The following is a 144,179-nucleotide window of genomic DNA, read 5'->3' as shown; positions in this document are numbered from 1 at the left end:
TCTCACCTGTGCAAGCTCTGCTCTCACGAGGCTGGGCTCTACAGCTGGTGGAGGATTTTAAGTAGGAGAATGTTAGGAGTGGACTGGAAGGAACCAGAGACTGGGCCGGAGACAGAAGCTCAGTGACAGGGCAGGTGGAATGGTTAAGGTGAGAGAATCATGGTGGAAAGGGGATAGAGACCTTGCCTAGGATGGAGAGCCTAGGACTCAGAGGTCCAAAGTCCCAAAGTCCCAAAATCCAGTGACTCCCAATCCACAGCTCATTCCACTGGTGAGTAAATGAAGAGTAATTTGTAAAGTGAAAAGTACACATGAGTATGTGGAGATAGGTACAAGAATGTCCTTGGTAGCTTTGTTTGTGATGACAAGAAGTTGGAAAGAATTTAAATGTTTATCACTAGCAAAATAGCTATATAAATTATGGTACATTTTTACAAAGGAATATTACAGAGGAGCTAAAAGGAATGAACTTAGCTCTATATAACAACATGGGTAAGTCTTACAAACATGTTGTTGCAGAAAAAATTCCATAATCACATATACAGTAAAAAAACCCCACTTATTTACTAAAAACACAAACAACCTTACATATTTTCTATGGGTTTCTATAAAATACGTAAGTGTATTTTTAAAAGGTCTGGAAGCCACCTGCCAAATTCAATATTGGGAAAGGGGACATGGACCAGGATTCTGGGAGGTGTACAAAGAAAGCTTGTGCTTTACTTATAATGTTCTGTTAACAAAAACGGTAATTTCCTGGTGGTCCAGTGGTTAGGACTGTGTTCTAGGACTCTGGGCTTTCACTGCCAAGGGCCTGGTTGGATCCCTGGTCAGGGAATGAAGATCCCACAAGTCTTGTGAAGTGGGCACAAAAAAAACCCAAAAAAGAGCAAGAGAACAATGGTTCAATTAAAACTGATATTATTAAATATTAATTAAAAATTGAAAATAATGAATTAAGAATTTGATTCATGAGCATTGTTCCTCCCCCTGAATTATCAGCTCAAACCTGTGCTCTCTGATCCCTCACAGAAGCTGAGGCTACTGGGTGCCCCTTTATTCTGTATCAGGCTCCAAGTGGTGGGAGTGTCACTGAAGAAAGGAGGGGACGAGAATGTACTGAACCCCCTCTGCCCGGCCTGCCCTGTGACCGATCTTGCATCACTGCATCATCACAGCAACCCTACAGGGTGGGTATGACTACTCTCACGTACAGATGAGGCATGAGAGGCTCCGAAAGGTCAAATAAGCAGCTCAGTTCACACAGCATTCAAGTGGAAGGTTTGAACCCAGGTCTGTCTTACTCCAAAAGCCATACCCTCTCCTCTGTACCCAGGAACAAGGTGATGGACAGGCACAGAATCACTTGGGAGCTTTCAAAGCACACAGGTACCCAGATCCCACCCTCAGAGATTCTCAGGTAATTGATCTGGGCTTTTTTTTTTTTTAAAAAAAGGTGATTCTATGTTCTGCCAGACTTGAGGACACTGCTTTAACTGGAGGCCAGCTCATTCCCCCTGGATCAGTCATCATGGGTGACCCTCCAACTGTGCCCTGTGTTACTAAAGTGCTGTCCTTCTGGACAATGACTTTGTGAGAAGCAAATGTTTATTAAACGCTGGGATGCATTTTTGAAAGGTAGCTTGCAAAGCCAGTGTCAAATTTTGGTTCCAAATCTCTCACTGTCTTTTGTTAGGGGATGTGAGATGTATTCTTCAAGAAAAAAATTACCCTATGAAATAAATAAACCACCAGTAATAATTTAATAAATTTTAAAGTCAGCGTTTCCCAGACTCAGGCATTTGGGAGCTGCCTTCATATTTGCTATATGTGTGTATCGCCACTGCGAATTTACTTGCTATTTTACTTTAAATCAACTCCCATTTTATAAAACTGAAAACATTTATTATAAATGATAATTGTATATCATCACTAAAACTGAAAACCAAAAATACTTGTGATAAATACATAACTATTAAAAATAAAACATGATTACTTTTTGTCCTTCCTAAAATGATCTCATATACCACCATTGATATATGTCCTATATTTTGGGAAACAGTTTTAAATATTAAATTTAAAAGATTGGGAATTCTCTGGCAGTCCAGTGGTTAGGACTCTGCGTTTCCACTTCAGGGAGCCCGGGTTCAATCCCTGTTTGGGGAACTAAGATCCCACAAGCAGCACAGCACAGCCAAAAATCAATCAATCAATCAATCAAAGATTAAAACTTTTGCATGAACTCTTAATGAGTCTCTCAACTGGATTATTGCATCTGTCACTTGGGTTATTACAATATCCTCTTATACTTCCTGTTTCTACCCTCACCACCCCCTACCCGTCCCCCCCCATCTATTTTCCTCCCAGCAGCCAGAGTGATCCTTTAAAAATGTATATCAGGGCCTCCCTGGTGGCGCAGTGGTTGAGAGTCCGCCTGCCGATGCAGGGGACACGGGTTCGTGCCCCGATCCCGGAGGATCCCACATGCCGCGGAGCGGCTGGGCCCGCGAGCCATGGCCGCGGGGCCTGTGTGTCCGGAGCCTGTGCTCCGCAACGGGAGAGGCCACAGCAGTGAGAGGCCCGCGTACAGCAAAAAAAAAAAAAAAAAAAAAAAAAAAAAATGTATATCAGATCTTGTCATCTGTCCACCCAAACCCCTCCAGTGGCTCTCAACTCATTCAGAGTAAAAGCAATAGAACTTTCTATGGCCTATATCTTTGCAACTTAAAGTGTGGTCCATGGACCAGCAGCATCAGTATCACCTAGGAGCTGTTTAGAAAGGCAGACTCTCAGATCCCATCCTAGATCTGCTGAATCTGCATTTTAACAAGATCCTCAGGTGATTCATATACACTTTGAAGTTTGAGAAGGACTGACCTAAGTGATCCTACAAGATTTCCCTTCCTCTAGAACTGGATGGAGCCCTTAGAAATTGTTGAGTTTACTAGTCTTTAAACTTATTTCAAATGAAATCTGACAAAAAGTCCTGTACTGAAACAGATAAAAGGGAACAACATCTGAGGTCTCTATGCAGATGTCCTGGGGGTCCCCCCTCCTTGTGTTAGTCTTGTGTGTGTGTGTTTTTTTTTCTTTTAATATATTTATTTATTTATTTATTTTGGGCTGTGTTGGGTCTTCGTTGCTGCATGCGGGCTTTCTCTTGTGGCGCTGAGTGGGGGCTACTCTTCGTTGCGGTGCACGGGCTTCTTATTGCGGTGGCTTCTCTTGTCGTGGAACACAGGCTTTAGGTGCATGGGCTTCAGTAGTTGTGGCACTCAGGCTCAATAGTTGTGGCTCTAGGGGTCTAGAGCTCAGGCTCAGTAGTTACGGCACACGGGCTTAGTTGCTCCACGGCATGTGGGATCTTCCCAGACCAGGGCTCGAACCCGTGTCCCCTGCATTGGCAGGCGGATTCTTAACCCCTGCACCACCCGGGAAGTCCTCTTGTGTGTTTTTCAAACACCACCAAGCAATTCTCCAATTCTCAGTGGACGCTGACTGATGTCCTACAAATTTAGCTCAATTCTGACACTATCTTCCTGGAGAGAGGGAAAGAGGGCACAGGTTAAGGGCTCAGTCTCCCAAGACTGTCCTCCTACCCCCATTTCAGATGCCGATCAAAAGTCCAGGTTGTCACCTGGTACTTTGACCGACCAGCTATAAATCGAGGTTCCCATGACCCCTCCTCAGGTTCAATTAATTTGCTAGGGTAGCTCACAGAACTCAGGCAACTAGTTCACTTACTAGATTACTGGTTTATTACAAAGGATTTTAATGGATATGAATGAGCATCCAAATAGAAGAGATGCATAGGGCAAGGTTTGTGGGGAAGGGGCTTGGATCTTCCGTGCTCTCTCTGAGCGAGCACCTCACGTGTTCTCTCGCAGCACCTCCACATGTTCACCAACCCAGAACCTTATTGAACCCTGTTCTTTTGGGTTTTTATGGAGACTTCAGCACATGGGTGCAATTGATTAAATCATTGTTAATTGGTGATTAAACTCAAAGCTCCAACTCGTCTCCCTTCCCTGGAGGTCATGGGAGGTGGGACTAAAAGTATCAATCCTCTGTTTCAGGTTGGTTCCCCTGGCTACAAGCCGTCATCCTGAAGGGCTTTCCAAGTCACCTCATTCATTAACATAAACCCAGGTGTAGTTGAAAGGGGCATGTTATGAATATCAGAAGATGCTCCTTTTGAGAGTTCCCTGGTGGCCTAGTGGTTATGATTCCTGGCTTTTACTGCCAGGGCCGAGTTCAATCCCTGGCTTGGGGAACAGAGATCCCGCAATCCGTGCGGCAGGGCCAAAAAAAAAAACAAAAAAATAAACGACACTCCTTTCACCTTATAGCTCTTATCACTTAGGAAATTCCAAAGGTTTAGGAGCTCTGTGCCAGAAAGAGGGATGAAGACCAAATATATATTTCTTACTATAAAGCACAATATCACAGCTAGTGACAGAAAAAGTGAACCCAGAGAGGGGATGTCCCTTCCCCATATAACCCAACACTCAAAAGTAACTGACATAAATATGCTAGGGTTGGGCTTCCCTGGTGGCACAGTGGTTAAGAATCTGCATGCCAATGCAGGGGACATGGGTTCGAGCCCTGGTCCGGGAAGATCCCACATGCCGCAGAGCAGCTAAGCCTGTGCACCACAACTACTGAGCCTGTGCTCTAGAGCCTGCGAGCCACAGCTACTTAGCCCGCAATCCACACCTACTGAAGCCCACGTGCCTAGAGCCCGTGCTCCGCCACAAGAGAAGCCACCGCAGTGAGAAACCCGCGCACCACAACAAAGAGTAGCCCCTGCTCGCGGCAACTAGAGAAAGCCCAGACACAGCAACAAAGACCCAACCCAGCCAAAAATAAATAAATAAATTTATAAAAAGAAAAATGCTAGGGTTGCTTTTCTCTTTGGAACAACTTGAAGGCCTAACGAGAAAACATGGATGGCCATGGACTAACTGAATGTTCTGCGGAGGGAGAACTCCCCTGGTCTCCGCAAAATCCCTTCCTGAACAAGGAGCCAGGGAAACCCAAATTCTCCGTCTGATCAGCTTCACAGGAAACCAGAGGGGCCAGTTTCAAGGCTTTCAGGTGCTGGGAGAAAGCTTGTTATTTTATCAGCAGTCTGTGCTTACTGCCTCTCTACAGACAGATGTTAGAGTTCTTCCTTGAGAGAGAATTGCTCTTCTGTTTGGGAAAGTATTTCAAGAGACCTATTGATTATGCAGATGATACCTGCTGAGGGTCCAGCCTTGCTGTTCTGCTGTTAGTGATTAAGCACCAGAGATTTACGCTTTTATCTAAGTATTGTCTTTTGTATTTGTCTCATATCTTTGCCTTATTATCAACCCTTATTTAGCACTTTGTTTTAACGGATTTTTGTACATCACATACAGAGGGGAGATGGAGAAGAGAGAATTTGGCAACAGGCCAGGGCGAAAGGAGTCAGGTACCCAAGAAGATGTGCCCAGGAGGGGAACATTGGCCACAGCCATGTCTAATGTTCGATTTAAACACATTGTTCATTCTGTGATGACACCTCCTTTTCTTTGTTCTGTTAAAAACAAGACAACAGGCCCCAAATGGAGTCGCTTATGCTAAGCCCCAGATCTCCAAACCAAGAATTAATTTAATTACAGTTTTGACTCTCCGAGGAATGGAATCTTAACTCAGTCAACTAGGAATCACCTGATCAGCACTAGTTAGGTAACCTGCCTGACAGACGCCTGCCATCCCCTAAAGGAAAGTGACCTTGACATAACCAACCCACTTTTTGCCTAGTATAAATTTCTTGTTCCTGCTCCCTTCTGCCTATGAAATTCTTTCATTTCATACAGCTCCTCGAAGCTCCTTTCTGTCTGCTAGATGGGATGCTGCCGGATCCATGAATCATTGAATAAAGCCAGTAAGATCTTTAAAATTTACTCAGTTGAATTTTGTTTTTTGTTTTTAAAAAAAATTAACTTATTTATTTATTTGTTTGTTTTTTAAATTTTTGGCTTTGTTGGGTCTTGTTGCTGTGCGCGGGCTTTCTCTAGTTGCGGCAAGCGGGGGCTACTCTTCATTGTGGTGCGCGGATTTCTCATTGTGGTGGCTTTTCTTGTTGTGGAGCAAAGACTGTAGGTGCCTGGGCTTCAGTAGTTGTGGCACGTGGGCTCAGTAGCTGTGGCTCGTGGGCTGTAGAGCACAGGCTCAGTAGTTTTGGCACACGGGCTTAGTGGCTCCGTAGCATGTGGGATCTTCCGGGACCAGCGATTGAACCCATGTCTCCTGCATTGGCAGGCGGATTCTTTATCCCCCTGCATTGGCAGGCGGATTCCCTGCACCACCGGGGAAGCCCCGAATTTTGTTTTTTAACAGTTCCCAAATCTTCAGTATCAGTTGTTACCACCAGCAATGAGTTGAATTGTGGCTCCCCTAAAAAGACATATTCACATCCTAATCCACAGAACCTGTGAAGGTGACCTAATGGGAAAAAGGTTTTTGCAGGTGTAATTAAGGATTTTGAGATGAGATTATCCTGGATCATTGGAGTGAGCCCTGAATCCAATGATCATTATCTTTATAAGAAACAGAAGAGGAGATAACAGAGGTGAAGGCAAGAAGATGGAGATGGAGATGGAGGCAGAGGCTGGAGTGATGTGGCCACAAGCCAGGAATTCCTGGGGCTGCCAGAAGCTGGAAGAGCCTAAAGCCTTTGGAAAGAGTAAGGTCTTGATAACATCTTGATTTTGGACTTCTGGCCTCTAGAACTGTGAGAGAGTAAATTTCTGTTGTTTTAAGGCACCAAGTTGATGGTGCTTTTCTAAGGCAACCCTAGGGAAGAAATACAATCTCCAATGGCTTTCCGTTGGTGGAGCTTTTGGCATGAAGGAGCTTTGGGAATACACAGGACATTAATGAGAAAGATGTTTCACTGAAGTTTTCATGGGAGACAGAGAAGGGGGTTTGCCTCTCACGTCACAGAGAAGGCACTCCTTAGAATTCCTGGTCTGCACCCTCCCACACTGCATCTTTCCTTCTCTTCTCCAATAATTCTCTGAAATCCCCCTGTTTTTCAAGCTATTCAGCCCTCTTCTCAGCTGAACATAAGTGCCATAGTTATCTGCCTAACTATTATCTCTGCCTCCTCATGTGAGCACTCAGGTGTCTCATTTTCTGAGTCATTTTCTCCTTCTTACAACCAATGGGGTCTTTCCTAAGGCATGAGGTATGAAAGGAACCCAAGAGGAAGGAGGCTAGAAAGAGAATTGTATTCACTGACAATCCCCAGTCTTGGGATGGGCTCCTCCTGATGCACCTCTTTGGGCTTCTCACTGTCTCCACACTCCCCACTCCCCAGCCAGTAGCTCTATCTAGAAACTAATGAGGTATAAACAAATGCCTGGAATACACAGAATAAACCTTGGTGTTTCCTGTTATTTAATATTTATGGAACGGAATAAAATAGTGGATGCAGTGAGGTGTAAACAGGCCCTTGGGTGCATGGGCCTGCTCTCCATTTCAGGCAATCTGGAAAGGAGTGAAGCAATGCCATGCAACCAAGGGCTAATTGCTCTGGCAGCACCTCAACATGCAATGCACTGTGGCCTCACAGCTTTCAAATTTGTCTCCACCCTGTGTCTGGCTCTTAGCAGGGGCTCAGTGAATGTGTCAAGCTGAACTGTGAATCTGGTTTCCACATTCAGCTAGCTCCCACTCAGTACTGCCCTGAGACCCAGGCAGGTGTGGGCTCCTGCTTCAGCTTCACACCTGAGGGGCCCTGCACTTTGGAGTGCCTTTCTCAAAGGAAGCCCCCTTTTGGTGTCTGAGACCGGATGGGGCTAGCAATAGTATTCAGGTCTGGTGCCCTAAGCCCAGACCTGGTTCTATGTTAAGTCCTAGTTGTCAGAAACACACCTGAAATTTCTCTAAGAATACCTCTGGGGGCTAGGACTGGCTAGGGTGGGCAGTGCCATCTGCATGGGTCTCCCTGAGCCTGAACTGGGGTCCGCATGGGTTTCTGTCCTACTTCGCCCCTTCAAAGTGGTCTGAAACCCTCTACCCTACTTGTGGGGTTGACCAGATGACCTGAGGAGCTCCAGGATCGTGCCTGTGGGGTGGTCCTGGTGTCTCGCAGCGGGACCTGCTTCAGGAGGGTGGCACAGGAGCAGAAAACTCTCTCTGGCTGGTGTGGTATTCCTTTTGTGGTAGCACATGAGGTTGAGTTTCTAGAATGATGCTGACACACACAGTTTGAGTGACTCAGAAGAGATGCAGGAGGGGTTTGGAGCTCTGGGCTATTAATGGCCTACCACTGACCCTCAGGCCTGACCCATATACATGGGCCTGGGCAGTGGCTCTCACACATCTGTGTTCAGACTATAGTGCCACCTCTGGTCTGCAGCACCCATGGTTGCAGGGTGGCAACAGGTGTCCTTACCCTGTGCACTTTCTGCTCTTGGACTCCAACCTTTCCGCAGGCCTTGAGTCAGGTGTCAGACAGTCCTCTGGTTGTGGCTGTGCCTACTCATTGTTCTGCAGTGTCCACGGGCCTATCAGTGTCCTTTCTTGCCTCTGAGTGATAAACCAAGTCCTGCTCTTCTGGGGTGGTCTTAAGCTATGCTGGATGAGGACAAACAGTCTCTGCATGTATGGAACCGTTCTTTCTTTCTTTCTTTCTTTATTTATTTACTTTTAGCTGTGTTGGGTCTTCATTTCTGTGTGAAGGCTTTCTCTAGTTGTGGCAAGTGGGGGCCACTCTTCATCATGGTGCGTGGGCCTCTCACTATCGCGGCCTCTCTTATTGCGGAGCACAGGCTCCAGATGCGCAGGCTCAGTAGTTGTGGCTCACGGGCCTAGTTGCTCCGCAACATGTGGGATCTTCCTGGACCAGGGCTCGAACCCATGTCTCCTGCATTAGCAGGCAGATTCTCAACCACTGTGCCACCAGGGAAGCCCTATGGGACTGTTCTTGCTCCACCCATGGGCTCCTCATCTATGCTCCCCAGTGGTAGTGGGGTGTAGTAGGCAGGAGTGAGGTCAACACTGAAACAGATCCCATTTTAGGAATGCAGTGATTGGGACCCAAAGTGTTCAAGAGAAGACATGGTTACAAGACGTGTTGTTTGATACTAACAACTAAAAATTCCAAGTTGTAAATTTAACATGACCAGAAAATGAATGATCATTCACAGATTCTCCATACTCTGGCTAAGACTTCTATCAGTGGTCATCATCAAGGAAGCACGACCTTTGACAGTCAATGGAAGCCAGTATTCACTGGCAGCGCAAGGGATGATGTAGCCCCATGAGTAATGGTGTAACCATCATTAAATAAAAGGTATTAGGGAAATGCAGAGGCAAGAAGATCTGTATTGTTTCAATATAAACAGAGGCTGAAGATCATGGCATTATAAACAATAATAGTGTTACTGCCTTTTTCTCAGAGTGGGAGATAGGACATTAGCCCAGAACAGCACATTTGACAGTAAAGTACAGAAAGCGATGGGTACCACAAAGAATCTTCATGTGCACATACGTATCTCTTCTGTACCCATAAATAAATCTCAGTAAATCACTATACCTCACACAGGCCCAGGAATTTTATAATTCTAATCAAATTATTTACATAAGCAGGAGACTCCCCCAAACATTTGTCTAGGGTCCCATGCACCCTAGGGACAGTGCTGTTCCCACTTTCAGATACAGTGTCTTCCTTGAGCTCACCAATGGACCCCACCCACATCCATTCATCCTTCTAGTATTCACACCCCAATTTTCCTTGGAGAAAACACTCTGCCCCATAATCAGTCCATAGGGAATCTGATGAAACTGAAATCACTCTCCACTCTGGGGGTGAGATTCCTCACCCATCACATCTCATTCTTCTGGCCCCAACAGTTGTTCCTGGGTGGGCATGTGGCCCAGTCAAAGCCGATGAGATACAGTGAGATTTTTACTTGGGATTCTGGAAAAGAGACTCTCTTTTCTGCAGTACATGCAACCTAAAAATGCATAAGAGCTGCATCTGCTGCTGCCATCTTGTTAGCACATGAGGCCTGGAACTCAAGCCAGCAACTGAGGAGGCACAAGGGAGGGAACTAGCAGCTGGTGAGTTCACCTGATGTTCTGATCAAGCTGCACCTGAAGCCAGACATCCTTGGATTATGAGCCAATAACAACCCCTTTTGCATAAGTAGTTTTAGTTGGATTTCCTATTATTTGCAGCCAGATTAAAACCGACTAGATTATTGCAACCAGATTATCGCATCTGAGAGCAGTTGCCTTTATTGCCCTTAAGCCAATGCCTTTTCAATTCCTTTTTTTTTTTTTTTTTGGCTACCTAACAAAGAACAGCCCATGAGATATCCACCAACCTCTGCCCAGTTCCTATTCTTGCCTCCTCTCTGCCCTACAACTGAGGCCTCTTGACATCTACTGCAGGCTCAGCCCTTCTCCAGTTACCAAGGAAAACCCTGCTCTGAGTTGGAGGGGCCCGTAACTCTAGCCCCAGTACTGGCTAGAATGAGCCATTCTCTCCCATCCCATAGCCTGCCCACCTTTTTCAGTTTATAACCAGATTCGCTACTCACCAAGCTCTAGGGTCTCAGTACAAGTTATGTGCTTGGGATTTTTAAACTGGAATAATCAGAATGACCCACTTTGCCAGCTTGCTGGCATAAATATGGCCATTTTTTCTTGATTTCTCACTCATTTGAGTCCTCACATGCCCACATTTGTAAAAAGGCCCCAAATCTTCCTTTTGGGGCCTCTCCTGATCCCTGGATTTTCAAAGCCTAGGGGACGATTTGGGCTTAGGGCATCAGTAAAGTTCTGTAGGGAGCTGGGGGGAAGTGTGATCAGTTCACTATAGCCATTGCTCCTCACTGCCACACGGTGTGGCTGTCGAAGACAGGTTCTGTGTAGTCCCCTGGATGCTTCTCCGTAGCTGATGGATGTCCTTGCTGGGTTCCTGCACAGGTCACAGTAGCGCCCCCTTTGGGCTTCTTCATAGCATTTATCACATTTTAATTACATATTTGTTTACCTACTCATTGTCTGACTCCCCCATAGGGTATGTACATTCCAGGGGTGCAGTTTCCATATCTGCTTTATTCATCACTACTGCACTACTGTATTTAGAGCAGAATAGGTGCTTATTAAATATTGCTTAAATCAATGTAAGAATGAAGAAATGCATGCATGCATGAACAAATAAATGAAATGAAGTTTCTGAAGCAATGGAGAGACAAGACAGAGAAAGGTAGTTTCCAGAGACAGAATCTGGACCCTTAGGAGATAAACGGCAAACACTTGGCACATATGTTTCCACTCCCCACCCTTTTGTCCTTGGAGTCACTAATCAACCACGTCTTCTTTCTTTCCTACTGAAGCTAAAGACAGTTTCTGAATCCTCAGTGCAATAGTCCAGCCACCTCCCATAATGAATGGGGGAGGCAGACAAAAATGAAACTTTTTGCCATGATTTCCCTGTAATAGGATACAAGAGAAAGTTCTCATGCTGACAGTTTTAAAATATTGCCCCCAAATTCTTTGATACTCCCCCTAGTGAATGATGGGATCTATGTCCCCTTCCCTTGTGTCTGGGCTCTGTGAATGCTTGATTAATGAATATGGTAGAAATGATGTTGTACCAGTTTCCAGGCACAGGCCTTAAGAAACTGGCAGCCTCCACTTTCTGTCTCTTGGAAATCTCTTTCTTGAAACACTGCCACCATGCTGTGAGGAAGCCCAAGTAGCTTTGAGAAGAGTCCTACATGGAGAAGAACTGGCAGCCAGCACCAACATGCCAATCACATGGGTGAGCCATCTTGGAAAGGGACCCACCAGCCTCAGGGAGCTGTCTCAGCTGACACTGCATAAGCAAAGATGAGCTCTCCCTCCTGAACCTTGCCCAAACTGTACGCTCATGAGAAAAATAAATGGTTTCTGTCTTAAGCCACTAAGTTTGAAGTGTTATGTTATTTAGCAGTTGTAACTGGGACACTTATGAAACTTCAGCCTCAATTCTTCTCCTATGCTTCAGTCCCTATAATCAAGTTTGACTCAGTGACCCTGCTTCACATGCCAAATCCCCTTCTAGACTGGTGTTGTTTTTTTATTTTATTTTACTTTTTATTTTAATTGAAACATATTTGATTTATAATGTTGTGTTACTTTCGGGTGTACAGTAAAGTGATTCATATGTATATATATATATTTATGTATACTCTTTTTCATATACTTTTCCCTTGTAGGTTATTACAAAATATTGAGTATAGTTCCCTGTGCTATACAGTAGTAACTACTATATATGTTACTACTACAGTAGTATGTATATGTTAATCCCAAACTCTTAATTTATCCCTCCCCCACTTTCATTTTTGGTAACCATAAGTTTGTTTTCTATGTCTGTGGGTCTATTTCTGTTTTGCACATAAGTTCATTTGTATCTTTTTTTTTAGATTCCACATATAAGTGATAGCATATGATATTTGTCTTTCTCTGTCTGGCTTACTTCACTTAGTATGATAATCTCTAGGTCTACCCATGTTGCTGCAAATGACATTATTTCATTCTTTCTTTATGGCTGAGTAGTATTGCATTATATATGTATGTATATATGTGTGTGTGTATCTATCTATCTATCTATCTATCTATCTATCTATCTATATCTTCCATGTCTTGGTTATTGTAAATAGTGCTCCAATGAACATAGGGGTACATTTATCTTTTTGAATTATGGTTTTCTCAGGGTATATGCCCAGTAGTGGGATTGTTGGGTCGTATGGTAGTTCTATTTTTAGTTTTTTAAGGAACCTCCATACTGTTCTCCATAGTGGCTATACCAATTTACATTCCCACCAACAGTGCATGACGGTTCCCTTTTCTCCATACCCTCTCCAGCGTTTATTGTTTGTAGATTTTTTGATGATGGCCATTCTGTTTGGTGCGAGGTGACACCTCATTGTAGTTTTGATTTGCATTTCTCTAATGATTAGCAATATTGAGCATTTTTTCATGTGCCTGTTGGCCGTCTGTATTGGACCTGCATTCTGGAGAGGCAGCTTCATCCTATCCCAGCCATGGCATGGGGTGGGGGACTTATTCTGCTCCTTATGTCTCCCATCCTGTAGGAGGATTGCTTAGCCTGTGGCCCACCTGGCATCTCTGGCAGCCCATGCTGAGACCTTGGATGTTTCATGATCGACTGTGGCTTTTGAACTTGGGAATGAAATGTGGGTGTTATTTCAAGCCAGTTTCCAGCCCTTTCATCCCCATGGCTGTATTTGTCAACACCTGAGCAGAGAACTTAGAAGAACTTAGCAGAGGTTGTTTGTCGGTTGGGGAAGCTGTGTGCCATGTCCAATTCACTGCTTCCCTGTCATGCCCTGTCACTCTTCCTGGATGCAGACTCCTGACTTGGAGGAACCATCTCTAAAGCCTCTGTTAAGTGCCTCTGAAACATGTTTAGATGCCGTTTAGCTGCTTGGATGAGCCAGTGACTGCCTCACTAATCTGACAAACTGTTGCAAACAACTTGCTTGCTTCCCTCCTCCTGGCACTGGGCACCAGCAGCCTCCTCACCTTGAAGATACTTTGAATTTTAGGAGGCTAAGGGAGCCTGGCTTTGGAGCTAGACAGATGTTAATTCAAATTCCAGCTTCATGATGTAAATGTCTCACATTCCTGTGAACTTGGGCAGGGAATGTCACCTTCTTCATCCTGGGTTTTCATATCTGTTCATGGATATAATGCCAGCCTCACAAAGTGGCTATGAGGAGTCAGTAAGCTAAGGCACACAGCCCATATTTTAGCTGTGTATTAACCAGCTTCTTGAGATTGACCCAAGATGGGTTCAAATCTCCCACTTTCCCTTCTATGCAGGTTAATGCTTGTTCAGGACTTAGAACAGTACCTGTTCGAAAGTGCTAAAGAAAGTCCTGTGAATTTCATGGGCCACTTTTGTGCACCTCTGACTCCAGGCTTCTGGTACATCTGCCTAGAAAGGTGGTCGGGTTCAGTGTTGAGTGTGGACTCTGGGCACAAACTTCCTGGGTCTGAATCTTGGCTCCAATTCTTACTCTAAGTGTGATCTTGGGCTAGTTAACCTCTCTGGGCCTCAGTTTCCTCATCTGTAAAATGGAGATGATAAGAACACCTACCTTTCAAGGTTGTTATAAAGATGGAGTAAATCACTGTATATAAAGCGCCCAGAACAGACACTGTGCTGTATAAGCGATTATGATTCTGCACTATGTTTATCAGATGTAAAGTCTTACCCCTTCCTTAATTCCCATACATAAACTCCAACTCAAAAATTTTTGTGTGAGTATTGCAGAGCTTGCAAAAAACATTTGGGTGTGACGGGCAAAGGAGGAATCTATCGCTTGTCACAAAACAACTTCAAGTTGTCTTTAGACATGGCAGTTCCCAAGCTTCAGCCACGCCTCCCGTGACAACCCCTCACCATGTCACCCATATGGTCTCCATCCTCTCACCTTCTCTCTGGTTCCTTGTTTCTCTCCCTCCAACTACCTCCATTTCTTCTTCTCAGCCTTCTACCTGGGATTGCCTTCCTCACCCCTGTTCAAATTCTTCTCCCTCTTGTACACAAAATGACTCTTCTCTCCTTAGCCTTTACTTCTTGTACAAGAAACGTCCAACACCCTCTAAAGTGCTCAGCAGAACACAAATGGGGACTTCCATTTAACTGGCCCCCTTCTTGGAAGACGGTTTGATTCATAAAAAGAAATGTTATGTCATGATGTTAGGATGTAAAGACTATGATAGATTCAGTATAAATTATACAGGTTCAGTTATTAGATAAAATTTATATGTATTATTTTACATTTACCCTATTATCCTTCTTACTTCCTTTCTCAGTAGACTTGGGCTCTCACTGCACCAGGGAAAAAGAGCCACAGCTGAATGGGAAGAAAAACCAAAGAAGTTAATTCCTAAAGATCCAAGTCCTGGTGATTAAAAGGTAATTTATACAGAATTTTCAAGGGTAATTTTGGCAACAGGTAATTTTCTCCTTGTAGTGTTGAAGTTAGGACATAACCCCCACACGAGACAGAAATCTACAGCATAGTAAGTGTTGGTGGTCTTTCCTTAGAAGAAAGAGAATCAGGCTTTTAGTAGAGCAAAAGAATAAAAGTGAATGTGAAATCTTTGCACAATTATTTGAAAGAGAGAACTCTGATTTGGCAATATGGCAAGTTTATGTGGACCCTTGTTCCAGCTACAAACACAAAGAAATGCTGGATAGAAATCTTAAAACATATCTTTTTTTAAAAAAAGAAATTTATTTATTTATTTGGCTGCACTGGATCTTCGTTGTGGCGTGCAGGATCTTTTTTAGTCGCGGGATCTTTTAGTTGTGGGATCTTTTAGTTGCGGCATGCGGGATCTAGTTCCCTGACCAGGGTTCAAACCCTGGCCCCCTACAGTGGAAGCGCAGAGTCTTAACCACTGGACCACCAGGGAAGTCACAAAACATATTTCTTTAATATACGCCTGAGTTTAGAAGGAGAAAAGGGAAATCCTTAAGTGCCTGAAAATAAGTGTGATCTTAAAGCAAGCACAGTCAACTCTCAGCTGATATTGCAGCAGCCCCCAGGGGGCATCCATGGACTTCAAGGACTAGGGACAGATGTTTTAGTATCCATGCAGATGTGGCCTTGGGGCCCTGTGAAACAGTGATCTGGAGCTAAGAGCCTTTCCATTCAAAGCTGGAGCCTGGAAGGACTGTCCTCCCTGTGAAAAGGAGATCAGAAGTCCTCCAGCTCAGAACCAGAAATAGGCCTGGGGACAGGACAGGTGACTAGGATGGGAATACAGACACAATGGGGCAGGACACAACCCCATTTGTCAGTGTGTGAGCATGGATAGGGGAAAATTGACTCTGAGTCTCAGGGTACAAGATTGAATAATAATGAGAATAACAGTGGCCATTTACTGTGCACCTACTATGTTCTGCATACCTCATATTTAATTCTCACAACAACTTGATGAGTCAGGTGCTACTGATATTGCTACCGGAAGGCTGAGTTTTTGGCTTTGGACAACGTCGAGGTGAGAAGGTGGTTGCCTACTGCTGCAGCTTGGGGAGGGTTTTTGCAGGATAGTAGAGGCACATTCTGGAGATAATTTCTCAACCCAGTGGTTTTTAAACTGTGCCTGATGGAAGTTCAGGGGCTGCCTTAGGCAGCAAGGGGAGGGTTTATTCTGGGAGGCTTTGCTGTACCCATCCCCCCTTCAACCAGAGCAGTTCCCACTGGTGTCTCTTTTACATATTGTTCTTCTTCCTCATGAGATTTGCTTCACTGAAAGGGTTCTGTAGCAAAAAACAATAAAAAGAAACTACAACAAAATAAAAGAAAAAAAATTAAAAAGGGACAATCAGGTGAGGTATCTAATTGCTATCACACAGCTGTCCCTCACCCTCACAGAATCCCATGATGCTCATATGTTGTTAGCCCTTGTTTTGCTGCCGCTGGACTGTAAGCTTGCAGAGGCTTTGTTCTCTGTGGTTTCCCCAGTGCCTGGCCAGAGGAGATCCTCCATAAATGTGGAAAAAGAAATTATGCCAGAATTTCCACTCCCTTGGCTGACCCAGGAAACCTGCCTGGTAGAGACTTGGAAGTGGGGCTCTGTCCACAGGTGTAGGCTGCTTTTTGCCCCTGGGAGCCCCTCCCATAGCAAAAGCAGAATAAAGGTCCATTTCCTGTTCATTATATTTACCTAAAAGGGAAGACATTCTCTGCCTCTGGAAAATCCTTAATTGCGGCTTTATAAAGAGCCTCCACATGCAGAAAAGGGGGAGAAATTAATTGGTCTTCCAGGGAGGAGCTGAACTGAGGTCTGGTAATTGAATTTCACAATGGATGCCTCCCTCTGGGTGGCCTGTGTGTGATCTGGAATGGATATTTGAAGTTTTCCTCAAATAGGAGCTCTGGGCTCCCCAAGGTTTACACTTTTCAGTGGGTATTACCCATTTACACTTTCTTCTCAGACAAGATGAAGGGAAATTTACATCATCTTACAAATTCTAAAATGATAGAAGGGAAAGACAAAGGGGTAGGGGAACCTGTCTTCATCTTGAGATGCATTTGGCAAATCCTTTGCAAAGGCTGGAAGAGCCTGTTCAGAGAATAAATTATTACTCAAATGCAGGCTGCCTCAGACTGAAGCTGCAACCCAACTAGCAGGTACCAGAGCTTGGGGACTTTGTTCCGAAATGAAAGGTGATAGTTGAGATCGGGAGAGGCAAGGAACACACCAGGGCATGATGATAATTGATACCTTGAACTGGTAGATATATACTGAGATGTCCCACTGAAGAATTAACTAGCACAGTGACCTGATAAGGACTTAATTTGTGTGTTTTCTGTCTCAACAAAACAGTTACCAGCAAATCACCATGTCCTTGGGAAGGATATACAAGGTAACCCACCAACCCCAACCACTGCCCACCACCAGGGTGGGTATCAGACATTTTGGGTTTCTAAAGTCTAGGTCAGTGCTAGAAATGTAAAGTATATTTCTAGAAATATAAAGTATATTTCTAGAGATATACAGAATAAATAGAAATATAATATGAACCACAAATGCAAGCCACATATGTAATTTAAAATACAATTTATATTTAAAATATACATTTAAACTCTTTTATTTATTTTTAGTTACTTTTTTATTGAAGTATAGTTGATTTAAAATATTGTGTTAGTTTCAGGTGTACAGCATAGTGATTCAGTTTTTTTGCAGATTATATTCCATTATAGGTTATTATAAGATATTGGGTATACAGTAAATCCTTGTTGCTTATCTATTGTATGTATAGTAGTTTGTGTTGGTTTATCTCCTACCCCTAATTTTTCCCTCCTCCCCATCTTTTATTTTTCATTTATATGATTTCTTATTTTATACTAAGTCTTTTAATCAACGTGTGTTTTAGCTTAGAGTACATTCAATTTACACTAGATGCATTTCAAGTGCTTAATAGCCCCTTGTGGCAAGTGGCTACAAATTGGACTGTGCAGATATAGTTCTTCCCATAGGCAGTGAAGGCAAGGAGTAGAATGAACACTTTGTGATTCAAGGGTTACAAAGGAAACTGAAGAGGATTCCAGGTTAAGAAAGTTGATTGAAATGTCCTAATAGTTTGCTCCTTTTCTAATACTTAAGAAGATGAGCAAAAAATAATAAAAGCAGGAAAAAAAAAAGCCAAAACAACAGCCTGGCAGACTGAACAAAACTGATAACTGTTGTGAGGTGAATTGTGACTCCCAAAATTCATATGTTGAAGTTCTTACACCTAAGACCTCAGAATGTGACCTCATTTGGAGACAGGGTCTTCACAGAGGTAATCAAGTTAAAATTAGGTCATTAATGTGGGCCCTAATCCAGTAATGATTGATGTCCTTATATATAAGGGAAATTTGACAGAGACAAGCCTAGAAGGAAGACCAGATGAAGAGACAGAGGCAGAAGACAGCCAACTGCAGGCCAGGAGAGAGACCTTGAACAAATGGTCAGGGACAACTAAACATCCGTGTGCAAAAGAATGAAGTTAGATCCTACTTCACACCAGGTACAAAAATTAACTCAAAATGTATGAAACATCCAAATATAAGAGCTAAAACTATAAAGCTCTTAGAAAGAAAACAGGTGAAAATCTTCGTAACTTTGGTTTAAGCAGTAGTTTCTGATATATAACATCAAATCACAAAAAACAAAAGGAAAAATAGATAACTTGGACTTAGACAAAATTTTAAAACTTTTGTGCCATAATAGTATGGGAAAAGACAACCTACAGAATAGAAGAAAATATTTGTAAATCATGCATCTGATGAGTCTAGTATCCAGAATACATAAAGAATTCTTACAACTCAACAATTTTAAAAGCCCAATTAAAAAATAGGCAGGGACTTCCCTTGTGGTCCAGTGGTTACGAATCCACCTTCCGGGCTTCCCTGGTGGCGCAGTGGTTAAGAATCCGCCTGCCAATGCAGGAGACCTGGGTTCGAACCCTGATCCAGGAAGATCCCACATGCCGCAGAGCATCTAAGCCCGTGCGCCACAACTACTGAGCCTGTGCTCTAGAGCCTTTGAGCCACAGCTACTGAAGCCCGTGTGGCTAGAGCCTGTGCTCCGCAACAAGAAAAGCCACCGCAATGAGAAGCCCACGCACCGCAGTAAGCGTAGCCCCCGCTCGCCGCAACTAGAGAAAGCCTGCGCACAGCAACGAAGACCCAATGCAGCCCCCCAAAAATAAATAACTTTAAAAAAAAAAAAAAAAAAAAAAGAATCCACCTTCCAGTGCAGGGGACTCAGGTTCAATCCCTGGTTGGGGAACTAGGATCCCACATGCCGTGGGACAACTAAGCTTGCTCACTGCAACTACTGAGCACGCAAGCCACAACTACAGAACCCGCACTCCTCAGCTACTGAGCCCATGCAGCACAATGAAGAACCCACGTGCTGCAACTAAAAACCCGACACAGCCAAAAATAAAATAAATAAATATTTTTTTAAATGGGTAAAGTATTTGAATAAACATTTCTCCAGAGAAGAAATACAAATTGCTAGGAAGCACATGAAAAAATACTCAACACCATTAGTTATTAAGAAATGCAAAACAAAACCACAGTGAGATACTACTTCACACCTAATAGAATGGCTATAAAAGAAAGGAAAAAAATGGCTAATAAGTGTTGGGATGGATGGGGAGAAATTGGAACCCTCATCCATTGCTGATGGGAATGTAAAATGGTGCAGTCACTTTGGAACAATCTAGTAGTTCCTCAAAAGGTTAAACCTAAAGCTATCATATGACCTAGCAATTCCACTCATAGGTTTCAACCAAGATAATTAAAAACATGTTCATACTAAAACTTGTACACAAATGTTTATGGCAACATTATTCATCATAGCCCTAGAGTGGAAACAACCCAAATGTCCATCAACTGATGAATGGATAAACAAATTATTGTATATCCATACAATGGAATATTATTCAACCATAAAAAGGAATAATGTACTGAAACATGATACAACATGGATGAACCTTGAAAACATTATGATAAATGAAAGAAGCCAACCACAAAAGGCCACATAATGTATGATTCCATTTATATAAGATGTTCAGAATAGGCAAATCCATAGAGACAGAAAATAGGTTCATGATTGCTAGGGACTAGGGAGGTGGGGAGGGAAGGAGTGAAAAGTGACTGCTTCTACAAATAATAAATGCTGGAGAGGGTGTGGAGAAAAGGGAACTCTCTTATACTGTTGATAGAAATGTAAATTAGTGCAGCCACTATGGAAAACAGTATGGAGGTTCCTCAAAAAACTAAAAATAGGGCTTCCCTGGTGGCGCAGTGGTTGAGAGTCCACCTGCTGATGCAGGGGACGTGGGTTCGTGCACTGGTCCAGGAAGATCCCACATGCCACAGAGCGGCTGGGCCCATGAACCATGGCCGATGAACCTGCGCATCCGGAGCCTGTGCTCCACAACAGGAGAGGCCACAACAGTGAGAGGCCCACGTACCGCAAAAAAAGAACTAAAAATAGAGTTGCCATATGATGGAGCAATCCCACTCTGGGGCATATATCCAGACAAAACTATAATTCAAAAAGATACATGCACCCCTATGTTCATAGCAGCACCATCCACAATAGCCAAGACATGGAAACAACCTAAATGTCCATCAGCAGATGAATGGATAAAGACAATGTGGTATATATATACATATATATATATATATATATATATATATATATGTATATATATACAATGGAATATTACTCAGCCATCAAAAAGAATGAAATAAGTCATTTGCAGCAAGATGGATGGACCTAGAGATTATCATACTAAGTGAAGCAAGTCATAAAGAGAAAGACAAGTTCTATATGATATCATTTATATGTGGAATCTAAAATATGACACAAATTAATATATCTATGAAACAGAAACAGACATAGAGAACAGATCTGTGGTTGCCAAGGAGGGAAGGGAAAGATTGGGAGTTTGGGATTAGTAGATGCAAACTATTATGTATAGGATGGATAAACAACAAGGTCCTACTGTATAGCACAGGGAAATATATTAAATATCCTGTGATAAACCATAATGGAAAAGAATATGAAAAAGGATATATATATATATAACTGAGTCACTTTGCTGTATAGCAGAAATTAACACAACACTGTAAATCAACTGTACTTCAATAAAATTAAAAAGGAAAAGGAAAGTGACTGCTAATGGGTACAGGATTTCTTTGGGGGTGATGAAAATGTTCTGAAATTAGTGGGGGTGCTTGCACAATTTGGTAAATACACTAAAGCCCACTAAATTGTACACTTTAAGGTGGTAAATTTTATGATATATGGCTTATAGTAAAAAATATATATAAATGCCTAAAAGAAATTCATGAGACTTATTGTTAGAACACAGTAAAATTGACAAAAATCTGTAAATTGTAGAATAATTGTATTTAAAAATTGTAAAAGTAAATTGTAAAAAAATGTAAAAAATATAAATAACAAAAACTGGGAGGTAAAAAGAAGTAAGAGTGCTCATCATTTTTCAAAGTGGGGAGATAGAAAGAACTGAAACATATAATTTAAAATAAAAACATAATGACCACAACTTTAATGTTTTTGTAATCTCTCCTTTGTAAATTTAGAGAGATATTTTAAGAAATGATCTCTTGAAATAAAGAAACTTTATTTGGCTTTCAACAATCCCTTTAGTTTCTCTCCAGTTCCTTTTTCTTCTAGTAAATTATAATAACATAAATGTAATACTTTTGAATTAAAAATTGAATCTATAACATAATCCCATTTTAATAAAATATTTCTATCTCATCTTCCTAATTTTACAATGGCATAGAAAGATGTTTCAGATAATGTTCATCTCTTGTAATTTCTAGACAACAGAATTTGGTGTGGTTTTTTTTTTTTTTTTTTTTTTTAAGTTTTCAATTTTATTTTTTTTATTTTTTTTGCGGTACGCAGGTCTCTCACTGTTGTGGCCTCTCCCGTTGCAGAGCACAGGCTCCGGATGTGCAGGCTCAGTGGCCATGGCTCACAGGCCCAGCCGCTCTGCGGCACGTGGGATCTTCCCGGACCAGGGCACGAACCTGCGTCCTCTGCATCGGCAGGCGGACTCTCAACCACTGCGCCACCAGGCAAGGCCCCTGGTGTGGTTTTTATTTCTACTTTCACATTTACCTTTTTCTGCTTTATTGGAATTCTTCATAATAGGGTGGAATAATTTTCCCAAAACAGTAGAGTTAATTTTCTAAATGACTGCAAGAAAATATGCCAAGATATGCATCCATCTCTACCCTGAGCACAGACACTGGAAAATTAGCGAAGTGAGAAGAGTTTTTTTCACTGCTCATGTAATTTATAAAACCAGTTTACCACTGGTGTCAGTGCCTGTAACAATTTATACATGTAACCCAGATGTACCCTAGAGTCTCTCACTGTGGGTGATCTTGGTAAGATTGATTCAGATTCCTGGTCCACAGTCTGTAGATCCACAAAGTACTCTGCAAGAGTCTGGACACTCCAGGGGTCCACATGCTCAGGAACATCTACCTCTGGGGCCTGGTTCTGGCATGAATCTGTGACCCAGATGTGAAACTCAGTCACACACACAGACAAATAAACCACCCAAATCACAAAAAGCATTCATGGGTAAAATTAATTTTTTTTCTATGTTGGTAAAAAATTTAAATACAGAAAAGAACAGAGAGTTATCTAACAAACACCCATGCCCTCCAACTCTCAGAATTTAATGATATCATTTTATAGTTTTTGCTTCTGATTTTGTAAATCTAGTAGGGTTAAAAGTGAAATCTCCTATGTACACTTCCCTCCTCAGAAGAATTCACCATCAGGAATTTGGTGTCTGACCTTCCAAATCTTGTTTTCATATTTTCACTGCATATACTGTATCCATAAATGCTTATAACATTGTTTTGTGTGATTTTAAGATATACAAAAATGGTATCATACTTTATTTTCTGCAACCTCCTTTTTCATGCAATAATGTGTTTTTAGATCTGTCTCTGATGATATATATAGTTAGATATAAATATATGTGTAGTTCATTCATATTAATTGTTATATAGTGTTTCATTGTATGAATATATACAAATTCATCTATCTAAAGCTCTACTTGTAGACGATTAAGGTTTTTCCAAATTTCCTCTATTACAGACAATGCTGCAAAGGGCAAACATTCTTGTACGTGTTTTCTGGTACACATGTACAAGTATTTCTCTATAAAAATCTAGAGGTGGGATTGCTGGTCAAAGGGCATGCGCATTTTGTACTGTGCTAGATAATAATACTACCAAATTGCTCTCCGAAGTAGATGTCCTGGTTTACACCTCCACTAGAAGAGTGGGAGTGTTCTTGTTTCTAAAGTTGGATAGCATGCAAATAAACAAAGAAATGGTTACATCAGTGAAATGCAAAGAAGTTCAAAATAACTATTAGGCTCATCTGTGCTTAAATGTCCTTCTGCTACCCCATCTCCATGCATACAGACCCACGGCCAGTAGGGGATTCCACCTGCTGCTTCTACCCATATTGTTCCCAATCACATACCATCTTGCTGACAACTTTCTCCTCCTTATCTACTTTTTATGCCTGCACCCCCAGTCTCATCTTTCTACCTACTTCACTGGGGCAAAAAAAATAAATTCCTTCCATTTTCTCATGGAAAGTTGCTTAATCATCCCTTGTGTTGCTTGTGGCCTGATACTCCTGCCCCAGTTTTACTTTCTATATTAGCAAGATGGTTTCTCAAGTACAGTTCCCTCTTGTATCAGTTAAGAATTGCTACATAGCTAACAAACCCATCCAAAATTTAACTGGCTTAAAACAACACTATTTATTAGCTCATGATTCTCTGGGTCAGCAATTTGGGCTGGGCTCAGCTAGGTAGTATTTCTAGTCTTGGCTAAGTTCATTCATACATTGTGGTCAGCTAGGTGCCTCTGCTTCTGGGGGATGGTTGGCTATTGGCTGGGGAATAGTTATGATTTGGCCACATGTTTTTTATGCTCCAGCAGGCTAGCTTGGGCTTGTTCTTATGGTAGTGGCAGGCTCCAAGGGTGAGAGCAGAAGCATGCAAGACTTCTGGAGGCTCAGGTTCAGAACTGGTACAGTATCACTTCTGCCTCATTCTATTGACCAAAACAAGTTACAAGGCCAGCCTAGATTCAAGGAGTGGAGAAATAGACCCTATCTCTTGATTGGAGAAGCTGCAAAGTCACATTCCAATGGGCGTGGACACAAGGGGTGTGTGTGTGTGTGTGTGTGTGTGTGTGTGTGTGTGTGTGCGCGTGCGTGCGTGTGTGCGTGTGCATGCGCACGAGGAGGATTTCAGGTTGAGTTCTCTGGGAAGTAAACTCTGAGATGGAGATTAGCATGCAGGGAGTTATTTGGGGAGTGCTCTTGGGATCAACACCTGTGGAAGAGAGAGGAAGGAATAGGATGGAGCAGAGGGAGAAGTCAAACTATGATGTCAGAACAAAAGCCTCAGCTGATTCCATGGGGGACTCTGAAGCTAGGATAAGTCTTCAAAGTTGTCCTGAATGACGGCTAGAGGACCAGGTATCTATGCTCCCAAGTGGATCAATCATTGTATACAGGCTGCCTCAAAAAGGCAGCTGCCAAGGAAATTCTCAAAGAAGGCTTACAGCTAAGGGTCACCTGCCAGCAGTACTCCCAGCAGCTGGTGGAACAAGTCCTTCATTCTTCAAGGCGGGGGTGGCGTGTCTGTGTGGAATATCAGAGTCCACAATACTGCCACATCTCCCTAAGAACTGTGGTGCTAATTTTTTTGATAACACAATTGTCTCTTGTTGTATATGTACACATTAAACATTTGTAATCATGTGTTACATGTGTTGTCTTAACTGTGCACAGATTTTATTGATTATATGATCACAATGCTAAATGTCACTCCTTTGAGCTCAGTCTTCATAGTGTCATTGCTCACTCAAAACTTTAAGGAATAAGGAGAAACTTTGCTTTTTCCACTAGAAAGTTAGGCAAGAACAATTTCAAACCATGCTGGCAATGGAGTCACCAAAATGTAATTAAGGCAGAGATGTGATGTTCTTTTCAGTAGCAGGAGAGCAAGGCTAAGATCTGGGTCACAGAGAGATGATCACTCAAAGGGGAACATGGGAAGCAAGGATGGGAATTTGCTGGAGAATCAAGTCGTGAGAGGAAGAAGAGAATGAGTGAGGCACTAAAGGATAAATAAACAGCTCCATCAGAACAGCTCCTGAGATCTGAGCAGATATTTTATGCCTTAGCAGGGCAAGTTGTTCCGTATGGAAAAATTCCAGAGGAGTCACCAAGTCAGGATTTGGGGAGTTGGATGGAGAATTGTTTCCACCTGCAGCAAAGGAGAATCCCTGTGAATCCCTGTGACCACATAGGAAAGTCTCTGCTTTTTGGAAACAAAAGGCATTGAGGGCTTCCCTGGTGGTGCAGTGGTTGAGAGTCTGCCTGCCGATGCAGGGGACGTGGGTTCGTGCCTCGGTCCGGGAAGATCCCACATGCCGTGGAGCCGATAGGCCCGTGAGCCATGGCCGCTAGGCCTGCGCGTCCGGAGCCTGTGCTCCGCAACGGGAGAGGCCACATCAGTGAGAGGCCCACGTACCGCAAAAAAAAAAAAAAAAGGCGTTGACTTTTATATGGAGGTTGACATAGCGGCAAACTTACAGGACAGGCCAAAAAGGAAGAAATTACAGAGTGGTCAGCAGCAAGGCCTGAGAGACCCACAGAATGTCAGGGCCTCTCAATTTAAAGTGGAGAAAACAGTTCAAAGTGATTAAGTGATAGAACCAAGATCACACCATGCGTTTTTGGCTATTCTCTTTACTCTCCAGATCTAGCCTTCACCCTCCCCCCCCAAGGCATGCTGTGCCCCAGCAGCTCACCTCTATGGACTATGTCAGCTGGATCCTTTACTCTCTGGCTTCCTGTTGGGCTTGCCCAATGGGAGGCACCTGCAGAAGACTGGAGGATGGAAGGAAAGAGAAATGAAGTTATTTATTTCCCCAGCTCCCTCCTCACTGGGGACACAGACTGGAACCATTCTAGAAAACCCTCTCCTACAACTCCAGCTCTTTCCACATTCCCATAAGCACCCCCTCTCCTTGCCCCTTCAGGCCTGGAGTCACAATGCCCCCTCTAATGGTTGCAATCTCAGGTGTTTCCCCATCCTTTACCAATTTCCCTTAACCCTTCTTGCACCGTTATAAATTCTTCTTTATTCTCCTTGGTTCCATTTGAGTGTGCCCTCTCTTTCCTAATGCAACCCTGAATGATGTATCACTTGGGCTAGCCAGTTTAAAAATCTTCATGCACAGTTGTCCCTTTTGGCTGCTCAGACTCAGAAACCCATACTTAGGTCTGGAGAATTTCCCACCAATATGAGTCTTAGTGGGAAGTAGAGCTCACTTCCTGATGTAGAATGTGGAAGTGCCAGTTACTTGTTTTCTCAGGCTCCCTTGCAACTAGGGTTTGGGCATGGAACCTGGGCTTAGGCATTTAGGGGTACACACTATACTTTGATTGAGGAGATACAGAGACACAGAGACAATGGAGAAGCCCAGTCTGGTGACAGTGGCCACAGAAGCAGCAGTATTCTGTCTCTGGGTCAGCCCAGGCAGTAGGGCCAGTGGCAGTCCCTAGCGTCAGATGTGAAGCTTTAGCAGGGTTAAAGGGAAGCTGAAAGGTCTGGCATTCTGTGGTAGGGGCAGCAGGGTCCTTACCCGACTAGCCCTGTGCTTCTGCCACCGTGGTGGCCATTCTGGTTCTCCAGCCTTCCCAGCAATGCTGAAAGCTCTCCAGTGTCTATTTCACTGATTCCTCTTCTGCTGAAATCTACCAGAGTCAGTTTCTGTTGCTTGCATTTATGAATTCCAACTGGTTGAGGTTTCCTTGTGTGGAGTGCATCCACGCTTCACAAGGAACCAGAAAACAGCCAGGGGCCATGGCAGCCGCTCTCTGCCTCCCAATCTTACCTTAGTTTCTCTCACTCTCTCTGCGCATCTGCCACGTCCTTCTCCAGCTGTGGCTTTGTCTTAATTCATGAGAAGGCAGTATAGCCTATTGGTTGGGAAGCACCCACTTTGAGGCCAGAATGCTTGGGTTTGAATCCCAGATGTATTGCTTACTAACTGTGAGGCTTTGGTCAAGTTACTGCACCTCTTTCCTCTTCTGTACAATGATCATAGTAGGGTCTTCTTGTTTTGAGGATTAAATAAGATAATATACGTAAAGCCCTCACCAAGCTACTTGGTTCATAAAACCATCAATAATTGTTGCTATTGTTATCTTCACCAGCAGCATTATTATCATCACCATGATTCAAGGGCCTTACAGAGACTAATTAGAGCAGATATCTTAAACTCCAGTTCCAAAAGGAGCCAGGCAAGCAACAGGAATAAGTGACGTGGAGCCGTGTGTAAAAACACACTGGGGCAAGGTGGGGACTATGGAATATGGAAGATTGTGTGCCTATCTAGAGGGAACAGCCACTTCTCACCAGCAGCCATTTATTGCCATGTGGAATGTGAGCCCAGTGATGCCCAACTTTCCACTGTTTCAAGAGAAGCCAGGAATCCAGATTTTTATGGGAAGCTTGATGTTTCTAATATCAAAAAAACACTAGATAGGACAAACAAAACACTCCCAGGGCCATTATGGGCTGTAGATGCCACTTTGTGTGTTCTGAATGCAAATCTCTGGGTCCAGTTGAAATTCTCAGGGAGACAATCTGGTTGGGTCAGGTTTAGATCACTGACTCAATCAGCTATGGCCATGGTCCACTGCCCACCCAGCAGGGAATGTGGTTAAAACTTTCTGAGAAGCAGGTGTGGGCAAGAATGTGGTAATGAGCTCATTTCAGAGAAGAGAAGCAAGGACTGAGGAGGTTCCCCAAGAGCTGCTTCTCTGTGGATGCCAGGGACACTGAAGGCAAATGTATCAGGAGTGTGATAAGCCCCAGTAACTGCAAACTTAAGATGGGGTCTTATTTATCTTATATAAAAATGTGTCTGGTGGAAGCAGAATAGGGCTGGTACAAAGGCTCGGATATAGCCACGTGATTCCAGATTCCTTCGATCTTTCTACACCTCCATCTTAGCATGTAGGCTTTCATTTTCATACTTGTTACCTCATGGCTGCAAGATGGCTGCAGCTGTGACCATCATGACTATTTTCCAGGCAGAGAGAAAAGGAATCGAGAAGTGAGGAACGGTCCTTATGTAAGGATTTCCCACAAAGCCCCAGTATGGTTCTTCTTCCATCTCATTGGCCAGAACTGACTCTTATACCTGTACCTAGCCACAAGGAAATAGGGAAGGTGAATATTTTTAGCTTGGTACATTGCAGCCCCAAACAATATCAGGGTTCTGTTCATTGGGAACAAGGAGAAAATAGACCTCAGGTAGGCAATCAGCAGCCTCTGCCACCTCCTCCGTATAGGTACTATGTACCCAGACCTTGGCTAAGCACTGGACACAACAGGCTGAAAGCCACAGCCTGCACAGCAGAAAGATACAGAAATGGTTGTGAAACCCAAAGCAGCTGGGCCTGGATCCAAAGAGAGAAAAATCAGCCTCTGGTTCCTTACAGCTTGGCCCCACCAGAGCCCAAGCATGGTGGGAAGAATGTGGGATTAACACCAGCAGCAGTTTCAAGAGGCACCCAAGAGATGTTCCAGAGAGAAATATGTAACCGGCACATCTGGTTTATAATGTATATTAATCCCTGACATGTAACTTGAGTAATATATGTAAAGCAAAAAGTCCAAGTGCTGATTTAGGAGGCTTATTAACCCTGTCAGCAGAATTCATGTTCCATTTGCACAGTGCTCTGGGTCCAGCATCTCATCTAGGGCAGCAGGAAGGAGAAGGCTTTCTGATGGATGCCAGCTGATGGCAGAGGCCTCACACTGGTGGGGATGGGGCATCAGTCAAGTGCTTGGAGCTCCTAGTAAGGGATGGCAGGAGCTCATCTTGGCAAGGAGGACTATGCAACTAGACCAAGTTCCAGCTGGAGCTAGGGGCAGATCCATCCCCACCCCTCAAAAAGGAAGAAGTCTAGAAAACCGAGGGCTTTGGGGTTCAAAGCCAGCTCTGCCACTTTCTCACCATGTGAATTTGCATAAGTTGCTTCAGCTCTTTGAGCTTCAATTTCCCCATCTGTAAATGGGAATCATAATAGCACTTATCTCATAGGATTGTTGTGAGGTTTGGATAAAAACAAAAAATGACAACAAACCAACAAAGTGCTGAGCATTAACTGTGGGCCAGTAATATTCCAAGTGTTTACATGTATTATCTCATTGAATCTTCACGGCACCCTCATGAGGTAGATACTATTCTGATTCCCAATTGATAGTTGAAGAAAATGAGGCACAGAGAGGTGAAGTAACTTGCTCAAGGCCACACAGATAGTGACTGGCAGAGCTGAGGTTCAAATCCAGACAGTCTGGCCCCTAAGCACACGCACTGAGATGCTTCAACAGACTGCTATATTTTGTGCGAAGCACTCAGTAAAGGGTAATTCTCGGGAGTTCCCTGGCAGTCCAGTGGTTAGGACTCGGTGCTTTCACTGCCATGGCCTTGGGTTCAATCCCTGGTCAGGGAACTAAGATCCTGCAAGCTGTGTGGCCAAAAAAAAAAGGGGGTGGTGGTAATTCTCTAGGTCAATGACTTTCAATAGACCTTCCTATGATGATGGAAATGTTTTGTAGTTCTGTAGTGTCCGATAACAGTAGCCACTAGCCACAGATGGCTACTGAGCTAGCTTGATTAAGGATCTGAATTTTAATTTAATTTAATTTTAATTAATTTAAGTTTAAATACTCACTTGTGGCTAGTGGCTACTGTGTGGGACATGGAGCTCTAGGCTCCCCCACCCACTCAGCCCTGCTGGCGGGGTTTAACCCCTTACATCTGTTAGAACCTCAGGGAGATTAGTGGCTTGCCTGGTAGGGGTCCAGTAATAGGGTTGTGTGAGCTGAACAAGGAGAGTGATGGTTCAGTCCTTTGCAGTGCCAGTGAGAACATGCTCTGGGCGTCACCATTCAGAACGCTGCTCCTTTAAGAGAATTGGGGCTCAAGATCCCAAGGCTTCCAGAGAGCCCCTTAGCTGTAAGCTCCAGGATCCTAGACACTGTCCCAGTCAGTAAGATTATGTAACAGTCATGGTCCCTACCCTCCTGGAATTGGCAGTCTAGCGGGGGAGAAGGATATTAAGCAAATGACCACTCAATTAATTATGTAATAACAATTAATTAAACTCACACCTGAGTGTGTGCCAATGTCACAAATGATAAAATGGCAGTTAGAGAAAGTGCCTTGGGAACCCTCCACAGAGAGCAATTAATTGTGTATGGGCTTTAGGAGATGGATTGGTCAGAAAAGCATCCAAAGGAAGGGAACCTTGAATTTGGTCTTAAGGGGTTGGAGATTGTAAGGATGAAGTGTGCAGGAAGGGCATTCCAGCCAGAAGGAACAGCATGAGCAAAGGCACAGAGGTGTGATAGTTCTTCAAGTGTTCAGATAAAAGAGAACATCATGATTCAAGGGGTGGTGAGAGAGGATGAGCCTGGGAAGATCAGCTGAGGACCACATTGTGAAATGTCTTAAATGTCATGCCGGGCTGCTGTTCTTTATCCTAGGGGTGGAAAAGCTTTCTCAGCAGAGGTGAACAGTTAGATTTGTTTCAGAAGGCAGGTTATGATGCACTGAAGAATGTGGAGTTCTGCTGTTCTCTAGATGGACAAAGTCTTTCTGGTCTCTCCAATTCTACACTTGGCCCTTCTAATCCACTCTCCACACAGCAGCTAGAAGAATCTTCTTTTTTTAAAAATATTTATTTATTCATTTATTTTGGCTGCGCTGGGTCTTAGTTGTGACACGTGGGATCTTCATTGCAGCATGTGGGCTCATAGTTGAGGCATGCGGGCTTCTTAGTTGCAGCACGCATGCAGGTTCCCCAACCTGGGATCGAACCCAGGCCCCCTGCATTGGGAGCGCGGAATCTTACCCGCTGGACCACCAGGGAAGTACCTAGAAGGATCTTTTTTGTTGTTTGTTTTTCTTGTTTTTCGTATGGTTCAAAACCTAAAAAAGCCAACATTATCAAAATGTCTATACTTCTCCCACCCTCCCCCTTCCTCATCCACCTCTCCCCACCCTCAGGGATTCCTCAGGGAATCACTTGAATTAGTTCTGTGTGTATCCTTCCAGATTTCTCTATGCATGCAAATACTCTCTTCTGATCCTTTTTTTTCTTTCACTTAACAGTGAGATCTTTTCACATCAGTAAAGAAAGCTTTCCCATTCTCTCTCTCTCTTTTAACATAAAACATTTATAGATTTACATGGAAGTATAAGAAATAATACTGAGAGATTCCATGTCCCATTTGTCCAGTTTCCCCAAGTGGTGACATCTTGCAAAACTGTGGTGAAGTATCACAACCAGCATATTGACACTGACGCAGTTAACATGTAGAACAGTTCCACCTCCACAATGATCGTGTGTGTTGCCCTTTTACAGTCACACTACCTCCTTCTCCTCATCTTCCCTTGCTCCTGGCAAACACTAATCTGTTCCTCACATCTATAATTTTGTCATTTGAAGAATGCTGTACAAAAGGAATCATACAGTATGTAACCTATCGGGATTGACCTTTTAACTCAGCTTAATTCCTGGAGATTCATCCAGGCTGATGTGTGTATCAATAGTCTGTTCCTTCGCTGACTAGTATGCCATGAAATGGACATACCACAGCTCTTTTGATCATTCACCCATTGAAAGTCATCTGGGCTGTTTCCAGTTTGGGGCTCTTACAAACAGTTTGGATTGTATGATAGTTGCATGTTTAGTTGTTTTTTTTTAAGATTTTTTTTTGATGTGGACCTTTTTTTTTTTTTTTTTTTTTTTTTCGGTACGCGGGCCTCTCACTGCTGTGGCCTCTCCCATTGCGGAGCACAGGCTCCGGACGCGCAGGCCCAGCGGCCATGGCTCACGGGCCCAGCTGCTCCGCGGCACATGGGATCCTCCCAGACCGGGGCACGAACCCACATCCCCTGCATCGGCAGGCGGACTCTCAACCACTGCGCCACCAGGGAGGCCCTGGACCTTTTTTTTTTTTTTAAGTCTTTATTTAATTTGTTACAGTATTGCTTCTGTTTTATGTTTTGTTTTTTTTGGTCACGAGGCTTGTAGGATCCTAGCTTCCCCGACCAGGGATCGAACCCACACCACCCGCAAGGGAAGGTGAAGTCTTAACCACTGGACTGCCAGGGAGGTCCCTGCATGTTTAGTTTTATAAGCAACTACCAAAATGATTTTCAGAGTAGCTGTACCATTTTACATTTCCACCAACAATGTAGGAATGATCCGGTTTCTCTGCATCCTCACCAGCATTTGCCATCGTCACTATTTTTCATTTTAGCTATTCTGATAGGCATGTAGTATTATCTCATTATGGTTTTGAGTTACAGTTCCTTATGGCTAATGATGTTAAACATCTTTTGTGTGCTTATTTGCCTTCTGTTTCTCTTCTTTGGTGAAAAGTCTATTCATGACTTTTGCCCATTTTCTAATTGGATTTTTTTTCTTTTTACTGTTGTGTATTGAGATTATTTATATATTCTAGATAATCCCTTGTCAGATGTGTGGATTGCAACAAGTTTCTCCCAGGCTGTAGCTTGTCCCTTTATCCTCTATTGTTAAAAGGAGCGGAGCAAACGTTTTTTAATAAGTCCAATTTATCAATTTTACCTTTAATGGATCATGCTGTTAGTGTCACATCTAAGAACTCTTTGCTTAGCTCTAGACCCCTGTATTAGCTTGCTAGGGCTGCCACAACAAAGAACCACAAACTAGGTGGTTTAAACAACAGAAATTTATTTTCTCATAATTCTGGAACCTAGAAGTATGAAATCAAGGTGTTGAACGGATTAATTTCTTCTGAGGATTCTCTCCTTGGCTTATAGGTGGCCGTCTTCTCCCTGTGTCTTCACATGGTCTCTCCTCTGTGTGAGCATGTATCCTAATCTCCTCTTCTTATAAGGACAACAGTCATATTGGATTAGGACCCATCCTAATGACTTCTCCTAGGGGTTGCTCTTGGAGCCCTGAGCCACCGTGTAAGAAGTTTGACTACCCTGAATCTGCCATGCTATAAGGAAGCCCAAGCAACATAGAGGAGCCATGTGTAGGTGCTGTGGTCAAGTCCTTACTGAGCCCAGCCTTTGAATAATCCCAGCCTAAATTATACATACTTTTAGGCTTGTTTACTTCTATTTTTATGTTAGTCTATTTTTTGGTTTAAATATAAAGGAGTTCACAGACTTCATCCCTGTGTAGTGCATTGGGACAACTAACATTCATGAGAGATGACTTATGTCAGGAGCTGTGAAGGGTCTGAGAGTTTACCCTGCTTACAAGCTGAGAAGCTAGACCGCTTCATGGGTGCTAGCAGAAGACGGAGTTCTGGGGCAGAGCCAGGGACTGTATTACTTACAGAGAAAGAGTAGCCAGATTGTCAGGCATACTCTGATTTCCCATGTCTCCCAAGTCCCAAGGAGGTGATACAGGTGGGCCTGCACACACAGTGAGTTGTGTCGTAGGAGAAGAATACTGAGTTTGGAGAATCTACTGCTTCTACACTGAGCAGTAACTAGTCAGCTCTTTGTCTGGGGAAGACATTACTTCATCCATTAAGGTTGCTTGCTACAAACACAGTCCTGAGAAATGGCCTGAGTAGAAGGCAGTCAGGGCCTTGCGTTCTTGGCATATCCAGCAAGAATGTGCATGGAAACTTAGGACCCACGGTTTGTTGGGAGAGGTGGATTGCCTCTCCCAACAAACCACATCCATGGATATGCTGACCACAAACTCCATGCCCTGGATCAGATAAGTTTAATTGTGCTGTGAGGTCCCAGAGCTAAAACTCCACCATTCTCTCCCCAACTCCTGATTCCACTTAAACCAGTAATAATAAAAGGTAAAAGATTTGCTCACATCAGGAATTTAACTTTTATTAGTAAAACAACCCAAATATTGCCAGTCTTCACTAGTTTGCCTGTTCAAGGGAAATCACATTAATGTGTTCTATCAATTAGCTATTGCTCTAGTAATGCCACATAACAATCAACCTGAAACTCTAGGTGGGATACAACAGCATTTAGCTTTGGGTTATGAGTTTCCTGGTAGCTGGGTGGTTCTGCTGCATGTATCTCTCATTCTCCTCCTAGAACCAGTGGGCTAACCAGAACTTATTTCTCTCCTGATGATGGCTGAATGGCAAGAGAGGGTGCCCAACTGCACAAGCATATTTCAAGCCCATTGGCCAAAGCAAGTCGCATGGCCAAGCCCAGAGCCAAGGGGTGAGGAAGTATACTCCATCCACAGAGGTAGAGGGGAGGGACAGAGATACTCCTGACAACAGCCTAATCTATCATCTATCAAAAGCCCGTGGTGTCTCTTCTCAGCATTTTTTACTCATATAGGACCTCAAGCCCTCAAGCCCTCCTCCATAATTTCCCTTCAATCCCAAAGTATTAAAGAACAATTAACCCTCAAATGATGACTATTCATACAATGAACTCCTTCCCCACCTCCCAGAACAGGGCTTTAGAAAAACTTACACTCATTTTTCTCAATTAACTAACATTTCTTTCCAATAATAAAAGGGAAATAAAACATTGATTCCAAGTTTATTTCTCTAAGCTCCCTCCTCTGCCCACCAGGCTGGGGCCTGCTCTTGGATTGACAAATAACCCCAGTGCTTTATGTTCAAGCTTTTACATGCACATGAGGCCTTCTGTTTGAGAGGAGATACAAATTGTGCAATTCCTCATAAAGAATGGATCTGTTCTAGTTTTTATGGTTATATAAGGTTATAAAAGGTAATAAATTAATTTAGAAATGATTCAGGAAAAAGAGAGAGAGAATAAGAGTCAGAATAATAGCTAAAGTGTATATTTTCTTTGCTGCCTTATATAGTGAAAGAGAATACACCGAGGGTCTGGGCTTTACAAGGAGGTTAAATAGTAAGTATCTGACTCAGAGTGTTGTGTTATAACAATATATTTTCCTCAAGATCTTTTTCCCCTTTATCCCTGGTGTGTGTGTGTGTGTGTGTGTGTGCGAAAAGAAGAATTAAGCAGGGGTATATGTATTCCTAGGAGTCCCCGGAAGGTATTTCCTATATGCAGTCATCTCTGTGTTCCTCTTCCTCTCTCTCCAGCCCCTGCCTGTGAACATCTGTTGCCTGGGAGGCCCTTTGAAAGCTCCTCATCTTTTCCATTGCTGAGGATATCTGTATTAGTCAAAGATTCTTTGCTCGAAGTGATAGAAACCCAACTCTAACTACTTTGAGCACGAAAAGGGGATTTATTGACTCACATAACCAAACCATGGATCGTACAGAGTGGAGGTGACCCCAGCAATGACTGGATTTAGACATCCAGTCTAAAATGCTGTCAAGCTTTTCTCTCTCTCTTCTCTCTTGCTTGTTGGAGTCATTCCTGCCTTTCACAGATGGTCATTCTCTACACGGAGGGGAATGTGGCCTCTGGCAACTCCAGAATCATAGCCTTTCAGCTTTAGCAACTCCTGGAGGATAGAGAACATTTCCTCAGCTCTGGTGTGAAAAATTCCAGATGTCTCTAACTGGTCTGGCTCATGACTCCATTTCCAGAATAAAAATGGGGAACACTAGCATGGTCATTGGGAAAATCATTAGGAACCATGAAACCACTTTAATTTGTATGAAGTACAGTGCTCCTTATGAGAATTATAAAGTTGGTTCTAAGCCCTTTCTCCAATCTGCTCCTTAGAAGGCCCAACTGTATAATGGCTGGGGGTGGGGCAATCTGGGAGAACCTCCTACATAGATGCCCTGTGACCTTGCCATAAAGCAACACACTATCCCAGGAGGCAGCTCCTTCTCACGCTGTCTTTGGGGGCCCTCTGGGTTTTGTCTCTGTGGGTCAGTGGGTAGGCCAGGTTCAGTTCCTCCAGGGTAGCTGGCCTGGGATGTGAAACTGGACAGCAGTTGCCCATGTCTTTGGAGCAGTGTTGCTGGGAAATATGATCACCTACTGTCCCTGGGCCCCTGGAAGGGCTGACAACCAGTGGCTTCACTGCAATTTTGACTCCATTCCAACCTTGACAAGGTTGGCATTCCAACCTTGACAAGCCTTGGTCTTACAAGCCTTGGGACTCAAAGCCTTGAGTTCTAGAGCTGGCTCTCACTGATCAGTTCCCTTCTGTCATCCCCTTGCCTCTTCTTCAGGCTCTCCCCAAGCATATCTCCACTTACCCAGAAGCCTTAGTGAGCAATGCAGAATATTCTGAAGATTAGCCCTTTGTCAAAAGATTGGCACTTAACTATACATTTACTTTTTTAAAATTAGACTAAAATGTTTAAGGTATGTATGCATCATATGTTATGATTAATCCACATTTGAACTAATACTTTTGATGCACTGATCAAATATCTGTTTCGATAACATGAGATAAAAGAACTTCTACTATATTTGTTTATTATCTATCATCCCCCCAATAAAGTATATAATGGATACGACATTTAAAAAATATTAAATGGATGATGTCTTAGGGTTCCCTCAGATGCAGCCCTTGGGTCCAGAATTTGAGACCAACTAGTTTATTTGGGGGATGATCCCAGGAAATACTGATAGTGGAGTGCGGAGGGAGGCAGAGAAGGAAAGCCTGTGAATAAATCATGTGTGATCAAATAATTTACCACTGTGGGCAACTGAAGCCTAATCCCACTGGGGAACTCTGGGAGGCAATTAAGGACACCCCTCAGAGTTATTCCATACAATGGGTGAGGATGATGGTGTAGCCATCAACTCCCCATTGGTCATTGGTTTAAGGGTATTTTTGTGGGCATTACATCACTAGTACTTCTGCCTTATCCAGTGCACAGGCCAAGCATGCTCCTGTTGCCAGGTCTTTTGGGTCATACCTGCAGTAATCATCCTTGGAGCATGGGTGGGGTGATGAGGAGATATGGGCAGGGCTCTGGCAGTTGGCTACATATGGGTTTTCATTCGTCTAAACCAATATCCTGGGGTTTCCCACCCTATCACTGAATCAGGTGGGAGGGGAGGGTGGTACACATATAGGTCCATGTGCTGTCCCCTGGCCTCTTAGGTAACAGTCCAAGGACAGCACAAGGATCCATATGTGGATTGGCCAACACCCAGACACCATCTTGAGTAGAGGAAGGGGTGAAGGCACAGAAAGATGAACATTTTACTCAAAAGATAACTTATGTGAGATGGTTTTAAACTGGAAGAGACTAAGTTACTGTTAATAATCAGGTTTATATTTTTCTCTCTCAATAATAGATAGGGGAGGCACAAGAAAAAAAACCTGTCACTTATAAAAAGTAAAGAACCTATACTTTTTTTGCACCTATGAGTTGTAGAGGGTAGATTTCAATCCTCCCACAAATATGATCTCCATGAGGACGGGGCCTTTACCCACTTTGATTGTTGCCATATTCATAGCTCATAGCACTGTGCCTGGCACATAAGATGCTGAACATATATTAGTTGAATGAATGTGTGCTCTATATTTCCCTACCGGTGGCCCCTTCCCTTCTGAGATCCAAGCCACTTAATTTCAATTAGTTTATTGCAACTTCACCCAGAGCTGGGCAGGAGTGCTGGTATTTTTTCTCAGACAATTAAGCACTTTAGTAGAGAGCCAGGGTGTGAGGGGCAGCTCTCTGCACCCCACACAAGCCCAGCTGGACTCATAGAGAATGGCGAGGCCGTCAGAGCACAGGCTGGTAACTGATGGCCTGCGGGTGTCCCTTCAATTTAATGCCCTCTTAATTAATACAAGTAATGTCTGGGTTGTCCCTTGTTGCCGCTACATTTCTGTCTCCAAGGCTCATTGCGATCAGGGATGAACAGATCTCCTCAGACCCCTTAGTCCCCACAGTCATGGAGTAGACTGGATTCCTGGCCCATCACTGCCCTCTTAGCTGGACGAACTTGGGTGAGTTGTGTTCCGTCTCTGAGCCTCAGATTCTTCATCTGGATAGGGCAGCAGCCTTGAGGATGGCTCTAGGCTTTTCCTTCTGCAAAGCCTTGCCGCATAGTGAAAACATATGTGACTCTTCAACATGGCAGGCCACTAGAGAACAAACGTATGGACACCAAGGGGGGAAAGTGGCGGGGGCGGGGGCTGGTGGTGTGATGAATTGGGAGATCGGGATTGACATGTATACACTAATATGTATAAAATAGATAACTAATAAGAACCTGCTGTATAAAAAATAAATAAAATAAAACTCAAAAATTCAAAGAAAAAAAAGAAATAAAAATTCCAGTAAGAAAAACAAACAAAAAAACCCCCCAAAAAACCCAACATGGCAGGCCACACACTTCTTCACCCACAGGGATTCCCTTAATGATGTGGGTCTGGAGTCAGCCAGACTTGGGTCCAAATCCTGGGTTCAGCCACCTCTTTCTGGCTGTATGGCTTTAGACAAGTCACTTAACATCTATGAGCTGCATTTTTTTTTCTAATTAAACACACACACACACACACACACACACACACACACACACACAGATGCCAGACACTGTCCTAAGACTGCAGAGTTCGAATCCTGAATCTAGTGCTGGCTAGCTATATGACCTTGCAAATCTCTTAACCTCTCTGACTCTGTTTCCTCATCTATCATGTGGGAATAAAAGTGTTTTCCTCCAGGTTTGCTGTAAGAACTAACTGAGTTTATATATGTGAAGTACTTAGAACTGTGCCAGCAACATAGCGAGCAAGGATAAATGTTTGCTGTTATTATGGCTACCCAACTCGCTGAAATTTTACAACCCATTCTGGGAAGAAGTTTGAATTTCTCCACTTCTAAACTGAGGGTGATAACACCCGCAGCATAACCACCCATGGTTATGATTATGAAAAGTAACATAGGCAAAATAACAATAGCTAATATTTATTGAGTATTGCAGTGAACCAGGTATTATACTGTGTGAGTCAGAAATGTGCTTGACAGCAAGTAGCATAGATGAAAAGTAACTGTGGCACATACATTTTATGGAGCTTTATTTATCTAACATAAGAAGTCTGGAGGAATCCAGGCTCTTTCCATCTTTCTGCTTTAACATTCTTATCAAGTCAACCTCTGTTCCCAAGATTTCAAGATGGCTGCTGTTCCTCTGTCCATCACGTCTCTGTTCCAGGAAGAACATGAGGGGAAGCGCAAAAGGCTGAAGAATGTCAGTTGAGCCTGTCTTTTTAAAAAAACTTTTCTGGGACTTCCTTGGCAGTCCAGTGGCTAAGACTCCACGCTCCCAATGCAGGGGCCCCCGAGTTTGATCCCTGGTCAGGGAACTAGATCCTGCATGCTGCAGCTAAGACCCGAGGCAGCCAAATGAATAAATAAATAAAAATAAATAAATATAAAAAAACTTTTCTGGTAAGTAACACCAAGCCACTTCCACTTGCATATCATTGGCCAAAACTCTGTCATCTGGGTTGTTCGTGCAACCCTACCTGCTAGGAAGCCTAGAACACCAAGCCAGCATTCATGGCAAGGGAGGTTGTAAAGAATTTGGGGGTAGCCAATTCACAATATCTGCCAAATATACAGTTTCTTATTTAATCCCCACCAAAGCCTTGAGAAACTGGAAACATTATGATTTCTGTTTTACAGATGAGTAAACTGAGGCCAGAAGAGGGACAAGCCCAAGGATACATAGCTTACAAGTGTCAGAGCCAGGATTCAAACCCAGGTGTGTATGACTGGAGGGCCTGGGCTCTTCACCACTAGGTGATGCTATAACGAGTCTACCACAATGCCTGACACAAAGTAGAGGCTTAATAGGTGTTACTTCCCTTCCACTTTTGGCCCTCCATGAGGCCCTGTCAACTTTAGGCATTTGAGGCTGGATCTCTGCACCCCTTTCCCTATAGTAAGAAGGGTGAGAGGGCTGGAGTCCATGGAGAGAAAGATGGTGGCCACACCCAAGGTTTCCCTGTTACTCAGGTTCTATGACCTGAGTGGGATAGAAGGAGCTGCTCTGTGTGTGTAGGGCAGAGGAGGATAGGTAGGAATACTTCTTTGATGCCAGTGTAAACTCTGGAAGGACATTTTGAAATTATGTGGTCAAAAGGTTTCAGGGCCTCCCTGGTGGCGCAAGTGGTTGAGAGTCCGCCTGCCGATGCAGGGGATACGGGTTCGTGCCCCGGTCTGGGAGGATCCCATATGCCGCGGAGCGGCTGGGCCCGTGAGCCATGGCCGCTGAGCCTGCGCGTCCGGAGCCTGCGCGTCCGGAGCCTGTGCTCCGCAACGGGGGAGGCCACAACAGTGAGAGGCCCGCATACTGCAAAAAAAAAAAAAAAAAAAAAAGGTTTCAAAACAGCAGCCTGAAGGCTAAATGGATGTAATTTTTGGTCCTACACAATATTTAAAAAAATTCAATTGAATTCATAATATTTTAACGTTGGAAAACTTTGCTTCATAACCATATTTCCTGTCTCTCTAAGGAAAACATAACCAGGCTATCTGGCCATGCTGGGCCCAGCTGGAGCTGGGTAGCCACTACCTCCCTTAGATGGGCATGCACTCACCCACTAACACAGCTCCCCCCCGCACCCCCCACCTGCTTCCCTTGTCTGTTATCTCCCAGGTCCTGTGAACTTTTGAGTTTGTTTCTCCCTCACTGAACCATCGGAAAGACTGAGGCTCAGAGGGGAAAGCAGAAGCAGTTCGAGCTGTCTAAGCTCATACAGCAAAGCAATGGCCAACTTCAAACTGGGCCACTGTGACTCCCAGGCCAATGCTCCTTCTATACAACACTTCCTTCCGCTGCTGTTTATAAGTTTTTTTCATGCGCAGTGGGAAATGCTGTAGAAGGAGCTGATTACGAAGCGGATGAGCGTGGCAACTCTGCTTCTGCTTGGCTGGGGCTGTCACTTTCCTCCTTGGGCTTCAGCTTTCCCAACAGGGGAACAAGAATCACACTCTCTTAGATGTAGGAAGGCTTTGAGAACTCTGTGGAGCTAGGAAAGTTTATTAAACATGATTGCTGTTTTGTTTTGTTTTGTTGGCTACGCCCCACGTCTTGCGGGATCCTAGTTCCGGACCAGGGATCGAGCCCTCGCCCTCAGCAGTGAAAGCGTGGAGTCCTAACCACTGGACTTCCAAGGAATTCCCATGATTGCTGTTTTGATTGTCTATTGCTAAGTTAAAAAGCACCCCAAAACTTAATGGTTTAAAACAACCATTTAATTTGCTTGTGATTGTACAATCTGTGCTGGGCTTAGGTGAGTGGTTTTTCTACTGATATTGCTGGTGATCACTCTCGTGGTTGCATTCAGCTGGCAGGTAGGTTGATGGCTGGGATTCTGATTCTCTCCATGTGGTCTCTCCAGCCACACTTCGTAGATGGTTGTTCAGGGCTCCCAAGAACGAGCATTCCAAGAGGACAAGCCAGCATGCAAGCATTTATTGTCTCTGCTTGCATCATGCTTGCTGATGTCCTATTGGCCAAAGTGTGTCACATGGCCAAGCCCAAGAGGAGATTACATAAGAGCATGGCTAGGGACTTCCCTGGTGGTGCAGTGGTTAAGAATCCGCCTGCCAATGCAGGGGATACGGCTTTGAGCCCTGGTCTGGGAAGATCCCACGTGCCGCTGAGCAGCTAAGCCCATGCACCACAACTACTGAGCCTGTGCTCTAGACCCCCTGAGCCACAACTACTGAAGTGCACGTGCCTAGAGCCTGGGCTCCACAACAAAGAGAAGCCACCACAATGAGAAGCCCACGCACCACAACAAAGACCCAACGCGGCCAAAAAAAAAAAAAAAATGAGCATGGCTAATGCGAAGCGTGGTTCATTGGGGTCCACCAAAATAATGGCATAACACAAGTATTTTCATTGTATCTGACCAATGGCTAGAGTAGAGACAGTGCACCTCGCCTGCAGAATGACATTTGATAGTCCCTGATTCTCCCTACTCAGAATTCTCTCTCCTGATGAACCAGCCCAGAACCTGATGCTACCTTTTGCTTTACAGCTTTGGACTGGCAAGACCAGGTTTTCAGAAAACAGATTAGGTTTCAACCCATGGTACCAATCAAAATGATTTTTTTTTCAAAGAAATAATTATTCCATGCATTTTCTAGCTCTTTTTATTTTTTTTGTTTTTATTTATGTGGTTGCACTGGGTCTTAGTTGCAGCAGGTGGGCTCCTTAGTTGTGGCATGTGAACTCTTAGTTGAGGCATGCATGTAGGATCTAGCTCCCTGACCAGGGATTGAACCTGGGCCCCCTGCATTGGAAGTGCAGAGTCTTAACAACTGCGCCACCAGGCAAGTCCCCCAGTCCAAATGATTGATTGGCTGCCTTCCATAGTGAGGTGCGGGGAATGTCCTGATTGGCCAGGACTGAGTCAAGTGCTATCACCAGAGCTAGGGGCAATGGGGCAGCCCATTCTGAACTAAATAGGAATAGTGATAACAGATGAGATTTAGTGAGTGTTTGCTATGCACCAGCCACACCTTATGTGAACTAACTCATATAATCCTCCACGCAATTCCCCACAATCCTTTTTTTTTGAGTTTTATTTTATTTTTTTATACAGCAGGTTCTTATTAGTTATCTGTTTTATACATATTAGTGTATATATGTCAATCCCAATCTCCCAATTCATCACAGCACCACCCCCACCCCACACCACTTTCCCCTCTTGGTGTCCATACGTTTGTTCTCTACATCTGTGTCTCTATTTCTGCCCTGCAAACCAGTTCATCTGTACCATTTTTCTAGGTTCCACATATATGCGTTAATATATGATATTTGTTTTTCTCTTTCTGACATACTTCACTCTAGACAGTCTCTAGATCCATCCATGTCTCTACAGATGACCCATTTTCGTTCCTTTTTTTGGCTGAGAAATATTCCATTGTATATATGTACCACATCTTCTTTATCCATTCGTCTGTCGATGGGCATTTAGGTTGCTTCCATGACCTGGCTATTGTAAATAGTGCTGCAATGAACATTGGGGTGCATGTGTCCTTTTGAATTATGGTTTTCTCTGGGTATATGCCCAGTAGTGGGATTACTGGGTCATATGGTAATTCTATTTTTAGTTGTCTAAGGAACCTCCATAGTGTTCTCCATAGTGGCTGTATCAATTTACATTCCCACCAACAGTGCAAGAGGGTTCCCTTTTCTCCACACCCTCTCCAGCATTTGTTGTTTGTAGATTTTCTGATGATGGCCATTCTAACTGGTGTGAGGTGATACCTCATTGTAGTTTTGATTTGCATGTCTCTAATAATTAGTGATGTTGAGCAGCTTTTCATGTGCTTCTTGGCCATCTGTATGTCTTCTTTGGAGAAATGTCTATTTAGGTCTTCTGCCCATTTTTTGATTGGGTTGTTTATTTTTTTAATATTGAGCTGCATGAGCTGTTTATATATTTTGGAGATTAATCCTTTGTCCATTGATTTGTTTGCAAATATTTTCTCCCATTCTGAGGGTTTTCTTTTTGTCTTGTTTGTAGTTTTCTTTGCTTTGCAAAAGCTTTCAAGATTCATTAGGTCCCATTTGTTTATTTTTGTTTTTATTTCCATTACTCTAGGAGGTGGATCAAAAAGGATCTTGCTGTGATTTATGTCAAAGAGTGTTCTTCCTATGTTTTCCTCTAAGAGTTTTATAGTGTCTGGTCTTACATTATGTCTCTAATCCATTTTGATTTTATTTTTGTGTATGGTGTTAGGGAGTGTTCTAATTTCATTCTTTTACATGTAGCTGTCCAGTTTTCCCAGCACCACTTATTGAAGAGACTGTCTTTTCTCCATTGTATATCCTTGCCTCCTTTGTCATAGATTAGTTGATCATAGGTGCGTGGGTTTATATCTGGGCTTTCTATCCTGTTCCATTGATCTATATTTCTGTTTTTGTGCCAGTACCATTATTGTCTTGATTACTGTAGCTTTGTAGTATAGTCTGAAGTCAGGGAGTCTGATTCCTTCAGCTCTGTTTTTTTCCCTCAAGACTACTTTGGCTATTCAGGGTCTTTTGTGTCTCCATACAAATTTTAAGATTTTTTGTTCTAGTTCTGTAAAAAATGCCACTGGTAATTTGATAGGGATTGAATTGAATCTGTAGATTGCTTTGGGTATTATAGTCATTTTCACAATATTGATTCTTCCAATCCAAGAACATGGTTTGTCTCTCCATCTGTTTCTATCATCTTTGACTTCTTTCATCAGTGTCTTATAGTTTTCTGAGTACAGGTCTTTTACCTCCTTAGGGAGGTTTATTCCTAGGTGTTTTTTTTTTTTTTTTTTTTTTTTTTTTTTTGCGATATGCGGGCCTCTCACTGTTGTGGCCTCTCCCGTTGCGGAGCACAGGCTCCGGGTGCGCAGGCCCAGCGGCCATGGCTCACGGGCCCAGCCGCTCCGCGGCATATGGGATCCTCCCAGACCGGGGCACGAACCCGTATCCCCTGCATTGGCAGGCGGACTCTTAACCACTGCGCCACCAGGGAGGCCCCCTAGGTGTTTTATTCTTTTTGTTGCAATGGTGAATGGGATTGTTTCCTTAATTTCTCTTTCTAATCTTTTGTTGTTAGTGTATAGGAATGCAAGAGATTTCTGTGCATTAATTTTGTATCGTGCAACTTTACCAAATTCATTGATTAGCTCTAGTAGTTTTCTGGTGGCATTTTTAGGATTCTCTATGTATAGTATCATGTCATCTGCAAACAGTGACACTTTTACTTCTTCTTTTCAAATTTGTATTCCTTTTATTTCTTTTTCTTCTCTGATTACTGTGGCTAGGACTTCCAAAACTATGTTGACTAATAGTGGCGAGGTGGACATCCTTGTCTTGTTCCTGACCTTAGAGGAAGTGCTTTCAGTGTTTCACCATTGAGAATGATGTTTGCTGTGGGTTTGTCATATATGGCCTTTATTATGTTGAGGTAGGTTCCCTCTATGCCCACTTTCTGGAGAGTTTTTATCATAAATGGATGTTGAATTTTGTCAAAAGCTTTTTCAGCATCTATTGAGATGATCATATGGTTTTTATTCTTTGGTTTGTTAATATGGTGTATCACATTGATTGACTTGCATATTCTGAAGAATCCTTGCATCCCTGGGATAAATCCCGCTTGATCATGGTGTATGACCCTTTTAATGTGTTGTTGGATTCTGTTTGCTAGTATTTTGTTGAGGATTTTTGCATCTATATTCATCAAAGATATTGGTCTGTAATTTTCTTTTTTTGTAGTATCTTTGTCTGTTTTTGGTATCGGGGTGATGGTGGCCTCATAGAATGAGTTTGGGAGTGTTTCTTCTTCTGCAATTTTTTGGAAGAGTTTGAGAAGGATGGGTGTTAGCTCTTCTCTAAATGTTTGATAGGATTCACCTGTGAAGCCGTCTGGTCCTGGGCTTTTGTTTGTTGGAAGATTTTTAATCACAGTTTCAATTTCATTACTTGTGATTGGTCTCTTCATATTTTCTATTTCTTCCTGGTTCAGTCTTGGAAGGTTATACCTTTCTAAGAATTTGTTCATTTCTTCCAGGTTGTCCATTTTATTAGCATAAAGTTGCTTGTAGTAGTCTCTTAGGATGCTTTGTATTTCTTCAGTGTCCGTTGTAACTTCTCCTTTTTCATTTCTAATTTTATTGATTTGAGTCCTCTCCCTCTTTTTCTTGATGAGTCTGGCTAAAGGTTTACCAATTTTGTTTATCTTCTCAAAGAACCAGCTTTTAGTTTTATTGCTCTTTGCTATTGTTTTCTTTGTTTCTATTTCATTTATTTCTGCTCTGATCTTTATGATTTCTTTCCTTCTACTAACTTTGACAATTCCCCATATTATTTATATGAGGTATAGAGAGGTTAAGGAACTTGCCCTGGTTCACACAGCTAGTAAAAGGCAGAGCTAGGATTCAAACTCAGGCAGTCTAACTTTGGCATCCACACTCTTTATGGGCTGGACCAAGAATGGGAGTGGAGGTTCATAGGAAAGTCAGGAACTGATGTCAATAAGAGGGGGACATGATACTGTGCAGGCAAAAACAGTATCTGTAACCAACAACCACCCATTAACACCCTTTAAAAACATGATGTATCACTTAGAGCACAATTTGAATAACAATTTTATGTCTTTATGCAGAAACCTGCATAATTGTGCATCTTCCCCTCTATTCCAGCTAGGACTCTTTTAGTCTTAGGGTCTCCTGATTGGATCCAAAGCTAAGTTTTTGGGCCACATGGTCAAGAACTCTTGAGGTACAACAGCAAAAAAAAAATCTGACTGAGAACTGTTAAAATATGGAGAAGTGGATTTGGAGAAGCAGATGGAGAACATAAAGGGGAATGTACTGGAGAATTGCAGAAATGCATCTGGGAGGACAGGACAGCAGCAAGATAGATTGAAAAATCTCAGGAAGTGTATGTGATTCTTCTGAATAATGGGGGTGGGGAGGGGGTGGAAGGCCTTGCGTATCTGTTATTTCCCGGGCACTCAATCCTTTTTGAATAAGATGCTCTAGAGATGGTTTTTCTCATTAGAACAGATGCAAAGCTTTCCTTGTTTATATTTCTTCTCATGTGCTTCTGCTTGAGCAAGCAAGCCCTTAATGTCAATTTCAATTAATGCTGCAGCATCTGATCTTGGTGTTGATTCTTATGATGCAGTGGGTGGGGGTGGGGGGTGGAGCGAAGTTCCCTGGGAAGTGGGGGGAGGTGTCCCCCCTCGTTAGGAGACTGGAAGCCCCTGGTGAGGGAGACATTGGGAGGGAAGGTGTGGAATGATTTTCTCCCTACTTAATGAAGGCCATACTTTAAAGATGCCAGCCTGTCTATTGTTTGATAAAAAAAAAACTAATTTGGAGACTTAGTAGTAAGGTAGAGAGGAGAGACAAGGCTCTGAGGGCTGAGCCGGTGAGAAACGTGACACACACAGCCTTGCATTGACCTATGAGAGCTTCCCCCATAACCTAGAATGCCAGGAGCAGGTGCTCCAAGCCTGCTATCTACTATCATGGGGATCCCCTAATCCTGCCACAAAGCTGGTGGTCTCACACTAGTGTGAGTGTGACCTGAATTCAGCATGGCAGTGGGGTGGAGCAGTCTGGGGTAGGGGAAGCAGAGCAAGGTTCATAGAGAGGCAGAGACAATCGCAGTCTGCCAACTCTTCTTCCTTCTCTTCCTTCCTTCCTTCCTAACAAAGGGATTTCCTTTGTTCCCTCCCAAAGGGAATTTGTTTGGGATAGAGAAGATATGGATTCATGTTTTCCAAGAGACCAATCTCAGGAATGATTCTCTTCCCTTTGAGAAGTCAGGGCTCTTGTTTTTCATCTTCTTTATCATCAATAACAATCATTAGAAGACATTACCATTTCTTGAGGAACTTCTATGTGTCAGGGGATACTATACACATTATTTCTAGTCTTCCCAGCAACTGTCAAGGTAAACATAACTTATGCCCACTTTACAGAGGTGCAATTTGGGGCTTAGCTTCAGGAGCTTGTCCAGTAAGACACAGGTTTGGGGTTGGAACTAAGCCCTGATCATTGGATTTCTGGCTCTGATGTCACCAATGACTGAACACTTGGGAGCTCCAGGCTCCTAAGACTTGCCAACAGGTGCATCCAAATGTTAAACACAGAATTTAACCTGCCCTGGAGTAGAAGTTGAGAAGGCTCTAGCTCTAGTTCTGCAACTCTCCTGCTTTCAGCATATGTGACATGTGAGTTCCCCTCTCTAGACTTACTTCTCTATCTGTAAAATGGGCAAGTTGGACTAAATGTCTCCAAAGGTCAGCTCAATCCAGTCTAACCTGAGAGCACTCATGGGGCCTTCTTGTTTGACTGTGCCGGAAGGCTACAAAAGTGTACAAGACAGGCTTCCATGCTCTAGTTGAGCTGGATGCATGCTTTAATAGTTATAAACCAAGGGCAACAAATCTTGGAGAGTGAAGCATTTCACTTATACTTAGCTAATTGCAAATGTGTGTGGCAAGGGAGATAAGATAGGCTTCTTGGAGGAGAGAAATTCTCTGACCATATGGTTCCAACAGGCACTGCCATCTACTTATTCACCCAACCTCTCTAGTCACAATGATTGGTTAAAGAGTAGGCACCTGGCTCAAGGTGGGCCGGTCACAGTACCTGGCCCCGCACCCATGGATAACTGGTCTAGGGATGAGCACCTACTCATGTTGGACCAATCTAAGTCCTTCCCTTAAGGAAGGCTTAAAGTTCTGTCAAGACTAGAAGCAGAAAGCCTCCGTCTCACTAGTGGAGCAGCTGAGAGTTGTTGAGTGCTGAGAGCTGCTGCAGCCAAGTGTCCAGTCTTGAGGAGAAAGGCTCACACACAGAGAATGAAAGACAAGGACTGAGGAAAAAGAGTCCTAGCAACATCCAAGTCCCTGATCCCGTCATTTCAATTCTCTGAGCCTGGCTGTCCAGCCTTCCCATCAGTTCTGGGAGCTCCCCAATACCCTTTTAATAAATTCCTTTTCTGTTTCTGTTAGCCTGAGTTTTTTGGTTTTTTTTTTTTTTTTTTTTTCACTTTGCAACTGAGAACCCTGGCTATACCCTGGGGCTCTGGGGCAATTCTAGTGGGGCTACTCCTCACTCCAGTCAGGGAGGGGCCAAAAGAGGGTTTATTCTCAAGCAGGTGGACAGGAAGGAGGGTGTGTCATTCCAGTTGGGAAGTGCATTAGCTTGGGAAGCAGGAATCCCTCCCTGTCACTGAAACTTAGGCAGATCTCTGTACCTTTCTGAGCCTCAGTTTCCTTTCCTTTCTGAGCCTCAGTTTCCTATTTGTTTCCTTATCACCTGGAATAGAATGGTGATTCTCAAAGCCGTGTTCTGCAACACCCTGTGGAGGGACCACTGTTTGAGGGTGGTTTGTGGCTGGGGTGGGGAAGCCTACTGGGCAGGACTCTGGGTTCCCCTCCCTCACTTCAAACAAAGCCACTCCTCTCCCCCATCCGATTATGCATTGCCTTTCTGTGAAAGGTCTGCCTTAAAAGAGGTCTCTGTAGCTTAACAGGCTTAAAACTCCTGGATGAGATGTCTTTGGGGACATTTTCTTTTCTAATAGTTCATGAGTTTATGGGTTTTAGGAGAAAGAATAACTTTCACACTGATGATAAAACCATTCTGAGTGTTTTGCTCTATGTCAGGCACTGAATGCTAAGTGCTCTACATACATTTGTCTTATTTTAAAAAGTCCTGGGGCTTCCCTGGTGGTGCAGTGGTTAAGAATCTGCCTGCCAATACAGGGGACACGGGTTTGAGCCCTGGTCTGGGAATATCCCACATGCTGCAGAGCAACTAAGCCTGTGCACCACAACTACTGAGCCTAAAAGCCACAACTACTGAAGCCCACATGCCTAGAGCCCGTGCTCTGCAACAAGAAAAGCCACCGCAATGAGAAGCCCGCACACTGCAATGAAGGGTAGCCCCCTCCTGCCGCAACTAGAGAAAGCCCACGCGCAGCAACAAAGACCCAACACAGCCTAAAATAAATAAAATAAATTTAAAAAATAACTTTACTGTTAATTAATTAAAAAACAAACACATAAAAAGCCCTTAGGACTTCCCTGGTGGTCCAGTGGTTAAGACTCTGTGCTCCCAATGCAGGGCGCCCGGGTTTGATCACTGGTCGGGGAACTAGATCCCGCATGCTACAACTAAAGACCCTGCACGCCGCAACGAAGATCCCACGTGCCACAACTAAGACCTGGTGCAGCCATATAAATAAATAAACAAGTAAAATATTTAAAAAATAAATTAAAAAATCCTACAGCAACCCTATGATGTGCGGTCAGATAAGAACCTGGGACTTATTGGTGCAGCCACTATGGAAAACAGTATGGAGGTTCCTCAAAAAACTAAAAATAAAGTTGCCATACGATCCAGCAATCTCACTCCAGGGCATATATCCAGACAAAACTATAGTTTGAAAAGATACATGCACCCCTGTGTTCATAGCAGCACTATTCACAATAGCCAAGGCATGGAAACAAACTAAATGTCCACTGACAGATGAATGGATAAAGAAGATGTGGGATACACACACACACACATATATAATGGAATGTCACTCAACCATAAAAAAGAATGAAATAATGCCATTTGCAGCAACATGGATGGATCTAGAGATTATCATACTAAGTCATAAAGAGAAAGACAAATACCATATGATATCATTTATATGTAGAATCTAAAATATGACATAAATGAACATATCTATGAAACAGAAACAGACTCACAGATATAGAGAACAGACTTGTGGTTGCCAAGGGGGAGAGGAGTGGAAGAGGGAAAGATTGGGAGTTTGGGACTAGCAGTTGCAAACTATTATATAGAGGATGGGTAAACAAGGTCCTACTGTATAGCACAGGGAAATATATTCAATATTCTGTGATAGACATAATGGAAAAGAATATGAAAAAGAATAAATACGTATAACTGAATCACTTTGCTGTACAGAAATTAACACAACATTGTAAATCAACTATACTTCAATAAAATTAAAAAAAATTAAATCAGGGGAAATAAAAAAGAACCTGGGACTTGAAAGGTGAAGTAACTTGCTCGAGAGCACACAGCGTTGTTAAGCAGTGAACGGGAGTTTGGATCCAAACTGATAAGAAGACATGAACTGGCAGCCCACAAGCCAAACCCAGCCTTAAGATGTGTGTCTTTTGGCCAGCACAGTGTTTTTTTTCTTTTTAAAATTTGAATTAGTTTCCAGCATTTAAAAACCAGAAGATTTTTGTATAAGAATTTGAATTTAGAGCTTATTTTTCTTCTCAGACCTGGCAACTGCCCACACTGGGAGCCCATACTCTCACACTAGTAGGTGCCTTCTTTAGAATGAGCATGAACTCCCAGCTTGCTGAAGACCCCATGACTCCCTATTATCTTATACCTGACCCACTTTGCTCATTTATGGTACTTACTTGGCTCTGTTGGTATCTGATTTTGCAATCCCTGTTCTAATGACAAGCCTGTGTCTTCCTTAATGAATTCTTCCTTCTTACATCCCTCCATCTCCATCTGCTCCTTCTTCGGGTCCTGCTGATTCTCCCCATCACCTCTCTGTTGTCTGCTCCCTCCTCTTCATTCGCCTGCTTTCCTCATCTCCTTTTTTCTTTGCCTCCAGTGAAGACACCTGTTGGGTCCCTCTACTCTTCTCTCCCCTGAATCCATCTTCTTAATCCTAGTCTGGGTAGCTCTACAAATATCATTGTCAAATCTCTGAAAAAGGATTTGCCCATTCAGGGTGAGCTCAGAAGGCAGAATCCCAGTGGTGGACAGAGGAGGTCACTGATAGCATGTGTTGGGGCTCAGATGGCCCTGGGTTCAAATCCTTGCTCCTTCACCTACCATTTGTGAGATATTGGACTGTCACATTTCCTCATCCATGAAATGCAGACAAAAACAGATCCTAGAGTTGAACCAGATTGCTTTTACAGGTTCTTCCAACCTTGACACTTTATCATTTCAAAGCAACTTCTGCTCAGAACCTTTCAATGATTCCCACCAGCTACGAAGTTGAGTGGAGAAACCAGTTCCTCCAGATACTAGTTCTACCCTACCTTTTACATCTCATCTTTCTCATCTCAACTCATACCTTGCACTGCAGAAACACTTAGCTCTTACATTCCTGCCTTCATATTTGCTATTCCCTCTGTCTGGAATCCCCGCCAGCATTCTGTAAACAAATACCTCATAAAAATGTGAGGCATTAATACCTCCACCTGTTGAACCCTACTCATCTGTTTTTGTTAGGAGGTCCGTTTTGATTGTAAATTACTCGCACACAAAAAAATCCCAACTCAAAATACTCAAACTCTAAAGAGGTATTGGTCCATAGAAAAGCCCAGAGGTGGGTCAAGCTTCAGGTATGGCTTTATCAGGTCTCTGGCTCATTTTTTCTGCAATATTTTCTCAGTCCTACCCTCCTCTATGTGATGGCTGTGTTCTCTAGCTGACTTCCCTCATGGTGGCTGTGATGGTTAATTTTATGTGTTAACTTGATGGGCCTTAGCCCAGAGAGCTGGTAAAACATTTCTGGGTGTGTCTATGAGGGTGTTTCTGGAAGAGATTAGCATCTGAATTGGTAGACTAAGTAAAGAAAGGCAATGTGGGTGGGCATCATCCAATCTGGTGAAGCCTGAATAGAACAAAAAGACGGAAGGGTGAATTTGCTCCTTTGCTTGAGCTGAGACTTCCATTTTCTCTTGCTCAGGACATTGGACATCGGTGGTCCTGGTTCTTGGGCTTTTGAACCAGGACTGAATTATACTATCGGCCTTCCTCATTGTCTAGCTTTCAGACGGTAGATCATGGAACTTCTCAAGCCCACACAACTGTTAACCAATTCCTGTAATAAATCTCTTCTATATATCTAAATATAAATTATTGGTTCTGTTTCTTTGGAGAACCCTGACTAATATGGTGGCTAAGGAAAAATTCTGCCGCAACTCTAGGTACCAGACCCTATATCACACTGCTCGGAAGGCAAAAGGATGTCTCATCCTCATTCTTCGCCTTTATTGGACCCATAGTGGTAGATCTTTAATAATTAGAAGGTAGTGATTCAGCATGCAGGTTCTAAAGTTGGACCCCACTACTTATTAACTGTGACCTTGGGAAAGTTAATCTCCGTGCCAGAGCTTCTGTACAATAGGGATTATAATAGTACCTACCTCATAGGGCTGTTGTGGGAATCAGCTTGAAAAGCGCTTAGCAGATTGCCTGGCAACTAGTAAATGCTCCATGTTAGCTAGTGTTGCCAGCACATTTCCTCAGAAACATCTCCCTTTATACTATAATCTTCAGGGATTCTTCTGGACGATGCAGAGTATTCCTAGCATTTCTTTGTTGAATTCATAGCCATTCATTCAACAAATATTAAATGGGGACCCACTGTTTTGGGTACTGAGGAATGAGCAAAACAGACAAAATCCTATCTTTGTGGTGATCACACCATAGTGGAAGGTAGGGATGGGAGAGAGACAATAAACATGTAATATTTCAGGTGGTGATAAGTGCTATGGAGAAAAATTCAACAAGAAAGTGTGTGAAGAAGTGCAGAGGAGTGGAGCGTTGCTATTTTAAATGTGGGTCACTTCCTCAGAGAGGCCTGAAGAAGTGACATTTGAGCAGAGACCTGAAGGAGGAGTGAGCCATGGCAATACCTGGGAGGAGAGCATTTGAGGCAGACACAAGAGCAAGTGCAAAGGCCCTAAGGTTAGCCGTATGCTTGGCATGTCAGAAGAACAGGAGGGAGGCCAGTGTGGCTGGAGTAGAGTGAGAGGTGGTGAGAACAATACAATAGGGAATAAGAGTAGGAGGCAGGTCACACAGGACTTTATAGGGCACGAACATAATCCTCAGTGTCAGCAGGATGCCAGCAGGGAAGACGATGTCACCTGCACAGGGAAGTTTTATAACTGAGGCCATGAACAGGAAGGGATGAGTGCTTCAACTTTCCTGGTGGGGTGGGGGTGCTGACGGGAGGTCAGAGAAGGCCTCTCAGAGGAGGTGGTTCTTGAGCTGAGTGTTGAAGGATGAACAGGAGGCATCTAGGCAGAAGGGAAGGAGCAATCCAAGTGTCTTATCAGAGGGTGCTGAGAGATTGTGGTGTATTCAAGCAAACGTGGTAAGGCTGGTACACAGAGAGGGAGGTGAGGAGCCAAGGAGAGGCCAGAAACAGCAGAGGAGGTTGGGAGGGGCCAGATTCATGTTTTTAAAAAAATAGATTTATTTATTTATTTATTTTTGGCTGCGTTGGGTCTTCATTGCTGCCCGCGGGCTTTCTCTAGTTGCAGTGAGCGGGGGCTGTTCTTCGTTGCGGTGCGCGGGCTTCTCATTGCGGTGGCCTCTCTTGTTGCGGAGCACGGGCTCTAGGCACGCGGACTGCAGTCGTTGCGGCGCGTGGGCTCAGTAGGTGTGGCTCATGGGCTCTAGGGCGCAGGCTAAGTAGTTGTGGCACACGGGCTTAGTTGCTCCGCGGCATGTGGGATGTTCCCGGACCAGGGCTCGAACCCGTGTCCCCTGCATTGGCAGGCGGATTCTTAACCACTGCGCCACCAGGGAAGCCCGGGGCCAGATTCATTAATTGGTTGACTGACTCATTCATCCACTCAAGTTTTTATTGAACACTAAGTCTGGTGACACAGTGCCGTACACAACAGTCAAAGATTCCTGGTCTCATGGAACTTACCTTCTAGTGAGGAACATGGGCAGAAACACATAAACAGATCAGTAAATGACAAGACTAAGAAATGCCATGAAGGAAATGAACAAGAGGTCAGACTAGAGAACATCTTTAAGCTGGGTGTTCAGGGAAGGCCTTTCTGAGGAGTTGATATTTAAGCAGAGACCTGAGGCGTCAGAACAGGTGGGGAAAGAACATTCCTGGCCTTGGTCTCAGTTGTCACCATCTCTCTAATTTGATTTTTCTTTTTTTTGAAGCAGCGACAGGTCATCAAACAACACAAGTGTAGCTATAACTGCTGGTCTGGCAGAGCCAGGCAGGATTCTTTTCAAACTCTGCTTCGTGCTCAGGAATCCAGTCTCTTAGGCAGGTTCTGGGGGAAGTGATGTGAAAAATACAATCACAGAATCACAGGTCGGACGATGCATGGAGAATCTGTCTTCCTAGAATTCAGGGAAGTCTACAGCTGAGGACTGAGGGCTTACCATCCTCGTGTGCTCTGGTAAGACCCCTCCGGCTGTTCCGTGGAGGCTGGAACAGATTTAGGTGAGAGTTTTCAACAGGAGAACTCTATTCAGTAGTGAGGACAAACATTCAGATCCAGATCAAATTATAAAACATTTCTCGCACCCCAAAAGGGTAAAGCTGCTTGAATTTAACCTTTTTCTTTTAGGTGAAAATGGCACCTCCTCCCCAGACCCGCCCTCACGGCGGCGTCTCCGCCCACTCCCAAAAGGCAGCGTGGATCTTCGCCTACTCTACTCACCAGGTTCCCTTCAAAGTGAAAGGCCCTGGTGCTCCGTCCCACTTCTTCTCTTCCGCATCCCTCGGGCACCGCCCACCGCCAACTAGTTTGGGCCCCATCTCCAGGCCCCGCCCACCTCCAGCCCCTCCCGAACCCCATCGCCCTTTGGGTCACGCCTCCTTCCGGCTCCTCCCCAGAGTGGCCACCTTTGGGCCCCCTCCTCCCGGCTCAACTTCCGGGCCCGCCTCCTTCTGTCCCGCTTCAGTCTTTTCTCCGTTCGGAGCTTTTCTTCAGCCCCGCCTCCAACACGCCCCGTTAAGGGCCCCTCCTCCCCCAACCTCGCCCGGGCCTCCCTCCACCCTTGACTCCTCCTCTGGGCAGGCCTCCCTTTAGCCCCGCCCAAACCCCTCCTTTCAAGCCCGGCTCTGCGAGGCCACCAATGTCTTCCATACTTTTCTCGCGCGCCTCGCTTCACTGCATCATCACTCTCTCAGACCCGCCCCTCCTTACGCTAGGTTCCAGTGTAAACCAGTCTCTCTTCCCGCCCTAGCCCCGCTTCCTCAGGGTCCCACCTCAGTCCTTCCTCCTTGTCAGGCCCCTCCCCGACCCCTCCTTCCTCTTCTCCCCGCCGTAGCTCTGGGCCTTTCCAAAGCTAGGTTGAGGGGGTAGGAAGAGCCCCTGCGCCTCAGGGGCCGGGCTGTGTCACGGCCTGGCTGCAGACTCCTCGCGCTTGAGTCGCCGGGCCCGTCTCTGGAGACAGAGGCGGGGGCAGGGGGTGGCGGGGCCAGGGCCGGAGTGGCGGGCGGGGCCGAGTTGAGGGAAGCCGCTCCGGACGCCCCCACCCCGGCGCGCCTCAGTGGTGCCGGCCAAGGGAAGGACTCTCGACTGCGGGGCTCGCGCCGCTGTCAGTGCAGCGAAGTGCGCGAGCAGCGCGGCGCAGGCTGGGCAGAGCAGAGAGAAGCTGAGGGGGTGGTAGCGGCGGCGACTCCCGGGCGTGTGATCAGTTTCTCACGCTGCAGCCGGGGCCGCCTTCTTCCTCCCTCCCTCGCTCCCTCCCTTCCGCCCCCGAGTGCGGCGGCACCGCCTCGTTCCGCGCCGCGCGGCTTTCTCCAGACCTCTCAGGGCGGGTGAGTGGGGGCCGCGGGCGTCTCCTTAAAGGTGCGGGGAGGGGGTACTCCTTGCTCCTTTTCGGTCACCCACCTTTTCGCGCCGGTCGCTGCCTATTTTTAGAAACTCTGTTTTTCGGCCGTTCGGGGAGTCCCGGGAGCCGGAGTAACTCCCGGCCCCTTCACCCCCGCACCTTCCCTCCACCCGGGCCTGCCGCCCTGGGTCCCGGCAGCCCTGGCGTTCCCTGCCCGCCTCCTCCCCGCGGGTCGGACCTGGGCCGGGAGTTCGCGGGGTGGGCCCGCGCCCGCTCGGAAGTTGGAGTCTTTTGTGTTCGCGCCCCGCCCCGCCCGGCGAGGGGAGGAGGGGGGAGCGGAGGCCGCGCTGGGGAGGCCTCGGGCGGGCCGGGACCCGGCTCTGGCCTCGGCCCCGGGCTTCTTCCGGCTCTCCCTCCCGGGCTGGGTCTGTGGGTTCCCGGAGGCGATCAAAACTGGTCCTGCCTCGCTCCCTACGGGCCTGAGCGCCTCCTCGGACCCCCTTTCCCGGTCCTGGGCTTGTTGCACACCTTGGGCTCAGAGGAACAACAGCAGGCCCTCGAGCTGGGGCCGTGTTCCGCGCTTCACGCAGCCTTTTCGCCGCCGAGCCTCAGTTTGCCTTTCAGTGAACAGGGAGAAAGAAAGTCGCCTCGCAGGGTGTTTGTGGATTCAGGGAGGAAACTAATGTGTGCGAGAAGTGTTTAATACCAACAGGTAACATTTAATGGACTTGACTCAGGAACTTCGCAAGCCTTATTTCATAGGATGCTCACGACGGCCTTCTGAGGTTATCCCCATTTACAAAAGCAGCAGTCCAGGCCCAGAGAGGTTAAGTAATGTGTTCCAGATCACAGGTAGGAGCCACAGAAGTGTAAAGCCGTGGTGCTGGTACCTGTTATTTATTTCTTAGTGTGAACTTGTGTAATCTCTTAGTGCAGAACGGATTTTGAGTCACATCGTTAGTTGGGATACCTAACTAACTCCGTTCTCCCTGATTCCTTGCCCGTTAGAAGCTGATGGATGCAGAGAACTCCAGATCTCAAGCACAACTGAAGTTCCCTGGGGTTTTGGCTCAGGGAAGGTGTAAGTCGTTTAAAGCAGTGAGGTCCATCCGTTTTTTGTGGCTTGTTCCTCCCACCAAACCTTGCTTGTTCTCTATAGGGTTTAGATTTATAGCTCCTGGTTGGGGGAGGGGGAGCAGAAAGGGGTTCAAGTCAATTGCTTCAACTCCCTGCCTTCAAATAGAGATTTATTTCTCTTATTTTCAGATAAGGCCCAGAGGGGTAAAAGTGAACTAAATTTAACTTTGGCAAGTGTTCTAGTTTTCCAGTGTGTTTGATCCCTGGTGTCTAAAGATCAGGCAGGGGAGTTCCTAGGCCAGCTCTTGCGATGTCTCCTGATGTGTGCTTTAGTTCTTTGGAGTCTGGAGGTCTGCTGTACTCTCCCCTTTCCAAGATTCTGGATTTAAGAGTGGTATGTAGGACCTGGAAGGGGTCTTACCTGGTCTAACTTTTTTTATCTGCCTTTTCCCTCTTTCCTGTTAACTGAACCTTGGGAAGGGGAAGTAAGTTGTCTAAATTCACATACTGCTTTAGTGACAGAATCACAACTGGAATTCCAGTCTTCTGACTCCCAGTGCAGTAATATTTTTATTTCTACCGTTCTCTGCCACCTTTTGAAAGGGCACTAAACTACTTATTCAGGTCTGAAGACCAAGAATCCCAAGTAACTTGAAATCACAAAGAAGTTGTTTAGTCCCAGCATTAAAAGGAGGCCAGGTTTTGTGCACAGGAGTACCAGTTCTCATAAGTCACCACTGTTATTTTATAGTACTTTATTTATGGTTTATAGTTCTCTTTTATAACTGTTACCTGATTTCATTTCTCATCCAGTTCTGTGAGGGAGCTCTCAGAGTTTGGTTTATATCTCCTTTTTACAACTCTAATTGAGAATTAAGACATAGCAAGGTTAGGGCACTTGCCTTACTTAGATCACCGGATTAACAAGTGGTGAGTACAGGGCATCTCTCATGGACAAAGGGTTTGATTTGATGTGGCATCATGAACTCAGTCACTCCTTGTGGCTCTCTGAGCCTCAGTTTCCTTATCTGTAAACTATCACAGGGTTGGGTGGGGACTATGAAAAATGGCTGTGAAAGTGCATTGTAGTAGTAGGCTAACATTTATTAAGTACTTTCCATGTACCAATCACTGGATTAAGGACTTTCTGTGGAGTATCTCATTTAGTCCTCAGAGCTACTGTTTGAATTAGGTATATTATTAAACTCCTTTTGCAGAAGAAGAAACAGGATTAGAGAGGTTACATGACTTGCTCAGGATCATGTAATTGATAACTGCAGACAATATAACTTTAAAGCTGGTGTGCTTTTTATTTATTTTTTTGTAAAAATACATGTAAGATAAAATTTACTGTTTTAACTGTTTTTAAATGTACAGTTCTGTGGTGTTAGATATATTCACATTGTTGTGCAACCACCACTACCATCCCGTGTCTAGAACTTTTTCATCTTCCTCAGCTGAAACTCTGTATAAACACTTCCTCCGCTCTCCCTCCTGGCAACCATCATTCTATTTTCTGTCCTTGTGAAATTTGACTACTCTAGGTACTTCATATAAATGGAATCATACAATATTTGTCCTTTTGTGACTGGCAAAGCTGGTACTCTTAGTGCCTCCCTTAAGCCCAAGGTGCTCTGAAAATGCAAAATGATTATTAGTTCTCATCTGCAGTAAGGTGTGGCATGCAGCTCCAGAGCAAGAACCTAGGCCTGGCTGTACCACTCTGATTAAGCCTCTCACCGCCCCCCACCCCCTGCCCCTTCTGTATCTTCCAAAGGGAACTCCTGCTCTTGAAATAGAACTCAGAGGACTCCCCACCCTTGCTTTGTTTGCATCTTCCTTTCTGGCTGTCCTGGGTTTGGGCATATGGGGCTGTAGTGATCAACAATAGCAGTGCTGTGACAGCAGCTTGGATCAGAACTACTCAGGATGATTAAATGGATTATCTTTATGAAATGCTCCCTCTTTGTGCCCTCCTCTTTCCATTAAGGCACACAAGAGGGATTAGCTTTTGGGTTCCTAGAGGGTATTTATGGCTCCTCATTGCTTGCAGGTGGTTAAGATGGAATTAAATGCTGCATTTTTAGTCTTTCAAAATTCCCTTTGTTTTGACTACTTCTGTGTCTGTGTGTTTTGGGTGGTGTGGTGGTGGGATGTGGTGTTTATGTTTGTGAAGTGTAGTTGGAATTTTGTCATGATGCCAGCAGGGGGTTGGGATGGGAGGTGTTCCAGAGATGGATAATAGGGCAACAAACACAGATCTGAGTATGTTGCACTTTCCTTAAAAATCTGATGGCTCAACATTGCCTACGTATTAAAGTCTAAACCCCTGAGTGTGATAATAAGGTCAGAGTGTATTGAAATGTTTATTGGATAGAATCTTGTAGTTGAGGGACTTAAAATCATGTAGACCAGCCAGCCACCCAACCAACATTCGAATAGGCTACCCGTTGAGATTCTGTTTCATTAGGCATTTCATTATTGGAAAGTTTTCCATTTACAGAACAGTTATTAAACATCTGCTTCACACTGTACTGAGCTTGGAAATTTGGGTGTCTCAGGGGGAAGACAGGCAAGGAAACAGGCAGTGTGGGAAGTGTTGTGACAGGGACAAGCACCATGAGAGCACGGAGGAATGGAACTAACCCAGCCTTGGAGGGTCAGCGTGGGGGGGTTCGTTGGAGAAATTGGCTAGGCCTAGACCTCAGAGAAAAGACTAAGCTAGGAAAAGAAGAGATTTGGGGAGCTGAGGAGGAGACAGGTAAGACTGTTCTAGGCAGAAGGGAATAGCAAGTCTAGAGACGGTGGTGGTAACAGGTGAGACTTGGCCATTTACTATATCTACCAGATGCCATTTGAAGCATTTAACAAGTGTTAACTCATTTCTTTCCATAACCATCTTGAGGGGTACATACTGTTATAATTCCCATTCTGTAGGTGAGGAAACAAACCAGAGGGGTTAAGTAAGTTTCTCAAGACTTCTGGGTGGAGCATGAAGCATGAGATGGGTGGATGTAGCAAAAGATGAGACTGGCAAGGTGGGCAGAGCAGAGACCAAGTCATGAAAGGGCCTTATTGCCCAGGTTGAAGAGTTTGGACTTCATTTTGGTGAGGGGACCATGATCCTGTATGCATTTTAGAAGGATATCAGTGGCTCTTTGGGGAGTGGATTGGAGGGCTAGAGCACCATGGGCAAAGAGACCAGTTAGGAGGCTTTTGCAGTAATGCAGGCAAGAGGTGATGGTGTTTCCAATGAAGGGTGTGTGTGTGTGTGTGTGTGTGTGTGTGTGTGTGTGTGTGTGTGTGTGTGTGTGTGTAGAAAAGAAGATGGAATTGAGTTGTGAGACACTATCAAAGATTGTTGGTGTGGAGGGTAAGGAAGAAATGAAGGAAGACTTCTAGATTTCTACCTGGTGCAGTTGTATAGATGGGGATGCAGTTTATTGAGGTGAGGACACAGGAGAAGAAGGTGGGGGGAAGATTTCTCATGCAGGGTCTTATTACATCTGCTTTCATTTACCCTCATCCAGTTATTGATCATAGTTCTCCAAGGGGAGGGGAGGGGAGGGGAAACGGGTGAGGGAGAGTATGGCACAGCAAATTTGATAACTATCCCTGGCTAAACTGTTGCAGACACTAGTTTTGGAAAGGAGGAAATAATTAGAACCTAGACATTCCAGACCTTGCACAGCTCTGAAGACTGCTTATGTTAAAGCCAAGGAAAGCTTATGTGTTCTCCAGACAACATTCTTTGTCATTGCTCTCCCCATGTGCTGGTGTCCCTCTCTAATTCACCTCTGCTTACTCTGCGAGGCGCTGAGAAAGCCAAGATGAATAAAACATAGCTTGAGAAGCTTGCATTCAAAAGGGCAGCAGATCTCAGTAGCTTAGATACTGTAGTGGAGGGGAGAGAGTGGGGTGGGACAGGATGGGGAGGGACTAAGAAGGATTCTTATTAGGGGCAGGAGTCAGGAGACTCTGCTCTGTGTGCCAGTCTTTTCCTCAGGTGGCAAAAGTCTACACTTACTCAAAGGGCCAGGTTTATTCATTTGAATAAGGATGAAAAATACTGACTAGATGACCCCCAGGGTCCCTTCTAGCGATAACATTTTATGATTCTAGATGATGATTCAGACAGTATATCTCTTGGAGAGGTGTTTTCTTTCTTCCTTTCTCTTCCCTCCCGCTTCCTCTTCCTCCCCTTTCTTCCTCAGGCAGTAGTAGGGATGTCGGGGTGGAGATAGGGTTTTCACATGAGTGTCTATTAAAAACCTAGTTTTATTCAGTTTTAGCTTTATGTATAAAATGTACAACTGGAGGAGAGACGATGGCAGTAGTAATGTTAGCTTGCTGTCCTACAACTGACCCCTGGGTACTGTAAGGAAAGTTTCAGACCCATGATGGATGCAGCTCACAGACTCTTAGGACTAGAGAGAAAGGGGCAGTGGGATAAACTGGGAGCCTAGTCATGAGCCTGAGGATATTTGGTCTGGTCCCTGCTACTACTAATTCAGTGTGTATGGGCTTGGCCAAGCCCCTTTCCTTCTCTGGCCCTATTGCTTCATAAAATAATCAGGGGGCCAAAGGGTGAGCACTGGGGACAGAAAAAGGGTTGGAAGTTCCTCTCTAATGAGGAATAATTATCGAATAACTAGAGACAGGCATCTGCCCAAGTATTGCTAGTTATGTCTTCTGACTGTTTCTACAGCCCTTCTTTTTTCCTCAGTCTTTCTGTCACTTCATAATGGCCTCCATATGAATAAATCTGCTGTGCCTCCTGGGAGGAGGAGAGGAAGGTTGGGATATTATCTCTAGGTTCTGGTCTACATCCCCAACGAGCCATTCAGGCTGCCTACTGCCCCCTGCTCTCTATGCTGGGGTAGGGGTCGGGAGTTTTTGGTTGAATACCTCAGGTTTTCTTAGGCTCAGACGTATGTATTTGGAGTGCTCCACTGACTAAAGTGCCAATCTGGCCATCCTCCCAACATGCCCAGTGCAGTTCCACTGGAGGAGAATAGCATTCAGTGGGCCTTTGATGCTTGCCAAACTCATGTTAATTGTAATTACCTAATACTCCCTGGGATCTCAGTCTTCCTGTCTGTAAAACAAGGGGGTTGGGCTGATGTCTGGTTTTATGGGAGTGGCTTGAGAATTCATTTCTGGAAGAAGGGGCTTGGTTAGAGTATTGAGAGTATCTCACAGGGTTAAATTCTGGGTTCGCAGATACCTTTCAGTATATAAAGAGATGGATATTGCTTTTTAGAGTGGACAGATTGCTGAAAAATTGCTTGGGAGATGAATTTACCAAATTGTCTACTGAGTTCCGTTATAAACTTGGAGCTGTTGTCCCATGGGACAAACTTGGAGTCCAAGACTAAAAAGTTATATTTAAATATGTAGCAAACTGTTTAAAATCATAGGATAACAGGAAAATAAAAAAAACACTATGAGATCCCCAAACGCCACTAGGACTGGAAAAACACTAGACCAGAAATTTGCATTTCCTTAGAGCTTTGGCTTTATGAGGTAGATACCTCTGCTGTGGTTACCTGGCCCTTGAAATGCCATCTGTAGAGACTGAAGAGTTCTGTTTATTTGTCAAGGTAAGAATCATTGCCTTATTCCAAGTAAGTATTCTCATTTACAAGGTCAGATTTACAACCTGGTCAACCTATTGTTGGCCAGGTTTTCTTCATTCCAGAGGCATTTATCTGGTATTTAGCTATCTCCTGTTTGTTTGTTTTATTAAGGATTTCACTAAGCCTAGTTAACGGTAGTGTTTGCATGGTGTCTGTTGATCTGTTTGTCTAGTTTCCTTTGTAATTCTTTGTGCTAGTGAAAGCAAGCTGAGCAGTAGATTTAAAAGAATCATTTCCATAACTCATTATTTCTCTAGGTCTGGGTTTCCTTTCTGGAAGGTATGATCGTGCTACACTGAGAAGTCAAATGTTGTTTGCTGCTTACACAGACTGTGTTAAGGCTTTGGGACTTTGTGCTTCCAGATAGTTGTAAGCTGGCACTGAGGAATGGTGCTCTCAATATAATAATGATAGCTGTGCCTGAATCAGTTGAACACAAGAATAACTTTTCTTCATACCTTAAAGACTCACCCTAAATTGATTTTTTTACACCAATTAAAGTTAACTCTTACTAAAATTAGGGTGTTAGGTAGAGTTACCATGCTAAGTAGGTTACCTAGCTGCTGTAGTAAGATTATGCTTGGAAGTCCAACTGCTTTCCATCCCTAAGTTCAACCATTTGTTCTAGGAATTTGGAGTACCTACTATGTGTTCTCCCTATGGAGAACATAAAAACCAAGCAATACATGATTCCTGCCCTCAGATTACATTCAGTCTGGAGAGAGAGACAGATAAGTACAACAGGTCCTAGCTTATTCTTACCCGTGCTTCCTTGGCCTGGATGTTTTGATTCAGACTGGAAATAGCAGACTTGGTGGATGTATCACTAGGCAAGGAGACCTATTTGAGTATCTGACTTCCAGTGTTCCAATTTGGTTTTGGCCTTCCCTCCTTCTCTTCCTTTCTTCTGCCTGTTATCTAGATTTTCTTCTCTACTGCTGAGGTGTCCAGCAGCCAGTGTGTAAAGTCAAGAAACTTAGGGTAGGGGACAACATTGTCCTTCAGGTTTGGGTGTCCAGACGTCTGCCTAGTGCTTTCCCTGTTCTTCTCACATAAGTTCTTTGGCTGGTTTCCAGAAAGAGTTGATATTGTCTAGCTTCTTATTTAGGAATGAAGAAAATTGTTTCATATTGAATTAAGTTTTATACTCAGTTTTGAAATAAAATAGCTATTTTACTTGCAAATGGAATTATTTGAGGTGTGGTTTCTGGCATTTTTTTTGGCTGTGCTGCACAGCCTGTGGGATCTTAGTTCCTGAGCAGTTACTGAACCCGGGCCCTCAGCAGTGAGAGCATGGAGTCCTAACCACTGGACCGCCAGGGATTTCCCATTTGATCAGTTTTTGACTTACTAATTATGACTAAACTGTGGTTCTTGAAGCCCATTGCTGCTCTCTCTGCCAGCCTTCTTTGAACACTTTGCAGCATGGAGCCCTAGGAAATGGAGGGAACGTTGAGGTTACCCTGTCTTGAAGGGCTCTTCCTCTTCCCTTGTCCCTATTCTCAAAAAAAAAAAAGTGTTATTTGGGATGCTGTGTTGTGTTCATGATTTCTTCCAACAATTTCACATTGCCTGGGAAGTCTAGAAGAAGAGGAAATATGCCTGTGTTCGTCCTCAAAGGTTGGGGACAATATTGAAATCAATTTGGCCAAACTATATGGAGCCCACTGAGTCCTCCCTTGGTGCTGTGAGGGATGAAAATGTGTAAAGTATACTCTTGTCTTCAGGGAACCTGTGGTCTCTTTGGGGAGACAAGTAATTATGAAGTTGTAGCTGATAATAAGGCAGTTTGGTGTAGAGAGCTTGGTTTGGAAGACTAAGGTCTTACTCTTGTTCCCTGAACTAATTTGGCCAGGAAAACTGGAATAAGTCATTTTCCCCTCTCTGAACCTCCATCTTCTCATCTATAAAATGGGGTTAATAATCTGTATCTTGCCTTCCTCACAGTGTTATTGTGAGGAGCAAGTTAGATGTTACTAAAATGCATTATAAAACCAGATGATGCAATTTATATGTGAAGAATTCATGAGTCATTTGTCAGAGGTAATAGGTAAGTAGCAGAGTTTTCTATAGAAGGGGAGATCTCTTTGAGCTGGGGTGATCAGGAAGAGTGATCTGGACCAGTCTTGGGATTGGGAGAAAGAATGCTAGAAGCATTTAGACAGAGGCAATGATGGAGCAAAGGACTATAGGCAGAACTGTTAAGGGGCAGCAGTGAGTGTTTTAGCTTTAGTAGTTATTGACAAACAGTTTTCAGAAGCATACCAGATCAAACTCTCATCAGCTGTGTATGAGAGAATTCCTGTTGCTCCATGTCCTTGTCAACAGTTAGCATTATCTTTTTATTTTATGTCATTCTTGTTGGAGTGTAGTTAGAGAAGTGAATTGTAAGAACCACAATAGGAACTCTCAGGTAGTACCATACAGGGGTAAAGTGATTGGTAGGTTCAGAGGAGGGAGAGATTGCTTCATTTGTGGGTGTGTGGTGCCCAGGGAACATCTCTGGAGGAGTGAGCATTTGAGCTGGGCCTTGTTGGATAAGGATAGTGACCGTGTATTATCTAGGACCATCCCAATGTCTAATATTCTGTCCTGCTGCGCTTATAAATTATGAAACACCAATATTTCTATGTCTGGGCCAAATCTCCCAGACTACCCAGAAGCAGCGCCGGGATATCTTTTCTCAGTTGCAGTGCTTCTCTCTCCTCCCACTTTGTTTCCAGAAAGTATGATCACAGGAGATTTAGGCTCCAGAGATGGAGAGAGGACTTTCTGTGCAATGGGAACAACTTGAGCGGAAACGCAGATGAGCAACTAGATAAGGCGGCATCCATATTCCAGCTAATGAGCAGAGTGGGGAGGACATGTCCCATAATTTGGGGGTTGGTGATTCCTTCTCATAGTCTCCTGGAGCAGGTGGAAAAGGTAATAATGTTCCCAAGCCAATTTGTATTTAAACTGATAGAAGGATGAGAATGACCCCTTTGCCTATAATTACATCATTTTGGGGAAGAAATTAATCCAGCAAACAGTCATACTTGAAGTATGTCAAAAGAGAGTTTGTCTTCTCTTACAATGGAGGGGGAGGAAGGGGAATGCCAGGACCTAAAGAGCTTAGTCTCTCAGCACTCATCTATTACTTGTATATTTGCTCGGAAAAATTACCATTTCTTTGTCAGCTTTTATCCTGCCTGGTGGACCCTAGCTGGGTGTTTATTTTCTGTAGTTTTACCAAATCACTTTGAAGGCTGGTGTGAACACTGATCATGTCTTAGAGTCTTTCTTCTTTGTTCTGTCAGTAAATACTAGAAAATGTACCTTAAATTACCTGTTTTTGGGAAACAAGGTGACCCTGCCTGCTCCCAGAGAGGCATGTTAAACATTAGTCAGCTCCTGAACCTGTGTTAGGTCCTGGAGTATTTGTCAGGGGACACTGGGGGTGTTAGAGCTGCCAGTGGGGACATTGACCAGAGGGTATCTAGACCTTCTGTCAAGGAGACTTGTCAAGTACTTGATTAAAAATCTGACCTGGGTTCTAGACCTAACTCTACCATTTATATTAATAATAGCTGCCATGGGACTTCCCTGATGGTGTACTGGTTAAGAATCCTCCTGCCAATGCAGGGGAAACGGGTTCAAGCCCTGGTCCAGGAAGATGCCACATGCTGCGGAGCAACTAAGCCCATGTGCCACAACTACTGAGCCTACACTCTAGAGCTCGTGAGCCACAACTACTGAGCCTGTGTGCCACAACTACTGAAGCCCGTGTGCCTAGAGCCTGTGCTCCGCAACAAGAGAAGCCACCACAATGAGGAGCCCCTGCTCACCACAACTAGAAGAAGCCCGCACGCAGCAACAAAGACCCAATGCAGCCAAAAAAAAAAAAGCTGCCATGACTTGGGTGCCCACTGTGTTGAGATACCATATTGGTGCCTTGTGTTCATACTAATAGAGCTGATATTTACTGATGGTTACTATGTGCTGAGAGCCCTTTCTGTGTGTGTGTGTAATCTTTATAATATAAATTTATATATAATCTTAAGGCATATCTTATATGTAAAATTAATGTATAAGACATAGACATATTTCATATAAAGTTTCAACATATTGTATATGTTGTATATACATATACAATTGTATATATTGTATATAATTTGTATATATTGTATATATATTGTATATAATTTAAATATAATATACCTAAGTATATATTAAAAATCATTCTCACCTCAACCATAAGAAGTAGGTTCTGTTGTTCCACATCATATAGGTAAGGAACTAAGATACCAGTAGGTTAAGAAATATGCCCACAGTCACATTGCTAGTAAATGGAGTTGCCAGGATTTAAACCTAACCAAATCTTCTTTTTTAATATGGAAAATTTCAAACATATACAAAGTAGACAGAATAGGTTAATGAAGCATGATGTACCAATCATTCAGCTTCAGTAGTTATCTATTCATGGTCAATCTTATTTCATTTATACCCTTACATACTTCTCATCCTGTGCTTTGAAACGTGGGTATCATATTTTGTCCTTAAGTATTTCACAATGTATTTTTAAAAAATTTTTAAACTTTATGTAATATAAAAGTTACCATTTTAGTCATATAGTTCAGTGGCATTCAGTATGTTCACATCATTGTGCAACCATCACCACTCTAGATACTTCTTTTGTAAAAAGCTTTCACAGTGTATTTTTTAAATTATTTATTTATTTATTTATATTTTGGCTGTGTTGGGTCTTTGCTGCTGTGCGGCGAGCGAGGGCTTCTCTTCATTGTGGTGCGCGGACTTCTCATTGTGGTGGCTTCTCTTGTGGTGGAGCATGGGCTCTAACACATGGGCTTCAGTAGTTGTGGCATGCGGGCTTGGTACTTGTGGCTCGCAGGCTCTAGAGCGCAGGTGCAGTAGTTGTGGCGCACGGGCTTAGTTGCTCTGCAGCATGTGGGATCTTCCTGGACCAGGGCTCAAACCCGTGTCCCCTGCATTGGCAGGCAGATTCTTTTCTTTTTCTTTCTTTTTTTTTTTTTTTTTGGCTGTACGCGGGCCTCTCACTGTTGTGGCCTCTCCTGTTGTGGAGCACAGGCTCCGGACGTGCAGGCTCAGCAGCCATGGCTCACGGGCCCAGCCGCTCCGCGGCATGTAGGATCTTCCCGGACCGGGGCACGAACCCGCGTCCCCTGCATTGGCAGGCGGACTCTCAACCACTGCGCCACCAGGGAAGCCCGGCAGGCGGATTCTTAACCACTGTGCCACCAGGGAAGTCCCACAGTGTGTTTCTAAAAGATGATTTTAAAAAACACAACCATTATCACATAATAAAATTTCACAATTCCTTAATACCATCAAAATCCAGATTGTGTTCAAATTTCCTGTTGTGTTATAAATGTCACAATCTTATTTTTACATTTTGATTTAGAATTTACAGGGGCTTCCCTGGTGGCGCAGTGGTTGAGAGTCCGCCTGCCGATGCAGGGGACACGGGTTCGTGCCCCGATCCCGGAAGATCCCACATGCCGCGGAGCGGCTGGCCCCGCGAGCCATGGCCGCGGAGCCTGTGTGTCCGGAGCCTGTGCTCCGCAACGGGAGAGGCCACAGCAGTGAGAGGCCCGCGTACAGCAAAAAAAAAAAAAAAAAAAGAATTTACATAAGGTCCATACACTGTAATTGGTTGTTATGTCTTTTAAGTCTTTTTAAATTATACGTTCTCCTTTTTCCCCTTTTATATGTTGAAGGAATTGGATTGTTTTTCCTGTAGAAGTTTGCTCATTGCAGATCTGTGGTGTGTTTAGTATGTTTCTCTGTCCTTTGTATTTCCTGTAAATTTGTGGTTGTATCTAGAGGGCAGTATCTCTTAATCCTCATAGCAGCCCTACAAAAATAGGTATTCTTATTTTGCAGATGAGAAAACAGACTGAGAAAGGTTGGGTAACTTGCCCAGGGCCTCACAGCAACCTTGGATTTGAACAGATCTTCTTGCCTTCAAAACCTATGCTCTTTTCTTTTCACCGTTCACCCATTCTGTGAGCTTAAGCAAATCATTTTCAGTTCTCTGGGCCTTAGTTTCTTTGTGTGCATTGAGAGCTCTTACAGCTGTAGTGTTCTTTGTCCCTGTGACCATTTTAGTGCCCACCATTTGACGGCATGATACTAGATGCTGTGGGTGATACTCATATGAATAAGACTGTTTTCAAGGAGCACGTAGTCAGCCAGGGACTGAGGACCATACCCTGTTTCAGACATGGAGCCTGTTTTGGCCATTGCGGGGCTATAGGATCCTTAATCCCCCATAGGATTCCTAACTAACCTCCCTACATCCTGTCTTGCCCTCTTTCAAGCCATGCTCCTCTCTGCTGCCGGTTGCCTTTTCCTAAAATCCATTTTTGTTGTGTTCTCCCTGCTTATAAATCCAGCTTGAGGGATCTGGTAAATCAGAAAAGTTTTTCCAGCAATAAACCTTCCCTCCTTGGATTGAGTTACTATTTCAAGGGCAGCTAGTCTTTTTTCTTTTCTATTTGGCAAAGGTGTTATTGCTTTTATGGAAATGGAATCTGGAGATGATAGAATAATGATGGAGTGAAGCATGGGGAATGCCATCTTGATTCAGGAGAGTGCATACATTTAGCATTGTACTGTTTACTCCCAGGGACATCCGACCGTAATGGGGCAATTGTGCTGTTTTGCAAATAAAAGGAACTTTTAGTTTTGGAGTCCAGGGAGAAGACTCTTAAAGGTATCCTTTTGAGATACCGTCATCTTATTGCTGAACCTTCATCTTATTGGCTAACCAAGCCATTAAAATGAATGTGTTATATAGGAATAGTCAAGCAGAGCAGTGTTTTCGGTCTGTAGTAATTTGGGTGGCAGACAGGTGGCATTGGGGTCCAGATTGACGTACAACTGATATAGGTAGTGAAGTCAAAAGTCAGGAGAAGTAAAGTTTAGGGCATTTGTATCACTGGAGTGCCTTGCATATAATAGTTACCTAATATCTTTTTAGAGTCTTTAAAAAAAATACTTTTGACAGTGGATCAAGCCAGAGGAGAATGCTGTGAAAGCATGGATTCTAAAGCTCAGGAGCCAAGTGATCCAGGACCCTGGATAGCTCCTTGGAAAAGCAGTTCCTCTGACAAAAGTTAAGAGTACATAGGGGACTCCTAAGTCCTTTCTCTTCCAGATCTTTTCAGAGGATCTTACGCTCTGGATCAGAGGTTGCAGGCTGGCAGGTCTTGGATTGTGTCTAGCCTGAAGTGTATTTATTTTGAGTTGGACCCCAGCCTGGGAAGATTAGGGTTTTCAGTGGAGATGCTATGTATGAGATCAGAGGCCTGGGCATGTGGGCTATGAGGGTGAGTGATTTCTCCTGAAGAGGGAGTAGGATTTTTATTTTTTATTTTTTTTTCAGTACGCGGGCCTCTCACCGTTGCGGCCTCTCCTGTTGTGGAGCACAGGCTCCGGACGTGCAGGCCCAGCGGCCATGGCTCACGGGCCCAGCCGCTCCGCGACAATGTGGGATCCTCCCGGATCGGGGCACAAACCCGCGTCCCCTGCATCGGCAGGCGGACCCCCAACCACTGTGCCACCAGGGAAGCCCGGGAGTAGGATTTTTGAGGAAGAAGAAGGGTCTGGATCCTGGTGCTGACCATGAGCATTTTCCTATTCACAGGAGTGGGAATAGTCACCAGTTAATTCTACAGGCTTCACTCCTTGAGCCTGGCACCAGGGACTCTTTGTATCATAATTGGCACCAGGCCAATTTGGCAAAATGCTTGAGTTTACAGAATCATGTTTTTCATTTCTTTCCCTCATTCCACATGCTACTTCCTTACTGGCTGACTGTTCTAGATAGGACATATTTATTCTCAAGTTTGTCAAAGCCCACACCATTTCCTGTTGTTTCTTTGCTACCCAAGCCCAGTGTCTGTTGCCATTTATCACCAGGCTAGCACTTTTTTCTTTGAAACACTTGGTCAGCTGTACTTATTTTTGCTACCTGCTTGGTCCCTCTGGGCCAACTCAGCACTAGATGGAACTCTAATATTGAAGGGACTTAACCCAGTTACAGTGCTCTTAGTCCCTGGGACTAGATGAATTATCTTATTTTACCAGGAACTTTTGGTGCCTCTGTTGCCTAGAAAGTCTGTCTCCTGGCTTGTCTTAGGACTTCATAAGGACAGCAAAGTAGTCAAGTCTTAGTGAACCTTGTCCTTGTAAAATTGGCATTTTTTTGCATCTAACAACTCACAGGCTGGGGTGAAGTCTGCCGTCTCATGGAAGAAACCACAACATCCAGTATAAATCAAAACTGTTTTACTTATAAGTTAAGTTAGTAACTGGTCTTTTTTTCCCCCTAGCTGCAGTGAGAGCAGCTCCTCTGTGTTGAAAGTAGGTGGCTTTCTGAGTAAGTGACTGTTCTTGCTGCCTGTTCCCTTTGGCTTCTTGTAATTACTGTAACATCATCATCCAGTATGTGGAGAACCATGGTAATTTCCATGACAACTGATCATGATTTCCCAGATAAAGGGAGGAAGCTAATAAGTGTTAGGAACTTGAAAAGGGTATTGGGCTAAGTTCTTGTGATACTAGTAGAATTTGGAGCTGGGAGTGACTTTTCAGCAGCAACTGCCTAATTAAACCTTCCCCATTTATAGACAAGGAAACAGAAGTCTAGAGAGGTTAAACAACTTGCCTAAGGGTCCCTAGGTTGTGGAATACACTTGAGATCCTCAGTCTAGTGTTTCTTTGTGCCTTCTGTTCTGTATGGCTTCTTTCCATTATGTCCCACTGGACCATGAGCTCCACCAAGGCAGGATCCACATCTGTCTCGTTAATTAATGTTTTCCCAGCACTTACCACAGGACCTAAGTATTTTTTTTTTTTTTTTTTTTTTTGCGGTATGCGGGCCTCTCACTGTTGTGGCCTCCCCCGTTGCGGAGCACAGGCTCCGGACGCGCAGGCTCCGGACGCGCAGGCTCAGCGGCCATGGCTCACGGGCCTAGCCGCTCCGCGGCACATGGGATCCTCCCAGACCGGGGCACGAACCCGTATCCCCTGCATCGGCAGGCGGACTCCCAACCACTTGCGCCACCAGGGAGGCCCCCTAAGTATTTTTTGAGTGAACGGATAAACTATGTTGGAGTTCTCAGACTGGGACACATGAAATCACAGGATAAACCATATGCCCTCCTGAAGTGTACTCAAATCTTTTTTTTGTAGTTGGATTAGTTTAAATATTATTACTAATAGTTTAAAAGTTTACTCTTACGTTAAGTCATGTTATGGAATGGATAATAAGTTAGCATAAATTTTTTAGATAAAATGAGAAGGCATCAAATAAATTACAGGATTATAATAGGCCCTTTGACCTTTACCCCAGAGGGTCTAGTGTTGCCAGATCTCTGATATATTTAAGAGAAGCTAGAAATCTAATTAGAAAAAAGTGGTCTGATTTTAAATGTTGGCAGTTAACTCAGGTTTGTTTGTTTGTTTGTTTTTTAAACAAATGTGTGGGTCAGACAAAACACATCCTTGGGCCTAAGCATCTGTTTGTGACCTATGAGATAAACAGGTCTGGGCAAGAACAAGACTTTGGTCAGAGCCAAATGGATGATAGTGTCAGGGATAGCTTCCATTCTGAGTCTGGCTTCTTGGCTTCAAACTGGCCATAGGTCGGAGTGGAAAGAATGAAGTTAAGACTTGATGGGTTAGGAAAATTCCCACATTAAATATCATTCTCTGTGGGTAGCAGCTTCTGTAATATCTTAGCCCTTAGAGAGCATCACATTTGCTCTCTTTGTTTTGCAGATTGAAATAAAGTCCAGAGAAGGTAACAGAGCTTTCCTCTAGGATCCTAAGCAGCAGCCTTAGGTCTTGGGCAGGCCCCTGCTTCAAACTCTAGACCTTTGTTTGGTGCTCCTGCCTCATGCTCTTAGGGCATGGGGCTAGGGGCTTCTGGCATACTTTGGGATGGTTGGTAGAGCTGGGCAAACTCCACTTCTTAGTACACCCTATCATCCTAAGCAAAGGGAGGGTTGAGGTGGCGGTAATATGCTCAGCCTCATCTTGGTGCAAAGGGTCTATTTCTGTGACTAGCATCATGTTGACCTTATTTTTTCTACCTAGAAAGATGTAGAGGACAGCTCAGCAACAAAGAGCCTCAGTGCCAAGATAGATCTGTTCCCTCCTGTGACTTCCTTGCCTCTTCTCTTCCTCTTCTTTTTCTTCCCTTTCGGCTCCTTCCTCCTTGAACCCTGCTACCTCCCTTCTGCACCCCCTGCCCCCGTCCTTTCTTTTTCTCTCACTGTTGCCCTTCTCCATGCGAAATTCTTGTGATGCCACTGCAGTAGGCAGAGCCTGGGATTGGACCTGTTTTCCGGGAGTTTTGAGAGGACTTGCTCTAAAGTAGGGCAACTAAATAAAGGAGATTATATATATTTAAAATGTCCCTTCTCTTTCCCCACCTCCACCCCAGGTTGGAAAGGATAAAATCTCAACTATGGACTTGACTATAAGGCTCATATAGTCTGGTGCCACCTCACTTGGCTGCCTTCTGTCAGCAGCACAGTGTTTAACACCCACTGTTCCCTGTGCTCCTGTTCAGTAGAATGACTTTGTTCTGACTGTTCCCTCTGAGTAGAAACTCTTTTGGCTCCTTTTTGTCTTTACCTGACAAACTCCTACTCATCTTTTCGTACCAGTTCAAATGCTACCTCCTCAGTGAAGCTTTCCCTGATCACTCCATGAGCAGAATTAATTTTGATCTTCTTTCTACTTTGCTTCTACTTCAATAGTTGTACTCTGGTGCTGTATCACACATGAATCTGCTTTCATTCCTGAAATGGAGACCTTATGAGCCAAGAGGCAGTGTGCTGTTTATCTCTGTTTCCTGTGTGTCTCTGTAACAGGCCTGGCACAAATAGTACTTGCAGAATGAATGACAGAAGTATATGTACATAGATACCTGTGGTATTCGGTTGAGCGATAAATGCTATGGGTGCAATATGAGAAAGTGCTCTGGCAGTTTATGGAAGTTCTTGGAGATAACTTCTGAGAGAAATCTTGGAAGCTTCTAGAAGCTGGTAGCATTTGAATATTTCTTTTGAGATTTAGGGGAAGTTCAGTTGGTAAAGATGGTGAGAAGAACATTCCAGGTGGAGGGAATGGTTAGAGTAAAAGCAATGAGAAAGTACAGAGGTCAGGCCCCACCTACTAATTTACTCTTGCCCAAAGCTAGAATTCTTTCTAGAATGTGTGCTAAATTTTTAGGCCAGCCTAAAGGAAATTCTCTTTTCTCCTGTCTTCTACCTTTTTTTCTTTCTGTTCTTTCCTTCCCTTCTCCCTCTCTTGTGACCCACTTGTCTTTTACTTTTGATTTCTTCTCAGTCCTTTCCCTTTCTTTCGTCTTCCCAATGCTCCAGTTTTTTGTTGTTCTTTTTTGTAATTTTTTTTTTGTCTGCGTTGGGTCTTCATTGCTGCACATGGGCTTCCTCTAGTTGTGGCATGCGGGGGCTACTCTTCGTTGCGATGCCTGGGCTTCTTGCGGTGGCTTCTCCTGTTGCTGAGCATGGGCTCTAGGCGTGCGGGCTTCAGTAGTTGTGGCACACGGGCTCAGTAGTTGTGGCACGCAGGCTCAGTAGTTGTGACTCACGGGCTCTAGAGCACAGACTCAGTAGCTGTGACGCACGGGCTTAGTTCCTTCATGGCATGTGGGATCTTCCCAGACTAGGGCTCGAACCCGTGTCCCCTGCATTGGCAGGTGGATTCTTATCTACTGCACCACCAGGGAAGTCCCCCCAGTGCTCCAGTTTTTTGTTTTTTTGTTTTTTTAGCTTTTTTGTTTACCTTTCTCTACCTACTTTCTTCTTTCTTGCCCTCTTCCCCAGGCAACCCAGGAAATCCAGGCCTTTGGGTTGAGATGTGAATCAGCTACACAGTATTTAACTCCAAATACCACCTCCTCTTGTGAAGCTGAGAAGTCATCATGGCATAATTGCTTCTCATCTGTCTCTTATGTTTTATTAGCATTGACATTTTTTAACCTCCCACGATGGTGGGGGTGTTGTTGTCATCTTATTTTTTTTAGTTGTTGTCAAAATGTCAATTTTAATGAGAAATTTCTGCAGACAGGCCTGCCCTTGAGTGGTGTGAGCCTTCAAGCAAAGCTAGGGCTGGATGAGTCAGAAATGCTCGTTGGTCTGTTTTCTCATGCATACAGGTGTCTGGGTCACACAGACACATATACACTCCCTTCTGTCCCTACAGGTTTGTATGCTTTGCAACACATACACACATGACTGAGTTACAAAGGTGCACATATTTCTTCTGTTCTGTACACACCAATACTTATCTCCCTTATACGTTATACCCACACATTGATCCTCCTATGCCCTTGTCCCACTGTTTTCTACCTAGGTACACAGGATTGTGTGTGCCACGAAAGTACCTGCAAGCCTGTCTTACAGACACCACACTGTCCTCTCCCTTACGTATCCACACGGGTACTCCCCTACGTACAGACACATCTGCCCATGCCCCAGTCCCATACACTCAATACCACACCATCTCCCACTATTCCTTAAATCTCCCTTAATTATTTCTAATCTTCATAGAGACATTTTAGTTTCAGACTAGTTTTGAAAGGAAATGTCTTTGTCGACAGCCAAGCTAGTGGACCATTAGGAAGTCTGAACCATTTATGACAGATCCTTTGACTAAGGCCTCTAGAGTAACCCTGTTATTGTGGAGGTGGGGGAGGGCTGGCTCAAACAATAGCGGATTGCTTCTAAATGACACTGTTATGAGCCAAGGTGTATTTGAACCTAGTTCCAAACTGGATCCTGTGATTTCAGGGTTCACTCCTATTGGAAGGTGATCATATACTGGCAAAAGAGCCAGAGCCACTGTAGATGTTCCAAATCAGACTTTCTAGGGTGGGGCCTGGAAAACTGTATTTTTAACAAGTTCCCAGAGTCCTTCTGTTGTGTAGCCAGGTTAGGAAACACTGATGTAGAGGAAAGAACTAGAAGTGAGAAGATCTGCGTTATCTTTCTGTACCACCTTGGACAAGTTATCTTTTTTTGGACTTTAGCTTTCTCAACTGTAATATAACAAAGCTCATGCTCATAAAGGACCTTTTCAGCTCTAAAATTTTATGCTGCTTTATGATGAGTTCAATCTGGGATACTTTTCTACGATAAAAGTGTCCATTCTCTGTCTACCCTGGGCAAGGCATTTCAGGCTTTGGCCAGAGGCCAGCAGAGGCAGCCTGGGCCCTGACCTTCTGTCAGAAGCACTGACACAGTTCCTAATTAGAAATGGATCGATATGGGCCTGCAGCCAGGCCTGGGGAGCCTGGGAGGAAGCTGGAGGAGTACTCCTAGCTGGCGAGAATCTGATTACTATGAAATCGATATGTTTTCCTCACCTTTATAAACTCATATATAATATAGTGCTAGGTACATAATACAGGCCCCCTCCTCAGATGGCAACATCATTTAGTGTTAATATTGGGTTAAGCCTCTTTGTGTGTCCATTTCCCCTAACAACTTACCGGGATAGGTTGAAAAGGAAACTGGAGCTCAGAGAAGTGAAGTGACTTGGCTGCCCTATGTCACATAGCATGTTCTGTGTTGTACTGCACTACAACATTTCTGAGCATTTGCAACACTTTCATTCCAAGCCAGTGAACTTTTTTTTTTTTTTTTTTTGGAATCTTTTTCTGTTCAGAATTTTCTCATTTTTTCCTTTTTTTTTTGGCCATGCCACATGGCATGTGAAATCTTGGTTCCCTGACTAAGGATCGAACCTGTGCCCCCTGCATTGGAAGCTTGGAGTCTTAACCACTGGACGGCCAGGGAAGTCCCTTTTTAAAAAAAAAAACAAAAAAAACCCAGGGCCATCCCTTACCCTTCTATAGACTGAACTGGAGCTGAGGCCCTCTCCCTGGAACCCTTCAAAGACTGGAGGAAATCCCTTAAAACCAGTGGTTGAGGAGGATGGGGGGAGATGCTCTGCTTGCTTTGGCTTTCTCATCTCCTTTCCAAGGTCCCTAAGGAATGAGCAGGCTCTGGTGGGAGAGATCAATCATCATTTGGGATCAGTGGGAGGGCTGAGTCAGGTTTTTGAACTGGCCCTGTGCAAGGAGGGGGGAGGGACTCACGACCAGATATTTCTATGCGTTGTAGAACCCGAGGACTTAATATGCTCAGCTACCAGTGTGCTCAGACCAAATTCCCCCTACAGTTGGTCATTCAACAAATATTTGTTGAGTATCTCCTATGTGTCAGGGCTTGTGCTAGTGCTAACTAAGGATTCCTTGATAAAGACCCAGTCCCTGCCCTGAAAGACCTCACAATCTAACATCAGAGTCAAACAGGGAAACAGACCATAGTATATTCTGTATGTGCCTTAATAGAGGCATATGCAGGATTCTCTGGGATCACAGAGGCATGGAAGTGGGTTTTTCTGGGGGAGATAACTTTGATCTGGCTTTGAAGGAAGAGTAAGAGTAGAGGCAGGCAAGGCAAGGAGGGCACTCCAGACCAGGGAACTAGCACAAAGGAAAGCATAAAGATGTGTCCAGGAACAGTTGATAAAGGGGTGGACATTAGAGTAGTCCCTAACATGTAGCCAATCAGATTGACAGCCCTTGCCCCTTACTAGACTTAGGGCTGTAATAGTAGTCACTGAATGGTAGTAACACAGGAGCAGGTAGGGAGAAGAAGGTAGATTTATTAGCAGATGCCGACTGAAACTTAGTTTCAGGGAGGAAACTAGGGAGGAAAGCTGAAGAGCAGCAGCCTTCTGCACTCTGGGCCAAGCCTGCAGAGATGCTGGGGGTTCTTGGCAGTGGTTTGAAAGTTCGTTGGCTCAGGCACAGGGCTTTGCTTCTCTGATGGCAAAATCCTCTGCTTGCCTTCCCCTCCTTTCCTTTAAAAAAGAAATTAATGGAATCTGTTCAAAGTATCCCTGAAATGAAATTACATTTTTAACTCTAATTACCCTAATTAAAACTTGACAGCTGTAATCCTGGAATGGCAGATATGCTAAGTACCCCATGCCTGTGACAAGCTTACTTACCCAGATGGAATGTTGTTCTGTTCTGGGCTTAGGAGAAAAATTCTTTTGTATGTTTGTTTTGTTTTTCCCCATTAGCAATTTAGTCTTTGACCTCACAGCTTGCTCAGGCTAGGATAGTCTTACTTGTAGGCTACAGGCGTGTTCAGGACCCCTTAATCTCAGTAGAGGTCCCTTTGTATCCAGAGGAGATGCTTCTGATGATGATTTTTACCACATACCTTTGAGTTCTCACTTCAGTTGAGGTTGGATTGAATGCCCTGAGCCTTTCCCTGGGTGAAATCTCCTGTCTTTGGGGGATCTGCACTTGTTAGAAGGCTGTCTGATGATCTAGGGCTAAATCTGTATCTGGGATCAGTTTATGGCTGGTATTAAGGATACAGTTGGAGGTCAGGGACAAGGAGCTCTGAAAAGAGGATCCCTCTTCTCTTCACACGCATAGCATAGGCTAGAAGCCACCTAATGAAATGCCTGGTCTTGGCCCCTACCTTAACTAGTTACCTGGCCAGACAGGGAACATGATGGGGAGGGAGGGAGGCAGCCCCTGAAGCAACGTGAAGGCTCTGTTGGTGCTGTGAGTCATCTCATGGTTCTGTTAGAGCCAAAGATTCCCATGTTCTAATGACTTTCTCTTAGCCCAGAAGCCTGTTCAGTCAGTGGACACTGGGTGTTACGTTAGATACTGCAAGGGATACAGAGTTGAATAAGACACACTCCATGCCCCTGAGAAGCTTAGAATTGTGGGGGAGTAGGGAGACAGTAGTGGGTGAGGGACAGCCATGTAGTGACTAATTATGTGAGGCAGAGCCAGAAAAGACTTCTCACAGGTGTTGGCATTTGAGCTTGTCCCTGAAATAGGTAATATTGGCAGAGGAATGGAGAAGGGCATTGCAGGTGTTAGGGAAGAGCATGGTGGAAGGTAAGAAGTTGCCAGGTGACAGCCTGCTGTGATGGAGTACAGTGTGCAGGGAAGGATATGATAGAGGATGACGTAGAGTTTAAACTATCCTGTAGGCAAAGGGGATCCATTGAGGGTGTAGGATTGTGGTATGAGTGTGTGTGGTGGATTGAGGGACAGGGTGATTGGAGACAGGAGATTAGTTAGAACAGATGTCAGGCAAACTGGCCTGTGGGCTGAATCAGTCCGCTGCCTCTTTTTGTAAAGTTGTACTGGAATACAGCCACATTCATTTGTTCCTCTATGACTGCTTTCATATTACCTTGGCAAAGTTGAATACTACAGAGACTGCTGGCCCTATACAGAAAAAGTTTGCTGACCTCTGAGTTAGAAGGTAATTACGAAAGTTCTGGAAGAGGAGATAAATGTCAGGACTAAGCCGGAAATGAATGGGAGGTGTCAAATGAGACTTTGCAGAAGAAGGGACAGCATGATTTAACAGAGAACACCTGCCTTACCTACCTCTCAGAACTTTGTAAAGGTCAAATTCGCTGAACGTCACCATATCCCAAAGGACACAGGATGCAGGCACGTCCTGATTTGTCCTTATTAGCTGTGTGACCTTGGGCAAATCACTTACCTTCCCAGAAGTTCAGGTGAATATTGTGAATAGAACAAAGAAAAGAATCAATCAGATTTTTCCTCATGGCACAGAACTCTTATTCTGCTACTTCTCTATACTTCACCCCCCCCCCAATTTTATAAATCTGAGGGCCCACTGTTGGGAAGGACAGATATCCTAGAAAACCTGGAACATAGTTTACAGTCTGAGTTGTGAAGTTGGGGATGGGTGGGCAGAGGGTTTTGGTCTCCCTGAGCCGCTGGTGTTGTGGGAGAAGGGCTCATGATGGTTTGAGGACATCCTGTGCCCTTCCCCTTCCCTAACTGCTGGCACTTGTTCTGGCCAGATTGAGTTTATTTCTGCCCTTTAACTTCCAGAGCCTATTCGCCCCCTGCAAAACTAAAGGCTGGATTGATTTCTTTCTCAGTCACCTTTCAAAGCAGGAAACTATGTAAGTACCACTTGATATCCCTTATGCGTCTCTCCCTGCCACTACGCTGAATCCCTTATGACTCACTCCCTTTTTCCTAGAATGCTGTGCATCTACCCTGGAGGATAGGAAAAATCACTAGATGGGAGACCGCAGTGGTGGGTTCCAAACTCATTTCTCCCTTCAGTTTACTATGTGACCTCAGCCAGTTTGTTTCGTGTTCCTGGCCCTTCAAATGACTTTAGCTACCTCTTAGGATCTGGGCTTTCTTCTTTAAGACCTCAACTTCAGAGCACAGCCTTTTCCCTTTTTTTCTTTTATCCTGTGTTCCCCCCTCCTTTCAATCTAGAGTATTTGTGTATATACATACATCATTTGCTTCAAATTCACTGCCTTTGACTGTGAGGAGAATAGTCATCTCTAGCTGTTTTTACTGGCAAGGTTCTAGGAACTGGCACTCAGTCTAATTACTGGAGTGGAACAGACACTGGAGGTCAGGTCCAGATGACCCTAGGGTTCAGCAGGCATTGTGTCTCTAGGATGGACAGTCTAGTTCAGTACAGATAAACATTTGGCCCTGATATCCTTGATAGAGTATAAGAATAAGGGCCAGGCACTGATCCAGGCAATTTACATTTTTTTGGTTCCTTTATCTCATAACTCTGAGACAGGTGATATCATCACAGATATCGTTTTACAGATGTGGGAACTTAGTTTTAGAGGATCATTCAGTAGACAGAGACTGACTCACTGAGGATACAGGGAAATACCTAAATATTCCCTCTTCCCATAGGGGAGAGTGGTGGAAAAAACAGACAGTAATCAAAGCTCTTAAGAGGATATAGGGGAGCAGGTAAATAATAATGCTTAAGGATACCCAGTTTAGGTGGCCGGATCCAGGGCCCAAACCCAGATCTGTATGCATGCTATTTCTACTATACCATGCTGCCTTCCCTGCAGAAGGATGGGGAGACTGGCAAACTCAAGAATAAGTCTAGGCTGGCAGGCAGTCTCTGAGGAATGGCTACTGGTGGGAAGGCGTAGTCTTGGATTCAGAGCTGGGCTTTAGTCCTAGGAGGGCCTGAGGTGTTAGGCAGGTGATCTGAGGCAGGCGTTCTCACATGGACCTGGGGCCATTTGTAGAATACAGTACATGATTTTGTGCCCTCCAGAAGTTGAAGCCTGGTGGTCAGCACTGGCAATATCCTGGAATACCACAAGGAACCCCACAATCAATTCTGTGGTACAGGCGAACAGAGAGGAAGGGTTGACATCCAGGCCGTATGGATAGGAGATGGGAGTTAGGGCGAAGACTGTTTTAAATATTTCCTGCCTGGAGTCAGAATTGTTTGAGGACTGGATTTGAGTTGCTGACTCCAACCTGAAGTGATAGAGCTAGGATAGAAGTGAGAGGGAAGGGAAGAGATTTTAGAGGCTGACAGTCTGTCTTCAGGTTAAAAAAAAAAAGAGATTAAAGAATTGTGTTAGATTCTACAAATTAGTCCAGTTTAAAAACTTGAACCATTTTCTTCTCAGCACAGCCTTTGCATATGCTGGCTCCTTTTCCCAGAGGCTCTGCCTTCCTTTTTCTCTGACCATGGCTAGGCAGGCAGGTCATGGCTAGCTCTGAGCCATAGCATCCTTCTGTCTGCTGCTTCACCCTGGGTCTTTCGCTGTGATGCCCTCAATAGTGCTAGATTCGAGGCCTTTCTCACCTTCTGAGATGGCCCACACTCTTGTCTGTGGAGTCTGTTTCTCCCTGAGTAAACCATCTTTCATCTTAGTTTGGCTCGCTCTTGAATTCTTTCCTGTTCAAGAAGCCACACTCGGTGGCCATCCCAGGGACTCGCCTAAGACCTGGGACATGAGCATCGTCTCATGCCTCACTGTCTTTCCTGCAACAAGGGGAGATGTCACTTGGGGGTATCACAGCACAAGTTATGGCAGATCCCAGTTTGTATGTTTTGAAGGATAACCATTGTATAAAGTACTGAACTGCGATTTTGCAAATATCTGTTGGTGGTTAAATTCTTTTTAAAGACATGTCTCCCTTTTGGCGTTGTTATTTAAACTATGGAAATTGTCTTAATCCAGTTTCCAGATTCGGTTTTTGGCATGAGTGATCGTCTGCTAGAGATCTGTGACATAGTTGGAAGACTAGGAGAAATACTCCCAATAGATGAAACAATAAGGAATTCCTGAAAGATGAGATAAAAACAGATAAATGGGGTAACCCCAATAAAAATGAGGACAAATACTCCCCACCAAGCGAAAGAGAGAAGTTCCCCCCAAAATTAGTTTTCTGGACAAAACTCTGTGATTACCCTGAGATAAGAAGCAATGACATGGACAGTTGGCCAGAAAATTAAGTAAGGTAATCACTGGTCAGTCTCCTTAGAGAGCAGACAGTCCTCTGACATTTAGGTTAAAGCCATGTGTCTTAGTCTGTTTGGGCTGCTAGAACAAAAACACCCGAGACTGGGTGCCTTCTAAACAACACATGTATGAAAAAAAAAATAGTGCTAGATTCCATTTCCTCATCTGTGAAATATGAGGTCCTAGTGTTCTATACTAAAGTGGTCTTTTATCCGCCAGACCTGAAATTCATTCTTAAGGCTAGTTCTGACCCCACCCTTGGGATCTACAGTCTTCACGTAACTGAGCTGAATCCCAACTAAAGTTAACAGATTGTTTTTTTGCCTGACCATCTACTTGTGATTTAAATTTTGGGGTAAAATTGGCATTGTCTCTCAGATCCTGGCTTTCTGCCCCAGAACCCCAGTTCTGGGACTGAGTCCACTTCTGCAGAGCATTGTCATTGCTTTTTAAATACCTATTCAAAAAACTGATATGTAAACTTGAAATTTGTAGTTCCAGTTTCCAGGTACACTGAGGACACCTCCAAATTTATTCTGTACTGGAGGAAGTCTGGATGATGTGGGAAGTGCCCTGATTGGGAGTAAGGAGACTGATTCTGGCCGTGCCACTGCCTTCCTTCTGTGACTTTGGACAGATCCTCTCACTCTGCTCTTACCACTCCTGTAAAGTTGTGGGGCCTCTTCCAGCTCTGGTCTCATCAGGGACAAAAAGCCATCTTCTGTACGGTTCAGTTACGGAACACTGTCTGGCCCCAGCTTTGGTGTGTTGGTTACAGATTATAAAGCCTTAGATTCTTGCTTCCAGCTCAAGAGGGGGAAGGGGAACCATCCAACTGTCTCATTGGCATGGAGAAAAGAAAGCAGTAATTACTTGTGCCTCCCTTGATGATTCCTGCGGGGTTGGTCTTTCAGGGAAGGAGAAGGGGGAAACTAGAGACAGCTTCAGCTGAGGAAGGAGAAAGGCTGTTAGCTGCCCAGAAAAGGCAGAGGCAAGAATGGTTGTCTTGCAGGTCTGTTGTATTCTCTGGACATTCTTCCAGGCAGCCTAGAGACTGCCTGGATTGAGTTTCATCTATTTATGGCATGTATAGTGTTCTCATACATGGACATGGATTGGGCTCAGGAACCCTAATGTCACCTGTCATTAAGAAGCCAGCTGCCCTCCAGGGCCTCTTTTTGCGATATGCTGGGCATCCTGACACCTGTCTTTGTTGGGGAGCAGAAGAGGGTTTTACTGAGCCATTTTGTGACTTGGCTGCATTTTTATTATGTTGTGAGGTCATTTTTTTAACCCCCATGGCAACACAGCCAGTTGGTTTATTATGCCAGGGCATAGGCAACACGCAATAGAGCCACTCATGAGAGTCAAGGTCAGGTATTCTTGTGACTGGAAGGAGTCTAGAACTGCAGGACCATGGTGTTTGATCCAGGCTGGGAAAAGCAGGCCTCACGAAGATTGAAGCAGTTAGAGTTTTGAGGCCAAGAGGTTAGGGGGGCAAGCTGGACAGAACTAAAACAGATTGGCAAGCGTGGCTCCTGGGACAAGGACTGTTTGCTCTATGGCCCGTCTTGTACTCCCTACTGTCTATGGGCAGTTGTGCACCTTCAAGTGCTGACTGTAGCAGAAATGGGTCTGAGACTACCTGCAGGTGAGCCCTGCCTGATTGAACCTGGAGCTGTTATGCTAAGATTATGTCCTGTGGCTGCTCACTTCTGCCTTGGTTGTCACCCCGGAGGCCTAGAGAACCTAGCTTCTATTTTCCTTCCCCTCTCTAAAGGAAGATATCACTTCAGAAACACCTTTTTCAGGGACTTCCCTGGTGGTCCAGTGGTAAAGAATCTGCCTTACGATGCAGGGGACACGGGTACAATCCCTGGACAGGGAACTAAGATCCCACATGCCATGGGGCAACTAAGCCTGCATGCCGCAACTATTGAGCTCGTGCACCCCAACTACAGAGCCTGTGTGCTCTGGAGCCTGCGCATCGCAATGAAAGATCCCGCGTGCTGCAAGTAAGATGCGACACAGCCAAAAAAAAATAAACACCTCTTTCAGTCAGTCTTCCTGTATGCCCTGGAGATTGCTCTACTCTATAAACACCAGAGGTTTTATAGGGACGTACTATTTTTTTTTAATTTATTTATTTTAATTTATTTATTTTTGGCTTCGTTGGGTCTTTGTTGCTGCACATGGGCTTTCTCTGGTTGCAACAAGTGGGGGCTACACTTTGTTGTGGTGGGCAGGCTTCTCACTGCAGTGTCTTCTCTTGTTGCGGAGCGCGGGCTCTAGGTGCGCGGGCTTCAGTAGTTGTGGCACATGGGCTCAGTAGTTGTGGCTCGTGGGCTCCAGAGCACAGGCTCAGTAGTTGTGGCGCACGGGCTTAGTTGCTTCGCGGCATGTGGGATCTTCCCGAACTAGGTCTCGAACCCATGTCCCCTGTATTGGCAGGTGAATTCTTAACCGCTGCGCCACCAGGGAAGTCCCAGGGATGTACTATTTTTTTTAAAAATTTGTTTTACAAATGTAGGAAATAATTTCTTCTGTCAAAATATCTTCTTAGCCCCCTGAAGCACTCCCTTTCTCTTGTCTTAGGTCTTTTGCTTGGTTCCCCACCCTACCCAAAGCCTTTGATATCCAGGCCCCAGTTCTTCTCTCAGATTTTTCTTAATTTACTTCCTGGCTTCTTTCCCCTACTCGCCAGCTGTAGATTCCTGGTTTCCATATACTCCTGTAAGGACCTGTTCCCTTTTTTTTTTTTTAATTATTATTTTTTAATGGAATGCTCCAAAATAATAGTTTAGCCCAAGGGAAGGAATGCTTGTCTTAAGAGTAAACTTCCAGTCATCTGGGCCATAGTAAAGTGCTTCCCAGAAATAGGGACCATATGCGCACTCAGGACACAGTACATGCTGACTCTTGCAAAAGTGTTCATACATAGCATTGTATTCCCTCCCGGTATAAGGTGTTTTGATCAGGTATTTGAGTTCTGCCCTGGCACCTCTCACGACTTTTTGCCTGTTTGTTAACAACATTAGAACATCTTGTCCTTTAGGGTGTGGTATTCAGTTTGGCAAAAGGCCCTGTCTCCTCTTTTACTGCGACAAATGTGAGAGCTCCTTGGGAAGGCCTGATAAGTCCAGTCTGCAACTCTGGAACTTGATGGTGCACTTGCATTTCACCCCTGCCCATCTTTTCCCCAGGCATACAAAACTAATAGTTGCTTCATCGAGTACAAAATGGGAGAAGTTGGTCCATTCCCTAACACTTTATTATTGGAGCCTATTTTAGTATGTGGGGGGCTCCTTATTTTTGAGCATGAGAAAGTGCAAGGTATATATGTAGTAGAAAGAACACAGTTTTGCAGCCAGACCTATTGAAGTAAGTTCTTTTTCCCAGCTGTGTGGTTTTAGACAAATTACTTCTGAGGCTCAGTTTCCTCCTGTAAGATGGGGATAATTCTATGGATTTCAAGAGGTTATTAGGAATAAATGAGAATAATTAAGGCTTTGGGTCTCATGGTACATAATAAGATAATAGCAAATGTACATTTCTTTCTTTTCTCCTAGGCCTTTTTTATTGCTTGATTCATCCTTTGTGGTATTTAAATGGAAAAATAATATCTATCATTAAGTCACTTATGCCAGGCCCTGAGGTAAGGGCTTTCCCATGCTATTTAATTTATTTCTCCCAATAACACATTTATGAAGCAGGAACCTTTTAAAACAAATGTAGGAAACTGAGGCACAGAAGGTAAATACCTTGCCTAAGGTCACAAAGCTAGTAAGAGACAGAGCTGGGATTCAAACCCAGGTGTGTGATTCTAGAGCCTGAGCTCTTCACCACTAAATTGGTCATTACTACTTTTTGTTACTTCCCCTGAGTAATATGTGACTTCTACTGGTTCTTACCTTCTTTGTACTTGGAACTGTTGGTATTTGCATACATGTAGCTCTTGAGCTTTTTCAGTCTCGGTGCTTTACTGTCTTTTGGTGGAGGTACAGACAGTGACAGTCTCTGCCACAGCTCTTCCTAAGTCTTTTCACTCAGAGCCGATCTCTTCAAGTGAAAGGTGGTACAGCCCTCTTTTTATTTTATTTCATTTTTTAAAGAGACCATCCCCTCATTCCTTCTTTACCTTTATATCAAACTAAATAGATTTAAACAGTTAAACTGTTTCTTGACAATCTTGTTTGATGCATCAAAAAATCCTCCAGAATAGTAGATACTATCACCCTCATTTTACAGATATGGAAAAAAGGTCCAGGAAGGTGAAATGATTTGACAAGGTCACACAATGCATTATAGGTAGAACTGGAACTAGCCTTTAGGTTTTCTCTCAGCCCAGGGCTCTCTCTGTTGATTTAGTAAGAAAGAGAGATACCTGTATATAATATGTAGATCAGACCTAAAGAGGGTTGAGCTGTATTAGGACCCAGGATCTAGAGAGTCCTGAAGGGACCTTGCCTCCTCCATCCCATTTTTACCCCAATACATTCACACACATTTGAGAAATTAAGCAGAAGGGGAGAAACACTTTTCCCTTAGGAGTCAACAAAGCTATCCTGACAGGGAGCTTTGGGGATGGGTCCAGAGGGTATCAGTATCCCCTTATCTGTAAAGAAGGTTAGACTCCCAGGGCTTATTAGCCTGGAGCAACCTTTGTAGAAGGAGCAGAGGAATAGAGGAAGAACTTTCATGTCTTCTGATCTCTGCAGGCCTCAGCCTAAACCAGGTGAGCAAGGATTAGGCTGGGGCAGGAAGGTGGTGAGAACTGAGGATGGGAGTCCTGAGGAATTTCACTTTACCTCCTGCTGACAGATTTGGTCTGGGATTTGGACAAGCAATTCCCCTCCATTTAAAATATATAAAGAGGAATTCCTACTACTGCTCTTAAAAAAAAACAAAAACAATTTTGTTTCTGGAATCAGAAGGAAAAAGAAACCTTTCTCAAAGTCTAGGTGTCAGACATTTTAATCCTGCCCTGGCACCCCCTTCCTTTTTGTTTCCTTCCTTACTTCTCTCCTTTCACCCCTTTCTTCTACCTCTCTTTTCTCTGTTAACCACCTAACTTCCTTTCATATCCTTTTCTCTTCTCACCTCTTCCCTAACTCCTGAAAACAAGAATGGGAAAAGGGTACCTTCAGCTGAGAGACTAGTAGATAGTTGATATAGATATTGGGGCTGAGAGTCAGAACATGGAGCTTGAGATTTTGGACCTTACTTCTAGACCTTAGAACAAAGGTTGATAGGGCTGGTGTTTTATTCACTCACAGGTTCCCTAAATACTTAATGTCTCCTACGTGCCAGGCTGTGTCAGATACTTGGGCATTTTAGTTAATAAGACCCTAAACCTGCCATAAGGTCACAGTCTTACGGGAAAGACATAGCAGCAGTAAACCTCTTCTTTGCTCCTCTCTTCTCTCCCCCACCCCCATTCAAATCATTGGATTTTTGAGGTAGAAAGAACTTAAGAGTTTATCTGGTCCCCTTTCATGTTGCTACATAATGAGTAAGGCAGACCATGAAGTAAGTAAGCAAGCACATTAGGCTTTGGAGTAAAGCAGACCTAGGTTCAAATCTTAGCTCTGCTACTTACCAGCTGTTTGACCTTGAATGACACACTTAGCCTCCTCCCCCATCTTGGCTATAAAATGGGCATGCCATCACTTGCTTCACAGGGTATTACAAGGGTTACCAGCATAACACCTAGCCCAGTGCCTGGTGCATAGTAGCCCACGTCTTCCTGTCACCCTGCATCAAGGCCTGGCCTAAGCCCTTGCTCTAATGAAGCTTCTGAGGCCACTTCTAGTCAGACTGATTTCTTTCTTTCTTTTTTTTTTTTAAATTAATTTCTTATTTATTTATTTTTGGCTGCACTGGGTCTTTGTTGCTGTGCACAGGCTTTCTCTAGTTGCGGTGAGTGGGGGCTACTCTTCGTTGCAGTGCGTAGGCTTCTCATTGTGGTGGCTTCTCTTGTGGAGCACGGGCTCTAGGCACGCGGGCTTCAGTAGTTGTGGCACACGGGCTCAGTAGTTGTGGCTCGTGGGCTGTAGAGCGCAGGCTCAGTAGTTGTGGCACACGGGCTTAGTTGCTCCACGGCATGTGGTATCTTCCCGGACCAGGGCTCAAACCTGTGTCTCCTGCATTGGCAGGCAGATTCTTAACCACTGCGCCACCAGGGAAGCCCCAGACTGGTTTCTTTTTCCACATTTATAATACATAGCACTTTTGAAACTGTTAGGTCCTGCCTAATGTTCTTTTATTTCAAATTTTTTAAAAAATTGAAGTATAGTTGATTTACAATGTTGTGTTAGTTTCTGGTGTACAATAAAGTGATTCAGTTATGTGTGTGTGTGTGTGTGTGCACGCACGTGCATTCTTTTTCCTATTCTTTTCCAATATGGTTTATTACAGGATATTGAATATAGGTCCCTGTGCTATATAGTAGGTCCTTGTTGTTTATTTTATATGTAGTTTGTATCTGCTAATCCCAAACTCCTAATTTATCCCTCTCCCACCCCCCTCCCTCTTTGGTAACCATAGTTGTTTTCTGTGGCTCTGAGTCTGTTTCTATTTTGTAAATATTCATTTGTATCATATTTTAGATTCCACATGTAAGTGATATCGTATCGTATTTGTCTTTCTCTTTCTGACTTCTTTCATTTAGTATGATAGTTTCCAGGTCCATCCATGTTGGTGCAAATGACATTGTTTCATTCATTCATTCATTCATTTATTTATTTATTTGCTGCGTTGGGTTTCCTTTGCTGGGCGCAGGCTTTCTCTAGTTGCGGCGAGTGGGGGCCACTCTTCATTGTGGTGCATGGGCTTCTCATTGCGGGGCTTCAGCAGTTGTGGCACGCAGGCTCAGTAGTTGTGGCTCATGGGCTCTAGAGCACAGGCTAAGTAGTTGTGGCACATGGGCTTAGTTGCTCCGTGGCATGTGGAATCTTCCTGGACCAGGGCTTGAACCTGTGTCCCCTGCATTGGGCAGGTGGACTCCCAACCACTGCGCCACCAGGGAAGCCCTGTTTCATTCTTTTTTGTGGCTGAGTAATATTTCGTGTGTGGGTGTGGGTGTGGGTGTGGGTGTATGTATGTGTGTACACACCACATCTTTATCCATTCATCTGTTGGTGGACATTTAGGTTACTACCATGTCTTGGGTATTATATATAGTGCTGCTGTGAACACTGGGGTGCATGTATCTTTTCAAATAGAGTTTTCTCCAGATAATATGCCCAGGAGTGGGATTGCTGGATCATATGGTAACTCTGCTTCTAGTCTTTAAAGGAACCTCCATACTGTTTTCCATAGTCTGCCTAATATTCTTAGTCATCCTTTGTAGGAAGCTGACACAGTCCTACCAGGACTTTACTCTGCAGTTCTTGCCAGGAGCCTAAGGATAAGATTTGTTCTCATTCATCCCTGCATCCTCTATAACCCCTAACCCAGAGTTGTGACCATGGCTAAGAAGGCCCAGGAATTGTTTTCGATTAATTGGGTAGAAGACTTGGGGTTTTGCAGCTGAAAAAAAGAGCTGTTAAAGATTTGGCTGGGTCTCCCATCTCAACCCTTCTCCTTTCCTCGCCTGTTGTCACATTGATTCTTACAAAATCCCTATATTGTAGGCTGGATGGGAATTGTATCCCCATTTTGTAGTTAAGGAATCTGAGACTCAGATTAAAACTCAGGTCTCTTGTTAGGAGATAGGTCCAGAGTAAGATAAGAGTAGTAGGGGACTACCCTGGTGGCACAGTGGTTAAGAATCCGCCTGCCGGGACTTCCCTGGTGGCGCAGTGGTTGAGAGTCTGCCTGCCATGGCAGGGGACACGGGTTTGAGCCCTGGTCTGGGAGGATCCCACATGCTGTGGAGCAACTAAGCCCATGCGCCACAACTACTGAGCCTGCGCTCTGGAGCCCGCGCAAGCCACAGCTACTGAAGCCCGCGCGCCTAGAGCCGGTGCTCCACAACAAGAGAAGCCACTGCAATGAGAAGCCTGTGCACGGCCCCGAAGGGTAGCTCCCGCTCACCCCGCCCGTGCACAGCACAGACCCAACACAGCCAAGAATTAAAAAAAAAAAAAAAAAAAAAGAATCCGCCTGCCAATGCAGGGGACACGGGTTTGAGCCCTGGTCCAGGAAGGTCCCAAATGTTGTGGAGCAACTAAGCCGGTGCGCCACAACTACTGAACCTGCGCTCTAGAGCCTGTGAGCCACAACTACTGAGCCCTCACGCCACAACTACTGAAGCCCGTGCGACTAGAGCGTGTGCTCCGCAACGAAGAGCAGCCCCCACTCGCTGCAAATAGAGAAAGCCCCCACACAGCAGCAAAGACCCAACGCAGCCATAAATAAATGCATGAATGAATGAACTCCACGCAGCAGCAAAGACCCAATGCAGCCATAAATGAATGAATAAATAAATAAACGAATGTATGTATGTAGTAGGAATTTGAACAGAAATCTTAACTGACTAGGTTTTCCTTGTCTGGAGGCAGTAGGAATCTTTACAAGGAAGAACAACAGGGGAAGTGTTCTGAAGCCTTAGTGGATGGTGAGGCCAGAGCCAGATAGTAGTCACAGCCAGAGATGTTTCAAGAACATGACAGAGAGGTAAGAAAGGGTTCAGGATAACTTCACTGAATTGCTAGGCCTTGAAGATTAAGAAGGATTTGAATATGTACAAATGAAGAGAGGCATTCCAGGCAAGGCAACAACATGGATAAAAGTATGGGAGCTGGAAAGCCCACAGTAGAGGTAAGGTAGATGATGACCAGACCCATGGTATGAGAGTCTAGAGAGCAAGGCTGAGGTGATTGGGAGCCATGACATTTTTTTGAGCAGGGGAGTGGCATTAGGAACATTAGTCTGGCATTGTGGGCTCAATAGATTGGAACAGGAGGGGTTGGGGGAGACTAGTGAAAGAGAGACCAGGGAAGAGGCTGCTGTAACAGCCTGTCCTCGTAATGTCAATAAATTCTAAGAATTATTCCAGCAGTGCAGGCAGGAGATAATGAGATCCTGAACCCAGAGGAAGTTGACACAGTAGGGAATAAAGAAGATGATTTGGATATAGAGCTGTTAAGAGACTGAAAACAAAAACAAAAACAAAAAAAACCCCTACAGGGACTTGGCAATTGTGGGAATGAGGGAAGAAGGGGCTGGAGAGCATGAGTGTACATTCTGGAGTCTAAATACGTACTTGGTGAGAGAGTGGCATGGACATATATACACTACCAAATGTAAATAGCTAGTGGGAAGCAGCCGCGTAGCACAGGGAGATCAGCTCGGTGCTCTGTGACCACCTAGAGGGGTGGGATAGGGAGGGTGGGAGGGAGGCACAAGAGGGAGGGGATATAGGGATATATGTATGCATATAGCTGATTCACCTTGTTATACAGCAGAAACTAACACAACATTGTAAAGCAATTATACTCCAATAAAGATGTTAAAAAAATGTACTTCGGAGAATTGTTATACCATTTGGTGAAACATGGGGGCTGGGAAATGGAAGATGAGTTCAGTTTGTTGACATGTTAATTGGAGGTGCTGATAGTCCTTTCCTCTTACCACCCACCCATTAGTGCATCTGCCTTTGTGCTTTGACCCTGGCCTACAGGGATCCTTTAGTTCCCCGTGTTTGCTGCTTTGTTCCAGGCGTGGAGTCCCCCACAGATCCCTTTACCCAGGTCTTAGAGCAACTGTCATTCCTTCTCTGAAATAAAATAGTACATGTAAGGTGCTTAGCCCAGTACCTAGTCTATTTCAAAGTGTGCATTAAATGTTAGTGGCTATTAAATGGCTATTGTTGTTGTGGTTATCATCATAGCTTTGTGATCACAGTATCCTCTGGAATCACCTGGCCGAAGGACTCGGGAGTCATTCAGCTGGTATTCAGTAAAAAGCTTGGACTGCAAGTAAATGGAGAGGATCTCAGACTTGGATATAAATGGGGGCTGTGAACCATGTCCGCTAGGACTAGAGAATGCGTGTCCTGGGTTTTTTCTTCTGTTTTTGAGAAGTGGTATAGTGTGTGGTTAAGAAGGCAAGCCCTGGAGGTTGGACTTCCAGGGTTAAAGTCCCAGGTCTACCATCTATTAGCTGTGTGACTTGGGGCAAATTTACTTAACTTCTCTGTCTGTTTCCCCATTAGTAAAATGGGGAAATGTAATAACACACCAACCTTACAAGAGTTTGTAAAGATTAAATGAGTTAATACAAATAAAGGGTTTACAACAGTGCCTGGCATATGCAACTATTCTCCTTACCCCAGTCATTTCTGCCCCACATTCCAAGTAATACATAGGAGTTTCTCTGTTTTCTCTCTACCCCACATTCCAAGTAATATATAGGAGTTTCTCTGTCCCTTACGCAGCAGAGGAGGAGGTGAGCAGAGAAACCTGAAATCAATCTCAAGAGTGCTTGGAAGTTTGTCCCAGCTGGGTTCCAGGTTACTGAAGCCTGGAGGAACCTCATTCTTCCCATTCCTATATTCTATGTTGACTTCTTGTTCTTTAGCATAACAAGCTTACTCTTGCCTATTGTTACCTCAGGGCTTTTGCACTTATTTCCCCTCTCTGAAACACTCTTCCCTCTGATCTTTGCAGGTCTTACCCCCTTATTTTATTCAGGTCTCTGTCTAGCAATTGCTTTTTGGAGAAGTCTTCCTTGACTGATTGATCTAAAATAGACCTCATTCTCACTCCTTGTCATTCTTTCTTTCCTGACTCTGCTTATTTTTCTTTATACCACAACCTGAAACTATATATTTAATTATTACCCTATCTTTTGCTAGGATGCAAGACATGTAAGGGCAGGAACTTTGCATGCCTTCATTGACCTAAATTCATGCCTGTTCTGAGCAAGACCCTGACTGATTTCTCTCTGTTATAGGTGAGCCCTCTTCCCTGAGACAGTTGGTACTGACTCTGTAACGCAAAAGAGGAAATTGCTGGCTGAGCTCAGCCTTGGTACTGGTGAGTGAGGGTGCCTAGGCAAACTCTGGGCAAACTTGGGCCAAGATACAAGGTAACTAGTTTGGGGCTTATTTTTACCCTTAGTACAGGTAACTTGCAGATAATTCCTCTCCTACTCCATGCCTAAGAGACTGTCATAGGCAGCCTTTTGTACTGGGAGGAGAATTGAACTTGCTTTCCTGGAGCTGCCATGAGACAGGCTGGGATTGTTTGCCATGAATAAAGCAAAGCATGCTCAATTCCTTCTGGCTTCTGCCAGCTGCTTTTCTGCTGGCGGGTATTCTGGACCTGACAGCTAAACCCCTTCTCCCTTAAGCTCTCTTAACGTGACTTCATAGCCCTTAGAGACTTTTCCTGATTTCAGTCTTGATTGTGACCTACCAAGCCCAGAGTCAGCTTCAGAAAATCCTGTGGTTTTATCAGTCCTGCAGAATGTGATCATCAGTGGAGGTGAGGACGGAGTGGTTAGTGTGGGGCTGTGTGAAGAGGGAAGTCCAGGGGATCTTAGAAGGAAGACTGCAGATGGTGAAACAGGAGGGGAAATCAACATATTAAGAACCAGTAGCGTTATGGATCCCATTTAAACTAGACAAAACCCCATCTTATAGATGAGGGAATTGAGACTCAGAAAACTGAAGTAACTTGCCCAGGTTTACACCTGGGAATCCGTAAAGCTGATATTAGAACCCAGGTCAGTCTAACTGTGAATACCATTGTTCTCTCTGCCTTGGCAGGCTTTCCTTGGAATGCTCATCTCCCTGGAATCATGATTTTTCTTATAAAGTTCAAGAAAACAGACCTCCTTAGGGATTCAGGAAGGAGGTCTAGTTATTTGAAGGGCCCAGCAGGGCAGGCAAGAGTTGGGGGGGTCCTCTCTGAGCAATGGCATTTTTAGTGAGGGGGAAAGGAAGAACCTTCAAGCAGGCGGAGGCCAAGGCTAAATATGACTGGAAGGAGAAGAAAACATCTGTAACACGTGGGATTCCATAAGCACTTGGGCCAGCACAGATGGGGACCTGGAGAGCTGAGTTGCAGTTGGAAAACCTGGGTTTTTATCTTCTCGTTCAGTATTTGCCCTTGGATAATCTCTATTTCCCTATTTGTAAATTGGAGTGCCTCACTGCACGCATATGTCTATTTTGTGTGCACCAACCATACAGGATATTGTAGACAATCAAATGGGAGATGCAAGTTGGAAAGTTTTGTGAACTGTAAAACAGCATGACTGAAATGAGAGAAGGTGAGAAGAAAGTGTTATAAGTATCCTTGGCATCTCAGTCCCTGACCTATTTGCCACCCCACTCCCCAAAGGTAGAAGGGAAGGTTTTGCCTTGGAAATTTACACTGTAAATTTTCTCCCAGACCCTTCTCCTCCTCTCCTTCTGCAGGCCCTACCCGAAGTTCAGTCTTTCCACAAGTTCAGTCTTTCCAGGGCACAGGGACAAAACCAGGCAGCAGGGCTTCCCTGGTAGCTCAGTGGTTGAGAGTCCGCCTGCCGATGCAGGGGACATGGGTTTGTGCCCCAGTCCGGGAAGATCCCACATGCCGCGGAGCGGCTGGGCCCATGAGCCATGGCTGCTGAGCCTGCCGCAATGGGAGAGGCCACAACAGTGAGAGGCCCGCGTACCGCAAAAAAACAAAACAAAACAAAACCAGGCAGCATTGGCAGCCATGATTTGCAGCATGTGGGCTGCAGAGTGCAGGTTTAAATGTGCTCACACAACCTGGCTCCAAGGCCACTGCCAGTACAGATATTATAGTTGGTTTCAAGAGTCCGTCCCCAGCATGTTAGAACAGGAGGGCTATTCCTCTTCTGGCCCTAGGTTCCCTGCCTTCCCCCAACCCCCACCCTCCAACTGCTAGTAAAAAGGCACTTGTACTGCAGCCTCATATCTTAGCAGAGGCTGTGGGCATTCCAGTTTTCCCACCATTTCTCTCGCTCTTGACCAGTGACATAGGTCACTCTCTTCTTACTCTGTAGCAAGGGGCATTCTGTTCTTCCCTCTGCCTGCCTGAGGGTGCACAGAGGCATCTGTCCTCCAACCTGATGCTCCTGGAATCCACACTGGCCAACCTTCCCTCCTATTCTGAATCTCCAGACTCTTGCTGTCCTCTCTTTCTGTCTTGGTTAATCTAATGTTCTATAGCTTCTGGCCTTTACATGGCCTGGGCATCAAGCTTGGCTTTTATTGTTTTTGTGACAACTGCCCTGTGAAGAAGTTCCACTATTGACTATTTTAAAATATGAATGATTCTATGTAAAGTACTGTATAATATACTGATACCCATATAGTATCTTATTTATCTAACATCCTCAATTTTCCAGAGTCCAACTGAAAAACAAGAAGGTAGCAAAGCATTGTCATCCTTAAGACCTTGCACAGCACTAATTTATTCCTATTTTTATGTTTTGTTGTAACAAGCTTAGCAATCTGGTTTCTAAACCTCCATAAGATTAAGAGCGGCGTATAAAAAGGGGAGGAGGAGCTGCTATATTAGCAGCAGCTAGAGGTGAGAGCTGAAAGCTAACAGTAAGGGAGAGGTAAGAGAAGAATGATAAGAAAGAGAAGTTAAAATGGGTATGAAGGTCAAACTTAAGGGGCAACAGCACTGTAGACATCTATGCATTTCAATAAGGTGGAGCTAGGTAATTTTTAAGGTAGTTCTAGGTTCTTCTTGAGGGACAGAGGTATCAGAGAATGTTTAATTATTTGTAGTATCTACTATATTATCAGGTGCTATATTGAATACATAAATTGATTTCGTTTTCATAACAGCTTGGGAGGTAGATGGTGATATTCTCATTTTATAAGTTCCAGAGACTTAGAGAGGGATACACAGGCAGTGACTGAAAGACCTAAGCTTAGAACTTAGAAGAATCTGGCTTGAGAGAACCAAGTTTTTTTCTATTCTACACTGGCTCTTTCTCCATGACCTAAAACCCTGGTCCTTCTCAGACTCTTGAGACAGTGGTTCCCACCCTCCCAACCCCGCCTTTATTCATTCTCCTGTACATGAATATCTTTTTAAAGACGTCCATTCATTCAGTGTGTATTTATTGAGTGTCCACCATATGCCAGGCACAGTTTTAAGTGTTTGAAATGTAGTTTTCTCTCTTGTATCCAAATTCTAGTGGAGGATAAACAAATGAATACATAGGAATAAAAATAAAGCAAGGTAAGGGAATAGGGAGGGACTGTGTGATGAAAGAAGGCCTCTGTGAGAAAATAAAATCTGTTCAGAAATATGTACGAGCTGAAGTAGTATGAGCTATGTGTATATCTTGGGGAATAACATTCCAGGCATAGAGTTCAGCAAGTTCAGAAGCCCTAAAACAGGAGCATGCTTAGTGTCTTGAGGAACAAAAGGAGGTCAGTGTAGCTAGAGATGAAGTGAACAATAGGGAGAGTGGATTATGGAGAAGAAGTCACAAGGGTAGACAGGGACTCAGATCGTGTAGGGCTTTATTCTGAGTGAAATAGGAAGCCACTGGAGAGTTTTGAGTAGAGGAATGACATAATCTTAACGTCCATAAAATCGCTCTGCGTGACTGTACCGGCTAAGACCTCCGGTACAATGTTGAACAGAATTGGTGAAAGCAGACATGCTTACCTTGTTCCCAATTTTTTTTTTTTTTTTTTGCGGTACGCGGGCCTCTCACTGTTGTGGCCTCTCCCGTTGCAGAGCACAGGCTCCGGACGCGCAGGCTCAGCGGCCATGGCTCACGGCCCCAGCCGCTCTGCGGCATGTGGGATCTTCCCGGACCGGGGCACGAACCCGGGTCCCCTGTATTGCCAGGCGGACTCTCAACCACTGCACCACCAGGGAAGCCCTCTTGTTCCCAATTTTAAGGAGAAAGTATTCAGTCTTTCACCATTAAGTATGATGTTAGCTGTAGGGTTTTTTGGTAGACTTCTTTTATCAGGCCAAGTAAGTTCTCTTCTATTTCTAGTTTACTCAGAGGTTTTATTATGGATGGATGTTGGATTTTGTTTGTGTGGTTTTTATTCTTTATTCTACTAACGTGGCACTATGTTATTGATTTTTGGATTTTAAACCAACCTCATTCCTAGAATAAATCCCACTTGGTTATAGTGTATAATCCTTTTTGTATGGTGTTGGTTTTGGTTTACTAATATTTTGTTGAAGACTTTTGCCTGTATTCATGAGGCACGTTTGTGTCCCACTGGAGCAGCAAGCCTGACAGAAGAGTGACTGACAGCTCCTAGAGGGCAGTTTTAAGGCCGTTGACTGTGGTAGAGAGGTAGGGATCTGAGCCTAAGAATAAGGCCAAGAGATCAAAAACCCAAGCTGGGAAACCATAAATCAGGAAACCAAGGTCCATCAGCAAGTGTGATACCCGAATCATGAGATGAGTAGGACATGAATAAAGGGGACTTACGACCTAATGGGGCAGATGCAGAAAAAAGCCCCAGAACTATCCTACAAAAGGTCACGTTAACACAAAAGCAGAAATTGCTTCTTTTGAGGTATCTGTCATTTTGGATCAGGAGTCTCTACTGGTCTCCCTTACCTTCGTCTCCCTCCCCATCTCCTCAGTTAGCGTAATATATCAAGAGTTAGTGTACTTAAGTGCATAGGGCAATAGACAAAGTTATCTACAGGATAACTGGTCTTTAGGAGGATTATGGATAACTGGCCTTTAGGAAGATTAATTAACTCCATCTTTCCCACCATTGTGTATATTCTTAAAAACCTCAGGCTGTATGCTGCTGGGGAAAGAGAGGAAGCTTTAAAACCAAAGATTTGAATCCTTGCTGTGACATTCATTTCCTTTGTGACTAACCTCTCCGAGCTGTAGTTTCCTCCTCTGCAAAATGGGACAATAATGCCTATACAGTTATTGTGATGCTAATAGGAGATGATGGAAAAAATGCCTGGCCTGGATTGGTGTTCAGCCACTAGTGGTTTAAATAAATTCTGATACCCTGTGTTCAGTGTCAGACTGTAGTAGAAGGTGAGTATTGTGACCCAGGCTCTTAAGCCTGTTCTACTAACTCAACTTTGGGAAAGCATTTAATATCTCTGGCCCTCAGTTTCCTCAGCTCCAAAAAGAGGGAATGAAGTAGAAAGTTGATCTGTAATTGCTGGTATGTCTCTTCCAGTTCTGTGCCTCCAAAGGCACTTTGTCTGTCATTCAAAGGAAAAAAAGAGGAGGGGGCCAAAAGAGAAGACTCAGATTCAGTCCTGCTTAACGCTGCAGCAGAGACAGAAAGGAAGAGCCATTACCTACAACGAGAAGTGTTTGGGAGTCGGCTGCAGGGGCAGTGACCTGCCTGTCACTCAGCATTTGGAAAAAAAATATCAGTGAGAAAATCAGAATGGCCTGGAATGTTGGAGACTGGGTAGATAACGAGTATGAGAGAGTCCATGAGGCGTAGAACCCAGTTTGTGCTCTGTCACCCACGTTCTGGGTGTTCCCAGTAAAGCTGTTTCTCTTTTTGCAGCCTCCATATCCCCATCTGTAAAATGAATTAGGCAATGTATTCTCCAAGGGCCTCTTCAGGGCTTCCTAAAATTTCATTGTCCGCTCTCTTCTGGCTCTCAAGTTGGCTTGTACTCCGCTTTTGCTCTTGGTGTTGAGGATTTCATTTATAGGAGAAGGCTTCTTAACTAGCAGGTTAGCACTACAGTATATATTTAGAATGCTCTTGAAACCACAATTTCAGGCTGCTAAGAATCATACAGTTTTCAAGTCCTCAAATGCCTTGGTCCACCTGGTTTCACCCCGTCAGTTAACACTGAGAGATGATGCAATAGAGTGGAAAGACTACTGGCTTTAACAGCAGACCTGGAATTCAGATGCCTGCCTGTATTAGCTTAATTTCTCTGAGCCATAGAAAATGAGGATAGTGATAATAGAGTAGGCATGTAAAGAATTGTTATTATTTGGAGGAGAAAGAAAAAACTGAGGCCTGAGAGATGATGTCGCCTGCTCAGAGTCACTCTCAGACCATCACCTAGGTCTCTTGTGTCTCAGTCCAGGGTTTTCTCCTCTGGAACCAAGGTCAGCTGTACCCATACGTAGGTAGTAGCAAAGATTGGAACTGAAAGCTTGTCAGCTTTCTTAACATCTCTGCCAACAGTCTTCTCAATTCCCCTGTGGCGTGTGTCAATAACACAGCCCGTACTTGTTTTAGAAACAAGCTCTTCATAAGCACTCCTGTTTGATTTGCTTTGGCTGGTACAGGATCCAGATGCTCTTAGAATAGCACAACAGACTCTCCAAATCAGCCCATTCCCATTCTGAGCCTCTCATGGCTCTGATCTACTCGCTGGGGTTCGTCCCCTAGTCCTCCCTACCTGTCATGTGAATCACGTTCAGTCATCTTTTGCTATTTGCCCTTTCCCTGTTGATGGAAGTCACATTTATCAAGTGCCTACTATGTGCCAGGTATTGTCATAGGTGTTTTAAGTTAAAATTATCTTCGTTAATCTTTATAACTCATTAAGTTATTAATAGCTCCAGAGGAAAAAGCTGAGGCTCAGTGAAGTAAATGAATTTGCCAGAGTTCATATACTTAGTCTGTGAAAGAGCTGGGTTTTGAACTCAGGTCCTCCTCCTTCCATAGACCCCATGCATTTAGTGTATAATAAGCTCCTTCCTGAGTATCATACTGCCTCTGGCCTCTGCCCTTCCAGGAGGGTAGAGTGTTCAAGAGTGCCCAGGAAGGGGTATGCAGTGGCTTTAGTATAACGGGAATATCTCCATGCCTTCAGTGCATTTTCCCATGAGTTTCTTCTGCTCTGCCCTGCCTCAAACCAACTTCTCTAGGATCCATGTGTGTGGCCCAGAGGTCCAATCACTAAGCGAGAGGCCAGGTTTCCATCTTCAACATGGAACGTGGACTCCCTAGTAAGAAGTGTACTTGTCATTTTCAAAGTTGAATGAGGGGAATATTCCAAGCAATAAGCCTCTTGTATGCCCAACTCTGAAATGTAAGGAAGGAAGAGAGAGGGTCTATACACTCAAGTGTGATGAGCCTCCTTCAGGGACCTGGCAGGAGAGGAGAATAATATAAAAGATTTAAGAGTAAGATTGCTCTAATAGGTCTTCAAATCTGTAATCATTTTTCAGTTTACAAAGCACCTTACTTGTAGAGATTTTAGTCTAAGGAAACTGAAGGCATCTGCCTTTATGTGGCAGAGTCAGGGGCTAGAGTTCAACTCCTTAGTCTTGATAAGGCCAGTGAATCTAAGCCCTCCCTGAAAGGGTTCTGTCCCTGGCCTTCAACTCCTTAGTCTTGATAAGGCCAGTGAATCTAAGCCCTCCCTGAAAGGGTTCTGTCCCTGGCCTTCGGTTCCACTCAATCTTCATTTGCGAAAGGGGCAGGCAGGCCTTTAGTCTCTGCCCTTTTCTGAGCCCTCCTCTGCCCACTTGTCCCCTTCTTCACCCCTTCCTACTCAACTGCTAGGGCCTTCTTAATGAGACCCTCTTCTAATGATATGTTTTTAAGTATAGGGTCAGAGGAGGTATTTTTGGCTCTGTATTGTCCCCAGGATCATTTGTCATAAAATGATGGAATTTTAGGATGTCAGAGTGGGAAGAGATCTTAACTAACGGTTATAAAGTTTATGGAGGAGCCCTTTATTTAAACATATAATTCAACATCTCAAACAGAGCTGCTCTGTTAGAAGTGGCAGTGGTGGGCCCAGAATCCACCAGTCCAGCCTCCCCCTTACCCTCATCAAAGACAGGCTCTGAGGCATCTGCCTTAAACCTGCAGAGTTGCCAGGAACACAGTTTATAAAACAACACTGACCTAGATCAACTTACCCGTTTTATAATTGTGAAATTGAGGCCCAGCAAGGGGCAGTGAGTAATAGGCCCAAGGTCACACAATGAATTAGTGGCAGGTCTGACTCTCAGCTTTGTGCCCTTTCTGATACACTGAGCTTTATGTCATTTCATAAGTGACCACCTGTTTCACTTCACTAAAATCCTGTGCCTGGATGTCAGGCTTCTTTTGCCTCCTGGCATCTGGTTCGTGTGAGGTAGGTAGGCAGGCCTATGGATGTGTGTACTATGTCAGGGCATAATTCTCATCCATGTGGTGAGCATGTGTCAAGTTTTGTTTAACTCAGTGTGGGAACTAGCAGAAAGAGAATAGCTGAGAAACTGGATTTATGTTCTTAGTGGAAAAAGGGTTGCTGAAATGAGATTGCTAAATTAGATCCAAAATTGATTAATGTCCTAATGAAAATGTAACATTTCATGTTATCTTTTCTACTTCTCAGTTTGCTATATGTTAACCTCTAACTTTGCAGAGTTTTAAAATATTTGGGCCCTAACTGTTTGTGAACAGTAAGTCAAACAAAATTCCATTCTCCAAGAGTATCAGATGACTCTCAGATATATACTAAAAAAAAATGTCCTAACATGACTTTAAAAGTTCACACAGTTATCTTTTTCCTTTACTTCCAGTTTTTGGATAATTTTCCTTAACACAGCACCACTGAAAATCATCAGAGTCTCTGGTATTAAAGCTGGCTAGAGCTCTCCAAGTCAGGAGGGCATCTTTCTGCTCAGGGAACAGACCCGACTTGTTTGCAGAAACTTCTGCAGGTAGCAGCTATTAGCAGGACCTTGAGCTGTCTCCTACAGCCCTACTCTCTGGCTTGGAGCTTGGCCTTTGCTAATCCTAGGCTTGCTTCTTCCCCTTCACCTAGTCATGGAGGCTTTTTCTCTGCTCTGGTTACCCTCAGGGCCATCTTGGATGCAAAGAGGTCACAAAGTTCCACCTGGAGGAAGTTTGTTTTGAGCAGAGTTTCACTCAGGTAAAGTAGGCAACTGCTTTCATTATGTGGTTTTGTCTCTGAAATGTTTTGCCCATCATCTTATCCCCAATGCTACCATCCAAGGCCAGATCTTAATCCGTTTTCACTGAGACTTTTTCATTGTCAACTAACCTGTCTCCCCATCTCCAGTCTTTGACCCTGAAATATAACCCCCTTTTTCTCTCCATAGGTTTTAAGATACAGATCTTATTCCTATCACTTTCTTGCTCATAAAACCTCTAGAATAAAATCCAGTGTCCTTAGCATGACATTCAAGGCTCTGCAAATACTATTTCTCCTCTTTCTTTCCAGTTTCTTCTCCAGTCACATAGGAGTTCATATTAGTGGGTAGAAGCATGAAGGAAACCAACTTTTGGTTGGAAGAACTATCTGATCGAGTGTGCCAGTGAAGGTTAAGAAGTGTTATTAGTTGTGGTGCCATGTTAACATCCAATATGATAAACATTTGTGCCAGGCACAGAGGTAGGTCCTTAGGAATAAGGAGAAGGCAAACACATGGTCAAGGCCTTTGGAGCCCATAATTGATCAAGGAGAAGAGGTAGATAAAGTAAGTAGGTGGCAGTGATGATCACTATAATGGAAGCATGTGGAGTGCTTTGGGAACTTGGAGGAGGGGTGGACACTAACTGCCTGAGAGATCAAGGAAGGCTTCACAAAAGAGGTGATATTTGAGTTGGACTTCAAAGATGAGACATTTGACAGTCGTGAAAGATGAAGTGTTTGGCAGTTGAGAAGGGGAGTCTGTAGCTTCCAAGCAAAGAGACCAATGAGGGCAAAGGCACAGAAGCTCACATGTGTGTCTCAGAGAAGAGTAAACAGTCCATTGTAGCCAGAGCATAGGATTTCAGGAATGGAGTGTGGTTAGGGTTAAAGTTATCAAAGTAAGTTGGGGCTGAACTGCATAAGGCCTCATTTTCCAGGTTAAGGCAATACTGTGTTTCACATCTAGCATACGATAATAATTCTTGAATTAAGTGGTATATATTTGTCTATTTGTGCATGTGTGTAGTTGTGTGTTAGGATGTGATTGTTAAATTTGGAGATGATTTTTGAAGACCCTCTGAGGCAAAGCAAATATCAAAAATTGGAGCCAAAAGGACAGGTTTAACCTAAGTTCACCCAGGCTTGAACTTTGAACTTCTGAGATTTTCACCAGTTCCATAAGCCCATAAGTTAATCATAGCATGCCAGAATTGGAAGGGACCTTAGGGGTCCATTCAACAAATGCTTGATACTATTCTTGTAGCTGAGATACGGTAGTTAACAAAACAAAGACTGCCTTCATGGGACTTGTTTCAGTGGGGGAGACAGAAAATGAGTAAATCATTAATTATTAGATTATTTCATATGTGTGAAAGATATGCAGGCTAGGCCCCAAGAAAAGAGCATGTTTGTAGAGAAACTAGGAGGCAGACAGTGTGGTTGTGACAGCACCAAAGAGAAAGAAGCAGGGATAAGGTTGGAGAGGGGACAGCTGAGGCCAGAACATATAGGACCCTGCATTTGGCCAATGGAAAAATGAGGCTAATATCCAGGGCCACATAGCAAGTTAGTAGGAAGGCCAGGATTGGTAACTCTCCTGGTTCAGCCTCCCTTTCCTTGCCTGCCTGCTGTCTTCTGGCTTTTATCCAAGATTAACCTGGATCCCATTTAATTCCTTTATTTCTCCTCTCCCTCACTTAGCTCTCTTTCTCTATCCCTGTACCCAAGGTTCCTGTCATACCATTACTCTGTTTTATTTCAGGCTTCTTTGCTTAATCACAGCATTAGCATTTCTTAGACTCACATTTGTACACATGACCTGGTAATAGAGTGATTCCTGGAAGGTCAAAGTTAGAGAGGTCCCTGGACATCTTTTAGTTTGATCCTCTGGTATTAGAAACCCAGAAAGGACGAGTGACTTGCCCAAGGCCACTTAACTAGTTAGTGGTAGAACTTGATTTCCTTTGCCTCCCAGTCTATGGCTCTTCAGTTTTGGCATGCTACCTCTCTTTCTTTAGTGTCCAGCAAAGGGGAGTCAAGTTGTGATCCACATAGTTGGCAAGAGCAGCTAGCATTCAGTGACCCTCTGCCATCTGCCCCTTAGCTTTTTATTTTGTCTTTGTCATGTGAGTTTGCTGTTTTATTCTGGCCAATGTCTTCGAACTACCACTCTTTTGCAAAGACAGTATGTTGCTAAATTTCGCATCCTAGTTCATGCTATCCCCCCTACTTAACCGGCAGCCTGCTCTTAACCTCCAGTCTACATCCAGGCTTGTCTTTTAAGCCAGCCCGTATTATCTTGAGAGAAGCAAATGTAGAAAGAGCATACATAGCGTTTGGAATTGGATATATCTGGATTTGAATCCCAGCTTTGGCATGTACTGGGACAAAGTAATCTTGGATAAGTTCGTTGACTTCTGAGAGCAGTTTTCTCATCTGTAAAATGGGGATGTTAATACCTGCTTGATGGGATCATTGGAAAGATTATTTAAAGTGTTATATGGGTATACCTCAGAATTCTGTAAAGAGAAACTTAGTAATTCTTCCTCAAAAGCCTATCCTGAATGCCCTCTCCCTTTTTCCTAATTATCTAATAGCCAGCTCTTCTTGGGTGGGTTTCTATGTGCCAGACACTGTGCTAAGTGCTTTTAAAAAGTATTTATTGGGAAATTCCTTGGCGATCCAGCAGTTAGGACTCCGAGCTTTCACTGCCGAGGACCTGGGTTCAATCACTGGTTGGGGAACTAAGATCCCGCAAGCCATGAGGCACAGCACCCCCCTCCCCCCTAAAAAAGTATTTATTACTGCATGTGAATCTATAATTATCTCAACATTAAAAGTTAAAAAAAATGTAAACCACTGATCTCATTTTTTCTGTATTTATTATTCCTGCTCTTGGTAGATAAATGCCAGGTTAGGATTCAATATATGCCTGTGTTCCGGTTCTTGCTATTTTCTAGTTCTGTAAATTTGGACAAACCTCTTGACCTCACTCTTAAGTGTTTTTCCCACCAGAGTCCTAAAATTCCATTTCATAACCATTTGGAAACCTGACTTGCTTACCTTCTCACCTTGGAATTTGCTTCTGTTGATGACATTGCAGTGGCAGCTGGGCTGGCCCTGTGTGACTTGGAGAGGACAGTATGGGAGGCAAGAGAACTAGGTACCTGGGAGCTATTAGATCAAGGATTGGCAACTCGTCATAAATCAAAGGATTTCTGGGGTAGGAGTCGGGGGGTAATGTCAGTGGTGACTCTACTTGGATTATGTTCTCGGGGTGAGATTGCCAACATCATTGAATGGAAGGACCAGCAATACACAGGCACTCTTGCTTGTGCCTGGGTGAAAGACAGCGTGTTGGTGGCAAGTGTCCAACGTGGCCACGGCTGCCCACAGGCCATCTCTGCCATTCAGGACATCAGCCGCTGGCCCTGCCAGCCCTGGGGCAAGGATGCTATGGTTTCATAGAAGGAGCCCAGTCTCTGGAATTGCAAGTTCAGATTGTGAGTTCAAATCCCTGTCTACCAACTACTGGTTGTGTTCTTCAGCTAGTTCCTCAACTAGTTCCTTAGTTCCTTAAAATTCTTACTTTATCTCTCAGAGCCACAGTTTCTCTGTCTGTAAAATAGTGCTGTTGAGGGAGTTCCCTGGTGGCCTAGTGGTTAGGATTCCAGGCTTTCACTGCCGCAGCCTGGGTTCAGTCCCTGGCCAGGGAACTGAGAGCCCATCCTGCAAGCCTCGCCGTGTGGCCGAAAAAAAAAAATAGTGCTCTTGATACCTACTTTGGGGGTTGTTGGGAGGATTCAAAATACCTTATAGGCAAATACCTGATACTTAGTTGGGTGAATGGCAAGTTGATCTGCTGCTATTAGCTCTGTGAAGACCAGTATCCTTGGGAGGTGGCATTCAAGTCAGGGCTGCTCTGATTCTCTTACCACCTCCCCACTCACCTCCAGAAACACCCTCGACCCCTCCTCTCCTTCCTCAAGTTCAGACCCCAGAAGTATTGTCTGTCTCACCAGGTGGCATATCTGAGTAAGCAAGATTGTTACATAGCAGACATACAGGACCAGGGAAAGTAGCTCAGGCAGCAGCTCATGAACAAAAGGCTTCTCTCTGTTCCCAATAAATTGGTCCTTGGGGATCCTAGCTTTGAAATTCTAATTGACACGGGAAGGAAAAGATTCATTAGGCTCTGGTCTCATTAAAGTGTTCTGCTGCTCACCTACGATTTATCCTTGGCACTTCATCAGGAGAAATTAAGTAAACCAACAGGCTGGGAGGCTGCTGACAGCATAGTTCAGTGTACCTGGTGCTGCTCGTGGGGTGAGGATATTGGGCCTCCCATACTCTGGAGCACACAGCTGGCCTCAGAAGTTCCTCACCCTTAGGACTTAGCATGAGTCTAAGTCTCGTATATTGTCGGTGCTTTTGAGTTCATTCATAGGTGATAGCTCATTTATGGATGGTCCAGGAAGAACTGGGGCTTGCCCGAGATCACTGAGCACAGCAGTGGTGGAGCTAGAATTAGAAACAGTCAGCCCTCCTGACTTCCAGGCCAAGAATCTCCTTTGGATTTCTAGATCCACTGTTTCAGTCATTCAGCCATCAACAGATACTTTTGACACATGCTGTGTGCTAGGATTCTATGAAAAAACAGACATGGGGGGAGCAGTGGAGAGGGAATACCGGACCCAGTATTAGGGGAGATTAGAAAGGCCTCCAAGTCTGAGGGGTGAATAGGAATTAGCTCAGCAAAGAAGCATATGAGGAGTGTTCAAGGCTAAGGGGTCAGCACTTACAAAGGCTTAGAGACTCTCTCTAGTAATGGAAAGTCTTGCTAGGGTGGAGGAATTGAGGAAGAGATAAGTTATGATGAGTCAGTCTATGAGGATTGGGCCACTTCTGTTATAAGAACTCTATACCTGGAATTAGGAGTCCTGGGTGTTCTAGATGTGTTTCTACTGCCATTATTTCTTTAGCATCTTTCTGGTGTGCCAGTGCTGGGCATTGAGGTACAAAAATGCATAAAATATATGTAGCTTTGTCCCCCCAGAGATCTTTTAGTTTAATGAGGCTAACAAACTAATAAATAACTCCTATAACAAAAGGAATAATTACCTTTGTTGGAGGAAGTCAGAGTTGAGCTGTGTGTTACCATCAGTATTTTCTCCGGGCTTTGATTATCTCACCTGTCAATTTAGTGATAACCACTGTCCTGTGTAGCTCATGAGCTGATGGGAAGACAGCTCTGTAATGACTGATGTTTGTGTGGCATTTTGTGGGTTACAAAACACTCTTTCATCATTAATTAATTGAATCTTAACTATAATCTTATGACTTAGGAAATCTTCCACCAATTTACAGATGAGGAAACTAAGGCTGAAAGAGGTTGAGGCTTGTTTATGGTTTTACAGCTTTTGATTAACAAAAGCTAGGATTAGAAATCCAAATCTTTTGCTCTCTTTTGCAGTACAGTGAATCTGAACAAACTTTGAAAAGTAGAAAGATGGCAGCCTTTCTGTTCCATACTTGAGTGGCACATTTCCCTCTCCCTTCAATAGAAATGCAAAGAATGACTTCAGTGTGAGAAAAGCAGACTTAAATTGCCTGGGGAGAAAGAAAAGGAGCTTATTTCAAGTCTTCCCCAGACTGGGCTCTGAACTTTTAAGACCATGTGTCCCAATGCTCTGTCAGCTCCCACTATTTCATCTCATGCCATTTACAGAGTAGATGTCTCAACTATTATGTCACTGGCTACAAATAGCAACTTGTGGGGTAGCCAGAGCCTGCTTTACATGTTGGTAAACTGAGGTCCACAGAAGTTAAGTAATTTGCCCAGATTCACTGAATTATTCATGCCAGAATGAGGACTGGAATCCAGGGCTCCTGACACCACAGGTGCTCTTAAGTCATAGAAGAATGCTCCTTTGATTCATTCAGTTCACACAATTCCTGACTATACCCCATGAGCCAGAGGCTTTGTTTTACAAGAGGACCTCTGGTTAGGCTCAAACTATGTTGGTGCAGTGCCTTCCTCTCTATGAGCAGGGACTTTGCTATTTATTTATCTGTCCCTGACCAGGGCCTGGTTCCAAGAATGCTTTGCTATTGTTTTTGGCCTTACTCTGTCAGAAGCTGAAGGGAGCAGATGGCCACAGCAGTGTGGATCATGAGAGTGTGATCCCAGGCTGGACTAGAGAATGAGTTGAGAGCCCTACTCATCTACTACTGTTTCTATGGTCAGGGCCCTGCCAAGGTGTTGTCCATCCCAGAACAAATTGAAGCTGGCCAACCCTGCCCCCTCCTACTCCCATACATAACATACTTGTTGATCTTCTGGATAGATTTTATACAAAGGCTTCTATGATCTGCTGTCCCAAATGACCCTTTGGACCTATTTCCCAGGCATGTTCCACTATTTAAGGAGTCTCCTATATCTACAGGCCTCCCAACACTCCCACCCTCACTGCTGTTTTTACTTCTGACTCCTTAAGCAGATTGGCTGCTTAGTGTGACTCTGACAGTTAGCCTAAAGAGTACTCAATACTGAGAAGTTGACGTGTTTTCTGTTTATCCAAAATCCTAACTGGAAAATTCTAAGGAACACTATTTTGGAGCGGGGCGGAGAGGTGGGGTGACTGGGTTAAGGACAGTTGACTTCATGGGAAGCCTACAAGAACCTCAGATACCTTTAAAAATCATGAAAGGAAATATCAACATTTGTTCACAATATTTCAAGTACCCCTTATATTCATATCTTTATATATTACAGAGCCCTTTCATATCTATTATTGCTTTTGAGTCTTAAGGCAACTCTTTGAGGGCAGCAGTACAAGGATTACTATTCCCACTTGACAGTTGAGACCAGGGAAGGTTAGGGAAGAAGGTTAGTGATCGATCTTCTGGTAATTATGGTGGCAGAGCCCCAAACAGAACTAAGAATTGGGAGACAGGTAGTCCTAGGTTTGAAATCTAGTGCTCATCATATTCTAGCTGAATGACCTTGGGCAAGTTACTTAGCCTCTTCAAGCCTCAGTTTTCTTCTCTGTAATAAAGGATAACTATCTCTTACGGTTGTCTAAGCATTAAATAATATAATGTATGGACAAATGTGAGCACAGTATGGAACAAGTATTAGGAGCTTAGTAACTGCAGGTTTCCCATCTTAGTGTTTTAAGTGTCTTGTATTCTGAATCTTTAAGAATTAGTACTCTCACCCTCAGAATGGGAGAAAATATTTGCAAACGAAGCAACTGATGAAGGATTAACCACCAAAATTTACAAGCAGCTCATGCAGCTCAATATCAAAAAAACAAGCAACCCAATCCAAAAATGGGCAGAAGGCCTAAATAGACATTTCTCCAAAGAAGACATACAGACTGCCAACAAACACATGAAAGAATGCTCAACAGCACTAATCATTAGAGAAATGCAAATCAAAACTACAATGAGGAATCACCTCACACTGGTCAGAATGGCCATCATCAAAAAATCTACAAACAATAAATGCTGGAGAGGGTGTGGAGAAAAGGGAACCCTCTTGCACTGTTGGTGGAAATGTAAATTGATACAGCCACTATGGAGAACAGTATGGAGGTTCCTTAAAAAACTAAAAATAAGGACTTCCCTGGTGGCGCAGTGGTTAAGAATCTGCCTGCCAATGCAGGGGACACGGGTTCGATCCCTGGTCTGGGAAGCTCCTACATGCCATGGAGCAACTAAGCCCGTGTGCCACAACTACTGAGCCCTTGTGCGGCAACTACTGAAGCCCGTGCGCCTAGAGCCCGTGCTCCGCAACAAGAGAAGCCACCGCAATGAGAAGCCCACGCGCCGCAATGAAGAGTAGCCCCCCGCTCACCGCTACTAGAGGAAAGTCCATGTGCAACAACGAAAACCCAGCGCAGCACAAAATACATAAAATTAAAAAAAAAAAAAACTAAAAAAACTAAAAATAGAGCTACCATATGACCCAGCAATCCTACTACTGGGCATATACCCTGAGAAAACCATAATTCAGAGTCATGTACCACAACGTTCGTTGCAGCTCTATTTACAATAGCCAAGACATGGACGCAACCTAAGTGTCCATCGACAGATGAATGGATAAAGACGATGTGGCATATATATACGATGGAATATTACACAGCCATAAAAAGAAACGAAATTGAGTTATATGTAGTGAGGTGGATGGACCTAGAAACAGTCATACAGACTGAAGTAAGTCAGAAAGAGAAAAACAAATACCGTATGCTAACATATATATGGAATCTAAAAAAAATGTTTTTGAAGAGGCTAGGGGCAGGACAGGAATAAAGACACAGATGTAGAGAATGGACATGAGGACACGGGGAAGGGTAAGGGTAAGCTGGGACAAAGTGAGAGAGTGGCATGAACATATATACACTACCAAATGTAAAATAGATAGCTAGTAGGAAGCAGCCACATAGCACAGGGAGATCAGCTCGGTGCTTTGTGACCACCTAGAGGGGTGGGATAGGGCAGGTAGGAGGGAGACGCAAGAGGGAGGAGATATAGGGATATATGTATATGTATGGCTGATTCACTTTGTTATAAAGCAGAAACTAATACACCATTGTAGAACAATTATACTCCAGTAAAGATGTCATAAAGAATATTAGTACTCTCACTACAGTAAAGTGAACTACATGTAATGAATTTCTGTAAGCCAGAGTATCATTTAAGTGCCTCACTGGGTTAAGAGAACTAGGTTAGTGGGAAACAGGGGTGCTCCAGGCACTGGTTAAGTACTTCTGATACAAATCACAGCGGGTTAGAGCTGACCAGGCACCCGAGAGATCTATGTGTCTTCCCCAGAAGAGATGTTAATAATCTAGAAAAAGTCAGACTGAATAATGCAAAGTACATTTCTTTATTGTTGACTTCTTAGAGCCTTAGTGTGCATGTGACTGGGGAGGGTGGGGAGGAAGGGATGGAGTATGCCAAATTTGCTGTTTTTATTTGATCTTGGAGCCCCTTTTCTGAGAAACTCTCATTAACATCTTGAGGAACACTGGTTTTTCATGGAAGAGTTCATGCAACACTGATATGGTGAAGTTCCTTCATTTTTTGGACGAGGCAATTAAGGTCTGTAATCAAGTTTACAGAGCCAGTCCACAGTAGAACAAAGTCTAAAGTTCAGGGTGCCTGACTCCCCCTTGGGCCACACCACTATTTGCACTCCATTGTTCTTCTAGCCGGCAAATCATAAAATTACAGGGGATTCTGCAAACCACTAATCAGAGAGCATTGTTAGAGCATCAAGCTTTCTGTTTTGTTGTGTTTATGCCAGTAAGCAGGAAAATGAGGAAACAACGGGCTTAATAGCCACCAAATGTTTCCAAACAGTTGAAAGACCAGGGGTCAGATAATTTTATCTCAGTGTCTGGAAAGGTGCCTCTAACCCACAAAGTTTTAAGTCTGTTCTTGTTTTAAGAAGTTTCAGTTGCATCCAGGGGGCTCATCCAAGAGGCCCATAGTGCAGTTCCCAGTGATGAACACTGATACCAGTAACTGTGGGAAAGATCCTGAGAGGAATTTGAAGAGAACGTGTCAGATTTCTGCTCTTCCATCACCATCTTACATGGAATTCAGTGGTTAGGAATGTGCCGTTGGTTTCTATCCAGACCTGGCAGAGGGAGTTGTCCTTGGCATTTATTTGGTGGGGGCTGTCCTTGCTTTTATTAAGCCTTATAGTTTAGCTCTAGTAAAAAATACAACCTTTACCTTTGCAAAGTTGTACCGTAAACTTTGCAAAACACATCTGATACACAAAACAATCCTATGACATAGAGGTTATCTTCCACGTGTCGTTATGAGGACACTGAGGCTCAGAGAAGGGGTAGTGACTTTTCCAGGGGCTGACAGCAGATTAGCGATATGTTCATTGTTGTATTACAGGTGCCTAGTGCAATCGTGACGTATAGTAGATCCTCAAGTATTTATTAATTGAAAAATTGGTACATTTCCAGGACTGAACTCCAGTCTTCGAACTCTTTGCCCAGTGTTCTTTCCTTTAAGCCAGCATGGTAGGGCCCAGTGGTTGGGCACATCTCAGGGTCACTAGATAATTCAGAGAGAGTAGACTGGGTCTCCCTTGCTGTGTTGATTTCCAACGAGGATGGCAGTTTCTCACCTTTGTTGCTCTGTGCTTGGTGAGGACCTTGTACATCTTCCCCACCATAGAAAGCTTAGATCCAGCAGTTTCTGGGCTGAAGATTCAACCTCTCTTTTGAGCCTCTGCTCCTTGGAGTCTACTGAACAAAGACACCACTGGTCCCCAGCTTCTCGCTCTGATCCTCCTTTGTTGTCTCTCTCATCACTGTTTTGCCTGTCCTTCTGCCCTACTGATGGATGAGGAACTTGGGTTCGTCCCGTGAACTTCAAATATACAGTTCACTTTTAAGGAGCTGCCATGTCAGGAACAATGGGAAACCATTTACTGAAACAGTGCCCACCTTGGATTCTTTCACCTGTTGCGTCTACTTGTTGCCAGGGCAGTGCCGGAGGCTGGGATTGCAAAGATTAATAAAAGAGTCTCTGCCTTCTAGGAGTTCAGAGTCTAATGGAGAAAGACAGATGTGTAAATCACAGAGGTGCAGCAAATGTTGCTGTGACAGAGGTCTGTAGAGAATATTGGGGTCCAGAGGAGGCAGTGACTCTATCTTCCTGGGGGATGGAAAACAAAGGCTATCCTGAAGAGTTTTCATCAAGGTTATGACATCAGTGGCTTTGTGCACTGAAAACCCTTCTGGCTCCAGCCTCCATCACCAAATCAGAAATTGGTTCTGATCCTGCTTTATTGATGAAGCAATCTCTCTTAACCTTATGCAATGTTAAGAGTGTGATATTTGGCGCCATCTATTAAATGGGACCAGTAGTAATAATAATTTCATTTAGAAAGCTCCTGAATGCTTCACTTGCTGATATGTTATCTCACCGAATTTTCACAACCTTATGGGGAAGGTACTGTAATATTATTCTCATTTTACAACTGAGAAAACTAAGGCACAGAGGAGTTAAGGCATTTACCCAGCATCATACAGCTGGTGCATGGCAGAGCTGGGATTTGAACCCAGGTAGTCTGACTCCAGAGTCGTTGTCCTAAGAGTCTCAGGGCCATTGTGACCTTGATATAATTCTTAACCTCAAAGATTTGTTGTAAGAATGAGAAGTAAAATACTTAGCAATGCACCTACCACAAAACAAGCAATTAATGAATCATAATGATCATTTTTTATATTACAAAATAGCCTTTGCTAAAGGCTGGGGTGGATTGGGCTCCTGCAAAGATGTCTGCTTTCTGTCTCCCAAGTCTCCTGGCTTTGTTATCTGTACCGCCTGCTTCTTTGTTTCTTAAAAAGCATGAATGAGGAAGGGGGTGGGGACAGTGGTTCCTGGAGTTCACTTCAGCAGGTACTCCCTGAGCGCCACTCTGGCCCAGGGTCTATCCTGAAAGGCAGGAGGAATGCCGATATTAAATAGATTGTGGTCCCTGCCATCCAGGAATTCACAATCTGGGAGGGGAGATGACACAGAAACATCATTTTAATACTGCCTCCTCAGATGGATCTTAGGCAGCACATCAGATCCCATTGCCCACAGCTCATACCACTATTAGCAGGGCATGAATGACTTGCTATTATATTAATTGTTGAAATAATCATCCTGTTAATATCCTTGTCATCATTAAAGCAGATATTATTAATGTAGAAAGTTGTAATACTTCAGAGAAGGTCAGCAACTACTCACAGGAGACTTTTATCATGCTCAATTGGAAAAACCTATTTTCTTTTTATGGGGGGGTCGTGGTGGCACTCCTAAACTGCCAGTGGAGCTGAGGGAGTCCTTGGCTTGCGGAATGTACTATGGGGAGATTTATGTCCCTCAGGCCTCCCCGCCGGCCACCCGACGTGCTGCTTAGTTATCACATACTTTATAGTTTCTTGTACCCAGGCACATTTTTTTATTTGGCAGAAGGAGCAAGAAGGGGGGAGGTAGCTTTCTGAGACATCTGCCAAGAGAGGCAGTGACTGAGCTCCCGCTGAGGTTGGCTGGCGCTATGCCAGGGCAGTAAGGGTTTCTTTCTTTTTTTTTTTTTTTTTAATTAATTAGTTAATTTATTTATTTTTGGCTGTGTTGGGTCTTCGTTTCTGTGCGAGGGCTTCCTCTAGTCGCGGCGAGCGGGGGCCACTCTTCATCGCGGTGCGCGGGCCTCTCACTCTCGCGGCCTCTCTTCCTGCGGAGCCCAGGCTCCAGACGCGCAGGCTTAGCAGTTGTGGCTCACGGGCCTAGTTGCTCCGCGGCACGTGGGATCTTCCCAGACCAGGGCTCGAACCCCTGTCCCCTGCATTGGCAGGCAGATCCTCAACCACTGCGCCACCAGGGAAGCCCCCAGTAAGGGTTTCTTGAGTATATGTATTATTGCAGGAGGTACCTCCAGTTAGTTGATCCATGAGCATTATTGGAGCCCCTGCCATGTGCCTAGCAATGTGCTAGGTGCTGTGAAAAATACCCCAGAAGTTCTGCGCTGCTTGGCAAGAGAAGACTAACGTATGAGACAAAAAGAGTTGACACAGTGGGATGTTGTGATTGGGGTTTGGCTTCTGTAGTTCAGAGGCTCAACACCTATAGGGACTTCTGAGTCTCTTCTTACCGAGCACTCTTCTGCATATGACATAGGACTGGGTCATGGCTCCCATGAAGTCCAAGCTCTTCAACAGTCCCCAAGGGCTTTCTGATCTGGCCTTTTCCAGGCTCTCTGCTATCATCTCTTGCAACATCCAGTCTTAGACTCTACACTCCAGCGAAACCGCAGTCCATATTATTATTCACTCAGTGTGGAAGCACTGTCCAGCTTCCACAACTTTGCTCATGCTATTTCTTCTTTTCTAAATGTTTTCTCTCATCTATGTGTGGGTCAACTTCAACTTATCCCTATGGACAAGATCAGAACTTCTTGATGACTCCTCTTGCTGACTGCCTCCTCTTCCTTCTGTCCTGTCCCTTTGGTAAGTGACATGCCTCTGAGTTCCCACGTGTTCCTATCATCGCCCTTATCCAGATGAAAGGGATGAAGCATAGTTTCTAGTTTTCATCACTGGACTGTGTGGACTGTGAATTCCTCCGGGGCAGGGATTGTAAATACTTTGTTCACTTCGATACTTTGTACAGTGTCTGGCAGAAACAGGTACCCAATAAATGATTTTTTGATAAATGAGTAAATAAATTTTCAGCATATTATTCCTCTAAGAACCTACAATAACTTCTTTGTGGCAATCAAAAACTCCGTAGACTCGGGCCTCCCTGGTGGCGCAGTGGTTGGGAGTCCGCCTGCCGATGCAGGGGACACGGGTTCGTGCCCCGATCCCGGAGGATCCCACATGCCACGGAGCGGCTGGGCCCGCGAGCCATGGCCGCGGGGCCTGTGTGTCCGGAGCCTGTGCTCCGCAACGGGAGAGGCCACAGCAGTGAGAGGCCCGCGTACAGCAAAAAAAAAAAAAAAAAAAAAAAAAAAAAAAAAAAAACTCCGTAGACTCAAAACTTAGTGTAACAATCGTGGGAGACTATTATTTTCATGTATACATGAAAACAGCAATGAGGATTTGCTTTTCCCCTGTTAACTATCCCCACCCCCTATCCTGCCCACCACCACACATACTAATACAGTACATGATTCTGGTGAGGTTGCCATGAAAGTGGCATTCATTGGTGATAGCAGTGTAAATTGGTACAGCACTTTTGGACAACAATTAAGCAGAGTGTATCTCAACCATAAAAATGTTCATACATTTTGACACAGTAATTCCACTTCTGGGACACTCTGTCCTAAGGAAATAATCCAATATATAGAATGAACTTTCCCTCAGATGCTATTATTTATTATATTGAGAAATTGGAAAAAGCTTAAATGACCACCTAAACTATGGCCAGTCTAAATTATAAATCCACTCATGGGGAAACTACAAGTTATTAAAAATGATAATTATTTTAAAATGGTGCTTATTGAAAGCTATGCAGCAATAAGGACAGATATGTTATATATACTGTGTTATAATGTTAGTTGAAAAAATTATGTTACAGAATTGAATCAATGATCTAACCATGTAATCCAAATATAATGCACAAGAAAAAACACTGGAAGGCAGTATACCAAGATGCTAACAGTAGTTATGTCCTATAGAAGGGTTGGGGTTTAGGTGATTACTTATGGTAATTTCAAAAAATAAAGACACAAGTATAAACACCCAAATTAATGGCCAAGAATTTTGAAATAATAAAGCAAAACTTTAATTTTGGTTTTAAGCAAAGGAGGCATACTGTGACGGTGTGGAGGATGAATTGAGTAGTAATATGAATGGAGAAAGAAGGGCTACATTCTAAAAATATTTAGGAGGCCAAATCAGCAGGGCTTGGTTTTAGTATATGAATCAGGAAATGATTCACTGTGTGGAGGGAAGGAGTATATGGAAGTATGCCTAGTAGAGAACATCAGCTCAGGGTGTTTAATGACTTGTCCAAGGTCACACAGTTAGTAAGTAAATGATTGATTGATCCTGGTCTGTCTCTATCCAAAGCTCATGCTCCTGCAGCTGAGAATCTATATATTAAACTTTGGGGGAAACTTTTTTTTTTTAAACCAGCTATTGCAGTATAGAAACATGTTTAGTGTAGTGTCCTTTTTGAGGGGAAAGGGGACCAGAAAGGGTTAGTTAATTCTTTCTAAGAGGATGACGGGGGGCGGGGGAAAGACCCTAGAGACCACAGCTGCTTCTGTCATGATCAGTTGAATAAATTAGTTTAGAAGTTCATTAGGTATTGGGCATGTTATGCTTATTGTTTTGGGGGCTGGCTTTTTTTTCCCCCTAAGTTGTTGTGGTTCATTGGTTTACTTTTTTGGGTTTTTAAATTTTAATTAATTTATTTATTTATTTTTGGCTGCGTTGGGTCTTCATTGCTGCGCGTGGGCTTTCTCTATTGTGCCGAGCGGGGTCTACTCTTCTTTGCGGTGCACAGGCTTCTCATTGTGGTGGCTTCTCTTGTTGCAGAACACGGGCTCTATGTGCACAGGTTTCAGTAGTTGTGGCTCGCCGGCTCTAGAGTGCAAGCTCAGTAGTTATGGCGCACGGGCTTAGTTGCTCCGCGGCATGTGGGCTCCTCCCACACCAGGGCTCGAGCCCATGTCCCCTGCACTGGCAGACGGATTCTTAAGCACTGTGTCACCAGGGAAGCCCTCATTAGTTTACTTTTATTTGATGCTCATGGTGGCTGGGCCTCCTGAACTTAGGTATGCAAATGTGTACCATATTACATGCAAATGAACATTTTGGTCATTATGCCAATTTTATCAATGATGCTGCAGCTATGGGAGTGAGAGAGTTCAGATTGGCAGCTTCCAACAAGGGACATTTATCTAAGCAGCTCCCTGAAGGGGTCACCTGAACAATAAATGCCCCATCCCCATATTGCATCATATAGACTAGTCCAAGAAAAGGCGGTTGTAAATTTGAGTCTATACCTTGGGGTCAGATACCTAGCCCTTCAGGAAGAACTCAGTTCATACCAACGTCCTCACTATGTGACCTTGGACAACTGCCTTTGTCTTTCTGCACTAGGGTTTACTCATCTGTAAAGCGGGTGTGACTTATCTCTTAGGGGATTGTTGTGTATGAATTTGGTAGCTTTAACTAGTGAAGGGACTTGTAAACCATGTTTAAGGAGTTGGACTTGGTTCTTGGTGGTGGAAAGCTGCTGAAGGGTCTTAAACAGGAGACAAGGATGCACTTGCTCAGTGGTTCACTCAAGAGGCAGAACTTAGTAATACTTGTGGAATTAATGTTGTTACCAGAGGGACAGAGTGGCTATGACAGTGGCATCATTCTCAGTGGTCCTCTTTGGGCCAAACTTACAGCACTGTGGGGTGATGCTTAGAGCCCTGAGTTGTGTTTAGATCAGCACCCTGGAGAGAGGTCAGCTTTCTTTTCTCCTGTCTGAATGTGGGAAATTAAATATATATATTTATACGCCAGTGCATAGGTTTTCGGCAGGATCAAGCCTTAGTGGGACTGTGAGGGGTAGCATTAGGTGTTTTCAAGGAGAAGGATTGTTGTAATGAGGAAAATACTGATTTCACAGGAAAGGATTTTAATCAACTGCCCTTATACCTGAGGGGCACAGTGCATGGCTGCAGTGCCAAGTTATGCACCATCTACCGCCTACTTCCAGCCAACTGGCTCACTGCCAGGGTGCCTCTGTCTAGGAAGACCTGCGGGAGCTCTCCATCCCAGGGAATATCCCTGTCCACATTTCTGTAGCAATCTCAGGTAACAGTACACTCCCATATGTTATCTCCTTTGACCCTCACAATAACCTGCACTGCAAGTGGGCAGGGCAGGGATTTTCATCCCCATTTCACAGATGGGGAGGCTGAACCTCAGAGAAGTGAAGTGCCTTCCCAAGTTCACACAGCTAGTGGAAGCGGGGTTCAGGACCTGGGACTCCACAGGCAAGCAGGAATTCAAAGCTAATAATCCCCTGTTACTATTTTAACTTGGGGCAAGGTCTGTCTTGGGTGGGGTTAGGCCGCCCTCTCTGTGTTCCTCCAATAGGGAAATGGGGACATGTACACTACTATGGCACAACCTGCTGCAGCCTTGTTCAGAATAGAGTAGCCACAGAATGTGGAGGTTCCATCGGAGATACTGAACAGTGAGCAAGCAGAGGTTTCTTGCAGTATCAGCCCTTGCAGCTCTGTTGCCCAGAAGGGGAGAACAACCTGCCCTCTGGGTCTTCAAGGTACAAAGAGGCCTTTCTGGGAACCTTCACTTAGGGGCCTCTTGCCGCCCGCCTTCTCAAGTTGTACTCTCTGGGGACTGCTTTACTCTTGATACTCATTTCTTTATTCATTTAACACTTAATGAGTACCTACTCCCGTGATTCCTTTTATGTTCAAGGCACATTTCCAGATACTAAAATTTATTGCATCCACAGTGATAGTATTCTTTCCTTGATCATAGTTCAGCTCTAGATTAATGTTACAGTAGAACTCACTACCTTTCATACTCACAAGAAAAAGTTCTTCTGCGTTCTAACAATAACAATACTAATAACAGTAGCATACTTTCTAATGCGCCAGATATTGTTTTAAACATGAATTAGATTGTTTTATCCTCCAGCAACCCTAGAGATATGTATCACTACCCCCATTTTATAGATGAGATAACTGAAGCATAAAGAACTTAAGACACTTACTGAGGGTCATGTCACACAGCTAGTTTAATGGCAGAATGACGGCATTGGGCTTCAGAGGTTACTCCCTTGACCATATTACATGGCCTGTCACATGGCAGTAAACATTTAGGCTTTGATTCCTGCTTGATGGCAGCACCCTGTTCACAGCAGCAGGTTGTACCTCTCTATACACCGTGTCATATGACCCACTCAGCTCTGGGTTGTGCTGAAAAATAGTACTACCCTATTAGCTCAGTTAGAACAAAAAGAAGTTTTGTGCACCGATGAAAATTTAGCCATGCACCTGGAAGATTCAAGGTACGTTATTATGTCTTGGCACACTGGTTAAGAGCTACTCATCTGCCCCAGCCAGTCACACTCTTGGGTGTACAGTGGCATTCAAGAATGAATCTGATATCCATCTTGCTGTCAATAAACTCCCTAGAGGGAGAGAGAAGACTACTGTGTAAGTAGCTGTGATACAAGACTGAAAATTAGAAATACCAAAAAGAAGAGTTACAACATGCTTCCCCTTCCTGGCTGGTTTCCTCATGTCCTCTAGTCTGGGGAGAGAGGGTCTAGAAGTACTAGCCTCTTCAGGCACAGGCCTTCCTTTCAGATCACCAGGCTTCAGGAAGGTGTTAGTCCTCATTAAGCCTAGCTCATCTTGGCTTGAAGGATATAGCATGATCCAGAGCAGATGAGCAAGACACATCGCCTCCTAAAGTGTTGGGTGGCAAATCCTTGAACTCATCATTGGCTGCATCCTCTTCTCTCTTTCTTGAGAAGAAAGGAAAAAGACTAGGATTGTTTTTTATATCACTCTTTATAACACCAGAGTCTACAAGAAATCAGGTTAAAGGACTCGAAAGACATGAAATAAACTCTATTTGCTTTGCTTTTTATAGAGGTTGACAGGGATGGGTGAGAGTGGTTTAGAGCTGTGCTACTCAAATTATAGCCCACTGAATAGATGGATGCTAGTTTGCAAACTTGCTGGTGTGTGATGAGTACAGAAATTGAGACTAAGTGCTTAGAGACCTTTACAGTCATTTGACATTTTTATTGTATTTTACAAATGTATTTGCCTGTAATGGATTGGAAGTTTAAAAAGCAAAACAACAAAAAACTGCTTCTTCACCACAAGTAGTTTTGAGAAGTACTGGCTTAGTGTGACAAAGTGAAAAAGAGCTTCAGTCTTCTTGTCTGTAAAACAAGATTAATAATACCTACCTCAAATTGATGTTAAATAATATTTTGGCATACTTAATATGTGCCTGCCACTGTTCATTGTACATGTATTATCTTATTTAATTCTCACCACAACTCTGAAATAAATTTGTTCTGAGGCTTGGATAGGTTGAGGGACTTTTCAGAAGTCAAACCCTGTAATAAGTGTGTAGGTGGGATTTGAATGGGAGCTAGCGCTCCTGACTGTTACGCCATGTTTTGTGTAAAGAGCCTGGCATGCAGGAGGGCTCCCTGTCACTCCACTTTCTCTACTTCACTGGAGGTCTGGAGACCTGCTTTCGCATTCTGTCACTGATCCTAACTTATTTTGTGACCTTGGGCAAGTCACTTCTTTAAACCTTAATGATCTCATCTACCCTCAGTGGTAGGGACTATGTTTTGTTCATTTTTGGTTCCCCAGCATTTAGGTGGCCAGGGCTTGGCATATAATGGGTATTGAGTACTGAGGCAGTTGATTACACTAGATGATCTCTAAGGGTTCTTTCAGTCTCTACTCTGAACATCATAGGTACTTTATCCTCTTCCCTCTTGAGCATCATATTCCCCACCTACTCTACCGGCAGCATGACCTTATTTCCGCATGTCTGTTTGTCTTAAGCAGTCTTGATTCTGGGTACTTTGAGACAGCTCACATGATGCCCATGTTTTTACTCGTTTTTTAAATGTGTCTAGAATAAACCCACCAGAGATAACACAAGTATGGGGTGGAAGGGGCTGACTCACAAAGTCAGAAATGTGCTCTTACTCCATTCTTAGCCAGTGGGGCCTGGGCCTAGGGCAGCTCTGCTGGCAGCCCTGCCAGGCCTGACTAATGGCTGCAGCCTGGAGCAGGGTTTTCCATGAACTTCATCGGGGTCTCCAGTAATTGGAACATGGCACCTTCTGCCTTGTAATGGATGGCAGAACAAGAGGGGCATTTGTCACTGCCTGACTTCCCTGCAGGGAAAGAGGCTCATAAGTCACAGCTGACAAACCCTTTGATGACTTTTAAACTTCATTTACAGAAAAGAATAGCTATAATCAACCAACGGCAAGCAGTGACTAATCTTGCCACATCACTGTGAGGAGCCAGCCCCTTGAGTTATGGGAAGGGGGAGGAGTCCATCCCCCAGGCTCACAGCAAGGGCTTATTGGCTCTTGGACTTGAGAGTATGCAGTCAGCAAGGCTCCATGAGTTTTTTCCCAAAGGATCAGAAAGTGTTAGAAACTGATCTCCTGGCAGGTAGAGCGCATGCCTAGCACAAAGCCATTCTGGGCCAAGGTTAAGAGCACTACCTCTTGTCTCATACAGACTGGTCCCAGCTCTGCCATTTCCTAGCTTGTGTAGGACTAAGCTCCAACTAAGCTTAGTTTCCTCATTTGTGAAGTGGACACTATATATACCACCACCTACCTCATAGCAGAAGACATAGTACAGTTCCTAACATGCAGTAAGTGCTCAGCAAGTATTGGTAATGTTAACCCTGGAAGGGCCCTTCGTGGTCACATGCTCCCAAACTCATGGTCATGTGGTACATCAGCAGCAAAGCCAGGACCAGTCTTCCTATTGGGACATGAAGGGGATGACCTCTGGCAAAAATAAAGAAGCTGACAATCATTTGTATTTGCCCAACTCTAACTCACTATTGGGGATTGTAAGCCCAAGTTTATACCTATCTACCCTTTGTTGCCTTTCCCTCCATAGCTATATGGGCTGCTTGTCACAGATGCTGAACCTCAGCCTAAGGCCATAGTGAAGGGTAGGGTTAGAGTGCAAGATGCAAGGAGGGTGGAGTATATACTCAAACCACACTGTGGGAAGAGATGGCTGAGGCCCCAGCTCTACCTTCTGTTTCTGCTTTGGGGTCTCCCCTCAGGGCCTAACAGATGCTGATACTAGTGTTAGAGTGTAGGACTAGAGACCTCATGGTGTGGTGGAGAGGTGAGTCAGTGGCTCAGCAAAGCCTGGAACTCCTCCCAACCAGTGTTCTTTCCTCTCTCAGTCCCATACAGTAGTGATTTGACAGGCATGGGGAGGGAGCACTCTACGAAGTTTTTAGGTTTGGTACCAGATACTAGGACAAGGGAGAGAGCATGCATAGGCCCCCTACCCCTGACTCCCTTATTCTCAGGTGAAGCGTTGGAGCATTGGGAGACAACCTGGATAAAGAGGATTAGGGCTGGAATGTGGAGGATCTAGATTGCCAGGCTAGATTCATCTCTTTGCATAGGGCATTGGGCATTTGAGTTTCTTATGTAAATATCTACTGGTCTCAGCCATTATACTGGGCACTTTACAAATATTATCACTAATCCTGGGAGGTTGGTATAATTCCCATTTTGCAGTTCAGGAACCTGAGGCCCAGTGAGGATAAGAGACATGTCCAGGGCTATATCTCATAAGTGGTAGGACTGGGATTAGAACTCAGTCCTGTCTGACTGCAGAGCCTGTGCTGTTTCTGCTATTTCATGTGCATTCTTGTGTTATTAGGAAACAGTCAAGAAACAGGTTCCTGGAGAGAAGGCTTTCTTAAAAACAAGTAGAGGACCAGGCCCGTGAACACTGTTCCCCAGCACCTCCACAGTGCCAGCACAGAGGAGAATACTCAAAAATGTTTGTTGAATGAGTGAAGGGGATAGAAGTTGGGTAATAATAGAAATAGGTATAATCCCCTATTCATTTATAGTATGTTACAGATGTACAGAGAACTTTCACATCAATTAGCCTATTTGATTTTTATATCAGATTTGAAAGGTAATCAGGAAAAAGATTATTTCTGTTTTCAGAATAGGTTGATAAGACTCAGAAATTATGAGACTTGTTTCAGGTCACATGACTAAGAGCAGCAGAGCCAAGCCTCCTGGGCCTGCAGTCTAGACCCCTTAAACTCTCCACCCATCCCAGGGGCCCTCAGTGTTCAGCTTGATGGGAACTAGGATTTCTCTTGGGAGTGGGAATGGTCAAGAACTAAAGAGCATTCCTTGGGAAATTAGTCCTGTCTGGCCAGTAATGATCATTTGGGCAGTGATAATGAGCTGGGGCCTGGAGAGTTTAATGAGATTAACAGATGTTCTGTCATCCCTAGCCGCCTGGTAACCAGGAGCCTCTGGACCAAGGAGGCCCTAGGTACTGATCAGTATAATTGCTTGGCTTCTCCCCATCACTGATAGCTATTTCCCTTTAAAGTCACCCAGATGGCTCCAGGGTTATCTAAGGGCAGAGGTCTGGCCACAGGCTGGTATGACCACTCATCCCCATGCTTGGGAATAAGGCTGGAGATGTCCAGCAGAACTGGCCCAGGCAGAGGCTCTAGATAGCACTGGCTGGGGGGGATGAAGACCAAGAGTGGCAGAGATCCAGTGCTGAGGAGGATTTACAGAGTTGGAGAAGTGGGTGTTCTGATGGTTGAGTGCCTCAGAGGTCAGGCTGAAGACTAGGTCCTGATAGGCAGCATTGGGAGGGCATGAGGTTTGGTAAGGCAGAGTCATAGGCTTAGAATAGTTGAGACAGTGGCATGTAGAGTGTCAAACAAGAAACCTGGATTCAAGTCCCCTAGCTACTCCCTTCACCAACTGGGGGACCTTAAGTAAGTCACATATCTTTGCTGATGATCCTCAGCTTTTTCATCTGTAAAATGGGATTAACAATGTCAGGCTCAAGAAAACAAACTGGGGCTTTCTTTACTAAAATCCTGTGCAAATATGAGGCATTGTAGTAGAAAAGGGAAAGGGGCGAGGAGGACCAAGGAGAGGGTGTGGCTGGCTCAGGGTGACACACTTTTACCACGGGAATCAGTACCCAAGGCATCTATACATAGGTTTTTGGAGTCAAACAGACCTGGGTTCCAGTCCTGGTTTTGCTCTGTTAACCAGTTACTTGGTCTCTCTGAGCTTTCTTTCCCTATCTAAATTACCTCCTCATAGGGCTGTTGTGAGAATTAAATAAGGTGAGGTTTGTAAAGTCTCTTGACACATAGTTGGCAGTCAGTAATTAGAGGCTATTCTTATTGTGATGCCCCTCTGGGAGTCTCATTTACTCAAAGTTCAGGGGTTCAGGTACCTTTTAGGGCTTTTCTGCCTTGACAAAGCCCTGTCACTTTACCACGTGTTGGGGCTTGGCTCTTCCAAAACATAGCTTCCATCTGAAATGTTTCATCTGGGGAACACGATTTGTTTTTTGCCAAATTTCTTCTTTTCTTATTAGCCTGGAGGAGCCAGCCCATCCCTTTGAGCTGTAAATTACATTTCAAAGCCTGTGTTCCTGGTGGGTTTTAATTAGCTTAAGGTCCCAGCTTTTATGCAGCAGTTGTTTTAGCAGGTAAAAGTGAAGATATTTATTTGGGAGCCAGTTCCCAGTTTTCTCAAACACAGCGTATCTAGACTGCCTCCTCCAAGCTTCTCACTGTCCTGGGGGCTTGTCTCTTAGCAGCCAGAAGGAAAAATGAAATATAAGAACCCTAGACGTAGAATCAGAGGACCTATGGGGTTCTTGGCCCTGCTGCTCACTGGCTACGGCATCCTGGCCATGTCCATTCCCCTCTGTTCCTCAGAGTAAGGGCATATAAGCTCCATGCTCACTAAGGTCCCTGCTAATCTGACATTGCAGAAGTGTCTGGGAACAAGTTGGGTTCTTGAACCTCCCCCCCCCACCGCCCCCGCCCACCTCCACAAGAACAATCCCTCTACCCACCTCCCCTTAGCTCATTGCTAAGCATGGGGCCTCTGGGGACTACAAACACCTTGCTCTCCATTACACAGCTAATCTGTGAGGCAGAGCTTGGCCCAGGGGGGAAAATAGCTTATCCAGTCAACCAGCTTCTGCTGAATAGGATGTCAGTACTTTCTAGGGCTCCCACTCTAACCTAGTGGGAAGCCCAGAAGAGCCAAGATAGAATTGTGTGGAGAGGATTGAGTTGGGGATGGTTGATGTGCAGACCAGGGTGTTTGGGTCAGAGGCTAGAAAAAGGTGCCTGGAACCCTAGCCTCTAGTAGTCCCCCCCCAACTCCTCCATACCCCTACTTAAGGGCCGCAGCTAGCCCTTCTCACCACCTTCTAGGATATTATCCTCACTGCTTCCTCCCTAATGTTTATTGGGCATTTACTGTGCAACTTTGTCAAGCTTGCCTCTAACATTTGCAGGGCAGAACAAGAGTATAGATGGAGACCCACGTACCATGTGTCTCAATATTCAAAGGTTATAACTTATAAGTGAGGCTAACAAATTGGTATTTTCATAACCTGAAAGGCCGTATCTGGATTTGGGATTCTGTACCTGAACCTAGCAGTTCTAGGAGAGCTAGTCTGAGCACGCTTTCTTTTCATTTTGCACCCCCAACTCCATTCCTCAGTTTGAGGAGCTTCATGGACACGTGAGTGGATACTTAAGCTTTTCTGAACCCCCAGAGATACCTACCCCTTGAGATTATGCACAACAGCAGCACAGCCTGCCCTCTGAAGAGTGTGCAGGCCTTGAAAGCAGATTGGGGGCTATTTGGTTGGGGAATACAGCAGTTAGGGTCCCGGAGCATGCTTCAGGCAGACATTTCTCCTTGGCAGTGCAGGGCAGCCACATACATATATTTCCTAAGTGTCTTCTCTACAGATCAGAAAACTGACCCCCGTGTGACATGGCTTCTGACTGCCTTTCCTTGGCATTGTACAGAATGTGCTCCAGTCTGACCTTGACCCTCATCTAGAATGGGCCCAGAAATGGCAGTATTAGTAGAACAGAGATGTTCAACTAGTCAGAGTAACTTTTAGATCTTATAAAGAGCTTCACAGTTTGCAAAGGCCTTTTATATACATCATCCCAAACCCCACCCCAGGTGATGAGAGAAAAGACTGGGTAGAGGCAAACCCAAAGGACTTTGCTCACCAGCCAAGGAGTGAATGCTGATCCCACTATAGCACCAAGCACAGGTGCTCAGCAGTGCTTCCTGTTCAGTAGTGTTAGAGCTCACTAACACTACTGAACAGGAAGCGGTCTGAGGGAACCCAGCGATGGTCATGTCCCTGCCAGGGCAGTGGCAGAGCTAGCAGTCGTCAGTAGATCTCTGAACCGTCATCCCCCCTTCTCTTCTTTCTGTCTTGGTCCACACACCTGACCTGGTTGGCTCCCTCCAGCCAAAGCAGGTGGCATCTCCCTGGGCCAAAACTTCATGACTTTGAGCTGTCTCCAGGAGATAGCTCTGGAGATAGCTCAAAGGAGAGAGAGTTATCTGATGCCCATGGAGGAGCCCCACAGATTTCTTGTATACCCATGGATGCACAAGGAATTAACCTTTGAATGGCTTGTCATCCAGGTAGGAGAGAGATTGTCAGAGAACTGTGAGGAATGGGGAACCCACATACCTCGAGCATTTCTTTCCGCATATGGGCAGTGTGTTAAGTGTTTTCACGGGCAATCTCTTTTGTGTCCCTCACTGCTTTATAAATGTTGATGATTGGATTCAAAGGCAAACTGAGTAACAGAAGAGTCTGTCTTGCCACGCCAGCTCCAAAACTGGCACCAGCTCCTTCATCAGTAGCAGTGCCCTCTCAGCCCTCAGCCTTTACCTGCGATGACACACACTTGAGTAGTATCCTTGCTACTGCAAGCCCATAATAGGAGCAGGTTCTTCCCCAGAATCGTTCTCAGGTCCAGCGTATGGTTTCCTTGCAAACAGTACCATCTGCTGGTCAGAAAGTGCTAACTTCTAAGCTGGAAGGATTGAGGAGAAAAGGGTCTTTTTACCCTAGTGGGACAAAAGATAACAGATATCCCAGCTTATACTCAGCTCTTCTCTAATTCACTAAAAAGAAACCCCCTGTGCCCTAAAATATTAGGTAAATAGGCAGGTGTTTATGGTTAGCCTAAGCTGATGAGAGTTTTTATGCATACTGTCTAGTGGTTCTTCAGCACCTTCTGCCATAGCTCTAGGGTCAGGTTTTAAGATAGGAGTGTTCCAAAAGGGAGTTGCACCAGCCCATGCCAGTGAGCAGAAGATGGCCAGGAGGTATAAATGCCAAGGCTTACATAGGCCTTTCCTACTGAAATTGAGCTTCCTTTTCCCTTTCCCTTTCGAGCCTGTGCCCAGATTATAACCTGTCCAGGAAGGGGAGTAGGAGAGAGTTGTACAGCCCTTTGGGGTAAAAAACACTGCCTGAGTATAGAGAGCAAAGAGCAGGTATAGTATCATCTCTAGGCAAAGGGGACAGAATTTGAATAGTAAGTGTAAAATGGATAACTCTAAAAAATTAATTTATTAAAAACAATTCTCAGATAAATATGCTGACTTACTGTAGTACAGTTGACCCTTGGACAATGCAGGGGTTAATTCGAGTATAACTTACAGTCAGCCCCCTCCACATCCACAGTTCTTAAGCATCTGTGGATTCAACCAACCATGGGAACCATGCAGTATTGTATTTACTGTTGAAAAGTATTTGCATAAAAGTGGACCCATGCAGTTGAAACCTGTGTTGTTCAAGGGTCAACTGTATTTAAAGTGGATTTAGCTCTGGGAAGGAGAGTGATAAATTTGATAGAAATGGGCTTTAGGGACCAACGACCTGGGTTTGAATGCCTGTTCCTGGCAAGTTAATGAACTTGTTGGAGTCTGATTTTGGTCACATATGAAGGATAATGATAACACTCATGGAGTCTTTTTTTTTTTTTTACATCTTTATTAGCGTATAATTGCTTTACAGTGTTGTGTTAGTTTCTGCTGTACAAGGTAAATCAGCTATAAGTATACACATATCCCCATATCCCCTCTCTCTAGGTGGTCACAAAGCACCGGGCGGATCTCCCTGTGCTATGCAGCAGCTCCCCACTAGCCATCCATTTTACACTTAGTAGTGTATGTATGTCAATGCTACCGTCTCACTGCGTCCCAGCCTCCCCTTCCCCGCTGTGTCCTCAAGTCCATTCTCTTATGTCTGCATCTTTATTCCTGCCTTGCCACTAGGTTTATCAGTACCATTTTTCTAGATTCCATATATATGCGTTAGCATACAGTATTTGTTTTTCTCTTTCTGATGTACTTCACTCTGTATGAGAGACTGTAGGTCCATCCCCCTCACTACAAATAACTCAATTTAGTTCCTTTTTATGGCTGAGTAATATTCCATTGTATATATGGGCCACATCTAATTTATCCACTCATCTGTCAAACTCATGGAGGCTTGGAATTACTCAATATTGCACGCCACCCTTAGCTCACAGTGAGTGCTCAGTGAGGTTTAGCTCACTTTTTTCGAAATGGCTGGTTCAAATAAAGACAGTCATGGTCCATGTCTGGATCAGACTGAGCAATTTTCTTAATATGAAGTTGTTTTAGAGCAAACATTACTAGCATTTACCATGTGACCTCTTTACCATGGTTCTACATTGAAGGAACAGAAGAAAAGCTGTGGAAGATCTTCAACTTTAGATCCTGCAAGGGGTAGCATTTGAGATGAACATTAAAGAAAGAGTGGATTTGAAAGAATTGGAGTCAATATGAAACTTACGTAATGTTATAAACCAATGTGTAACCTCAGTTAAAAGAGAAGAATTGAGTCAAGCAGACCAGGGTTCAAATCCCTGTCCTGTTATTCACTAGCATTGTGACCTCTGACTTTGCATTTCCCCCCTTATAAAATGTCCTAATTCTGCTTATCATGTCAGTACCAAATGACAGGACATATATAAAGCCACCTATATGAGGTCAGAAGCCAGTGAAATGAACAAAAATGAGGAAGCTGTATGCTGTAGGGGCGTGTGTGTAGGAAGGCACAAAGCAATCCAGTTTAGTCAGGTTGTGGGCCATGGGTAGTAGCCCTTGAGCCCAACCCGGGTTCCCAGCCTCACAGTGGCTTTCTTTCTTCAGGTGGCCACCATGTCCTTGAAGATCCAGACAAGCAACGTAACCAACAAGAATGACCCCAAATCCATCAACTCTCGGGTTTTCATTGGAAACCTCAACACAGCAGTGGTGAAGAAGTCTGATGTGGAGACCATCTTCTCCAAGTATGGCCGTGTGGCCGGCTGTTCCGTGCACAAGGGCTATGCCTTTGTCCAGTATGCCAATGAGCGCCATGCCCGGGCAGCTGTGCTGGGAGAGAATGGGCGGGTGCTGGCTGGGCAGACCCTGGGTAAGCATCTCTCCATGGCCCTGCCCCTGGATTTCTCCTGGGCAGGTGCTGACCTGCATTCTTTAGCTTCCCTCTTATCCTCTTTTCTGTCTTCTCCAACCGTTACCCACTATAAGATCAGTGCCTGTGTGGGAAAATTTTAGAAGTTTCAGGAAAACACTTCTGTCCCTGCTTTCACAGTGTAAGGGTTCCAGTTAAAATGCAGATTCCCCAGAGAAAGGGAACAGAGTGGACTAGCACAGCCTCTTACATTGGGCTGCATTTGGCTTAGGTTGGAACCCTTTCTGAGAGCCAGGAGGAGGGGCTGGGAGCATAAGGTGAAGCAGGTGCTCTTGGTCTCGGTGTTATGTACATGAGATGTGGCCGTGCTGGAGGCCTACCTTGGAGCCTGTATAGTATTTGTATATGTTCACATACTTCGGTATATTTGTGTATGTTTGAGAGGATATGTATTCCTGAATATGTGGTATGTGGATGTAACTGAACATGTGGAGAATATGTGGACACATACCTTACTTACATGTATATATGTAGAGTTATGTGTGTATCAGAATATACTTGAGTGTGTAAGCAGATATTCATGTATTCATTTACCAAATATTTATTGAGGTCCTAACATTTGCTGAACTCTGCTCTAGGCATAAAGATGTTTGGTAGAAGGTTTGTGTAAATGTGCATTGGCTCATTTGCATATGGGCAGCTAAGTGTAGGATGTTGGAGCCACGTCTGAGTGTAGTTGAGAGTGTGTGATCTTATTTCCTGGATATGTGAACGTATGTGTGAGGATGTGTGTCTGACGTATGCGTTTATGTGAGTGTACTTGAGAATGCATATAATTTGATGTACGTGGCGTGTGTGATTGTGAGCATGCATGCATGTATCTGAATGTATATGAATATATAAACAACTATATGCATGTGATGTGTGGGTATGAGTCTAATTTGTGAAGACCTCTGTTGTCCATGTTAGTGAGTGAAGTTCATGTGTATCTCATGTAAACACATAAATTGCACACGTGCATGAGGGTGATATGTGTATGGGTGCTGATATCCTGTCAGCATCTGACTCTGCCTTCTCCCTCCATACAGACATCAACATGGCTGGAGAGCCAAAGCCCAACAGACCCAAGGGGCTAAAGAGAGCAGCATCTGCCATATACAGGTGGGGCGCTCTGTCTTGTTTGTCTGTCTCTGGGTGGGATTGGTTCCTCTTTCCACAGAGGGAGTGAACACTGGTGGTGACAGTATGCCAAGCCTAGAATTTGGGGAGGTGTTTGGAGATGAGGGCCTGCGAAGAGTGGGCTGAGTGGCCGTCTCTAAGCCCCGGCCCTCTCCCCTTTGTTTCCCCAGTGGCTACAGCTTTGACTATGATTACTACTGGGACTACTTCTACGACAGGTGAGCGGGGAAGGGGCGTGCCCAGGCATGAAACAGCCAAGCTGGAAGGGTCCTGAGAGATTGCTGGTGCAGCCCACTCAGTCCTCCAAGTGGGAACTGAAGCCCAGAGTTGTGGACAGGCATCTGCCCAAGGCTGCTCCGCAAGTTAGTGGCAGAGCTGGGACTAGGGTCCAGTTCTATAGGTGCCCAGGCCAGAGCTCTCCCCAGCGCACACTGTCTCCCAACCCTCTGACTGCCCCTTCCCCTCCTAATCCTGGGGTGGTACTCAATGGGACTGGACAGCCAGGGGACCTATAAATGTAACAAGTTGGAATACAAAACAGGTACAGGGCCAGGTGCAGGGAATTTGAGCCCTCACGCTTCTGCTGTTCAGTTTCCTTACCTCTCTGAGGTGCCCAGCCAGCTGAAGGAACCTCAGAGCTCAGTCTGAACTTCTTAGCCTTATATTTATAGCCAAGAGGCCAGCAGTCCTTTGGAGGTCTGAATTAGTCCCTGGTAGGCTGTGGCCCACCCCCAAGCCTACCCAGACCCCAGCGTCCATGGCACCAGCCATTCTTCTGGAAATAATGGTGGGGGCTGGCCCAAGCTTCTCCTCCTTCCTGCTTCTCTCCCTCCCTCCCTCCCTCCCTCTCAGCCTGCCCCAGGCTGTCCCGGAAGAACAGACCTCTCTGAGCCTCAGTTTTCTCACCTGTGAGTGGTTTCAGAAGACAGTGCAATGTAGTGGAAAGTGCCCTAGCCTGGGAGTCAGAAGACCTGGGTGCTAATCTCAGCTCTGCCACTGAATAGATTACACAACTTTGGGCAAATCCCCTCCCAGTCTGAAATGGGCTTGTACCAAGTGATCCCTCAGGGCTCTTCCAGCTCTGGGATTCTGTGGTTCAGTGATTCTGACCAAGGCCAGAGCCGCCCCCTCCCCTTAGGGGCAGAAATGCAGGGTCTGGGACTGGGGGCATTCCCAGAGACTCTCCATCTCCAGCCATCACCACCCCAGGGCAGGGGCTCCCTAAACAAAGGAGTACCAAGGCATGGGGCATTGAATTGCCTAGTGATAGCAGGTAACCTGGCTGTCATCAGGAAAGTGATCCCATAGTATACCCCTGTGGCTGCTGTTCCGTGCAGAAAGATGGTAGCAGCAGCAGTGGGAGAAACCCCTACTTGGCTTACTGAGTTTCTGCCTGATCAGGAAGAGAAGCCCTCCTGGAAAGGGCTGGGTGATGGCGTCGGGGGTGCAGCATACTGTCTGGTATAGAGGGTCTGACCGAGCTGCCTAACTTTGATACTCCACTGGGCCCCCTGCCCCTCCATCTCCAAAGTCGAGTGAGAAGGATGGGGTGACTGGGGGCCCAGAATGAGGAAAGGGGCTTGGACTCCAGCCTCATGCCTCTGAGGTCATAGGCCCCTGAGTTGAGGGTCTCGGTACCCTGGCCCTTCACCTATCACACCTTCTAACGTGTGTTTTTAACCAAGTTGTCTCATGCTCTGCCCTCACAGCAGCCTTGGGGGATGTGGGGGGTCACAGAGTTTGGGGTAGCCATCCTCACTAGGCAGATGGGAAAACTGAGGCTTAGGCAGGCTTAGGGATTGACTCTCACTCCCTCACCTCTCTGTTTCCAGCTGGGGATTTGTACTGCTTTAGGGAAATTTGCAAACTCTGACCAGAGCTTGGGGTACAGTTGACTGAGCAGAAGTAGGTCAGGTAATAGAGCAGGACTGGGCATCAGGGTGATCTAGGGAAGTCTCCTTTCTGGGGCTGTTGTCAGTTTGTTCCTCTGTTGAATGGGGCTATAACCATTACCACCTGTCACCTCCCCTGCTCTTACCCAGCTTGAATGGTAGGAAAGGTGGATGTAGTAAGGTCACTGAGGTCCAGAAAGCCCTTCCTCTTCACCCTCAGGACCTAACTGGGAGCAGGATGAGGGATGTAGTACAGGCTACCCAGCCCTTCACCAGCCCTACATGTGTTGGTCCAGGGTCACAGCGCCCCCTGGTGGCCACAGGCCACGCTGCAGCCTCTGGCCCGTTTGCTCTCACAGGCTCTTCGACTATCGGGGCCGCCTGTCACCAGTGCCAGTGCCCAGGGCAGTCCCTGTGAAGCGACCCCGGGTCACAGTCCCCTTGGTCCGACGTGTGAAAACCACCATACCTGTCAAGCTCTTTGCCCGCTCCACAGCCATCACCACCACCGGCTCGGCCAAGATCAAGTGTGAGTGACTATATCTTCTTCCTAGGTAATTTTTATTTTTGTCATTAGCAAAATAATAGAATCACATTTTTTTACATTGGAAAATAGATAAAGGAACAAATCTCCCACAGTTCTGCAGCTCTAACACAACCAAGTGAGTATTTTCGTGCATTTCTAAGAGGAAAAGACCGACATTTGTGGAGGAGGGTCTTGGGTTAGGCACAGAGTCCAGTGCTGTGAAGTGGAGCCCAGGGAGGAAATGGTGTCATCTTTCCTTTAGTAAGCACAAGGACAGGTCCACACAGGCTCGCTACTCCACATTCATTGTGGTGTGCACACGTGGTCAGGCACCCAGGAGATCTGATTGTAAAACACTCAACATTTACACACCTTGAAAGACAGATACCACTCTCTAACATAAGCAAAGACACATGCTTGCTCAGGTGCACACAGGTACACACCACACACCTCCATTCTTATCCATCCCCAGTCCCTTTCAGAGTTGGAGGGGTCGGGGATGGTGGGGGAGATCCAGGTTCAGAAGGGCCTCCAGAAAGTCTCAGGGGGAAGCCACATGCAGCTCTGGCCTTTTCCCTGGCCAGAAAAAGACCGAGGACAAGGATAGTTTCTGTCACTGGCCTGTCTTCCTAGTTGACAGAATGGGACTAGGGTCTTGTGTTAGTGTCAAGCTCCCAGCCCTTAGGTGACATCCCTGTACTCCCTCCACTCTCAGTAAAGAGCAGTGAGCTGCATGCCATCAAGACAGAGCTGACCCAGATCAAGTCCAACATCGATGCCTTGCTGGGTCGCTTGGAGCAGATTGCCGAGGAGCAGAAGTCCAATCCAGGTCAGCTTCCAAGGGTCCCTGCCCAGATCAGTGGCCAGGGGCACAGGGCAGAGTGTGGGGAGGACAGTGCATGGGGCAGAGAGGGACTGTGGCCTCCACTCCCACCTGGACCCACTGTGCTGAGGCCTAGCTTCTGCTAAGGTGCTACCCCCGGCAGCTGCCCCAGGTTGATTTTTATTCCCCTCATCCCCCGCTTCCGCCTGAAGATGGCAAAAAGAAGGGCGAGAGCGGCAGTGGCAGTGGCAGTGGCAGTGGCAGCGCCATCGGCAGTGGCAGCGCCATCGGCAGTGGCAGTGGCAATAGTGGTGGCAGCAGCCGGCCACCGGCCCCCCAAGAGGACACAGCTTCTGAGGTGGGCATGCCCCAGAGAGAAGCACAGGCTCGAGACGACGGTGATGAGGAGGGGCTGCTAACACACAGCGAGGAAGAGCTGGTGAGGGCATGCGGGGGTGGGCAGGGGGAATTGGGACTGGGACTGGACTTTGCACCCTTGGTTGCAGGAGGGCTGCAGGGGGAAGGGGAACCTCTGAGCTGGTTGGCTGCCCTATGAGCTCCCTCCTTCCTTCCCAGGGATTCTAGTCCTGTGAGGAAGAGGGGGGAACGAACAGGGAGTACTTAGCTATTTCAGCTGCTGGTCAGAAATCCCACTGAGGACTGGGGCAGACCTCTCTAGCCTAAGGCCCATTCTAGACTCTGTCTTCTACATGAGTCGGAGAAGGGAAGAGTCACGGACTCAAGGAAACACACACGGTCTGCAGAGCTCCAGGGAGCACGAGGGGGTTGCCTGGGGAAGCCACAGGGATGTGGGTATCTACTCCACCTGAGGATTTTCTAAAAGCCATTGTTGCCTCAGAATGAAAGCAGGCTGTCTCAAAAGGGAGTGAGCTCTCTGTTTGTTATTGGAATTCTTCAGATTGAGGCAAGGAGCTCATATTAAGTGGGAAAGTAGACCAGATTCTGAGTCTATAAGATGTCTGTTGTGTGCCTGGTACTCAGTTACCTAACACTGAGCACCAGGCCCTGTAGTTCACACTTTTAAACTTCATTTAACCTTAACAGCAGCCCTGAACTCTGCAAAGTATTACTCTTGTCACATTTTACACCATGAAGAAAATGAGACTCAAAGGAGTCAAGTAGCTTGCCCAGGGCATTGTAGCTAATAAGGGTTGAGCCAGGATTGGAGCCTGGCCTTCAGCGGGTCTGTGAATTTTCTCCACATGGCTGGGTTCTTGGTGTGAGGACAGATGGGCTTATGGCCATAACAGTTGAGAGGTCTTCCTCATGCCCAGCTTGTCTCTTCTTATTTAAACCTAGCCTGATACCCCATCTTACTCTTTCAGGCATAGTAGTCTCCACAGAGGCCCTAATGAAGGCTTCGATGCTCCTAAGATGGGGAGCTCACCGATCTACTAGACTTTCAGTCTACTCCAACCTAAGAAGGTCTTTCTATGCAGAATGTGCCCCCTGGCACACCTAGAACTTCCTTGACTGGTCCTTTCTCTCCTGTGGGGCCTTCAGACTACCCTGTTGGGATCCCAAGCCAGCCTTTAGTTAGACTGGTCCCATAGTTACTCCCTTTGGCTGTCCCTCCCCCTTTCTGAGTGTGGTCTCCATATGTGCTCTGGGCCCCAGGGTAGGACAGAGCTTGCAGTGAGTGATATGTGGTCCTTTGTTGTCTCCTCCCTATCAGGAGCACAGCCAGGACACAGATGCGGAGGATGGGGCCTTGCAGTAAGCAGGTACGGGGGTCCTGGTGGGGAGGGGTGGAGTGTGACCTGGCAGGGTAGTGCTGTGGCCAGCAATGAAGGCTCTGTCGTCCCCAGACATCCTGCCATGCCCATTTGTAGGGGCTTGGTGGGTTGCAGAGCAGGCAGCCGTGGATGGGCTAGCCAGGTCCGCCCAACAGGAGTTCCCTCAGAATACTCCGAGCCACATTGCCTGTCTCCACTTGTAAAGAGCTCCGAGTCTAGTGGAGGAAGACAAACCATTACCACCCAGCGTGAGCAGGATGACAAGGACTGGAGAGCCAGGGGCTCAAAGAGGGGTGTGGTGGAAGAGGTGATGTGTAGCTGAGCCTGTTGAGGATTGAGGATTGAGGGAGAAGTGTCTGAGGGAACACCCTTATCAGAGGCACAGAATGCTGGCAGTCCTCTGTGTGTGAGAAATGGCCAGGAGCCTCCTGTGGCTGCAGTCCCAGCTCTGCACAGTGGGGAGAGGGAGCTGCTCATCATCAGAGGGTGATGATTATGCCAGACTTAGGTGCTGGGATATGATCCTGTCAGGAGGAAATGCCCTGTGCACCCCAGCCCTACAAGGTCGTGACTGTGCCAGTGTAACAGATGTAGAAACTGAGGCACTGAAGGGGGCAGGGAGATGCCACGTATCTCACAAGGTCCCCAGGTGGTAATTGGTGGAGCCTAGATTTGAACCTGGTGGTGTGGGCCTCAAAGCTCACTCTCTGGCTGGTATTTGCCACCCTGCTCTACCCGACCCTAGAGGGAAACCAGGCCACAGCAGCTCTGCCCATACTCTGCCCCATTCCTTTGGGGGCCGTTTCCAGAGTAAGACAGGCTTGGGTGGAGGAACGCCTCAAACAACAGAGGTGTCTGTACGCATGACACATTCATGCTATGAGATGCTCCACCATACATTTAAGTTTAGGCAATCTTCGTGGTTTGTTTTACCTGGGAGGCTAAGTTTTACCTTGTTAAGCCAGTTTGCAGGAGAGGTGCTGGGGACTCAGGTGAGGAAACTGAGGCTTAGGGAAGGGGGAGATTCATCCAAGGTTTCATGGCCAGAAAGTTATGAGGCCCGGGCCAGAGCACAGGCATATCTCTGTTTGCAAACAGCAAACACCATTCCACTCTTTCTTCTTCCCACCTGCTGTTATCAAGAGCACGAACGGGCTCTTCCTCTCAGCCTTAGTCTCTCTTTCGTGTCTCTTTCTCAGTCTGACAGGAGCAATGGCCACCAGCAGGAGAAGGGCGTACACTGTACCAGGCCTCAAGCTGGGCACCCACCCCTGGATAACCACCCCCAGCGGGTCCCAGAGGAGAGCTGGCAGCAAGCACCACCTCCCTCACGTGTCCCAGCCAGTGCCACATTCTCTGCAGGTGGAGTTACAGCATCCCCTTCTCATGTACCCTCCCTCCCTGTTGGCATTGCCCAGGCCAGAGGGCAGACCACAGAGTTTCCCTACACTCTGCCTCCCCTGCCCAGGACACTCCCAGGCTTGGGGTTTTTCTATAGGCTTGGAGGGGGGTGGGGCCCACAGGGAGGGGACCCTGACAATAAAGAGATTGGATCCCAATTTGCTCTGAGATGGGATGGTTTGTGTTTTCTCATGAAGGTACCCTGGCCCTCCTGTCCAACCAGAAAGCAGGTCTGCTACACCCGCTTCTGTTCCCTCCTTCACTCCTCCCTGCCAGAGAGAGCATTGTCTAGGGTGCCTGAAACTGATCTCTCTGGACCTTAGTTTCCATGGCTAAAATGGGGATTAAAATGACCAGTAGGGTTGTTCGGGAGGGTCAGATGTGCCAGTACCCACGAGAGCACCTTCGTGGTAGAAGTGCCAAGCGATTTTGATCCACTTGGTCAGGCAGTGGTAGGTCCAGCCCTCAGTTTCTACGTCTGGTGTTTCCCAGCTCTAAAATGGTTCTAGAACTCGCCACTTCCTCCCCTTCTGTGTCTTGATTTAGGACTGTTTTTTCACAGGGATCTTGGGCAGCAAGGGGAAAGAGGCTAGAGGCTGAGGCCTTCAGTCAGAGACCCAGACCTGGACTGAAAAGTAGCCCCTTGGAACTGGTCAAAAGACTTCATTCTGGAGAGTTGGAGAGTTGAAGAGGGTGTCTAGAAGAAGGGGCTAGGTCCACAGGGAGTGTCTCATCCCCTTGAAGAGCCCTTGGTGGCACATACCACTACAATCCCTGAACCTACAATCTGTCCTTGCACCCAGGACATCAGAGCCCAGCTCTAGCTGGGTAGGTCTTTATGTTCCCCTCTGTACAAGGTGGGGAACTGCTGTCCTGGACTGGAACTTGGGCAAAGTCCAAAGGGGTTTTGGTGCCTGGCAAATATCACACTGAGGGCTGGTACTGTGTTCTGTGTCCCCAGAGCGTAGTGCTGTGCGCCCATTGTACTGTAATAACACTTCTACACTCTACAAGGACTACTCAGTATGCTTTACTGAGGCACTCACTTTTCAGAGCTGGGGGGACAGGTATAACAGCATGGGCCATGGGCTTCCTTAGTATGCCAGGCATAGAGGCCATGAGAAGAGCAGGGAAGACCCTTTCCAGAGTTGGAAGCATCTGCCCTACCCAGAGGCCCTGTCTTATCACCCTGGCACCAGGAAACATCCTGGACAGAGTAAAAATGGGATTCCCCAACCTGGCGCCCCGGAAAAGCCCCCGAACTACTTCAGCTGCTAAGAAAGCTCACAGTTGGGCCCTTGAGTTGAGAGGTTCAGATCCACAAAACCCTGCATATACCTGCCTGTCCTCCCTGTGTCTGGGACCAGAAAAGACATTTCCCGTTGCATTGCTCAATAGTTTTCATTTTTCTTTCCAACCTCTGAAAAACAAAAGGAGATCATGAAGAAATGTGATACCAGATTCTGCCCAAAGCATTGATATTCTCTAGATACTTTCAAGATCTTAATATCGATTGTGATCCTAGCAGGACTATCATAGCCAATGGGTTTCCTGGATTGTGAGCTAACGCTTTCCCCCTTTTACTGCTGCCAGTAAGGTTTGTGACCCTGGCAGGTCTTTTTCCTTGCCAGGTCTCAGTTTCCTCATCTGTATGAGGGATTGGCCTAGATAGGGACAGTAAATGGGCCTTATTTCAGTTGTATAACAAACCACTCTGAAATTCAGTGCCTTTAGTGAACACTTATTAGCTTTTGATTCTGTAGCTGGGCAATTTGGGCTGTGAACCAGCTGGGTGGTTCTTCTGCTTATCTCATCTGGGCTCTCATGTGGCTGAAGTGAGCTGGCAGATTGTCAGGAAGCTGATTGGTCCCAGATAACCACCCACTTGTCAAGTGGTTGGGCAGTGGGGGCAACTGGGCCACATGTTCCTAGCATCTAGCAGGCAAGACAGGGTAAGCCCTGATATGCAGGTGCTCTTCAAGCTCCTTGCTTGTGTCATGCTGGTAAGGGTCTACTGGCCAAAGCAAGTCGTATGGCTAAGCCCAATTCCTCATTATGACCATAATTTGTTTTTAACCTATCTCAGGCCTCATTTCACTTGCCAATTCAAAACATTTAGTAGCAGCTGCTGGAATGCTTTTTGAAGATTTGGAGCAGTTTTTAGACTATTAGGAAATAGTAACATGATAGTTTGGTCATGTTTTTTATGGGCAAGGAATTGAAATATGGGTATGTGAGTGTCAGGTATTAGCCAACCCTGGCCAGGTTACATCTTGTCCCATAACATATATACTATGCAGTGGACCATCTGATGAGACCACAAAAATACAGATGGTAGAGCAGGGCAAAAGGTTCTGAGCCAGGTGTCCTGGGTTTGAATCCCAGTTGGGCCATTGACTAGCTTTGGGCCTATCAAAATCCCTCTACCTGTGGCCACTTCCTGAATATCTGCTGTATAAAAGGCACATTTTACACTTAGTTAACCTCCACAACCACCCTTTTAGGTGGTGTAGTGTGAACTTCTGGTTACAGGTTATAGAAACTGAACTTGAACCTGCTTAAGCAGGAGGAAGTTAACTGTTTCACAAATTTAAAAGCCCAGGGGTAGATTTTCAGACCCAGTGGGACCCGGGGGTTCAGGAGCTGCCATCAGGAATCTTTTTCTCTATTCCTCAGCTCTGCTTCTTCTGTTGGTGGTGTTCTCAGGCAGCTTCTAAGTGGTGGCAGAGCATGGCCACAGGGCCTGTGAAGGGTGGAGGGAGGAGAAAATCCCCAAATGGAAAGTATGAGTTCTACAGCTAGAAGAAAGGGGGCTTGGGCTGACAAAAACAGGTCTTCATTGTGTGATTATGACCATTTTATAGATTTTATAAATGTGGATGTTCTAGAACATGGCCCCATTGACAGGTGGTCTCTATATCCTTTCCCCTTTATCTGGACTCTATTTTATCAGTAGAATACAGTGATGGTGATGCTATTATGCCAGTCTCCCAGTCCTGTTCTTAAGAACTAGCAGTTTCTACTTCTGTGTTGGGACCCAGCCACCATGCTGTGAAGAGGCCATGTGTACATGTTCCAGCTGACAGCCAGTATCAACTGTCAGACATGAGTGAGGAAGCCTTCAAGATGACTCCAGCCCAGCCACTGTCTGGAGAACCGAGTAAGAACTGCCCAGCTGACCTAGTCAAAGCCCAGCACCATGAGTGATAATAATCGAATGATTGTTGTTGCTTTAAGCCACTAAATTTTGGAGTGATTTGCTATATATCAGTTGATAACCAGAACACAAACTGAGACTCAGAGGTTAAAGTAGCTTGCTCTACTTTGGGGGACTAGGTTAGGAGTAAAGACCTTCTGTTGAATTGAGTTCCTATCTAGACTTTTTGTTGTGTGACCTTAGGCAAGTCACTTAACCCCTGTGAGCCTCATCTTCCTCATCTGAAAAAAGAAAAAAACACATTCTTTTTATGACAGTACTTACTAACTGAGAGCACTTATTATTACCTAATCCAGATTCAGGTGATTTTCTCTTAAAAAATAACAGACCATAATTTCCTGTTCTGTTTTTTTTCCTACTTATTTTTATACTCACCTTGTTTCAAAATGTTATTTCAGGCAGCTCACAAAGAAAACGTCAACAGAATATTATAAAAATGAGGCAAAGGAAGATAACAGCAAGGAGGCCTTTTTTGGTGTAATAACTCTGTGAGTTACTGCAGTCAAGAGGAGTGCGTTGGTCTAGTGATTAGGCCCATGGGGCAGCCCAGTTAGCCATCCTGCTTGTATGAATGAATGGATACGTCTCTCCTCTGACTGGTCAGTGGACTCTTGGTGCACACATACTCCTCTCTGCACCTCCACCTCAGTGTACCTCTGTGGGAGCCCAGATGATCAGGGTGTCCTTCCACAAAAGTACAGCAGCCAGGTCTTGTTTGGCCAAGTGCATGGGCTTGGCTCTTCTGTAGACTGAACAGAAACTGACAGGGTTACCCATTCTTACTTTCTGACCTGGACCCCGTCTCCCCCCCCCCGCAACTCTCCAGTCCCTTTTAATAAAAAGCCCCCTTATTCCTCAAACCCCACCTTCAGTGTCTTCTCTGTGCCCTGCCCTGCACACCCCAATGTCCAGCTCCCTGACCACACAGGGAGCTGCCTAAGGTGAGAGACTGTCTCATTCATCCTTGCACATAAGGGTTTTAAAAAGGAACATGTGACTTGGTCAACGACGTAATTTTGGAGCAAATACAAACAATCCAATCCAGCATCTACCTTTGTCTTCTTAATTATATTCTACCTCTGCAGAATCTGTAGAAAGGGATATAACATATATACGTTAACATATATATGTTAGCATTTCCTGGGTGCTCTGAGTTCTTTAACACAGATCGCATCATCTTATTTAAGCTTCACGTCAATCCCCCAGAGTTGGAGATACTCATCCCTTGTTACAGGTTGGGAAATTGAGACTCTGGGTTGAATAATTTGCCCAAAATCTTGTCACCTGGAAGGGGTGGAGGCAGGTTGCAAACCTGGGCAGTCGCTCAGCACATGCCCCTGTCTTAATAAAAGACCCTGAAATTCCTCTCCCGATTCTTGTGAACAGTCTCTCTTCCTCTGCATACTCAATTTCCTTTGCTGACTCTTCGTCTTATGCCAGCACCTCTTCATCCGCTTTAATTTTTGTGTATGAATTCCTGGCTGACCAAACCTATGGCTTCAGACTCCACAATCTCCAACTCTTAACTTAATCCTCCCCAGGAGTGCCGGGGGACATACACAGATACCCATCTGATAGTTGCACTTGGATGTCTACAAGGATCTCAGTTGAGCCCTGCCCAGCCCCCATCTTTATCTATCTTCATGAGTCCTGCATCTTGAAGAATGGTATTTTTGTCTACCCCGTTGCTCATGTCAACATCTTCCACTCCTGACTGTCAAATCATGTTAGTTTTTCCATGGTATGTCTTTGCTCTAACCTGTTTTTCATCCCACTGCCTTAACAGTTAAGCCCTTTTTCTCTCTTACATAGACTTTTACAACTTCTTAACTAGCCTTCCTGCCACTTACTTCCCATCAGTCTTTCCTCTTTACCACCAATCAGTTATCCATGGCTCAGTGGGTAAATTCCAGACCCCTTAGCACAGCATATAAGCCCTTTAGGATCTGACCCTCTTCCTTTCTCTCTCTAGCTCAATACCTCCCCCAGTCTGCCCTCTGTTCTTAAGCCACATAGAACTAACTGTGAAAAGAACTGATTTCTGTGCCTTTACACATGAGGTTGCCTCTACCTGGAATGTTGTCTTCTCCCACTGGTTAACCCTCATTTATCCTTTATAGCTCAGCTCAGAAGTCACCTTCTCAGACACCTTCCTGGCCTGAGTTAGCACTGGCCCCTCCTGTATGCTACTTTTATTACAGCTCTTAAAGATTATATATATTTACAACTGGTTTGGTCATCGGTCATTTTCACCGAACTGTAAGCTCCTGGAGGGCAGAGAACAGGGTCTGGAGCCCAAGTGCCTGGGACTGCATCCTGACTCCCCACTTACCAACTAAGTGACTCCTTGGGTGAGCTGCTTATCCTCTGAGTCTCCATTTCATCTGTAAAATGGAGATAACAGTATACCTACCTCAAAGGATTGCTATGCTTATTAAATGAACAAATATATATAAGCACCTAGAACAGGACCTCACACAAATTAGGGACTTTGGTAGTACTAGCCATTTATTATATAAATGATTATTTAAGAATAGCCCAGAGGGAATTTCCTGGTGGTCGGTGGTTAGGACTCAGCCCTTTCACTGCTGGGGCCTGCGTTCAATCCCTGGTCAGGGAACTAAGATCCTGCAAGCTGTGCAGTGCGGCCAAAAAAAAGGAGGATAGCCCAGATTCTGGGCCGCGTGAGAGGCATGTCATAGTGCATTGGTATATCTGGGACTGAAAAGTGAAGCAGTTATAATTCTCAGAGGCCAAAATAGTTTATGATACTGAAGATGTTGCCCAGCATGATATGATTAGGTTTGGCCAACTTCCCATGTAGTATTTTGGCTTTAATTTGGTTCCTGGCTCATTAAAAACTGCAGCTGATGAATATAATTTTTAAAGGTGTCCATTAAAATGGTGGTGTGCTATAAGAATGTCCATTAATACTTATCCTTTAGAACAGCTGGTTCTCCAGTGGCTTCAAATATTGTGTTAAAACAGAAGCCAAGCTTAAATCAAGAGGCAGTGATTAGAAGGGTTCATGAGTATCTGCTATTAGGGAAGGTTTGAAGGGACAGGACTCATGGCAATCACAGGGGACCCAGTATTTGGTCCTTTCTTCTCTGGAGAGCACCACCATTAATGGGACAAAGATTGAAGGACTATGCCTCTGTTGCAAACCCTTGGGAGAGTTTGATGCTCCTATGGCCAAGGGTGGCAGGGTTTATCAGGATCACTGAGACAGGCAACCACCCCAAGCACAGCAGTCTTTTTAACAAGGTCAGTAAACCCACCGTCATCATAAACATAGAAGCAATACCTATAGTCTTCAGGATTGGTACACTTGGCAGGGCCACCCTTTGGGAAAAGGGATATGCTTACAAGTACTATCAGCCATTAAGTCTCCTCCCCTCTGACCAAGGAAATTCACCCTAAGGGAAGTATGTATTCAACAGAAGGAAGATAACGCATAGTGCAAGGCAGACCTGTGTTAAGAACTTTACATACACTATCTCATCATCTTTGAGGTAGGCATTTTCTCATTTTATAGATGAGAATACAGGCTATAATCAATGGTAGAGGACTGCCACTCCAGACTGTTCAAAGCCTACACTCATAGCATTTTCAAGAATTAGCAAAACCCACCAGTAGGGTACTGACTTAATAAACTATG

The 144,179-nt window shown here is 44.8% G+C and overlaps 1 protein-coding gene across 7 annotated transcripts; it reads left to right on the top strand.

Moving 5' to 3' along the window:
- The first annotated feature begins 55,714 nt into the window (after positions 1-55,714).
- Positions 55,715-137,459, top strand: RALY (RALY heterogeneous nuclear ribonucleoprotein). 7 transcript variants are annotated; one of them, XM_060079027.1, is made up of 11 exons: positions 55,715-56,207; positions 79,913-79,986; positions 93,241-93,323; positions 129,459-129,723; positions 130,812-130,884; positions 131,073-131,120; positions 133,154-133,323; positions 134,036-134,149; positions 134,356-134,582; positions 135,840-135,888; positions 137,100-137,459. In XM_060079027.1, exons 4-10 carry the CDS (start codon positions 129,468-129,470, stop codon positions 135,882-135,884), a joined length of 933 nt encoding a protein of 310 aa, XP_059935010.1. In that variant the 5' UTR covers positions 55,715-56,207; positions 79,913-79,986; positions 93,241-93,323; positions 129,459-129,467; the 3' UTR covers positions 135,885-135,888; positions 137,100-137,459. The 7 variants fall into 7 exon arrangements, with proteins under 7 accessions (XP_059935010.1, XP_059935008.1, XP_059935011.1 ...); XM_060079025.1 differs by lacking the exon at positions 79,913-79,986; XM_060079028.1 differs by lacking the exon at positions 93,241-93,323.
- The last annotated feature ends 6,720 nt before the right edge of the window (positions 137,460-144,179 follow it).

Source organism: Mesoplodon densirostris, chromosome 16, assembly GCF_025265405.1.
Source record: "Mesoplodon densirostris isolate mMesDen1 chromosome 16, mMesDen1 primary haplotype, whole genome shotgun sequence".
NCBI classification, from domain to species: domain Eukaryota; kingdom Metazoa; phylum Chordata; class Mammalia; order Artiodactyla; family Ziphiidae; genus Mesoplodon; species Mesoplodon densirostris.
The sequence above is the reverse complement of the archived record's forward strand: the minus strand, read 5'-3'. Positions and strand labels throughout refer to the sequence as shown.

Bases quoted from the DNA above. Each gene is read 5' to 3' on its own strand.
- RALY (XM_060079026.1), top strand. From the start codon at position 129,468: ATGTCCTTGAAGATCCAGACAAGCAACGTAACCAACAAGAATGACCCC. The intron at 131,121-133,153 runs GTGAGCGGGGAA...TTGCTCTCACAG, and splicing joins TGGGACTACTTCTACGACAG to GCTCTTCGACTATCGGGGCC. The intron at 134,150-134,355 runs GTCAGCTTCCAA...TTCCGCCTGAAG, and splicing joins GGAGCAGAAGTCCAATCCAG to ATGGCAAAAAGAAGGGCGAG.